The 125120-nt window shown below is 37.9% G+C and overlaps 2 protein-coding genes and 1 pseudogene across 8 annotated transcripts in view; 2 read left to right on the plus strand and 1 right to left on the minus strand.

The window, feature by feature from the left end:
* The window catches only part of ALKBH8 (alkB homolog 8, tRNA methyltransferase), a 61560-nt gene extending 58020 nt beyond the window's left edge, over positions 1 to 3540 (plus strand). For all 3 annotated transcript variants that reach the window (XM_084781650.1, XM_084781648.1, XM_084781649.1), the window contains one exon: positions 1 to 3540. This exon is cut by the window's left edge and continues 1373 nt beyond it. The gene's annotated coding sequence lies outside the window, so the exon portion shown is untranslated.
* Positions 3541 to 24003: 20463 nt separating this feature from the next.
* On the plus strand, positions 24004 to 97774 carry CWF19L2 (CWF19 like cell cycle control factor 2). Of its 4 annotated transcripts, XM_084781490.1 has the most exons (20): positions 24004 to 24156; positions 26249 to 26359; positions 28067 to 28189; positions 33196 to 33309; positions 33990 to 34109; positions 35440 to 35530; positions 40491 to 40606; positions 42210 to 42889; positions 58717 to 58807; positions 60729 to 60821; positions 65950 to 66066; positions 67672 to 67809; positions 73292 to 73402; positions 80348 to 80560; positions 83574 to 83690; positions 85467 to 85622; positions 86826 to 86906; positions 92080 to 92181; positions 94591 to 94736; positions 95922 to 97774. In XM_084781490.1, the coding sequence occupies exons 1-19, from the start codon at positions 24064 to 24066 to the stop codon at positions 94732 to 94734; spliced, it is 2811 nt and encodes a 936-aa protein (XP_084637616.1). In that variant the 5' UTR covers positions 24004 to 24063; the 3' UTR covers positions 94735 to 94736; positions 95922 to 97774. The 4 variants fall into 4 exon arrangements, with proteins under 4 accessions (XP_084637616.1, XP_084637615.1, XP_084637617.1 ...); XM_084781489.1 differs by lacking the exon at positions 95922 to 97774 and having other exon boundaries at positions 94591 to 95728; XM_084781492.1 differs by lacking the exon at positions 95922 to 97774 and having other exon boundaries at positions 24093 to 24232; positions 94591 to 95728.
* On the minus strand, positions 96481 to 97560 carry LOC311597272 (ubiquitin-conjugating enzyme E2 variant 1-like; annotated as a pseudogene). Its single transcript has one exon. The product of its transcript is annotated as a ubiquitin-conjugating enzyme E2 variant 1-like (transcript).
* Positions 97775 to 125120: the final 27346 nt, after the last annotated feature.

The raw sequence follows: 125120 nt of genomic DNA on the forward strand, positions 1-125120 counted from the left end.
CTGATTTATTACCAGAAATTACTATTTCTGGTCCATTGGTCCAAGCTTTAAAGACAACTCTAATAGCTTCCTTTTTCCATATTTTTTAATTAATTAATTAATTTACTTTAGATCCTGGTCATTGCCCCATCCCTCCTCCCTCTCCCCGCTTCCCCTTCCTATATCTCAGAAAAGGGGAGCCCCATTTCCAGTCTACTCCAGCTCATCAACTTGCTTCAGAACTGAGCATGTCCTCTTTCCCTGTGGCCTAAGAAGGCGGTTCCACCAGAAGGAAGTGATCAAAGTGCTGTCAACAGAGTTCATGTCAGAGAAAGCCCCCCCCCCCCGCGCTCTCCTTACTAGAGGACACACATGAAATCTGAGCTGCTCATTGGCTACATCTTTGACTGAGGGAGCCTCAGTCTAGTTCATGCATGGTCCTTGGGTGATGCTTCAATCTCAGCAAACCCCTCTGGACCCTGGTTAGTTCACTCTGCTGGGCTTCTTGTGGTACTCCGGTCTCCTCTAATAGTTTCTTTTAACAGCTAAATTGCAAAAGTCAAAATGTTTTCAGCCACATGAAACTTTGCTCCTGTAGTCACAATTGGTTGTTTCTACTTATTCATAGTTTGTCCCAGCCCAGTACAGGAGGGCATTTTTATCTAGTTAGTGAAACAAAACCATGTTCTTGGAAAATACTAGTAAGATTGATCAATATCTAGCCAGACTGAGTTGACCAGGGAGAAATTTTTGTGATTTTTGTATTTGGCTCAATCAAAAAACATAAAGAATAACAGGTAAGCTGGGTGTGGTGGTGCACGCCTTTAATCCCTGCACATGGAGGCAGAGGCAGAGACAGAGGCAGGCAGATCGCTGTGAGTTCGAGGCCACCATGGTCTACAAAGTGAGTCCAGGACAGCTAAGGCTACACAGAGAAATCCTGTCTTGAAAAACAAAACAAAACAACAACAACAAAGAAAGAAAGAAAGAAAAAGAAAAAAAAGAGTAAAAGGTAAATATTTTCAGATCATATCTTTATTAAAAATATTTATAATTGATAGCTATTCTTCCACTGACAAAATGAGCCAATTCAAGCCAAATTAAAGTATAAAGGCAAGTTTACTGGGGGCAACTCTCAGGTGGGTTCACCAGTCCCAAAGAATGGGGCCAGGGAAGTTGTCATGCAGATGGGGTGGTGGGGTGGGAACTTGAGGCATGGGGATGGTGTGGTGTGGTGGTGTGATACACACATGCAGGGAGAAATAAGAGAGAGAAGCAAAACATCTAGAATATATAATGAAGAGCCTGTTGGGGAGAGGAAGGAGCTGGTAAGTTCAGCATAAAGGGCTAGGTATGTCAGGTATGCCTTGTACCAGGTAGGGCTAAAGGACACTGGGAGAATCCAGAGGACAGGTTCACTTTGATATGTTAAATAGGTACCTCAACCACTTGTCCCAGGTTTGAAACCCAACAATAATTAACAAGTTTTTTAATCGTAGTAGGATTTTTTTCAAATGAGACGTCTATTTGAATATACCATTTTCTTTTCCTTTTTTTTTTGAGAGAGGATCTCATGTAGTCCAGGTTAGCATCAATCTTGCCAAGGGTAACTTTGAACACCTGGTTCTATTTTCACCTTTCCAGTTCTAGGATTACATGTACCATCACTGCATTCCTAAGTATAAGTATATATATATGAAAATGAGATGCTGGTTATATATTAAAGCAACAGTTCTCAACCCATAGGCTACAACCCTTTTGAGGGTCAAACTATCCTTAAAACCATTGGAAATATCAGATATTTACATTATGATTTATATAGTAGAAAATAACAGTTATGAAGTAGCAATGAAAATAAATTTGTGGTTAGGGGTCACTACAACATTAAAGGGTCACAACATTGGGGAAGTTGAGAACCATTGTGTTAAAGGAACATGTGGACCATTGAGATGGCTTAGTTGGTAAGCACGTGCACACACATGCACAAAAGCTCACACATACTAAATAAATATGTTTGTAGTTCTGGCTGTCCTGGAACTAGCTAAATTAACTAGGCTGGTCTAGAACCCACAGAAATTTGCCTGCCTCTGCCAAGTACTGGAATTAAAGGCATTTGCCACCATGTCTACCTACATTCATTTTTTTTTTTAAGCTACAAGATTTTAGCTGATCCTAAACCAAAGTTTGAATGTTGTATCTGTGAATTTAAGTTTCCGCGTATACAAATTTGTGATATTAACTGACCATAAGGTAAAAATTTCTTAAAATGTATATTGATTCTTTAGGCTAACTTAAATATTTCCTTATTCTTGGATATTTTAGAAATAACTTAAAGGCAGGCATATGGTTGTACCTATATAGTCTCATCTGCTTAGAAGTCTGAATCCCAGAGTTCATAACTACCCAGGGTTATGTACTAAGACCCTATATTAAAAAACATGTAAAACAGAGAAATCTGTTCCTTGTGTCATTTCCATCATTTCTTCTCCTTTGAAAGGGCATCTTGGGGCGTCAATCAAGATTATAGTAAGAAATAATTCCACTGACCCTTTGGGGCCTACATACAACTTACCACAAGTTTTCTACCCATAGAATTAAGAAGTGATATGGGATTTTTGTTACTACCCTTTTCTAGTAGCTTCCGGATGCCTAGCTATGAGACTGAAGAGGAACTGCCAATGTTAAAATCTTGCTAGCCTTTTCCTGCAGTCTTTAGTAAATAATTTTTAATTTCTTCATAAAACAATTGTTATAAAGCATGAAAAATGTACACTGTAACTGATAATTATTTTTCTCTAGTTATGATTATAATTCTGGAGAATTCTATAATTAATAAAGGAAAGGATCTCAAGTTTTAATACAGAGTATCCAGATATTGTATCATATTGTGTGAGATAATTCACTCATTTATTGTATATCAGTTTTCAAATGAAAATACCTGGGAGATGAGAGCAGCAATAATTTGGTCATCATTTTAAAATTATGATTTCGGATGTCCTATTCAAATCAGAACTCTGTGAGATAAAAGGCTAAGAAACAATAATGAGACTATGTCAGTTTGATTCATGTTTAGCATACTTGAAGGATTTTAACTGAAGTTTTGAAAATGTTAGTTGTCATAATCTGGTGGCAGCTGTGAGCCTGTGTTGCTTTTTAGGAACTGACTTCCTACATACCTTCATAACTATGTCTGTGTCGCGCCTCGCTTGACCGGCAAGAAAGACGCGACCACCGGTTCTTCTCCTAAGCAGCTTTATTCAGGCCTTTCTTCTTCGCTTAGGTGAAAATCCCCCCAAGCCACTCCCCTCACATTCATTTATAGCACTCAAACAGCCAATCACACCAAGACACGTCTCACGCTCTGATAGGCTCGCGAGCAGCGGGCCTTTTTCAAATAAGGGGTTGTTTAAATCGAAACGGCTCTGGCTGCATGCCGGGCGCCCTGTGGAGGCGGGGGTCCACAAAGGGCTCCGTGGCTCTCCACAGTTCCTCCTTTTTGTTTTATTAGCGCTGACACAACAGGTGAGAGTAGAGGTCTGATCTCCAGGAGGACACTGATGTATAACAGCCCACACTCTAAGCCCTCCACCAGATTGAGTGCTGAACCCGTGCTGTTGAATGGACACTGATGTACAACAGTACTCAGCCAAAGCCGTTCACTTGGCTCAGCACTGGACCCGTCCAGTACCTTTTTTTCTGGAGGTGGGGTCTGGGGTACCAACCCACATGCAATCAGACTTGCTCCCCAGGAGGCCATTAACTGCAAACAATGTACCTCCTGTGCAGTGCTCTGCCTCGCACCCTGAGCTTGACGAGGTGATCAATTCTTCAGGACCGCCAACCACACTTGTGGAGATTGCCCCGCCTCAACTGCTGCAAATGCCTGAGCCATCATAACTTGAGTACGCATCTGAGACACACACAAACGACAAATACACCAAAAGCATACCACACATACTGCAAACATCAAGAACCCCAAGGCTCCTATCCCCGCCAACTCTTCCAGGTGGTTCATCTCTGCCGCCATCCATGAAGAGAAGCTCGTGGCAAGGGACAGGTCCCCGCGCATGGAATTAACAGCTGCAATCGCGACACGCAAGTGGTTGAGTGCCTGCTCGAGAATGGCTGACCAATTTCCCTGGAGTTGATCTGATAAAAACTTAGACAGATTAGCGGCTCGGGTATAATTTTCATGAACCATCATAACTACCATTATATAGGATGAACAAAAAGGGGGGCCAATTTGCTCTTCCAAGGGTACAAAGGGCAATTCTAATCTAGCATTTGAGGTAAATAAACAGGGAAAAGCTTGCGCATCATGTCAAATCGGCATCAGCTTCGGGAAAACTGTCAGTATCCCCCATTGGGGTTCCCGACTATGAATGTGCGGGAGGAGGGTTATCATCCACAGGATCCACAGGAAGATCATCTCGATGGCACCTATGGACGAGACGTTCTGGAACCCACACCGGGTCGGTTGCTGTCCGGGGAAAAACACAAACAGATCCTCTTGCCCATGCCAGGACTGGATCGGGGTAGTGCCATACACCAGTCAAGACATCCTTCCATTTCACCAAACCTTGTCCACAAGGCACAGTGGAGGAATGGCGATCAGCAGAGGATCGTCCGTCTATATCCAGATTTAAAAAATTTAAAGTAAATAGGGCTAAAGCTATTCTTTCTTTCGGGGTGCGGCCATTGCCTATTCCCCCTTTTTGTTTTATTAAGCATTCCTTTAAGGTCCTGTGAGTGCGTTCAATTATTCCCTGTCCTTGAGGATTGTATGGCAATCCATGTTTTAATGTCACTTCCATATGTTCACAAAAGGAAGCAAAAGATGCTGCTGTGTAAGCAGGATCATTGTCTGTTTTTAGTTGTTGTGGTTTCCCCCATGCAGCCCATGCCTCAAGGCAGTGGGTCATCACATGGGAAGCCTTTTCTCCTGTCAAGGGAGAAGCAAAAATGATACCTGAGCAAGTATCCACTGATACATGCACATATTTTAATTTTCCAAATTCTGCAAAATGAGTTACATCCATTTGCCAAACTTGTAACGGCCGAAGCCCATGAGGATTTACCCCGTAGGACGGAGGATGGTGATGGATAACACATTGTGGGCACCGAAGCACCACTTCTCGAGCATTCGCTCGGGTTATGTGAAATTTAGCCTGTAAGGTCCGGGCATTAACATGAAACTTAGAATGAAATTCTTTTGCTAACTCCAAGCTAGAGGCCATGAAGGCAAATTGCATGCGGGTGCATTGATCAACTACATCATTACCAGTAGACAGAGGACCAGGAAGACCTGTATGAGCTCAAATGTGCTGTACAAAAAGGGTTTATGTCTCTCCTTGATTATTGTCTGCAATTCTTTGACTATTTCAAAAATGGGACTCCTATCACTGATATTCCCCACTACTTCCAGGGTCTTTACTAGATTCACAACATAATTAGAATCAGAGATTAAATTAAAGGGTTCCGGATGTCTTTTGAAAACTTCTAAAACAATTTGCAACTCAATTCGTTGAGGTGATGTAGGATGGAATTGTATGAGGATTGGTTTTTGACCTTCAACTAAGAAAACCCCACAACCGGTCTTTGATCCATCTGTAAAGATATTAACAGCTCCACTAATGGGCTGGGATCGAGTAATTTTTGGAAACACTACTGGATGTACCTTAAAGAAGGTCATCAATGGATGTTTAGGATAATGATTGTCAAAATACCCATCATAACTGGTTTTTAAAATAGCCCATTCATCAACTGTTGCAAACAAAACTTGAAGTTGGTGACTATCATAAGGGACAATAATTCTTTCAGGGACCATACCGAAGAATTGTAAACTCTGTTTTAGGCCTTCCATGGCTAATTTTGCAATGGCTGTGGGATAATGATCTATAGTTTTTGCAGGAGAACATTTTGGGTGGATCCATAATAAAGGTCCATCTTGCCATAGAATTTCTGTAGGTTGGTCTGATGTTTGTAAAATGCACATTTGAATGAGAATTCCTTCTTTTATTCTATTTAGGCAAGCTTTCTGCAATTCCTGATTAACTTTATTTAAAGCCTTTCGTGCTTCTTCATTTAATTGTCGAGGGGAATTCAAATCACTGTCCCCTGCTAAAATTGCAAGTAATGGCTTTAAGATATAATTTGGAATCTTTAAATAAGGTATAATCCAATTAATATCACCTAACAATTTCTGAAAATCATTTAAAGTGTGTAGGCAATCCAGGCGTAACTGCAATTTTTGGGGGCAAACTTGTCTTGGTAGAATCTTTGCTCCTAAATAACTCACTATGGTGTCTTGTTGTACCTTCTCAGGGGCTATAGACAATCCCCTTCGTCACAGCAATTGGTCTAGTTCGGAGAAAGCTGTATGCAAAAGGGTTTCATCATTGTGTGCCAGAAGGATGTCATCCATATAATGGATACATCTTAATTTGGGGTATTTTTTCCTCAATGGCTCAATAGCTTGTCCTACATAAAGCTGACACATCATAGGGCTATTAGCCATACCTTGTGGCAACACTACCCATTCATATCTCTGGTCTGGCTTTTCATGATTACAAGAAGGAACTGTGAAAGCAAAACGTTCCCAATCCCTTTCATTTAAAGGAATGGAAAAAAAGCAGTCTTCGATATCAATAACAATTATGGGCCAATTCTGAGGCAGGGTAGAAAGTAGCGGGAGTCCATGCTGAATTGGTCCCATCACTTGCATTTGCTCATTAATAATTCTTAAATCATGCAACAGCCTCCATTTTCCAGACTTCTTTTTAATAACGAAAATGGGGGTATTCCAGGGTGACACAGAAGGTTGAATATGTCCTAAGCTAAGCTGTTCCTGAACAAGGGTTGTGGCTGCCTGTAATTTCTCTGAGGAAAGTGGCCACTGGGGAACCCATACAGGGTCCTCAGTCTTCCATGTAATGGGAGTCCCCTCCCCAGTGGCCCCTAAGAAAAACCCAAACCCTCTTTCCCTTGTTTTTGTTTTGGCTCTATAGGAGAATGCCATCCCTGGAGATATTTTCCTAGGCCAAAACTGGGATGATAACCCATATGGTTCATTATTCCCTGTGATTCTTTAGAGTATTCATTAGTTAGTCTAAAGCCCAAGTCTTGTAATAAATCTCTTCCCCATAAGGTGACCGGCAGGTCAAGGACATAGGGCTGAATTTCTCCAACATGACCCTCCTGATCCTGCCATTTTAGCAATCTGGAACTCATGTCAGGGGCTTTGGCATATCCCAGTCCTTGCAAGATCTGTGAAGAAATTTGAATGGGCCAAGCAGTAGGCCAGTCCTTTTTGGCAATAATACTGCGGTCGGCTCCAGTATCTAGCAACCCTGAAATTCTTTTACCCTCCACTAACAGGTCCAAAATCGGTCTCTTATCCAATTGCAAAGAGAGGAAAGTTAAATCAACTCCACTGGACCCAAAACCTTTCTTTCCTCTCTCTTGTTTAGCTGATGGAAAATTAGTATGTAGACTAGGGAGAATCACCAATTGTGCTATGCGATCGCCTGGTGATATGGCCACAATACCGTGAGGCGAGGAAACCATAATCTTAACAGTACCATAATAATCGGGGTCAATGATGCCTGGATGTACTATTAACCCTCGGAGAGCAGTGGAGGATCTCCCAATCAAGAGCCCCACTGTTTGAGGCTTCAGGGGTCCTTTGAAGTCAGTCTCTATTAATTGGACACCCATTTGGGGAGTTAACACCAGTCTGGTGGTGGAACAGAGGTCCAACCCTGCAGAACCCGAAGTGGCTCTCCGTGGTTCTTGGGACGACGGAGAGATGGCCATCTCTCCTCCTCCCAGCTTTCCTGGTTCCCATTGTCCATGGCCCCATATATTTGCGGGCCCTGGGGACGTGGGCCCCGCTGTCCGTTTTTTGAACAAGCTCCACCATAGCCAGGTGTCAAATGCTGACCGTTAATATCTTTCACCGATCTACACTCATTTGCCCAGTGGTTCCCCTTTTTGCATTTGGGGCACAAACTTGGTTGTCTCGGTTGAATGTTTCCTCCCCCTCCCTGTCCACTTCCTCTCTCAGGACATTGTCTTTTTAAATGTCCATGTTTGCCACACTTGAAACAAGTGCCAGGGGGAGCAGACTTCCTTCCTCTTGAGAGCTGTACTACTTCAGCGGCCAGTCCAGTATTAGTCAAAGGCCCACCCAGTTCTCGACAAACTTTCATCCAGACTTCTATCCCTTTGCCCTTATAAGGAGTGATGGCAGCACGGCATTCCTTCGTGCATTGCTCATACACTAGCTGCTTAACCAGGGGCATGGCGACATCTGGGTCCCCGAAGATTCTTCCTGCTGCCTCAACCATGCGGGCGACGAAATCAGAAAACGGTTCTGTGGTACCTTGCATGATCTTAGTCAGGTTCCCACTTACCTCCCCTTTATTGGGTAAGGCCTTCCATGCCCTAATGGCAATTTGGTTAATCTGCTCATACACTTGCATTGGATACCCTGTCTGTTGATTTGCAAATCGGCCCTGTCCTAGAAGCATGTCCCTGTCCCAGGTTGGATTTCCTGCCGCAGCGTTAGCAGCGGCCTGTTCAGCGGCAAATTCTATTACAAAGGCCTTAAAATCAAGGTATTGACCAGGAGTGAGGCAGGCCTTGGCAAGGCTACCCCAATCCGTGGGCGTCATGCAGTGTCTGCTCAGTGCGTCAACCTGCACCACTGTGAAGGAAGCCAAAATGCCATAGGCACGGACCGACTCGGCAAGGGACTTCACAATTTTGAACTCTAGGGGCTCGTGGTAGCGCTGTCCCTGAGCATCCTGGAACACTGGAAAACCCAAGGCACCAGCTCTAACGTCCCTCCAAACTTGCGGGCAGAGAGACCGAGCTCTTACGGTTGCCTCTGGCCCAGGATTAGGAATGTAATAAAGATGAGGCTCAGTAACTTCCGCACCAGTTCTAGTCTTCACTTCCTCCTTTGGCAACTTCCCCTTTTTAAATGGAGTCAGGTCTGGATACAAGGTGGACCTCTCCATTTTTTCTGCTAATTCCTCAATATCTTCTTCCAAGTCTGAACTGTCGCTTGATGTGTCCCTTTCTCTGACCTCAAAGACCTTTCTTCTTTGAGCTGCTCTAAGGCCCGTTTCCCTACTTCCAGAGCCTGTGAGCATCTGATATCCTCCAAGCAACTGCGTACCAGCCTCCATATAGGTCTTATACCTCTTTTCAGATCGCCTTGTTCCCAGGCAAAGTCTAGATCTCTACCTAACTTGTCCCAGCTCGAGGAGGCTAGTTTACCCGATACAGCAAACCACGGGGCTACGGTATCACATTCTGATAAAAAGGTTTCCAAAGTTTTACTCTTTAATTTGATTCCCTTTGATTTTAACAGCTCTTGAAGAGCGGCGAAAACTGGATGAGACTGTGACGCACCCATATTTTCACTTATTGGCTCCCTCCCGGAGACCTAAGAATTAGCTCCCTCCCGGAGACCTAAGAATTAGCTCCCTTCCGGAGACCTAAGGATAGCCTCCCTCCCGAGGACTTTCCCCTTCCCCAGGGGTTGTAAGCTCCACTTACCAGGAACTTACCCGCCGGCAATCCCTGACCACTTGGAGTTCTGAACTTGACGGTGGGGGAGTCGGTTCCCCGTACGGGCCACCACTTTTCGTGCCTCGCTTGACCGGCAAGAAAGACGTGACCACCGGTTCTTCTCCTAAGCAGCTTTATTCAGGCCTTTCTTCTTCGCTTAGGTGAAAATCCCCCCAAGCCACTCTCCTCACATTCATTTATAGCACTCAAACAGCCAATCACACCAAGACACGTCTCACGCTCTGATAGGCTCGCGAGCAGCGGGCCTTTTTCAAATAAGGGGTTGTTTAAATTGAAACGGCTCTGGCTGCATGCCGGGCGCCCTGTGGAGGCGGGGGTCCACAAAGGGCTCCGTGGCTCTCCACATGTCTGACCTGAAGTAAGTTTGTCTTGTTATTTATTGGGTCTGAATGAGAAATGTCCCATCACAGGCTCATTTATTTAACTCGTTGGTCCCAGGTTGGTGGGTTATATTGTAGAGCCCTGCTGGAGGAAGTATTGTGGAGTGCTTTTTAGGACTTGTGACCTTGCCCCACTTCCTGTGTTCTCTCTTTGCTTCTCCTGTGTGGCTAAAATGTGATCCCTTGGCTTCCTACTATAGCCATTTGCTGCCAAGATGGACTCTTTATTCCAGTGGAACTGTAGGACAAAATAAACTCCTTCTGTAAATTGTTTTTTTCATGGTATTTTATCACTGCAACAAAAAGTAACTAGTACACATGTTTTTAAGACAGTATTTTCATGTTAGATGTATTTTAAAACTTAACTCCACCACTTAGTAGCTGTTAGAAATGATAATTTCAAACATTGTACATTTTATACAGTGGACAATGAATGCCAGCTTGTTCTGTCCTCATCTCTTGCCCTAACAATAAACCTAGAAGCAATGTAGTTTTACCTTTCCTCACTTGTTTGTACATGTAGTCAATTTTGCATTGACATTCATTAATACATCCCTGTGACTCTTTGATTGTTAATTTATTGATTGCCTGTTTCACTTCAGGCATAATTCTTGTTGGAGAGAGTTGTATATTATACTCAATGGATTGTTGTAGAATGTGCAGTAAGCAATAAACATAATTATTAAACATACATTATGATCTGAAGTATGTAGATGGGTAAGAAAGTTAAGAATGAGAGAGCTGGTGAGTTCCAACTTCTGAAAAGTCATGGATCATTCTCTGTAAAAAAAAAAAAAGATAGCATTTAAATACATATTTGACTGAGGTTCGAGAATTAGTTATATACTTATATGGGGAAATAGAATTTCAGATAGAGGGAAGAAATCTAGTGTAAAATTCCAAGGTAAAAAGCTAAAGTGAAGAACTGCAAGAAAGAGATGTGTCTGTAACAGAAATTGTGACAATTGCTATATGTTCATGGAGTCAACCAACTGTAGACCAAAAACATTAGGAAAATAATTTTATCAGTTCTGAGTCCACACATAGACTCTATAGTATTCCTTCCACAGCCATGATGATTGTTCTTGATTGCTACCTTTGAAGGAATTAGAATCACTAAGATACAGACTTCTGGACATGGCTGTGAGTACATGGTGGACGTGGGTGGGGGGCTCATTTTCAGAATGAATAATACCTTCCTGTAGGCAGCCCAGATGTGAAGAGGTCTGAGAAAAAAGCACTTTCACCTACATACCTTCATCTGTGCTGACAGCGGTTTTGGCTCACCAATGTGAACTGAATTTGTGATTCTCCATGGGCTGCTGTATCAGTTTGATACACTGAGCAGCTAATGGGATCTCCCCCTTTTCAGTATGCAGATGGCTATGTAAACCAATATAACAAATAACCACTTTATAATAAATATACATTCTGTTAGTTATATTACTCTAGAGAACCCTGTCTACTACACTAATGAAACAGTGTAACAACTACATACATAGCATATTTCTATTGTGTTAAGTATTATAAGTAAGCTAAAGATCACTTAACATATACAAGAAGGTGTGTGACAATTTTATCCAAATTATACTATATATATAATGGATTTTGACCTCTTCTGGAGATCCTGGAACCATCCCCCCCATTCCTCCCTGCCCCCACCATGCCAAATACTGAGGGATGGCTCCAGTTGGAGATAAGGTCAGAGAAAATACTGGATATGCCAAAATATCTTTGGTTATCATTCTGGAATTGCAAGCTCTTCAAAAACAGGTGACATCATGAGTTTGACTTTAAAAGAAAGTTCTGGCTACTGTGTGAAGATTAGACCATAAAGGAGTAAGAGTGGGAGTAGGGGGGCCACTCAGGAACCTTTTAATATAACCTAAATGAGAGGGGAATATTATTTTGGAACAACAAATGTGTTAGCGTTGGATGGAGAAAAATAATATGCTTTGGGCTATAGATTTGGAGATAACCAGAAGTTTCTGATTAATTGGATGTCATGTGAGAGAATACAAAGAGCCCCAAATGTCCCCACATTAACGTGTGGAATTTCTCTGTGGTTTCTACAGTCTGTTTCGAGAGCTTCTATTCTTCAGTCAAAATTCAATGTTCATTTATCCTTTCTCTGTGATATGAGATACATGTCTCTAACCATGCTAACCTAAGCAAATCTATAAAATAAATCTACAGACAATACCAGTGGTTATTGTAAGCTCAGATATTGTATTCACTGTAACAGGATATTAGATTATTGTACAGAGAAAACCTAATTGTTAGCAAAATATAAGAGTCTAAAATAGATATTGCATTTGTCAGATGCAGTTAGTTGTGTCCTGAAGACATGCAGTTTGGGTGTGCTTCTAAGAAGTCTCCATAGATAAGAATAGAAAATTCCTCCTTATTTTGAGACAAGTTGCTTGGGAAAGGTCCCGTGGTCTTCTCTCTCTCTCTCTCTCTCTCTCTCTCTCTCTCTCTCTCTCTCTCTCTCTCTCTCTCTCTCCTTGGAAGAGCCTTTTCGGAGGTGCTCTGGGTAAAAGATCGGGATCCTCTCTTTGGGCTTCCTGGAACAACACAGAAGCAACCAACAGGACAGGAAAAAAAATAATTCTAAGAAAGAGATAAGGGTCCCTTTTGGGTTTGGAGGAGCAAAAGAGAGAGGTAGACTAGCTAGGTAGAATGACACAGACAGAGAGTTCTAAAGAGGAAGTAGTTGCAAAATAAGGCTTATCAATGGGTATTTTGTATATAATTCAGAAAAAAAAAGTTACCTCGCTGAGCTAGGAAGTTTTTACTTCAGTTTCTGCCTCCCATGTCTTTTTGGTTTAAGTATTAAATAATTTAAACAGTTAAAATTTACTGCTGAGCAGTAGGATGTGTGTAAAAATGGAAGTAAGCAGAACACAATGCCACAATTGTGACCACAAATTCCTTTAGGGACCATTAAACTGAGACACACACATTCAGGGACTCCAAATCATGTAGACAGAAGGAAAACAAGCAACTGATGCTGTTTTTTTGTTTGTTTGGTTTGTTTGTTTGTTTGTTTGTTTTTCCAGTAAACCACAAAAAGAAGATATTTACCTAAGAAGAACCAGGCATACTGTGTATAACTTTCAAGTGCTCTCTGGAAGAAAAAAGAAGAAATAAATGGTGATAAGGAAAAGTTGCTCTAAGCTTTCTTGCTGCTTTACCTGATGTGCCTCTATAGGTTCTAAAACCTTTACAAAAAAAAAATCAGTGTAGATAAAAAAAAAAGAGAGAGAGAGAAAGCAAAAATATAAGATGTTATTTTAAACCGCAAAATCTCATTTTCACTTTTGCAAAAAAGCAAGTAGAGATTTTATTGATTGTTAAGACATGGGAAACAAGCAATCAATGCATTTTATGGAATGTCTACTTTTAGCCGGGCGGTGGTGGTGCATGTCTTTAATCCCAGCACTCGGGAGGCAGAGGCAGTTGGATCTCTGTGAGTATGAGGCCAGCCTGGTCTACAAGGTTAGTCTAGGACAGCCAAGTCGACAAATAGAAACCCTGTCTTGAAGAAAAAAAAAAAGTCTAATCTTGCTTTTAGTCCCCAGAAAGGAAATTGGGGCTTTTTAGAAAAGAAAAAAGAAAAGATGTGTTAGACTCAGAAGCACATATACTAAAATTGACACAATATAGTGAAGATGAGCATAGCCCCTTAGCAAGGATGATGCTTAAATTTATGAAGCATTCCATAAAAGAAAAAATACATAAAGCTTTCTAAAATGACAATGTAAGGGAGTTATGTTGTGGAAAGGAAGACTTTTTTGACTTGTGAGGGTGTGTGTATGTATATGTATGTAACACTTTTGGTGTAGGCATATATGTAGAATGTCCATTTATCTATCAGATTTCACAAAACTAACAAATCTGAGCTTTATATGCTTGAGTTCACAAGATTACACGTAGCAACAGAGCACCAGAAAAAAAAAACAGTAGCTTGGCATATAAAGATGTCCACATGGATTTGTCTAGTTCACATTTTCAAGTTCATGATCATGTCCCTAAAAAAAGTTAGGTGAGAATATAGTAATTTTTTACTTGATTTTTTTGAAGCAGATGGGTTCTCATCAAGACTCACTAGAATTAACAAAACAGGTGACAAAGCTCCTTGAATTGAATCAGTCTATAGAAACAAGACTCTTTGAATGAAGTCAAAGCTGGGTTTCCTTGAGGAAGGAGCCTGCTACAATGCCTAAAACCTACAGAGTTAATCTTTGTCTTGTAATTCTGTAAAGAACCTATGACTTTCAAGCAGGGTAATTAGACTAGAGACAAGGAACAATGAGACATTTTGGGGATGACTAGACATGATCTCTGAACTGGGACTCTTAAAAGACTCAAAATGTGGTAATTAGAGGGTTGAGCTGGGTAGATCATCAGTGGAGTTTAGCTCAGTTACATCTCATAATAGTGTAGTGAGGTTATTTCTCCAGTGCTAGGACACGTTGAAGAGCTGTCATGTATTCTCTGAACTATGGGTGTCTTAGGAGATTACTTAAGAAAGGGCATCTTGAAGCCAGTACTGGAATTAGTAAGGTGAAACCAAGATCACATATCTGAAAAGGTTGCAGAAATTAGCATTGCCTTTAGTGCTGCAGGGGCTGGATTTTCTTACAGATTGGAATGATGATTTTTACCATAGCCCATTTCAGCTCATCTTTTTATATATAAAAAAACAGGTGAATCTTGAAAAATTATCAGGAAATGCAACCATGTCATGAATCTTATGTAGCTACTATTTTGGATGTGAGCTAGTTTTTGCAGTAAATACCTTCCCCTTTACCTAGAATGCAGCTAAATTAACTACCAAAATATATTTTAACTAATTTTATTTTTTATTAGGTTATTCATAGTAAATATTATCATTTCAGTAAATTAAAATATTTAATTGATTCTTTTTAGTGACAAGGAACAAGCTTGGTTTTGGATTCTTGATCTGTACTTTAATCCAAAACATATATCTGTATGTTATGTTTTACTTAGAAGAAATAATAGCTTACTAAAGCCACCTAGAGGGCCATCTCTCAAAAATGGGTATTCAAAGGTCTCTGCCAAGACTTTAATCAGGGTTTTATTGATTAATCTGTTCCCCCAAATTCTCTACCACATATAGTCTGCATCTCCAAAATTCAGACTATGGATTATGTTTTCCACTGTTCATTATCACTGAATGTGTCTCGATTCACCAGATTCTTCTGACAGCTGCTCCCAAATATTTTGTGTGATTTCCTCCTGCTTCAAGTCTCACCCCTCTCTGATTTTCCACAGTGCTTTTTGTTTTTTTGAGACAGGCTTTCTATGTGTAGCCTTGGCTGTTCTGGACTCACTTTGTAGACCAGGCTGACTTATCTCACAGAACCCACCTGCCTCTGTCTCGCGAGTGCTGGGATTAAAGGTGTGCACCACCACACCCACCTGATTTTCCACAATGCTGCCAAAATGAGTTGTATAAAACCCAAAGATATTTGTCCTTAACTGAGCTCTGTAACTTCTACTTTTTAAAATCTCAATGAAATGAATATATTTTATAATGATAATTAATCTTTACATACATTTCCAAAGTTATTACCATATTAGATTCTCTTTTCTTCTTTTATATGAAAAAGGAAATGTTGAACATATGCATACTTATTCTGTAGATATCCATGCTTTTAGCATGAAGATAGTCACCTAGTTATTTATATTACTGAATTAAGCACATGTAACTTCTAATTCTTAGCAATGAATCTCATAAATAACAAATTGTCATCCCTTTACTGCTGTTGTTGGAACTATAACTGTTACCTTTAGTAAAGAGAGAACGAAAGGATGTGGATTTTAAACAAGAAAAGAAATTTAGCAGTAGAAAAAAAATAATTGACTCTATGGTCTATTTTAAAACTCAGTTTAAATTAGACATAGAGCCTTTGGTAGTATAGTGTTTGAACCTCTCTCTGGAAAATGTTACATATGTGAGTGGAGATTTCCTTAAGAAATGAAAAATTTGTGTTTCACAACAACCATTTTTATACATATTTTCTTAGTCATTGTTCTAGTGCTGTGAAGAGACACCATGACCAAGGCATTTTTTTTTCAGTAAAAAAGAACATTTAATTGGAGGCCTTCCCACAGTTTCAGTGCACTAGTCCATTATCATGAGAGGGAGTATGACTGAGTGCGTGACACTGGAGTAGTAGCTGAGAGCTACATCCTCATCTGCGGACAGAGAGAAATGAGACCTGGCATGACATTTTGAAACCTCCAATTCCATCCCCAGGGACACACTTCCTCCAACAAGGCCACTGCTCCTAATCCTTGTACTGCTTTCAAACAGCTTCATTTCCTGATGAGTAAACATTCCAATATATGAGCTTATGAGGGTCATTTTATATAAAAATAACTTTTATTTATCTACTTTTTCTACAGAACATAACTGCTTTCTTTAGAACAAGGAAGTTTACAAATAACAGTATTAACTTCTTTTGTCAAAAACTTTAAGCAAGGCAATTTATATGGTCACTTACCCATAGAATCATATGCTGGTAAACAGGATATTAATATTTTTGTCTGTGCCTTCAACATTAACAATTAGAATTTTACATCATTATTAGTTATCTGCTAAGATATAAGTGACCAGGAGGGAAAAAATGAAGAAAACAATAAAGACCTTTAATTACATCTCCTTGAAGATTTATTATCTTTAAAAAATGTTTTATTTATTTATACATGGTTGTGAGCACCATGTGGTTGCTGGGAATTGAGCTCAGGATCTTGGGAAGAACAGTCAGTGTTCTTAACCTCTGAGCCATCTCTCCAGCCCCTCCTTGAAGATTTATAAAACAAACTTTTTGCTACATCATCATAGGTCTTTCCACCTTATAAACTAAGCATACTAATTATGTTTTTTCCCCAACATTTGTTTTGAGGCTATAACAGTAGGTCAGTTTATTGACTAACTTGAATCTCTAAATAATTAATGTTCTTGTATTCTTTATACAATAAATTACATCTTCCATAAACTTGCTTTTTTACAAACAAGAGGTAGGTCTTATAAAATAAATATTATATGGAGATAATAGTAGTTGAGTCACAGTAATAACCCAAGTAACATTAGGAAAAAAGATCTTTTTAGAATATGAATGTTTAAAAATTTACAAAATTGGCATTAAAATAGCAATGTCAATTACATCCATGGTTTTGTGGCATTAATCACATGAAATAGATGCACACTTGTATGAATTTTGGACTACTTTATTGATCTTTAATAGCAGAGGTGTTAATTGATAAACTTGAAGCTACAGAATGAGAAATGTGGTCGTAGCCAATTTCAGTGAAGCTATCATCACTACGAGACTCAGTGAGTCTTCTCCTCTTTCACTTAGGGACTTTAAGACTGGCCACAATTTTATGAATATACAAAGATGAAAATTATCTAGATGTAAAAACAGTTTTTCAATTGACCATTTCATAATACACTCAGCACAGTTTTTTAAAACTTCAGTATATTTTACAACTTCTGTGACAAATCGCTTGGACTTACAAACATCAGTACCTTTGGATAAAAAAACTATTGTCTAGGTCTGGGAAAACTCAGTTGGTAAAGTATTGCAGGATTATTCAATCACACTGTGAACCTGGAGATTATGTTTTTTACTGGAAAAACTTGTTTCTAGTTGTCACTCAACCCTAGTACACACTTTAATCTAAGGGCTTTCTGAGTGAATGGGCTTAAATAATCGCAACCATAAGTCAAGAGGTGGAGCAAGCAACCAGTTGACAGGGTGTGAACATAGGAAAAAAACAGAGAGCAAGAGGAAGTGAGGATGACAGATAAAAAGACGCACAGGAAGTAGAAGGGAGGGGCAGTCAGTAGAGGATTTTTTTTTTTTTTTGAGATTGTGTTGGGAAAGGAAGGAGGTCAGCTGAAGAGGAAAATCATCTGGGTGCTTTCTCTGCCTCTCTGAGCTATCAGGCTTTCATCCCACCATCTGGCTCCCAAGTCTTTGTTGGTAAAATTGAACATCTGAGCTTTTGTTAAAAATATCAGTCATGTGCTTCACTTAGCATGAGGGAAGCCATGGGTTCAACTCCCAGCACAACATAAAAGTGGGCGTGGTTGTACATTTCTATAGTCCTAGCACTTGGGAATGGAGACTAGATAGGGGATCACAAGTTGAAGAACATCCTCACCCTCACATATAATTCAGACCAGTCAGGGACACACAAAACTCTCTCTTATGGGAAAATACCCTGCAGCTTAATGAGTGGGGTCTACACAAAAGCTCAGTTAACCTCATTCCTCCACTTAGCATGCTCCAACTGTTGGCATGAACGAGCAGGGCTGAGCAGCTGCCACTAAGAACACTTGATCTACAATTTCAAAAATATTTCGTGGAAAAATTTCTAACTCCTGAGCTAACTTATCAATCTGTGAGGTTTTTCTAATGAGATGGAATAAGTTTGCTCTTTGCAGAGCTTAATTTAGACCAGGAAAAATCTGTTAAGAGAAATAAGACATTTATGTAGATTACCAAATCTCAAAACTAAAAATATGCAAGTTATTAACAATGATAGTAACTTATTCAAACAAGCACAATATGTTTGAGAAATGAACTGACAGTTTCCTTGACTACACAAAGTTCAAACATGTAAGCCAAGACTTGTCTACTTATTTTGCCTATAGAGAAAAGTGTATGCTAATTGGCAGATTTTATTGTAGAAACACAAAAATCTTCTTCAGACTATTACATTGGGAGATTGTGTCTTATTTTTAAAACCTAAAACCCTGTATATGGAAGGAGGTACTTTTTTTTTCTAACTTGAATATAGAAATTTCTAATGAGAATTTTCTCAGTCCAGTCTCATGAGAAAAATTTGGTGTGAAATATCTCAACTAAATGAATTCTTTCAAACCCCATCTGAAGTGAGAAATGCTAAACGTGATATTTGTTCTTCCTGGATGAGAAATATAAAGAGAGCACATCAGTTTGATCTCAGAAGAGCAGCCATCTGGTCAGCACACACTGTTCAGGAAAACAACAGATGTAACTTTGAAGAATGAACTGTCACCATTACTGAAAAAATGATCTTTTCTGACAAAAAAAAATTCCCCTCTATTTATTTTTAATTATTAATTATTTTTTAAATTACCGTTTTACGGGGATAAAATAACACCTTTGGAGTTTGACCTACAATCCCCATATAGTGTGTCATCACCTAGAGTGATGTTTCTCAAAATGTAGCTCCTCAGCACCCAAGTGCTTTACCTGCCACTCTCCAGTTGGCATCCACATTTTTAGGACTGTCCAGATAGATGAGCTCAAGTCCCTGGCTGGAACACTGGTCTATGCATTTCACTGGCTCCCTGGGTGATTTGTGTGTATTCTAATGGAGAAAGGGGATTTGGTTCAGTTCTCTCTTAAAAATCACCCCAAACACCATTATAGGAGTCAGAACATCCAGGCTTGGAAAAAAGTTTACCAACAAAAGAAAAGATAGTTTCATAACTCTCTGAAAAATATTCTTTTCAACTTGGGAATGAGAATGCTTTCATTATACCATGGGGAAAAAAAGGGTAAAAGAAGAAATTTATAGACAACTTTAAATAACTGCAAAGACAAGTAAATATATGATTATTGTGAGGATTAGAGGTTATTTGGTTGGCTGTTTTTTCTTTTCTTTAATTCTTTCTTTTTCTTTTTTTCCTTTCTTTTTTTCTTTTCTTTTCTTTTTTCTTTTTCTTTCTTTTTCTTTCTTTCTTTCTTTTTCTTTTTTTTCAAGTGAGGATTTCACTGTGTAACAGTCCTGGCTGTCCCTGTCCTAGAATTCCTTTGTAGACCAGGCTGGCCATGAACTCACAGAGATCCACCTGCCTCTGCTGTTCAAGTGTTGGGATTAAGGGAGTGTTCCACTACCCCTTGCTCAAGAATTGTATATTATGCATGTGAGACAAAGTGGTGTGGGAATTTTGTTTTATCTATTGGACGGACTTGACTCAGTCTTTACAAATGTCATAAGGCAAGTAATATAATTGTTGGCTCTGTTTCTTAACAATTAAACTTTATTATACAACCCAACTATTTTATAAAAGAGGGAAAAAAGGTTAAAGGGAAACACTATAATCAAGGTGGAGTCCCTTGGTCTTCTTCCTGAATTCCAGGCCCAGGATGGCTCCACACAGTCTATCTCAAGGTTAATCTCAGGGAGTATCATGGTGTGTCCAAGGGCAAAGCCCACCAAGATTCTTTCACCTATGACAAAGCTTACACTCTTTCCCACAGATAATGAAAATGTTCACCCTGGTGACATCTCTATCTTAACACCTTTTACAGTTAAAATTTAGAAGGACACTTTACTCACTTGTTGGGGACCACAAATGGTGGTGGTGATTTGGAGAGAAGATAGCATGTGAATAAAAACTAATTGCTGCTCAACCAGAGAGAATCAATGACTTGTTCCAATGTTGAAGACCTACTGAGCAAAACTTTCCTTGTTTCCTATAGTATTTGTAACAAGAAGGCAATGAATATAGAAGGCATTCATACCATAAAGATTGGTGAGAGAAAAAATTAGTTTAGTATGGTGTTCTAGTTTTATTCCAGTGTGACAAAGATCATGATCAAAAGCAACTTAGGGAAGTGTCGATGCCGCTCCTGTCCAGCAGGAAAGACACCAATACCGGGAACTCTTCTTGCAGCAGTTTTTATTCAGGATCCTTGACTACCAGAGTGACCCCGGGAAAAGCTCCCACAGAACCTTTATAGTGTGCCTGGTCCTATCAGAAACTGCCACGTCGTCACTCCTGGTTGGTGCATTCGGATCACGCCACCTCACGCTATGCCTTGTTTGAATCATGCCACCTAACGTCATGCCTTCAGGCATGCACATAAGGGGCTTGCTCACTGCGCATGCGCATAAGATTTACTCACTGCGCATGCGCAAAAGGGGGCGTATTGCGCCGGGGAAGCAGCAGGGGGCACTGCTATCTGTGGCTCTCCACAGGGTAGGAAATGATTTATCTGCTTTACACTTCCAGATCAGAGTCCATCATTGAGGAAAGTTAGGGTAGGAACTTGAAGCAGAAAACAGGGAGGTGTTGGGGGTTGGTCTGATGTATTTTGATGTTAATTAATAAAGAGCAATCACACCTGGGCAGGACAAATGAGATAGGTGTGACTAAGGTTCCTGGGCTTGGAGAGACACAGAGAGAATTTTGGGGAGGAAGAGAACAGAGGAGAAGAGAGAAGAAAGGAGAAGAAGGTTGCACCATCATGGGTTAGGTAGTGGAGAAGCACATAGCTGGTGTGGATGGAGAGACTTGGCCCAGAAGAAGAACATTAGCAAGTATTTAGGATTATGGATGGGAGGAATCTTTATAGAAATTATTAGAAGCAGATGGCATGGGATTGGGGCAGGTATCCCATACCTGCTCCACTATGGCAAGTGGTTTAGAGGATTGATATCTGCCTTGCACCAGGTTAACTAAGACTATTTTGAAATATAACAGGTGTCTGTGTGTTGATTGCTAGTGGGTTATACTGCTGTAATAATAATAATAATTGTATGGTTAATAATAAACATTATTAGGCCATATTGGTAAACTTAACAACAACTTAAGGGATGTTGTTTGTTTGCTCCATGGCTCTATTGCTCATAATTGTTTAAGATCACCTGTAGAATGAATGGTGTCACCCATAATGGGTGACACATTATTTAACATTACATTAATTAACAAGCAAGATATCTCTCTCCACCCCACACCTGTAGGTCAAGGTGATTTAGGCAATCTCTCAGTCAAGGCTTTTCTCTAAAATGACTCTAGGCTGTATCAAGTTGACAAACGTGATTAGGACATACAACATCAAGTCATTGACTAGGAGATATTACCAAAGTATGAAAATTGTTACCCTTGATTTACACTTTAGCATTTAGTTTGGAAGTTCTGTATGCTTTAGCTTATTAGATTCTCACAGAAGCTGGAGTGTTCAGTGTTGTTACCATTGTACGTTTAAGAAACCAAATGTAGTAAATAATGTAAAGGGGTGTGGCTAAATAAGTGGCAGAATTATTTAATATTCCAAATCTGTCTTCAGAACCTGCACACTAACATCTCACTAATACTTCTGAAATCATCACAGATTTAACAGATGGGAAACAGATTTTCAGATCTCTGTTACTGGTTACAGCATATTGCCCGAAAAGACTCTTGGTCTTTCTTGGCTCTTGACTTACAGTTAATGATAGCCAAGTATATGTTGAAGAGGAATTAAGATAGGATTAATATTAAGGAGGTCATATGATTTATTATCTAAACTGTGACCCCTTTGAAAGCTAAATAAAGAGCTGTTGATAACTGTCAGGGAAACAGATATAAATTAGATGGTCTAATGCATACTATAGCTAGGATGATATAGGTCATCCTCATAAGATATGTTGCAGGGAAAGGAGGGAGAAAGTTCAGCCAGAAAAGCAGTGAAAGCACAGCTACAGGATGGCTTCTATGCATGGCTCATCTCTAGGAATCACGAGTAGGTAGGTTTTTCAACATGTCTGTGCCTAGACTGTCCTAACAGGTGACATCTCAAGGTCTAGCAGGGCATTGGCCTTACCTGTGTTATCCTCTACACAGTAGGAGCAGCAGGTGGCATCAGCAGGATATGGACAATTTCTCACTATCAGCCAAGCTTGACTGTCAGATCTACCTTAGCTGTAACAATATCAGCATGGTCTCTCATGACCACAGCATGTTGGGACAGGGAACTGGTAAGATAAGGGAGAATGTATCAAAATCTAGTTTTTAGTTTCTTGACATTTTTATTTCCTGTGACTCTTTTCAACACAGGGCCTCATGAATATTGAGCCTCAACAACGAAATGAACTTTCAAAGCTCTTCTGCCTAACAGAGAAGCAATAGTTTATGGTATGACCTTCTCTGTGCTATGTGCCATTGGTATTGGCTGAGCAAGTGAAGCAGCCATTTCAAACAACTCTGTTGAGGCACAACCATGTAGTGATTTAGATTCACAAACTATTCAGGCTGTTGCTTCCCAAACATAGTGAATCAAATCAAATGATATCACTGTTTTGGGGAGAAGGGATTTGTTTATAAGTTTGGCAATTTACATTTTGCTGAATTGCCGAGAGGTAAAAGAAGAGAGAAATAGCTTATTTCAATTTTCCTATTACCACCCCTGTGAGGCAGTCAAATGAAGCAATATCTAGTCTTTTGATACAGAGACTTATTTATGCAAAATGTAATGAGTATAACGAAGAGGTCACTATTTTCTTTATGAGAGATAATTTTACATCCAAGGCATCTTTCCTCAGGGTGATAAGGACTCTTCCTGTACACAGGCTTGTGCAACACCAACGGTTTCTCTGTGTAGTCTTGGCTGTCCTGGATTCACAGGCTGGTATCAAACTCACAGCAATCCACCGAGTGCTGGGATAAAAGGTGTGCTGTTAATGAATGTTTTTTTCTTCCTGTAGTTAAGTGCATCACGTGGGTGCAGTGTCTGTGGATGCCAGAAGAGGGCGTTGGATCTCCTGGAAATGGAGCACAAAGCTTGGATCAGAATTTAGGTCCTTTGAAAGAGGAGTTAGCATTCTAAACCACTGACCCATCTGTTCAGTCTTGTTTTAAATATATTTAAAGACACCCATCAAGGAAATACACTGAATCTAAGGAGCACTTTCTCCCCCTTTCCTTCATGTTACGAGTTTCAGATCAACATCCGTTCCTGTGAACCGTCACAGGAAGTCAGGCATGAACGTTATAATCTACACTTAATTTATAGAATTATGCTGATAACAGAGGAGTTGGTATAGTGCAGGCTGATAAATAACGCATGTTGATATTAACTCGACGCTTAGCGAATCCAGTACATTTAAAAGGTAAACTTTGCAGCAGGCTTCCAAGCATCCACCGAACCTCCTGGTGCCAGACCTTCTGATCTGCGCCTGCTCCGTTGGCATAGCAACGCCCCGCCCCGTCTACTCTGAGCCACTACTTGGATATCAGGATTTGCTTTCTAAATTACGACAGTCGTAAACAGGTTTCCTGACGGCTTCCTCGCTTTACGACAACAGCGGTATGGCGGCGTTCGGTGGAAGATTTCAAAGTGCTGCTAGTATCGAAGAGCAGAAAGAACAGACTCGAATTGCCAGGGCCGAGGTGTTACGCCAGGTACCTTCGCTTTGGAGAGTTTTCTTTTTTTCCTTTTTAAAACTGGGGCTTGTACTGAGGGTTTCCTGCACGCAAGGTAAGCACTTTTCCCAGAGACTCTATCTTTAGCTCTTGAAATTCTTTAGGTTTTTTTTGTTTGTTTGTTTTTGTTTTTAATCTTAGATAGGGCCTCAGAAAGTTATTTAGAGTTGTAGGACCCGAGAATCCTGGAGATAGCTAACCCCCTCCTCTGGTCACTCCGATGTCTTGCCTTGTCTGTAGTTTCTTTTTCCCAGATAGTGTCGGCTCCAATTTGCTACTTCTCTTTGCGGAGAGATATGACTGATTCCCTTTCAGTTTTCTTAGCTGTCATTTATTCTTGACATTTCCACCGCCTGGATCGCTCAGTTTCTGTGTACTGTACCGCATCTGACGACTCTTACGAGTTATGTCGAAGCCCGAGTTATTGCCCTGGCTATATAGGAAGTGGAACACCTTTGAATACACCGGTGTTTCCTCAGCTCCTCTGGCTTACCGTTCTTTTCAGTTTCAGACTTAGGCTAAGGCTTTATTGATTGAAACACTGTTTATAGGTGGTTGTGAGCCACCATATGATTACTGGGAATTGAACTCAGGACTTCTGAAGAGCAGCCAGTGCTGTTAACGCTGAGCCATCTCTCCAGCCCCAAATAATTAATTTTTGGTTTTTGGAGACAGAGTTTCTCTGTGTAGCCTTGGCTGTCCCGGACTCACTATGACCATCTATAATGAGATCTGGTGCTCTCTTCTGGTGTGCAGGTGTACATGCAAGCAGAACATTTTATATATAATAAATCTTTTTTAAAAAGAAAAGAAAAGAAACACTGTTTAAGGGACTCAGAGTATGTGTCTCCCCGCATTTTTTTTTAAGTAAACAGAATTCTTGTTAATATTGAAATGTACAGAATTCATAAAAACGGAAGAAGTAAGTAATTGAAATACCTTAGCAGTTACTCATGATTTATTGTGACTGTGAACAGGGCATATTTATATTTGAGTAACAGCAGAATGTTTGGTGATTTTTTTTCATTTTTTGGCTTTTGTTTTAAGATAAAAGAGTTTTGTTGTTGGTGGTAGTGTTTTATTTTGTTTTGTTGTTGTTGTTTTTTGAGGCAGGGTTTTCCTATGCAGCCTTGATGTCGTGGACTCACTTTGTAGACTAGGCTGGCCTTGAACTCACAGAGATACAACTACCTCTGCCTACCCTAAAGTGCTGGGATTAAAGGCATGCCACCATGCTCGGCAAGATGAAAGAGTTTTAAATAAGTCTAAATGTGTATTAAGAGAAGAAAAGAAATAGTGTAGGCAAGAAAAATGAGTAATGACTTCGGTCTGTTTTGTTTTGTTTGTTTTGTTTTTTTTTCAAAAGAGACAGGGTTTCTCTGTGTAAAAGACCTGGCTGTCCTGGACACACTTGGAACTCAAGGAAATCCACCTGCCTCTGCCTCCCAAGTGCTGGAATTAAAGGCTTGTGCCACCACACCTGGCTTTCAGTTACATTTAAGGGGGATAGAGGTGAGTAGTTAATCTTTCACAGTTAAACTGTTGTGATTATTTGCTGATCTCAAAATAGGTATAGTAAATGCTCTTCATTATTGTATGGTATTTCAAGCAGTTTTTGGAGAAAATTCTTAGTAAGCTGTGACAAAATTTATAGGCATCTACATACAGTTTGATAAGGACCAAACTCAGCTTTGGAATTTGAGAGGTGATGACAAAGCAGAAGAAACGTCTTTGAGTGTTGTTGCCTGCTGTCTAGAAATGTTGCCTACTTTAAAGGCAAGGAAAAGAGTCAGCTTCATGGTTTTGGAAAAGTCTATAAAGAACTAGGCAGAGGAATGATGGAGATTGAAGTGATTCCAAGTCATATTTGCAAGGGAGAAAGGAAGACATAGACTAAAACATCATATAAGTTTTTAAACATCATTTCTACCCTAGTAGGAACAAATTTATTGGTAAGAATAGATCATTTATTGACTAGGAATTTTCATATGACAGTGCTACCAGTTTTTGTTTTTGTGTTTGAAAGGCAGCTGTCAACTGTCAGTTTGTCTTTTGTGTGTTTTTGTGGTAGGCCAAGAGTAGTTTTGAAAAACAACAAAGGCAAAAAGAACTTAAGCAGCTTCGAGGTGAGGACAAATGGATGCTGCCTGATGTCAGTGAACGAATTGAACAGTTCTCACAGGTGAGTATTAACAGATGTGCTTCATGTGATGATATGACTTATTTTGTTTTTGTTTTTTTGAGGAAGAGTCTTTATGTGGCCCTGGCTGGTCTTGGAACTTGTTATGTAGACCAGGATGGCCTCAAATACACAGAGATCTGCGTGCTTTTTCCATTCAGGTGCTGGGATTAAAGGCATGTGCTGGTATACCTGGCTTATGCTTTAAAAACAAACAAACAAACAAACAAACAAATAAAAACACTATTCAAGTCAATATTGAGGAACAGTTTTTTTCTTTACATCTATTTATTCTCTCTCTCTCTCTGTCTTTCTCTCTCTCTGTGTGTTTGTGTGTGTGTGTGTGTCCAGGGCAGGTTTCAGAGGACAATGTGCCTAAGTTAGTTCTATCCTACCTTGTGGTTTCTGGGGGTTGAACTCAGGTTGTCAGTGACATTTTCACTATCAGATTGCTGGCATTATTGAAAATTATTTGACAACATGATACATGTCTTGACTACAGGTTCATCATGATATGAGAAGATTTTGTAATGTGTGTTGACTGGTAGATTTAATTATAAATTGGTGGTCTATTTGTAGTAAGTTTCTACATCTGAAAGTATATGTTTTAAGATTCATATCTTTTTCCCTCAATTAAGCCTTCTTTTCTATTTTTACAAGTTTCTAGCAGCTTGTCTTTTGGCATGTGCCCCTCAACTGTTTTGTTTTGTTTTGTTTTGTTTTTTATTTTTATTTATTTATTTTAAATTGACATATGTTAATTGTTTACATTTATAGAGTGCAGTATAATACTTTGATTTATGTACACATTATAGGAACATTTAGCTGAGGTTATATGTCTATAATATTCTCACTTTATTTTTGGTGAAAATATTAGAAATCTGTTTTTTAGAGATTTCTGAATGCTTGTTGTATGTATATATCTGTATATATTTGATAATATTGTTTACATATAAATAATTTAACTAAAATTTTACTTTTTTTTTTCTGGTAAGAAATCAGAGCTACTTCCTTTATTAGTTATGTTTTTAAAATATCCATATTATCAGTATGCCCGGCTAGCAATCAAGACACTAATACTTGTTATGTTTTAAAATAGCCTTACTTAACCTAGGGCTGGGAAGACATTAATCTTCTAAACTACTTCCTGTAATGGGGCAGATTTGGCATCCCTGCCCCAATCCTGTGCCATCTACTTCTAATAACTTCTATCAAGCTACCTCCCATCCATAATCCCAAATACTTGTTAATGTTCATCTGGGCCGAATCTCCATCCTCACCCGCCACGTGTTTCTCCTCCATCTAACCCATGGCGGCCTTCTTCTCCTCCTCTCGAGACTTCTTGTCTTCCTTTTCCTTTCTTTTTCCCAGGATTCCTCTCTCTCCCTCTTAGCCACACCTCTATCTCCCCTGCCCTGCCCAAGTGGGATGGCTTTTATTAATCGAAAGGTGGGTCACAGAGACAGCAAGCAGTAATTAGCATCAAAGTACATCAGACCATCCCCCCAACAATTAGTAGTGCTTATCTTATAGAAAGTGTGTTAAGAGTCCTTAAAGAATTTCATATTCTCTAAGTAAGTAGAGTCATAATCTTCATTTCTTTTCATGAAAGAAGTTTCTTGGAGCATGGACTTTTCTTCTTATTCAAAATGTCTTCCTGTTAAAGTTAGGTAACATTAAATTCCCTTTAAACTTATTCAAAATTATTAGGAACATTCTGTGAAGAAAAAGAAGAAAAAGGACAAGCATTCAAAAAAAGTGAAGAAAGAAAAGAAAAAGAAGAGCAAGAAACAGAAATGTGAAAAACAGAGTGAGTCGACTGACAGTTCCTCAGTAAGTGAGCATCAAGACTGGGTGCTGCAGCTGTAGAGAGCAGTGGACTTGAGCAGTATAGGAACTGATGGTGCAAAAGACCCTAAAGTATCACTACTTATGATAGAAAAATGTCTAGAAGACAAGCACTTGGAGTTCCTTGGGGAATACTGGCTCTTTACATTGTTGGGTCCAGAAAATGGGATACCACTTAGTCATCACTGTTGCTTGGAGACACCAAGATAATAAAATGTGCAGGTAAACCAACATTGAAGAGCATAATGGGAAGGAGAGGAAACCACTTGTATGTAAGTGGTTAGAATATTATAAGGGAAAGCAGCAACAAAACAAAACAAAACTATTACAGAACTAAGGAAGAAGAATTTTAAAACTGGGGTCAAGTTTTCTTTTATATTTCTGTTTTCTTCATAGAAATTAACATCTAAGTCTTCAAAGTACAGTTTGTTTTGGACCAAAAAGAAGAGTGTGTTGGGTAGCCGGTTCTAGTCTGCAAGGACTCAGAATAAAAGAAAGCAAGCCACATTTTATACTTATTTTCAATAAGAAAGAGGTTGTGTGTAGGGAGTGATGGCCTAGAAATGTTTAGGGTTGATTGCTTCTTCAGGCAGAATCAGGTTCTGTCAGCAGGAAGGCAGACAGAGTACAAAGTCTTAGTGACAGGAAGCCATGCAAGATAAGTACTAGGTCAAGTTTTCCTGTAGCACTCCAAATATGTGGTGGATAGAGACTGGGGAACGCAGAGGAGTGGAAAAGATAGGGGTTCTAGAGCTTTATCTGGTTATGCAGTTAGGAAGGTAACAATATGATCTGATTTAAGAATGGGAAGGCGGATATGTATTGGTTGAAATTCTTTGTTTAGGTTATAGTAGGCTATAAAAACTAAACAATTTAGCTCATGTGAAAAAGTGGGAGGGACATAATATTCAGATGCAAACATCTCATAAGACATTTAAGCGTAGAAAGTAGCTTGATCTCAATAACAGCTGGAATTAGTGTTGTGAGTGCGTTATAATCGTACCTGTTGCAGTGTTTGTTTGATTCTTATGAACTCCACTTTTCAATAAAAAGGTGGACTGTGGCAATATCATTTCACTTCTCCTTAGTTTTACATCAGCCCATTTGGCTTGACTTGTAATACCTGGCAAATAACTTAGTTTGAAATGAATTTGGCCAATACTTGCTTCTGAACCAGTCTGTTATGGTCAGAACTGGAACTGGGAGCTAGGGTTGCAGGTGGGCTCCCAGGGCAGGGATGTCTTTGCTACATGGTATATTTGACTTGTATTTTGGAGTTGACTATCAGCTTGGATGGGTGGCTAAGATGGTCCTGTGATTTCTGATCTGATAATACCAGAAAACTCACTTTAGTAATTCAGCAGGAGAAACAGGCTTTGTGGAAGATGATGGGTTTATTTTCTTGAATTCAGTATATATTAAAGATGGTAATTAAGTCACTGAAGCTTTAGCTGGACCAAAAAAAAAAAAAAAAATCCCGAAGGAGTATGTAGAGAAAAAACAAACAAACAAAGTGTAGTCAGAATATGGAACCCCAAACAACGTGAGTATTCAAAAACACAGCACAGTTGTATGGAGAGCAGGGATTGACCCTGACATTGAACCCTGGTGCCCCCTATTTGACCACTGCCCCTTGGTGGGGAGGCCTGATGGCACTCAGGAAGGGGAAGCAGGCTATCTTGATGAGACCTGATAGGCTGTGATCATATGGTGGGGGAGGAAGTCCCCTTCTGTCGCAGGCCTAGGGGAGGGAAATAGAGTGAAAGAGGGAGGGAGGGGGAAACGGGAAGATAAAAGCAGGATGCAATCTGAATAAATTATTTAAATTTAAAAATTTAAAAACATAGTAAAGAAGAGAGAGTGCAGGAAGGAAATGCATAATAAGCACTGAGGGTTGGACTGGAGAATAGCTTTAAAATCTTGAACATGAGTTATCAACAGAGTTGAGGTTCTGGAGCTAAAGACTGGAATACTTTGTTGTGTTTGGAAACATAAAACCCATTGATGAATTTTGAAGAGTTGTCACTAGTGTTAAGAATATAGATAAATGTTTGACTGTGCAATTATTCTTTCAGAAATATTATCTAAGAAAAGTAGTCCTGCAGAGATACCTAAGGACAGAAATGTCCTCCTTGCCCTCAAAAAAGGATATGAAATGTTTTTAGCATACAGATCTCTAGGCCATCAGGGCCTGTCCTTTGAAGCAAGTCAGAAAGAGAGTACGGTGGCAGGAGAGAGACCAAAATACTTGGAGGTGGACCTACCTGCAGTAGGAGGAGTTTGACAGGAAGTTAGGCCAAGCATAACTGTAAGTAATTTTCCAGGGGGTTGCGGCGAATAGGTAGGAAGTGAAAGTGGCCTGTTCTTGGTAAAGTAAGAATAGAGATCATTTGTTGAGAGTATAGGAAATGTTAGTTGATAGGAAGCTCCAGGAGTGTGTGAAGAAGATACCAGGAGTCTGAATATTAGAGGAAGGAAAAGGTGATTGTGGCTTCTGTGGTCATAGAATTTACTACTTAAACCAACTAAGGATCAGTAAGGTGAGTTCTGGTTTCAATAGTATCTAGTTAACTCAAGTTTGCAGGAGGTGATTGCTTTTGTCTGGGTTGGTACTGTGGTGATGGAGTGCCCAGTGGCAAGTAGTCAGCATACTAAGCCAGAGAAATTCCTCACTAGAATTCCTGTGACAGGACCCTTGAACCCAAATTTCATTATTTTACTTTCTTGTAGCAAATTGGCAGTTTTCTAAAGAAATTACTAATTGTTTCAGGCTATAAATTCCCATTTTAGTGCATGATATCAAGAATTATGACTGAGGCACTAATTGATTTGACAATATAAACTTGAGTTAGACTAGAAATATATATAAATATATAATGATTATTTGTAAAAAATATGTATGTAAATAAATATAAATAAATTCAGGCATTTAAATCCCAATTAAGGCATAAATGAATGAATTAGTAGACTCTGCTTTGCCTTGGGAAACAGTTGGTAGTTGATATGGCAGAGCATAAATATATTTTAAATGTTGATTATATCACTTGACAGACATACTTGTATCTTCATGGGATAGAGAGATAGCTCAGTAGTTAAGAGCATATGCTGCTCTTCTCAGAGGACTGAAGCCCCATCATTCTTAGCATCCACACTGGATGGTTCACAATCGCCAACTTTAGCTTCAGCTCCAGGACATATAAACAGTGTTCTGCACCCACGCCAACCCCCCCCCCCCCCACCAAATAAATCTTTTAAAAATCTTTAGGAAGTTTTGAAGGATTTTATGAAGTAGAAGAACATCAGTTTCTTACAGGGACTTGCTTCAGTTGGTAAGAGTATTTGCTATAAGTATACAGTAGTCTCAAATACTAACACCCATGTAAAAAGCAGAGTGTGGCTGCACATGCCTAAAACTCAAGCAGTATGTTAAAGCAAATAGGTTTTCTCAGGTCTGGTGGCTTCCTCATCCATGTTCAGTCAAAGAGTCTTACAAAGGAAATAAGGTGGGGAGTGGTAGAGCAGGACAACCTAATGTGTTCTTCTACTAGCCTCTACATACAGGCCTATGTGCATGTGTTCCCTTGTGCACACACACATGCTATAGGGTCACACATGTGACATGACGCGCGCACACACACACACACACACACATAGGCCTATGTGCATGTGCTCCCTTGTGCACACACACATGCTACAGGCATCACACATGTGACATGACATGTGCACACACATACATACAGGTTTGTGTGCATGTGCTCCCTTGTGCACACACACATGCAACAGGTATCACACATGTGACATGACATGCACACACACACACATACAGGCCTATGTGCATGTGTTCCCTTGTGCACACACACATGCAACAGGCATCACACATATAACATGACATGCGCACACGTACATACACGCGCGCACAGACACACACAGTATTCATGTCTTAAGGAATTTAGATTCTGTGGTTTGCTTTTATATTTGCTTATATGACCCCACTGGCCTCCATGTTTCCCAACTGTACACTAGATGGTATTTTGCACAGATAAATCTTAGGATCTTAAGTATTCAATAGCTCTGACGAATATATTTTAGAGCCTGACAGAACTACATTTCTATACTGATTCTCACAGGTAGAAATTAAGTTATGTGGGGAAATTACTTAATATTAGGAAACCTTTTTCAACTATTAAAAAAAGTTATACATCACAAATTAGTTTTAAGACTCAGGATGGTAATTGGTATGACGATACTGATTATGCTGCTGACATTGAGAGGAGGTTGATATATTTGTTTACAAAAAACTCCCAAGTTTGGAATAGTGTGGAACATAAGGGACTGTGACAGTATCATAGTTTCTCTGATAATGTGACATTTAATGTTTCACCAGCCTAGAATTAACTAGAGGTCTCTGCAATTTTAGATCTAGGAGAATCCCCCAAATTTAGTACTTGAGGAAACAGCAAATTCTTTTACATGGGTGTTATTTTCTTAGTGCTATTGAAGCAAATTTGCGAGTGCGTCAGAATGTTGGTAGAAAGTGAGCCTATCTGGTGCTTTCCTTTCTTATGGTTTATTTTTGATATAACTCATGAGAGGAAGAGTAAGTTTTGCTATGTCTTTTGGGCTCAAACCAAGTAGGATTTTCATGTTATATTTTGAGATTTTCCATTGTTACTTTTTAAAGGGGAAAAACAATGAGAAGATCTCTTCTAAGAAGCTGAATTAGGGCCAGAGAGATGGCTTAGAGGTTAAGAGCACTGGCTGTTCTTCCAAAGGTTCTGAGTTGAATTTCCAGCAACTACATGGTGGCTCACAACCACCTATAATGATATCTGTTGCTCTCTTCTGGCATGCAGGTGTACATGCAGGCAGAACATTCTATACTTAATATATAAATTACTTTAAAAAAAAAGCTGAATTATTTCCATTTAATAATGTAGGTATATACATATGCAAATTTGTGAATGTCATATATATATGCTAAATATTCTTAGAGCTCTGAAGACGTGTGGGTTGAGGCTGTTCCCTCCCAGACACCTGACAAAGAAAAGACCTGGAAAGTGAAAGACAAAAAGCCAGAAAAAGAATGTGACAGCCATGTTATACAGGTGAGCACCTACCTGGTCTCAGAGAGAATTGAAAGCTCCTAAGAAGAGATGGATGTTAAACTGATGATTATAACTTCTTCGTCAGAAGAACTAGGCATTGGCAGTAATTCATACACCCTTTCCACAGAAATGCTAATAGTTGGTGTTCTGGCAGGCCTTCTCCTCCTACCATGGAAGGCGGATGCTCATCTTTGCTGCAGCATTTTTCTCTTTTGAGGGATTTACCTAATACTATTCCCTTGTCTGACCCTCCTGTATGTGTCTAGTTCAGTTGCAGCTTTTCTTTCTCTTCCTCTTGTATCTTAATTTGTTCATCAGTACCTATAGTTGAATAGCAAAGTAAATTTTGAGTTCTGGTTCATATACCTAAAAAAGAATATAATTTACCCTCTTAGCCACAGATAAAGGAAGAAGGGTGAGCAAGAGCTGGTGTTTGATTGTTTGCACCAGACCCTATGTTAGCTGCCTTTTATATTTGTTATTTTGTTTACTTTTTAAGACAAATTTGAACTGTGAGTACTTTTTCACAGTCTTAAAAGGGAGAGAATAAGGTGCAGCAAAAATGAGGAACTTCTTGATAGTGGTTAGCCATGCAGCATTTGCTCCTGCCTTGTGCCTGCAGTCTCTGATATTAAGAAGCTCTTAAGTGCAGATTGAAATGGCTTTATTTTTTTAAACAGCGGGATGAGTGGATGACTGTTGATTTTCTGTCTGTTAAAACTGTATCCTCATCATCACTCAAAGCTGAAAAGGAAACTCTAAGGAAAATAGAGAAGGAGAAAGCCCAAGCGCTAGAGCAGGTAAGAAAACAGTTTCAATACTTTAAATTTACCTTGAATAGATTAATAAGTTGTTTTTTATGTAAAAACCTCATTTGTAATGCCAGTTAATTTGTAAAATACTTTTTTACTGGTGTTTGATAACGAGAACTAAGAAATGTAAAACAAATATTTTAAAAATAATTTTTTTGTAGCAAAGCTGTTTAAAGTATACTAAGGGTTGAGAGATAGTTCAGCAGTTAAGAATACTTGATGTTGTTCCAGAGGACTCAAATTGGGCTTCTAGCACCCACGTGGCAGCTGACAACTATCTGCAACAACAGTTCTAAGGATTTTGAAGTCCTCCATTGGCCTCTGTGGGTACTACATACATGTGGTGCACAGCCATACATGCAGGCAGATGATGCATATAAATACACATAAAAATGGCTCTAATTTTTATAAACGTATATACTAAATTCAGGCTGGAGATAACCATAGGCTCAGTGGTTAAGATCACGTCCTGCTCTTTCAGAGAACCCAAGTTCAATTCAGAACCCACAGAGGGTGGTGTATGGCGCCTGTACCCATGTTCACATGCACACTTAGACATAGGCACATAAAATAAAATTTTAAAAAGACGTATACTCGATGTATAAACCTAGGTGAATGTAGGTAACAGTTAAGTAGTCAAGATTCTCATGAATTACAGTTGAAAAATCAACTGAGTCTTCGGTGTGTATAAAAGTATAGTCATCCTAAGAATGCTTTCAAGGACACATAAAACTCCATAGAAAATATTAAACAAGCATGTTTATGTTAGTGTTTCACTATGATGTCAAGAAAGCAATGAGAAATACCTAGAGACCGAAACAGATGGGATTTAAATCAGAGTTAAACACATGAACCTACAAAGTGTAGAAAAGTACAGCTTGTGGCTTTCAGAATTTATCTTTATAATTTATCTTGAATGTAATAGAGATTAACAAGTGAAAAATACAGCCAGTGATTTTGAGAGTTCTGTGATCAGTATTGTTTTTTTCTTCCAGTCTAATTTTAAATGTAAGTATGGTAATTGTGTTGGTTTGTAATCAAGGTGCTACCCATATAGAGCATCAAAGGACAAGACTTTTGGAATGTCTTGTCTAAGTCTGAGTTAGACTTGAAGGTTCTGAGACATGTAGGTGTTGAAGAAAGACACATAAACATGAGTTAGACATTGTTACCTACACGTTACATAACTTGTCTTAAGAATTTTAAATGATTTGTTTAGGCATATATATCTGACAGTTAATTACCTCAAATTATTTAGTAATCATTTCCATGGTGGATTCACTTTTATATTCTAACCTTCCAAAATGCTTTGTTCTAGTCCAAACTGCTAGAAAGAGAATTGAATCCATACTGGAAGGATGGTGGAACAGGTCTCCCATCAGAAAATTGTATACCACCAGTTACTAAAGGTATCTCTATATTTTTGTGGACTTGTAAGCATTTCTCAGTTTCTAGTAATGAGACAGGTAAAAATGATTAAAGTATGTTATATACATGTTTGAAAATGTCATAGTGAAACCCACTTTTATACAGTTAATATATAGAAATAAAATCATACAAATTCTTGTAGTTTAGTATTTCTATTACAGGGGCTCTTGGGGATCATGCTTGGGGATGAATAATAAAGACACAGTGTAGAAATAATGTATGGGTTTCCCTATGCCTAATCTAGCTCCCAAATAATGACAAAGAGAACTATTAAATTTGTTAATAAGGTTTAATGCAGATTTTCAGCTATTCTTAGCCAGATATGCCAGCCTGGCTACTTCCCAGCCACGTGCCCCGTTACCTGCCAACTTAATTTCTCCCTGGCTCTTCCTGCTCCATCTTTGTCCTCATGGCAACCTTTTCATAGTGACCTTCTCGCCTTTCTACTCTTTTCCACTTGGGATGCTTCTCTTGGGGTTGCAAGTCCCACCCTAACTCTCCTGCCCAGATAATGGCTGTTCACCTCTTTATTAACCAATCAGAGATGATGGACAAGACATTGAGACAGGAGGTTTTTTTCAATAATGGCAGTACCCATGTCTGGACTGCAACCAGATTTTTGGGCACAGAAATCAGCATCTGAATACACAGTGTACAAAACCATCCCTCAACAACATGGAGACATCTGTTAGCCTTTTGGCTGGCCAGTGCTGCAGCTAGCCCATCTAATTGGACCCTGCCATTGCATCCCTGCTACAGTTCCTCTCTCTCTCTCCCAGTTCCAGCCTTGCCCATGCTTCTAGGATGCCCGCCCCAGCTCTAGCTCCTATTCCTTTATTTATCATACTCTGCATTCTTTTCTCATATTAAAAATCTATTAGCATGGTATGAGAGGTTCCAAAGTTTACAGCAGGACTACCCTTAGTGTTGCCTTTTGGCCAGATTGGGGGCAGTATGACCCTCTGTGGGCCAGATTGGGGGCAGTGTGACCCTCTGTGACCTCCCCTATAGCGTCTTGCTTTTTAACATGCTAATCTCAAAGAGTTCTTTTTTTTAGGCCAGTGGGGAAGTGACATTTACATATAGAAAGCAGGTAAAATGGGGCATGGAAATGACTACACCAAATATCCTGCTAGCACTTGACTCTGGCAGCATAGCAATTAACAATTGAGAATACAGTTAGGTAGCCATTTGATACAATATGTATGGTTGTAGGTCACCGCAACAGATTCTAAGAGAATGACTTCAGTTTTATTTATAACAGAATATTTATGAAACATATAGTCTTTTGAAGTTTATATAAATCTTTAATATTTGGAAAGTATGTATTTGGAAGCAAGATGACTAAATACATACTGTTTTGTGTGCAACTATGAGTCGTGAGTTTCTATTTTAAATGAGGTAAGACAAAGCATATTTATGTGAAGCCTTATGTTACATTTGATTTGATAAATATTATAGCAATGTATAAAATATATTTAGTGTGAAATTTATGTAAATAATGTATAAGCATTAAACATGCAATCTTACTGCTTTTAGAAATTCTTCATGTGTCAGAATTCATAAAGTTTGTGTTGTTCTTAGTAGAGTGCTATTATTTTCTATAGATGGAGATAAAATATTTGAGTATCACATAGACATACTTTACAATTAAGAAGAATACATAGTACTCAGTACATTACATTGCTAATTCAGCGATAAGTTTTAGTACAGTTTAGCCAGATGAACAAAATATTATAAATAATGTTATCTTTTTTTTGTAGTTATCTATCTGTAATATACTTTCTTGATTTTTATTTATAATTCATTTCTATTTGGCTGCTTCTTAAGTTCTTTATTGTGTGTAAGCATGAAGCCACTGAATTCATCTCATAGACATCTTTAGAATTCTTCTACTATGTTATTAGCTACTGCAGGGTATTTTGTTTTTATCATGGGCAGAAATGTCTACTGGGTTAAGTAAGTACTAGTAATGTTAGTCATATACAGCTGTCTTTGAAATACATCTTTCTAGAAAGTTAAGAGGGAACAATGAGTTATCTTACTTTGACCATGTCGGTTATGATTTTTTTTTTAAATTTCTCAAAGTCATAGATTAAAATGAGGTCATGTTTCAGTAGAGCCCAGAATTGACACTAAGCTTTTGGATTTGGTATTCAGCAGGTTCTGAAGGTCACTGCATGTGAGAGACCTGGAGTTGAGCCTTGGCTAGTGTCTTGGCTTTCAGAAAGAGTAGAATTGAAGAATCTAAGAGAAAACACTTTTTCCGTTTCATGCTTTCACTACTGTTTCCCATGTATTTTCTTAGAAAGAAAGTGGCAAAAGCATTCTGTTTTTACAGGCTCAGATTCCAGAGTTGAAATTAAGTTTTATAAAGTTTATTGTACATTTTACTGCACTTGCAGATATATGATCATTTTTGTTTAGAATATGTTAGGACTGGAACTGTTAGTAACGTGTGAGTGTTAAGGGCATGTTAGCATTAAGTACTTGAGGGGACACATTGGTGTGAAAGATTCAAATTTTGGAGTCAACTCTTTTTGGAATTTGAATTTGAATATATCCATTTAATAGCTTTGTGACATTGGGAATGTGTTTTGACCTTTCTGAGCCAAATTTATTGGGATGTGATAGAGAATACTGACAGTGCCTATTTTACGAGTTATTGTGAGGACTGAAGAAATTTTCTAGTATGGTGTCTGGAATCTATAACCCTCCTTATTGATGACAACATCCAGTACTTACTGGTCATATATGTTGAAAAGGTTTTATTAACAGTTTGTGAAATGATTAGCATACCATATTTTTAAAAATTACTTTATTAATCTTAGTTTTATTCTCAGAATAAAACTTTATTCTCAGAATAAAAGCTTCATAGGCCATACAATGTTATTTTAATTTTTATTTGAGTAATGAGAATATTTATATAACTTATTGTACTGGGCACATTCATATATCAGCCTATGGTCACAACAGTCATGTAAGGAAGTGGGTTTTACTGTCCTAATTATATAGCTCAGACATCTGAGCCATTTGTTTCTAATCATATGAGTAGTTGGGGTGAGGTCTCAGATTCCTAGAGAAGTGTTCATTACTTCAGGTCTCTGAGAAGACTTGAGGGTTTTTTTGTTTTTTGGTGTGGTTTTTTTTTTTTTTAATCATGTTCTTAGTCAACACTGGTTTAAGGGCTTTTTCAGTGAGCTTTTTTTTTAATTTTTTTTTTCTCCTCTTTTTCCTCCTTCTCCTCCTTTTTCTTGGACTTTCTGTTACAGTCTTTATGTTTAAAAGACCTTTACAGGACTGGAGAGATGGCTCATAGGTTAAGAGCACTGCTTGCTCTTCCAAAGGTCCTGAGTTCAATTCCCAACAACCACATGGTAGCTCACAACCATCTATAATGAAATCTGGTGCTCTCTTCTGGTTTGCCGATGTACATTCAGGCAAAACATTGTATACATAATAAATAAATACATCTTTAAAAAAAAAGACATTTACAGGTGGCTTTAATTTGCTGCTTTATTTAACACAAAGATGCAAAGGTTCAAATAAATGAATGACTTGTTTTTTTGATGTTAACAACTATTTAGTAGTAGCATTCCTGATGCTCAATTTATTGTTTGTTTTTTTATGAATTTGTCTTCAGAGATAAATTTGTCATCTGTTAGATCAGCACATGCTCTTCACCTCTGAGCTATCTCTCCAGCCCTCCTTAAGCCTTTTTTCAAAGCCTAACACACATTGAAAAGTAAGTGAACTACAGATGCAAAGCAGAATGAAGATTGTCACAGAGTGTCATGGAATATCAGCACATAGTTGGAGAAGCAACAGTTTTAACACTCCAGAAATGTTTTTGTCCCCTCCTAGTAACTCTGTCACTATCCTGTTTTCTGACAAAAGATGAGTTATACTCTTTGCCTCTTTAATTTTTTTTTATCCACATTTAAAATTCTTCCATAGTGTGGTAAGTAGCTTCAGGTTATTTATACTCCATTTACGAATGGACCATGATCCTCATGTCCCTCTCTGGTCATGTACATTTCCATGTTTGAGCTGGTATAGGCTGTTCTGATATGAAAATTTTTATGCATGTCTTCAAGAGCTTGTGTATCTTTCTTAGCTTTAAAGCTGGAGGGATCTGAAAGCAGTCTTCATTGGATCAAGAAACTCTGGAACAACATTTTAATTTAAGTAATCAATTAAATTTTTTGTATAGATTAAAAATATAATGAGAGAGAGAGAGAGAGAGAGAGAGAGAGAGTGAGAGAGAGTGAGAAAGTTAGTTTATAGTTTCTAATCACAACTTAGGTTTAACTTTTAACTTAACAACATTATTTTCTGTAACTTCCTTATTTATACTTTGTGTGATTCTCTCCTATCTCTCTCCTGTGTGTATATTCATTCCTTATTTCTGGGAGTGATAATCCCCATATATATTTTAAAACAAATCCAACTCATTTTCTTGAGCTCATCCTATGGAATTTTCTCTGACCTTCTAGTTAGCAATAGTGCTTAAACTGAGCATAGTAGCACATACTTTTAACTCTAGGGTTTAGGAGGCAGAGTCAGGCAAACCTCTGTTGAGTTCAAAGCTAGTTTGGTCTACATAGTAAGTTCCTGCCTATCCAGGGCTGCATAAAACCCTGTCTCAATAAACAGACAAATGATCCTTAACTTCTTTGATCTTTCTGTAACTTTCTTATATTATATAGTTTTATGCTTGTTCTCTTAAATTGGTATATGCTTATAGGTATTTTTGTTTCTCTTTTCTTCATCAAGCCTTTGTAGCTTTCATAAGTAGGCATTTAAATATATGATGAATTTTAATTGTGGTTATACTGTTAAACATTCAAGGAAAGTACTTAATTTTATACCTTAGAAGTAAATATTAATTGCATAATAACCACCTAAGAAATATAACTAATGCTTATTTTTGGAATTTAGCTGCAGGAGTAGAGGATGGTGGATTAAGCTGGCTAAGAAAGTCTTGTCAAAGAATGAAGGAACGAGCTAAAAAAGAAAATAGAAATTATGAAGATATTGTAGCTGAAAAATATGGGGTAAATATTTGTGTTTTTAATATATATATTTTCATAGTTACTTGAAAAAAAACTGAGTGTCTTTGTTTTGAGTCATGAAACATTTTTAATCAATATTAGATTTCAATTTATATTAGATTTATCTTCATCCATTTAAATAATTTTCTGCTTCTCAATATGTAAGGATATTGCTTAAAATGTTTTTATAGTTATTTATGTGTGTGCTGTACTCAGGAATGTGTACATGCAAGAGGGCCCATGTAGAATTCAAGGGGACAGTTTACAGGAGTCAGTTCTGTCCTTTCATGATGTTGTCTTCTGCCATGTGGGTCTCGGGAATTGAACTCAAGTCGTCAGGCTTGGCGGCAAGTGTCCTTAGCCACTTAGACATCTTGCCAGCCCACCCTAAAACTTCTTAAGATTAACATACAGAATGTGAAATCCAAGTGTGGAAAGATTAAAATGTACTTATGAATAATGTACAAGTTGCATTCTTTCATAAGAAAATTTCAATAATACAGGAGAGTCTCTAGAGTATACCTTTAGAGGTAAAGACTGTGACATTTTGGTAGACTCTAGAGTTTCATATATTGTAGCTTTATGGCAATGTGACTATGCTTAAACATATATTTTTACGACATCTTAATGTTCTTTCATTTCACACAATGGGTTACCTGCATACCCTGTCTGTGAATTCACTCCTATTTGCAAACTTCTTTCCCTGTCCAATTTTTGCAAAGATTTTGCAAAGATCTTGAGTAAACTTATCTTCTTCCCCTATCTTAAAGGCTATTAAATGAGCCTTTCTGTTCAAGAAAATCAGTTGCATGAAATTCTCTTATTTTTTTTCCCCAGGCTTTTCTCCCATCATTTTATCTGGAAGTACTAACATGTAATTATGAGGTTCTCTAGAATCAAATGTCATGTATCTGCTTATTTTTGCTTAAAGCACACATCTGCTGACTTGTTTCCCAAACTGTAGAGAATTTCTTTGGCAATTTGATTTTTAAGAATGTAGTTCATTCAATATACCTGAACATTTCCCCCTATTTGTTAGTCTTTTTAATTTTTTAATGATTTATTTTATGTATATGTATGCTGTATCTGCATATACACCTACATGCTAGAAGAGGGCATCAGATCATAGTATAGATGGTTGTGAACTATCCTGGGGTTGCTGGGAATTGAACTCAGGATCTGTGGAAGAGCAGATGTGCTTTTAACTGCTGAGCCATCTCTTCAGCCTATCTTTTTTATTAAAATTTTTTTTTTCTTACAAGGATCTAGCATAACAGGATTTAGCATCATAGTACAGCCTCTTGAATCTTAAGTTGCCAGTATGTATTAATTATGAATTTTTTAAAGTTGTACTGTTGTGTCTGAGTGACAGTGTCATACAGGACATTTCTTGTCAGTGCCTCCCTTTTTAAAAATATTTTTTATTTGATTTAATTATTTTCCTTATTTTTTAAAGTATTATTAGCGTATATGTTATTTATATCTCTGTCTACTTTGATGAGGTATTTTTATTGTACCATTTAACAGTGCATCATGACACAGTCGCACATGGGAGAAAAGACACTGAACCTTTCTTAATTGTAGATATATTATTATTCTCCCTTAGTCAATGGAAGTACTTCAGTCAAAATTAAAAGAAGCTGAAAAAATCGCATGCAAAAGAGAAGACTATGGATGTGAACGGTGGAGGAAGCCTGCATATTCAAATAGAGCTCAATGTAGTCAAGCAGGTGGCACTTCAGACTGGGTGAAACATAAAAATGACTCAGAGGACAGACAATTTGAAGTGGGACTTGCAAACAGCAGCACCAGCAGCAGCAGCAGCAGCAGCAGTGACTGTATGTTAAGCGGTCTTACAAAAGGGAAGAGATCTGGGTCTTTAGAAACCTGTACAAGAGAATCTACCCTAAGAAAAAGCCAAGAGTATTCTGGAAACTTGAGACCTAAATTCTTAAGACCCTCTGATGACGATGGACTGTCATTTCGCAGCAAGAGAAAACATTTTGAATCATCTAATTTATCTTCTATGTTAGCAGCTAGGAGTTCTTTGCATTGTGATTTTCGAAAACCCCCAGAGAACAGTGAAGAAAATTTGACATCCTGTAGCCCATCTGGTAGGCAAGAAGGAGACAGGAAGCATTCAGATCAAAAGCCATTAGACACCCGGAGCTGCAGTGCTGATCAGCACTCTACAGGAGATGGGAGAGAACAATTACAAGCTGAGAGCTTGAGGGGTGACTCACCAGGAAGAGGACATCTGCAGGACACAACGTCAACATTTTCTTGGTATTTCATGCATATATGTTTCCACATAGGTTCTTGAGTGGGGTCAAACCTAAGAAAACTTGATTGTGTTATAGGGATGCCCCTGTTGGAGGTTGAAAAAAATATGTCTAAGAGGTAAGGACAAACTTCCACATATATGATTGTTAAAATAGGTGAAAGGTCTCAGGAGATACCTCAGATAGCTGGCATAGAAGTGCGCATCTATTACCCCAGTGCTCCTGCAGAAAGATGAGGGGTAGAAACACGACATTCTCCAGATCTTGTGATGGGCCAGTTAGACTTTGGAAACTAAAAAGGGGAATTTTGTTATGTTGATTGAATAACCATAGCAGGGGTTAGAAAAAGTCAATGTATACAGTAGCAAAAACAAGAGATCATGTTTGAAACAATCCAGAAGGTAGGACCTCTGTCCTGTAACCCCTACACTCTTGCCATGTGCAACCAAGGGGGAAATTCTGTTAATATTGACAGAATCACCATGGCAGGAGTTAGAAAAAGACAAAACTACTTGGGCTTTGTTCTGAGTGCCTTGGATCATTTCTAGTCCTCATTTGCCAATGGGTGATGCCATTAATTACTGATATACTTAATATCGGCATAGCATTTTGACACAATGCGTTGGTTCTCTTTTCTGTGAATGTAGATGACCCTGTGTGCAGAGCTTCCATACATTGTTAGTATGTCATCTGAGTATTGATTTGTGTCTTTCTCTTATGTTCTGGAGATATATATATATATAAAAGTGTGTGTTTGTGTGTGTATATATACACACACACACACACATACATACTCTGGAACTCCTCTGAACGGATTGTTTTTTTCACATTAGATAATATGATGTTAGAAGTTTGAGGCTTTTCATGAATTCCCCGATTGTATGAAGAGACAAAGAAAAATTTACGAATTATCTCCATATATTTGGAAGAAAAATATCTGTGAATGATTAAGTAGTGGTAAAGAGCAAGCTAGGGCTGGGAAGAATGCCATAAAGGTTCAGTGAAGTACTGCTGGAGGCTCGTTGTGTGAGCATTCTTGTGAGATATGTTGGATTGTTAATCAAATGCCAGGATTTGAGGAATTTTTAAAACCTAGACTTTAGAACTACAAAAAGTTATTAATCTGATTTTAGTACCAGAAGAAATTATAATTAAGCCCTGTATTTGCAGGTGTGAAAAATTGTAACTTCTTTGAAGCAGTTGGACATCTTTATGATTTAAACAAATACACACACATACACGTACACACACACACACACACACACACACACACACACACTTGCTAAGCAGGAATTGAAATTTAACTGAATATATACATTTTATCTGGCAAGTGGGTAGCCCATTAATTTTTTTGGCCATATACATATATTTTTGAAAATATTTGTTTCTTTAAGATAAATGTAGTTAACAGTACTTTTGTGTAGTTGATTTTTCTTTCTCTTTATTTGCATCATGGATAGCTTTCCTTTTCCATCCATTCTTTCACTTAATTTCATTTCATCATCTTTATCATTTCTCCTTCATTCTTTTTTGAGCCTGTTATTATCTTTTAGGAAAACATGTAATAGTGGCCCACATGAGTTAGAACTTTAAGCTAATTATTTTCAGAGATTATATATATATATATATTTTTTTCTTTTGTTGGAAAAATATATTAGCTAAGTACTTTTAGGAGGCTGAAACCTAGAACAATACTTAAAATAAACATTTCTTTAATTTAGAGTTCATAAATTTAATCAGAAACAAACTTATTTAATGTACTGTTATAACCTCAGCATCGTCTTGTCATTTTGGAATTATAGCTCAGAAGGCCAAGGAAAGGACACCAGCTCTTAAGTCTGAGTCAGATCTTTAGGTAGGAAGGAAAATGGGAGACTATGTGGTAAGGAAAGAGGAGTTGGAGATCACTGAGCACTGCCAGCAAGAAAAGGAAAACTGAACTATACTACAATGTTAGTGGATTAAACTCTAATTATTTCCTCCTGAGATGTTCAGTATATGTGTTTGTTAAAAATTTAATGATAAAATGTTGTGTTCTTTATAGAAACTAATTAAAAGAAGACTGCAGGAATATGTCTATCATCCAGGAAAATGAGACACTTCTTTCTTGCATATAGGACAGTGGCAAATACTGTGGTTGTGTTTCTTCCAAAATGTCTGCTCAGTGTTACAGATACTTAGAGAAGGTGGGGAAAAGTTTTATCTATGTTTATCTCAAAAACTGTAGGCTTCAGGTAGAGTGTTCTTTTAGTACTGTCACCTTTTTTGTTTGCTTTTTTCTGTGTAGTCCTGGCTGTCCTGGAAACTTACCGAGGTCTGCCTGCCTCTGCCTCGAGAGTGTTAGGATTAAAGGCGTGAGCCACTGCTCTCACCACGCCACTTTAGTACGCAACTTTAGTTCCTTCTCTTGATGGGATCTTTCAGCTTAGGTCTGAGACATGAAGGAAGAGGGAAGCTTTTCAACAAAAGGCAGGGTGAAGTAAGGTACTAACTTGCATCCCATATAAGCCTTAGGACAGGCCTTCTGCAACTTCACTGAGGGTTGTTTGTTATAATAGAATAGGTAGATGGCAAGAGTCATTAGTCTAAAGTATGGGTCCATATATAATGTTAGAGGTAGAAGTGACGTGCAGGAGATGGAAGCAGAAGTGCTGCTGTGGGCCTGTGCTCCTTGGGTCCACTTGTCGTGAAAGCATGAGGACTTGAACTTCACCCTAGTACCCAATGCTTGTATGTGTGTATGCAACCCCAGATCTTGGAAAATGGGCACAGGGTATCCCCAGAACTCAGCAGTTACCTAATCTTGACAAACTGATGAGTTCTTTCAGTGACAGTGGCCATGTCAAAATAAGGTGAAATAAAGTGTATATACCTCTCCCATAATTCTCTGGCAAACTAAAGTCACTCTAAAAGTCCTTTCTTGTTTGCCGTGTTTTGGTTTTTGAGACAGGGTTTTCCTGTGTAGCCTTGGCTATCCTGGACTCATTCTGTTGACGGGGCTGGCCTTGAGCTCACATTGATCTACCTGCCTCTGCCTCTGCTGGGACTCAAGGTGTGCTCCACCATGCCTGGCTGTAAAAGTCCAGTTTTTAACAAGTGAAGCTATGAGTTTATTTTTAAACACACATGAATCAGAATTTGTTATGGCTGCTTTACAGCATTAAAGACAGGCTGGCGACCCTTTGGTCACTTGGTTCCATGACAGCCAGGACTCTGCAGAGAGACCTTTTCTCTAAAACCACCAGAAGTGCTGATGATCTCCCAAGCAAAAAGTGTAGAAAAAGAAAGTGCACACATCTTTCAGATTACTGAATCAACCGAACTTCCTTCAATCCATGTAAACAGGCAGAAAAAGCAGCTGTGAAATGCTCACAAAGTGGCAGAACAGGCTGCCCCCCGCAGGGCACTCAAGGTTTAGGGCTGCTATGATTCATCCTGTCCTACAAGGAGATCGTTGTCTCTGAGGGAGGGGCTGGACCAGTGGTTGCAGATATAGATGCCCTGGGCTTCTTCCTATACTTCTGGTTTATCAAGGCTGCTGCTTTTACTGGCCTGGAAGGAAAGTTCCAGCACCTGGCTGACAATTCTGTGAAGCTCCAGGTTCTTTTTGGTGATTAAGCCCTGAGTTCCTCCACAGCACCTATCCATTGGCATCTGGAGAGCAGATGAGCTGTCGAGCTGTCCTCAGGGCCTGCTGCAGGTCATCTAGGAGCTCCTAACTCACTTCCCTGCATGTGGACAGGCAGCTTGTGTTGCGTGGTGGCCAGGGTTGTGCCCATTGTCCTGTGTTGCTCCGTGCAGTGCTCTGCCACAGCCTGAAAAGGGCCCAGCACCTCCATCTGGACATTGAGGGGCAGCCAGTTAGAGCTCTTGCAGCCTCTTCTCCCGGCACATAGCGGCCAACTCCTCCTCAGCCTTCTCTAGCAGAGCCAGATTGTTTTTCTTCACAGACAGCAGAAACAGCATCACACATGACTCCATCATGTCCATGACCTCCTTCTTGTGAATGAGTCTTTTTCAGAGGGGTGGTAAAGGATGTGGATACAGCTTTCTTTGACAGTTTCCTGGCTAGCTGGGGAGCTTTCATCAACATGCTTTGACTTCGATGGCAGAGAGGGTCTAGGTCAGGTGGAGTCTGCCTTTCTTCTCTCAAGTGACTTCCGTCTTCTGGCTGATACAGAAAGCTCAGTTTTCTTCTCTTGTTTCAGGTATTGGGACTTAAACACTCTTCCTCCTTGAACTCACCATCTTTTTGTATTGGGGACACTGTGGGCACCAGTGGCCAGTCTCCGAGGAGTCGGCCATTTTGCCCGCCATTTTAGGATGCGAGCCAGTTGTGGTGGCTCATACCTTTAATCCCAGCACTGGGGAGGCAAAGACAGGCTCGGGTGAAGCAGTATCTGAGAGTTTGAGGCCAGCTTAATCTACAGAGTGAGTTCTAGGACATTCAGGGATACAGAGAGAAATTCTGTCTTGAAAAACAAATAAACAACAACAAAAACAACAGCAAAAAAAAAGATGAGTATGTGACTAGAGATTTTGAGTAGCAGGGGAGAGGATAGAGGAAGTTTTTGTTATGCTCAGTTCAAAGTGTTTTTTTTTTTTTTTTTTTTTTTTTTTTTTTTTTAAGATAGGGTTTCTCTGTAGCCTTGGCTGTCCAGGAACTCACTCTATAGACATTCAGAAATCCACTCACCTCTGCCTCCTGATTCCTGGGAGTGCTGGGATTAAAGACATCCACCACCACAGCCAGGCTCCAGTTCAGTGCTTTTTAATACGTTATTCCCTAGACCATGGTGTCTCTCTTAGCCTGTGTCACAGCCCTGTATTGGTAGCTTCAGTAATACTGATGGTGATGATGCAACACTTCAGTTGTCATCCAAATGATAACATCAATGTGTCCTCTCCATTTCTTAGGGCTCTGTTACTGTTTTTAGCTTATTTTTACCCCTGAATTTTGGTGAGCCTCTCAAATAAATTTTTTTCAAAAATTGATAGATTATATTCACCCATAGAGCCTTGGATACTGAAAGAATGAAAACAGACTATTTCACTCCTTCAACTTTGGAAAAAAAAAGTCTGGATTTGTGTGCTATGGAATGAATTAATAATAGGGTAGGTTATGTTTGTGCAAGAGGTGTTTCTTGATGCTTTTTATGTGACTTTCATGAACTCTGCCATTCATCATAAGTTTACTGGATGCTTTTATTTACTAGATAAGGTGGTATAAAATAATTATGTTGTAGTATTTGTCTTTGAGAATTTACATAGGATAGGCAATCAAGTAGGTACCAATTACCAGTATGGTACTTTAATACCATAATATGAGTGTGAAATGTCGGTACTTTCAGTTGCAATAGTTTTACACAGGAAGAAGTGATGAGGAAATGGAAGGTAACATTATGGCCCCAGGGTCCAGGAGAGTTGTAAGGTCCCTTTGCTGAAAGCCTAGTGGGCAGTAGGAAAGGCAGCCACTGCTGAGGGGACAACTGAAGCTAAGAGACGGTTTGCTATAGCTTATTGATTACACATAGTGTTTTCCAGAGAGTGCTGCAGTAGTTCTCAAGAGAAGGCTGTATCTAATTCTAGTCTTTGTATCTCTGAATATTAAGAGTACTTAACATAGGCATGCAGGGTGGTGCACGCCTTTAATACTAGCACTCAGGAGGCAAGAGGCAGGCGGATCACTGTGAGTTTGAGGCCAGCCTCGTCTACTTAGCATATAATAGCCTCTCAGTAATTAGCTTAATATAGTTCAATGAAAGGACAATGGGAAGAGGTCTTAAAACCCTGCACCTTGCTAGTAGCATCAAAGTTATGCTTCGGTTGGACAGTATTTTATGAATATTAAGAAGGAAGTATCTCTATCGTTCCTTAAGGACTGAATTTACATTTGAAAAGATTCTGAAAGTATGAAGGCTAGACTGGAAAATTTATAGATTGAAGGTGAATGTACTAGTCTGGACGCTGTGCTGAGAGAAGTTTTGTCCTAGAAGAGTGGGTGTAGAAGAAAGGTAGTATTTTTTTGAGTGCTTGAGGTGCAGTGATGGAGTTATTTCTTTAGTTCATTGGAAGGTGTACTGGCTGGTTTTGTGTCAACTTGACACAACCTAGAGTCATCAGAGAAAGGAGCTTCAGTTGAGGAAATGCCCGCATTTTCTCTGTAATGGAGTGTTCCCATTGTAAGGCATTTTCTCAATTAGTGATCAATGGGAGAAGGGCCAGCCCAGGGTTGGTGGTGTCATCCCTGGGCTGGTGGTCCTGGGTTCTATAAGAAAGTGGGCTGAGTAAGCCAACAGAAGCAAGCCAGTAAGCAGTACCCCCCTCCATGACTTCTGCATCAGCTCCTGCCTCCAGGATCCTGCCTTGTTTGAGTTCCTGTCCTAACTTTCTTCAAAAATGAAGAGCAATATGAAAGTGTAAGTCAAACACACCTTTTTCTCAACTTGCTTTTTGGTCATGGAGTTCTGCTATAGCAATAGAAATCCTAACTAAGACAGAAGGATTTGTTAGCTTATCTGTGCCTTGCTCTAGATTTTTTTTTCTTAATTGTAGTCTGGTATAGGTTGACGTACAGTCTGACAAGGAAACTCCTTTTCTCAAAACACTAAGAAGGAATTTAATTCTCTTTCAACAAAGGAAGAAGGAAGTCACATTATAAAGATGTGACTAGTGCATGAATAGCTTATAGCTGAAACTCAGGATTGATTGGTGCCACGGACTACCCCAGGCAGGTATGGGGTTCCCTGGGATGAGGGTCCTCAAAGGCTTGGTGGGCAAGGATTCGGCGGTGACGAACAGACAAACGCAGAGGCAGTTTGAGTCTGAGTGTACTTTGCAGGCAAGCAGTCTAGATTATTATACACATTTTGAAACAGGGAGTGTTACATTTTCCATGGAGTAGATTCAAGGGAGTCAGCGAAGCAATTAGGCATATAGAATACACAGTACAAAGTCCATAGTAATAGCATCATTGTTTCTAAGTCATTAACTTGGCACAGGCAGATATTACATTCTCAGGTTGAGCCAGGGGCCAGAGACAGTCCTCTGTAAAATTAACTTTTTGCTGTTAGTCAGTGTCTGACACCTTTTTCCCATTGATGACTACCCATCTATCCACTCCCTCACACACTCCTATATAGGGGAAGGGTGCATAAGGTGTAGTAGCCAATGTATAGGATCCTCTGTATCTGGGAGGACAACAGAGACTGATCTTCAATACATATGCCATGCCATATAGAATTTTGTATTGTAGGAATTAAAATTCTGCTTTTACTTTCGCTCTTGTCCGAGTAACTTTTCTTCGAATGGGTAAAGACCCTTCATTTAATTGAGGGGATTTTTCAAGCACCTCCTTTTGCTATAGTTCATTGAAAAAGTTCTCCATTGTTTTATTATTCTTAAGAACTTTTAGGGTGTCTCATTCTGCAGTTTCTAGGCTGGCACTTTGTCCAATTCACCTCCTGCCGCCATATCCCTGGTCACCTTGTTGTTGCCTTGACTATGAGTGAGAAGAATAATAGAACAAATAAGGAGGAACACTTTCCGCTTCAACACTCCAGCGGAAAGAGCATCATGGCCTTACTCTGCTGGAGGTGGCGTAGCAGATTGGCTATTTTCATTTGTTCATTGTGTTGATGAGCATGAGCCATTTTTTTCTTTCTTGACATTTGATATGGTAGTTAATCTCTTTCCTTAGAGGAAGCGGATGGCTTGAGGAATGGCTTCTGTTCTTCACTCTCATCCTTTCCAACTTAAGCTTGTTTACAAGACAGTTGACTTTTTCAGTGATGATTTGTGTATAATTTTCCCTTATCTGGATTTTAGTAAGCTTCTTTTGGGCTAATTGGTAAAGATTTGGGAACCCTTCTTCTTCCCACAGCTCTTTATTTTTGTTATCTGGCTAGTTTTGAGATTGAACTAGATAAATTAGACATATTCCTTTGACTATGAAAATGTAATGATATTAAGTACTTGGAAGACGAAAACTAGACAAAGCAAAATGAAAACAAGCAGTTTCTCATGGAGGGAACAGAGGCACATGAGAAGCAGATACAGGAGTAGGTCCATTTGCTGGGAACATAACTGATTGTCCTTACCAGGATGTTAACTGTATTTGTCTGCTTTGCATTAGATTGTCCTTGGGAGGTTGTGAACTATGGTTCTCTACTTTTCACTAAACATTCCTGCAAAAACTTCACTAGTATTTGTAACTTCTGCTTAAAGACAGGAACAGTGCATTTTCAAAGCAGAAAATTTAACTGAATGGGAAGTAAAACAAATTGAGAAAATTGCACTGAGTAAGAAGTAAAAATTTATAGAAATAGAACTGAGTTGCTGGAAGTCACATAAGTTACATTTATAAGAATGTTGTGTACCTCAGAATTTGAGAAATTTTTTCTGTACAAAAAAAATTACAACTAGTATTACAAACAATCAACGATAGAGGCAAATAAAAAGGCATCATGTTCTCCTGATCACATGAACATAGTGACTCACTTTGTTTTAATTGCTTTTTAAAAATAGAGACTCAAAATAATTCCTTTCTTATGAATGCTTTGCTTCTGTTATTTATTTATTAATTTAAGCACTAGAATTTTACTCTTTGTGTTCACCTACCATAAGAAAAAATTAATTTCTATAGCAAAGGTTAGTGTAATGTCTTTTAAAACAAAAATCAAGTGATGTCTGTTAAATTGTTGCTTTTTTATGACAGAAGTTTGATATGTTGAAAATTCCATACATGGTTATTATTAGCATGTTCTCTCTTCCCCGCCCCCACCTCTCTCTTCTTTCTCTCTCTCTCTCTGTTTATGTTACTTTATTGACATATATCCTTGTGCGAAATGATGGGCTTCACTGTGACATTTCCATAAATCTGAATCTACTCATGTTCACTAGATAGATCCTTTATACTTAGAATTGTGGTCCTAAGGATTATGATTAGGTCCTGAAGATATGTTTTGCTTTACTGTTTCTTTTTTCTTTCTCCCTTTTGGGAAAATTTAAAAGCCTTATGAAGGGCAATTAACACATGGTAAACTGCTATACATAACTTGTAAATTTTGTTATGTGTATCTTATGAAACATAGTCTCTGCAAGCTTCCTGGTGAGCCTTTATAATTTCTCCCTCCTGCTACCAATGTCCATATCCCTAACTATCCATTTCCAGACTCTTGCTTTCTTTCACCACAGACACATTTTATATAAGTAGGAAATATGAGTATTTTAGGGGTACTCTGACTTCTCTAGTTGAGCATGATTGTTTTTAGTATTATTTACATTGTGTACATTAATAGCTCATTCCTTTTGATGGTTGAGTAAGATATCATTGGTTTGGAAACCACAGTTTGTTTCTTCATTCCCTGTTGGTGAACATTTAGATTGTTTCCTGTTTCTGTGCACTCCTGTGTATATACATAATTGCCAAGAGATGGATTATTAGATCATTTGGTACTTGTACTTTAAACATTAAGAAAATATGAGAGTGTTTCCTAGAATTGCAATGCCATTTTATGTTACTACCAACAGACTATGGAGCCACCTTGGCAGTGGGCAGCCTTTTTAACCTGGTGGGTAGCACTAGTCCAGAGCTACATTGTATCTCCTAATAACTACAGATGCTGAGCAATTCTCCAAGTGCTTGTCTGCAGTCTGTGTATTCTTTTAGTTAATGCTTAGACTATCTAATAATGATTTCTTTTTCCTTTCTTTGATGATAATCCATACCTTTGTTTTCTTCACCTGTTTTATTGATCATATTAAAAAAGCAACTTTGATTTCATTTACTTTTTCTGTTTTTTATTTTTGCTTGTTTACTTTCTTTTTCTTTTTCTTCTTTTTCTTTGTGGGGGCGGAAAGTGGTTTTTGTTGTTGTTGTTTGGTTTGTTTTTTTAAGACAGGATTTCTCTGTGTGATAGTCCTGGCTGTCCTGGCCTCAATTTGTAGACCAGGCTGACCTTGAACTCACAATGATTCGCCTGGCTTTCCTCCTGAGTGCTGTGACTAATGGCATGTGTCTCCATACCTGACTTTTTTGTTTTATTTAGACTTTTTAATCATTTCTTATATTCTGGTTACTTTTAATTGGTTTTCTGTTTTTCTGGGTTTTATAACTGTAAGTTGTTATCTGTTGTTTCCAAATAAGTAATGAGTTCTCTGCTTTCTCTAAGGATCCCCTAGCAGATCCCCACAAACAAATTCAGTAATGTTGGATTTACATTTTTACTAGTTCAGAATGCCTTCCAGTCTCCCTTTCTCTCTTGCTTGACTCTGGTTACTTTATGTTGGTAGTTGAAGTTTTTTTATGCTGAAAGTTGTTGCTATGCATCTTTATGCTAGTACAGGTAGTTGGATGTCTTCCAGCAATACTTACTAATGATTTCGAATTTCATTTCATCGACCAGAAAACAATTTTTGGATGGTATGTTTTCTTGGGTTTCCTAAGAAAACCAGTTTTATGGCTCAGAATATAGTCTATTTTGGCAAACAGCTTTATTGTTTATGAAATAATGTGTCACCCATGGGTATTGAGTGTTGTGTTCTGTAAATCGTCAGCAGCTCACTTAGTTGTTCATCTTCCATATTGTTGCTGATTTTTCTGTTTATCCTTTGGAGTGTTGACAAATACTAAAATGTATAGCTTTCATTGTGCATCAGTCTGTTGAAATACTATCAGTGTATGCTTTTTGAATCTCCCTTATTAGGTACATGCACATAGGGATTCCTGTGTACTTTGATAGCACAGCCTATTTTTCTTATGAAATGACCCCTTTGTCCAGGGCTATATAGTATCATGTTATACAATAAATTGTGTCATATTAACATAGATACTCAACTTTCCTTTTACTAATATTGACATGGTATATCTTTCATCCTTTTTTACATACAACACATATCTTTATACTTAATTTCCCTGTCCTTTTTATACTAAGGTATTATGAAAAAACAATCTTTTAAATCAATTGTAATTATATGTCAAGACTTAGGTAACAAGGAAGGCAAAGGAATTCCAGGTTGAACTGAACCCATGGGTTGAATTGCCTTGTTTATGGCCCTCAAATCTGTTACCATTTTTTATCTACCTGATTTTTTTTTTAAACCTACAAACACAGGGGAATTTCAGGGACTGGAAGATTCCTTAATGTGTTGAGCCTCTAGCTGCTCTTTTACTAAACAGTGAAGTGCCTGTAACTTTTTTTTTTTTTTTTTTTTTTTTTGTTAAGGGCCACTGCTCTTGTCATACAGGTCTGTTTGAAATCCATTTTAGGGGCAGGGCTGTTGGTATTTCAGCAGTGGCCACTCTTATAAATTTAGATACTCTAAACCTGAGGAGTTTTGAGGTTGAACAATGGGCATAGCTTGTGGTCATTCCTGATCATTTACATTAATCCTTTTTTCAGAAGTAGGTACCATTTCACCCCTAGTTTTAACATTGTTTTATCTCTGTAATTGTAGGACTATCAATCTGAGTACCCCATTGTTGTAAGAGATCTCTTTTCCATAGATTAATGGGAATGTCAGCCACATAGGGTTTTAGCTTCCCTGTTTGTCCTTTTGGTCTCACACACTCAAGTCACCGCACACTTTGTTTTATTTGAGATAATTTACAATTCCTATAATTTTTGTATAAACGTTTTGAAGTTGCCAATTTGGGTTCCAAGACTTTTGAGACTGCGGCTCCTGTGTCCACCAAACCTTCTATTTTAACACCATTTATTTGTACCATTAATTTAGGTTTTTGATCATTAACTATTGTTTGTCAGAACAAACATGTCCCTGTGTTTTCAAATGTACCAGCCTTTTTATTGGAGCGGCTTTGTCCTTAATGTAAGGGAACAGTTGAGCAATTTTATCTCCGGCATTAATTTTTATCTCCTTTTTTACACATGTCATGATTTTTATTTTTTTCTTAGAATCTCTATCTATAATACTGGGATGTACAATAAAACCATGAGAAGTCAGCCCAATTTTTTCCAGAACCATTTTTACTGTGCCTGAAGGCAAAGGATTGAAAGCACCAGTATTTAATTTGTAACATTTAACCAGTGGAGATAGGGTAAGAGACATATTTCAAGCCAGATCTAAGGCTGCACTGTCTTCAGTAGTATGTATTAGATCACTAATACTCAGTTTCTGTTTTCCTGTGGGTCTGTCACTTTTGGACTGGCCAAGGGAATTTGGCTGGCATTGTTTATAGGGCCCCGAGCCGATTGTGCCCTCTTTCCGTTTCCCATGATATCTGGGTTCTCTGGCTATAGCTTGTCCTACAATATTGTTTTGATACTCCTGAGAGTTAATATTAACTGTCTCCTTTACTCAATCACCTAATGGAGTACCTCTTTCCTTTAATGGTATAAGTACCCTCTTACATTTAGTATTTGTATTTTTATAAGCCATGATAAGTTTTAATGTCTGTTTAGTATTAGAATCTGGCAACACTCTATCTATAGTGGATGCTAATTTTTGTAAAAATTTTGTGAAGGGTTTCCCAGATCCTTGGAATAGTTTAATAAATGATTTTTGTTATTCTCTACCCTTTTTAACCAAAGGAGCCTTTTGTTTTTTTCTTTCCAGTTTTTTTTATTCCAATTTTTTCATTTATTTAGTCAAGTCAGTAATTTTTTAAAAAAAGGATAGAGCTTATTGACTCTTTCTGGTGTTTTTGGCTTTCCGATCTCTCTATTTTCTGTCTTTCATCACTCTCATTTACCAAATATGCTATCTGTTTTCCCATCCCTTTATTTTTTTTCCTTATTCTTTCCATCTGTCCAGTCAGATCTGTAATCTTTTTTAAAAGGATAGAATTTACTGACCCTTCCAGCTTTTCTATCTTACTAGCCTTTCTTTAATCCTTCTAAGAATGAAATACAATAAAAGAACAACAACAACAACAACAACAACAAAAAACAGAACATTCCCTTTAAGTATAAAACAGGAAAGAGTTTTGCAATGGTAGTTGGGATTTTGCTGATACCCTGAAACAGCATCTCTGTATCTTCGAATTTTGAATCTTCCCTCATATCATTAGAAAATACGGAACCCATCAGGCCTCACATTGGGTGCCACTTCTTGGCTCTGGGCCATTTTTGGAATTAAAATAGACTGTCTGAGGTTATGGGCACGCATTCTGGGGGACTTGAATCCAGTGAGAGGAAAGATATGTGTAGTAAACCAGAAATCTAAGACCACTGGAACCCAAGGGGGGGTTAGCGAAGAGGCCCAGGGTGTTTTTAGCTCCCAGAGAGGTCCAGCAAACTAAGTAGGGGGAAGCATTTATGCAGAGTAACGGGAAAAAAACCCAAATTTACCAATTAGCAGGTGTGTGAGGAGGATGGAATTGGGATTCAGGAGTGGATCTGTATGCAGGTGAGCAAGGATTCTACTGGTTTTTATTTGGTAATCTGGTGAGGATCACCACTTATTACCACTAGAAGGGCCTCCCCGATGTTGGGCACTAAATGTAAAAAGTGTGCGGCGGCGGTTAGAGGTGAACAGCGGAGCTGTACAGAGGGATGGAATCACACCATGCAACAGATCCACTTAAGAGGTTTAATACAGAGATACAGAAACCGTCTCTGGAGACACACGTGGAGAGAAAGAGAGAGATAAAGATATAGAGAGATAAAGAAGTAGTGAAAGGTAGAGAGGTAGAAAGAGAAGTAGAGAGATAGAGAGCTAAAGAGGTAGTGAAAGGTAGAGGTAAAGGGGTACAGAGGTAAAAGTGTAGAATTAGAGAGCGCCATGTGGAGTGTCTGTTTTTTATGTGGCCCTGGGCACGGCCACGCCCCCATTGCAGTAAGCAGTGACATCATAGGTAGGTGGACTGAAGCAGAATCCTAACACTTAACAATTAGACTTTATTATACACTCCAACTATCCTATACAAGAGGGGGAAAGGGTTAAAGGGAAACAAGAATAAACCTTCTGGTATCTGTTCCATGGGACAGATCCCCAGCTATCTCTGGCCTGCATGCTGGTCCCTCCTGTAAGCTGGTTCTCTCCCCAGTCCACATGCCTGCAGCCTTTCCTCTCCTCTCCACCTGAGTCAGTCTCTCTCTCCCCGCCCCCTCCCGCCCCCTCCCGGCTCCCCCCTTCTCTCCTTCCTTTAGAAACACAAAACACAATAGCCTGGCCTGAGTCCCCAACCCTTTCCTGAATTCCAGAGCCAGGATGGCTCTATTAAGTCTATCACAATGTCAGTCTCAGTGGGGTATCCTTGGTCTTCACCTGGATGAAGTTTACAATCCTTCTCACACTGGTGGCACTCAAGGGATGAATAGGCAAGCTACCAAAATGAAGCTTGATAGCTTGTGACCATAAAGTGGGGGAGGAGGGAGGGAGGGAGGGAGGATACAAGCGATGGGATAACAATTTAGTTATAAACTGAATAAATTAATTAAAATAACTTTATTATTTCTTTATGGAATACTTTTATACTAGTAACTGGATATGCTTGTTTATTTCTTATATCTGTCAGTTTTGATGGCTTTTATAAGAATTTTCTATGATTTTTTTCTACTTGCTTGTATATCTGATACTATTTAGATTCTAAGTATTATATTTGTTGAATGCTTCATTTCCTTTTATTGTTTATTGACATTGATTCAGAATTGATCAGTTCTATAAGAACATTTTCATTCAAATGTGTCATGCATTTAAATATTTTTGCATTTTGTTTTAGGATATAAATGGAAACCATTGCTACTTAGTTTTAACATTTTTTTTATTTGGGCTCTGAGCAACATTCTAGTGTACAACATATTATTTCCTTAGTGTTCTACCCAATATTTTCTTACTTATGCAACTTTGCTTGTGCCTAGTGGGACCAGACATTATTACCAAAGTTCCTCAGAACATTCTTTAACCCTCTTGGAGAGTTATTTCCCTGACTATAGGTATTTCCTTTATACATACATACATACATACATACATACATACATACATACATACATACTTTACTCCACGGCATTCCTGAGGGATTCTCTCATCATATGCCTTCTCTTCTTTGGCATGCTGTACCATGAATGGGGACTACTTTGCACTTGTGGATCTGTTCCTACCCTTGTTCAGGACTCCTCCTGGCTCTTGCCAAGTTCACCTTGTTTTTGTAGCCTTGACTCTTAAGGTAGTTAAACTGTGTTATTAGATCTTGGCTGAAATTTTCTGTTATGTGAAGCTTCTCTTGAGTTTGGCACATGATCTCAATTTTAAATAACTTCTGTTTCTAATTAATTTGGGGCCAACTTTACAAAAGAACGGTTGTTGTTTTTATTTGTTGAATGTAATTAAATACACTCAAGATTACCATTCTGAAAAGATCAGTAACTTATCATATGGATTACAGCGTTTCTTAAGATATAGAAAATTGTGGTCTGATATTAGTGCTTTTGTGTATTTCCTTTTTAGAATGAGTATAGATCTTGTTTATTTATTTGTTCTGAGACAGGGTCTCTTGATGTAGTCTAAAATACCACGTAGTTCAAGATGACGTCTTAACTCATGACAGCTTCTAACTTTGGCTTCCTGAGTGTTGGAATTGTAGGTGTGCATCAGTATACTCGCTGAGTATTTTAAAAATGAATATTAATTAGTTTGTATATTATATATCTTACAGTTACTGGGACTGTTTTCAGTTATTATTACAACTGTAATAGGCCGTTCTTGGCATTGGAACAGAATCTTGAAGTGTAATTGACCCTAGAATGCTGAGCTTAAGTTTTACATGTTAGAATTGTGACCTACTATTAGTGCTGAGTGCTTTGCTGAGGTCAGTTAAGACAATGCATGATTTATGACATATGTTCTTCCCCTACCCTGTTTCATCTGCAGTCCAGAGGCAGAGTCCACCTGTTTCTTGAGTGTTGATGAAAAGAACAAGTTGGGGGCCAAGATAATTAAGGCAGAGATGATGGGCAATATGGTAAGACCTCTGTGTGCTATTCATTTGGAGAAGAATGAAAATTTTAATTTTCACAGATATAGTTTTAGAACTTTCAGTCACTTAGATGTGGCATGCTGTGAAGATAATTACTGCTTCTTAATTTCTTAAAGCAAATCTTGAGACTTTCTAGAAACACTATTCTTATGGTTTCTCTACTGGAGAAATATATTATCTCCCCTTTATTAGACGTATGAAATTGATGAAAAATTTGTTATTTTATTTTTAAGTCCTTTACTCTTGGATTCTTAATATCTGGAAAATAGTTGAAGGACCTAAAGATATTTTTGTTTCATTTCCATTTTAACTTATTAAATTTGCTTATTAATTTCTCATTTTAAAGATCTAACTTTCTTTAAAATTTTTTATATTTTACATATTTTATATGTGTCTGTGTCTGTGTGTGTGAGTATGTTCATGTATATTGGGATACCCATGGAGGCCAGAAAAATATGTTGCATCCTCTAGAGCTGTGGAGTTATAGGTATACACCTGAAGTATGTGCTGGGAATTGAACTATCGTCCTCTGTAAGAGCAGCAGATGCTCTTAACCACTGAGTTATCTGCAGCCCAACCTAAAAACATGGGGACAGTGGGATGGCTTAGTTAAAGGTGTTATAACCAAGGCCGATGACCTGAATTTGCTATATGAAACCCACATGGTAGAAGGAAAGAACTTACTGCTTCAGGTTTCCCTGGACCTCCACACACATGCTGTGATGCATCCCAACAATGAGTTTAAAAGTTAGGAACTATTCACTCCTCCATTTATTCATTCACTATATGCCCATTATACTAATTTTTATTAACTTTGATATGGCAGAATTGCAAAGCCTGAAATCCTTTTATTTTCCAGTATAGCAAATCTATTTACTATCATATGCATGGGCTTGTTTTAAATTTAAATATAAATGCTCCTTAAATTTTTTGTTCTGGTGTACTACCAAAACAGCTTAATAATACAAGTGGCAGTTAAGGAAGATCAGTTTGTTTGTTTGTTTGTTTTTTCTCCTTATTTTGTTGTAGACTCTATATATGCCTGTTTTTTTCTTTGAACATGGTTTTGCTAACCAATGAAATTCAAAAAGAGATAAGGTTGCTATCAAGTAATTCTAATGGAAAAAAGTACAGTTTAATATTTGAAGCACAGAAGCAGCAATGATGGAGTGATAACCTAGTAGGTTAACTGACTTTTTGTTTGTTTGTTTGTTTGTTTTTGTTTTTTCAAGACAGGGTTTCTATGTGTAGCCTTGGCTGTCCTGGACTCACTTTGTAGACCAGGCTGGCCTCAAACTCACAGTGATCTGCCTTCCTATGCTACCCGAGTGCTGGAACTAAAGGTGTGTGCTACCACACCCAGTGTTAACTTACATTTTTAAAAAGGTGTCCTGTTTTTTATGGAAGCATGGCATAATTAAATAAATAGATTAGCATACTACTTTCTGTCAAATAAATCTATCATTTTGTGGTTGGTTGCGTGTTTTATATAAATTTATAAAGTTCTGAGAATAGTGTAGTATATTCAAAGTTTTTATGTAAGTTTCTCATCAGAAATGAAGAAAACAAAATTTTTTGTCTTGTAATTGCTGTTAGTATGGGAAGTTTGTAATACCTAAGAAATTGCAGAAGTGTGATTCTTGATGCTATGTATTTCTTCCATTTTCCAGCCTCTTTTAAAATATACTTCCTTGAAGTATATGACCTCAAAGCAATAAACAAATGCTCTCAGTATTCTAGCAATTTGTAACTCAGATATGCTCATTAAAATTTAATGTAATTGGTTATTGAAGTTGGCTGTTGGCTGCAGGGCTTGTTGCTAAGCTGTTTTCTGTTTTATAACTTTGAAATATTCTGTAAAGAAAAATTCAACCTCAGAGCTAACTATCTTATTTTCCTTTTTAAGGAATTAGCTGAACAACTTAAAGCCCAACTTGAAGAGGCAAATAAATTTAAAGAAATCACTACACAGATATCAGGAAAAAGATCAAGAGCAGAGGTAAGTAATAAAAGTATGTGTATGCACTGCACCAGTGGAATTGTAATACAGATGGCTGCATGTGAATTTCACTAGCATTTCCTGATGCAAGCCTCATTCTAGGGCTAAGGAAATCTGCTTTTATTCTAAATTCTAAATTCTCTAGCTTAGTTTCTTTAAATTCTTTTCCTACGGAAGAGTAAGAGAGTTGAATTAGGTATTCATTTCATATAGAACAAATTATTTTGTCTAAGGTTTGTTCATTTACTTAGCATTGCATGAAACAAAAACACCTGCCTAGAACTTTCATTTGAGTACAGATGGAGGGACAATGAAGTCTAAATGATGATATCAAAAGGTTATACATTCTATGCCAGAAAAAGTGAGAAAGAAGGTTTTAGATACTTGTTGGGTGACTGGAAATGAACTACTAGATTTGGAGGTACCTTTTTTTGTCTGGCAAATACTTAACCTTTCTTACTATAAAATTGATACACTTTCATGGTAGAATAATATCTTCTTTTCCTCAACTCTTTTTAGAAATCAGTAGGCAATGTTCATCCCCCTCTATATCACCAAGTTGACTTAATAAAAATTATTCTTTCTTAAAATATTCTTTCTTAAAAATTCACATTTTTTTGCCACCCATATAAGCCTATTTTATAGATACTGAATGCACAAGAGTAAAGCACTTTGAGATTTGTTTGTAAGAATATTCACATAAAATGTTTATAATTTAACATTCCATTTCAATATTTGTAAAACTGAAAGCTGTACAGATTGAACTGTGATTGTTGGGAATAATTTAACACTCTGGAACACTTTGCATTCTTAGGAAGTGAAAAGCTTTTATAAATGCTTTCTATTTATAGCAGGAAGTATGTTTGTTTTATTTGGAGAAAAATTAGTAAATTACATGGATGTTAATATTGGTTTGTCTATTTTCCTTTTTAGTTTTTTGAGATGAGGTCTTTCATCATATAGCTCTAGTTGTCCTGGCACCCACTATGGAGAGCAGGCTGGCTTTGAACTCACAGAGATCCACCTGCCTCTACTTCCTAAGCACTGGTATTAAAAGCTTGTGCTACTATGTTAGGCTTTTTTGTGTTTTCTCTGTAGAATGGATCTCGTTGTTTTAGGTGCATAAAGTGAGTTGGCTTTAGGACTTATTTACTGGCAGTATTATGGAAATGAAAGAGGAAAAAGTGGGAAATAGTCACCCAAGGAGAGGAAGTCAGTTAGTTTTGAGAGCATATCAATTGGTTTGAGACCCTCATCTGTTAATTCTATTTGTGAGGCATTTATTGAGGAATCTTTGCTGTTTGACAATGTCCCAGGTCTTTTATACACTTAAAGTATTTACCTTTGCATTGGCCTTGAAAAGGTGGCTGAGACAGAAAGTCACAAATAGTCTAATAGTTACTATTTTGGAAATTTGTGATATAGCAATGTGAATGTTCTTAAAATTACTTGGGAATTGACTGTTGGCTGTAGTTACATTCTTGGTTTCCTTTTAAAATAAGAAGGTAACTTTTCCTATACAATGGAAGTAAGATATATAGTAAATTTACCAGAATTGTGAAGAACTAGAAAAGAAGTACAGGGTCAAAAGTTGAAGGTCTTGCAGATTCTTGGCCTTTCCATTATTTAGTACAGCGCTTCTAGCCTTCCATGCAGGATTATGGTTGTTTATAGATGTATAAAACGTGTGCATGTCTGTGTGTCTGTTGTGTTCATCTTGTATTGATAGTGTCATAAAATGTGATTCACATTAGTTATGGGATATTAAGTAAAGATTATAGGAAGTAAGGCTGTAAAAATTGCTGGGTGGTTAATTACTATAGGCTTGGTCCCCAGCGTTCACATGTCAATTCCCAAACATTTGTAAGTCTAGTTCCATGGAGTCTGGCATCCTCCTCTTGCCTCCTCAGGTGATGTTTGATTTGTTATTTGACTTTAGAGGGCTTCTTTACCCAAACTGAGTCCCAAATTAAATGAAACAGAAACCTTTTGGTTTTATAAAAGCTTTTAGGCACCATAACCCTCTAAGCTGTTTTGCTATTTCCCAGCTACGTACCCCACGTTACTTGCCGTAATTGTTTCTGCCAGGGCTGCTTCTGTTCCAGTAGGCCAGCCCTCAAGGCCATGTGCTCATGGACCATACTGCTCCATGCTCCATGGTGCCTTCCTTCTCTCCAGCTGCCTTTCCTCCTGCTACATCTTCTGTTTCCTCTCTCCACTCTTCCCAGACTTGTGGTCCCTCTGAGACCCCAAACCCAGGAACATAAGCCTTGCCTACTTTTCTTCTGTCTGGTCACAGGCTTCAGTAACTTGATTAGGCAATGAACTTTGAATTACGTAGAGCAAAGTTTACACAACAAAGACAGCTGTATATGAGGATGTACTCATTGTGGGCAATAAATCTTGGGAGCCTCAGGGACCAGTGTAGGTTTTGTCATTTACAAATCTACCTTATTTGGGGTTGTTTAATGCCTATACTTCCCTTCCAATCCACCTACCCTACACAGGAGAAAGAGAAGTAGATCGTTTTAGACTCAGTTCCTTGGAGGGATTCCATTCATATTTCACAACTGACCATCACTCTGGTCTGTGATATGTAGTCTCTAGGTTAAGTAAAGACTAGCACAGTTAAGTTTACATTTAATAGTAGAGTTTGGAGCAGTATTAGTGCAAGTAAGGTTAGATTTCTGGGAAATCAATAAATGCTTGGAATCACCAGCATACGACAGAAAGCTCTAAGGCATAGCAGAAAATGAACCTGTCTTTCTTTATGTTAATAACTTTTACGAGAGTAGTTCCCACATGAAGCTATAATCTTTATGTCAGGGATTTTATTTCTTAGAGGTGTAGGAACTGAAAATGTTTGCTTATACAGATACTTTAATATTTGCTAAGTGACCAAGTTAAAGAAAAAAAGGCATAAAAATGTCAAGAGCTTGAGAGATGGCTCAGCCAGTAAAGTACTTGAGGTGGATTCCCCCAGAATCCATGTATTAAAACCTGATAATCTCAAGGCTGGTACAATAGAGACAGGCCATTTCTTCGGCCTTATGACATAGCCAGACTAACCTTCCTAGCACATTTTGGGCCAGTAATTTCAAGGAATCACGTGCAAGGTCATCTTCTGGCCTCCATATGCAAAGGTATACATATACACCACATCAGTGTGCACATACACGCAAAACTAAAAAGAACTCGACCAGAGGATGCTACAAACATTATAAAATACTTTCATATCAAGGAATGTGGTCATACAGCTAATAATTGTTGGCCTTAGTTATTTGAAAGTCTTTAGTATTAGACAGCAGCTTTCACAGTATGATGAAGTTAGAAGTCATATTATTATATTTTCCCATCTTTATATTTTCTTTTTTTTTTTTGTTTTGGTTTTAGGTTTTTTTGGGGGGAGGTTGTTTGTTTGTTTGTTGAGACAGAATTTCTCTGTGCACCCTTAACAAGCCTGGACTTGCTTCATAGATGAGGCTGGCCTGAAACTCACAAAGATCTACCTGCCTCTGCCTCCTGAGTGCTGGGATTACAAGTGTCTTTTTCTAGCAAAGGAACAAATAAAAAGGTTTAAAATATAATATCTCACAACATAATTAAGGGAGAAAAATAGTGACAGTCTCTAATCTCCACTAAATATTTGGAAAAAAGTAAATTCCTGTAAAAACAGTAATAAAGCCAGGCATGGTAGTGCATGCCTTTAATCCTAGTACTCAGGAGGCAGAGACAGGTTGATTGCTGTGAGTTTTAGGGTCAGCCTGGTGTACAAAGTGAATCCAGGGCAGCCAAGGCTATTACACAGAGAAATCCTGTCTCAAAAAAAAAAAAAAAGTTGTAAGGATGTGTTTTACTTCTTCACAAGAGCTATTACATGTAAATAGATTTGATTCTTATATTTAATTCAAATTTGAGAAGAAAATTGAAATGTGAATAATTGTTACCTTTGTTTGCAATTGATGTTTAATGAATATATCACCTAATGCTTTTATTATTACATTCCACTTGCATCATAGAAAATTTTTATTTTATGTTATTCCAGAAATATATTTGGCTATAATTTTTAGTAACAATAATATCTTTAAACTATGTGAAATATAATAACTTCTGAAGAGCCAAATACAGTAAATGTATTTGAAAAATATTAACACAAAGAAAACACTGATCATTACAGTAGATACTTTGAAAAGTCAGCTTTGTCAATTGGTTGCCTTGTTACAGAAAAATCCAAGTTATAAGTTTATAAAACACTCACTAAATATACTATCCACTGTATCAGAGATGGGGATTCTCAGACTAGTCCTAGTAGACTATTGGTACCTTAACTTATTTTTTCCCCTCAAGATGATATTTTATTTATTATTTGGGAATTTCACGTAATGTACGCAGATCATACTCGCTTCCCAGTTCTCCCAGGTCCCTGTGCCCTCCACCCTTGTGCCTTCCACCCTTGTGCCCTCCACCCTTGTGCCCTCTCAGGAAAATAAAGAACAACAAGAGAGGGAGAGATGGAGGGAGAAAGGGAAGGGGAGAGAGAGAGAGAGAGAGAGAGAGAGAGAGAGAGAGAGAGAGAGAGAGAGAGAGAGAGAGAAGAGCACAAATGAACGAAACAACACCAACTCTAACTTATGTTGCCCATATACTCATTTGAATATAGTCAAACTACCAGTGTCTAGGAGCCAGTCTCTTAAACAGAACTGAGTCCTTCCCCAATCCCAACCCTGAGTCCCTCAGCAGTGAGTCCAAAGCCACTTGAATGGTTTATAATACCATAGCTCAGAATCTTTTTAAAAAGTAAGTAAGAGGATTGGATATAGCTCATTGGTGGGATGCTTACTTAGTATTATACATGAGATCTTAGGTTCAACACCCAGTATGACCAGTTAAAACAAGTACCAGAACTATTTGAAGGTTGTCTCAGTAGTTATTAAAATACTAAAATGAATTTTGATTTTCTCCTTGTCTTGTCATGCTCACTTTATAATATGTGATTAAAAATCCAAGAGACTAGAAATGGCTTATACTTCTGTATTTAAACTAGAATCTTTTCTGTGATTTGCTGTGGTTAAATGTAGCAATTTAACATTCTTTTAGAATTTCAAATATTAACTAAACCTTTCTATAGCATGAAGATGAACAAGAAGTGATCCTTATTAGAACCGATGAGTCTGGAAGAATGTGGCCTGTGAACACCTCCAGAGAGACCCTGGATATGAAAGCAAAAAGACGGAATAGACAAAAGGTATGTTTAGTATATGCGTTCATTTACTAATTCACAATTCTCTTTTTCATCTTTTGAGTTCCTTTTATATAATTGACTAGAAAATTTTTGAAATAAAATATTGGAAAATAGCAAACTATCACTTTTATTCTCAGTTGTATCTTTTTACCTTTTATAAATGGCAAACAATTCAACTGTGTCTTTTCCAGTGTCTCAACATGGAAGGCTTACCACATGTTAATTTTAGTGTACATTTTTTGATGTATTCAGTTTCTTTTGCATGTTTACCATGTTGCACATAGAAAATCTTGACCTCCTAGCTATGTTATCTTTATAGACACCTAATTTGAGGTCTGGAAACACGATGTTCATACACAGTACTGTCTTAATTATGTAGGTGCTATGAGCTTTTAAGCACCTCATTTTCTTTTCTATCTTTTAGCTCTGGGAATTAGTTTCCACCACTACCTTGAGTATTTGGAAAGGAGGTGAAAACAACACATTCACTTCCTCTGAGTTAAGTTTTTGTTTTAAACTTGAAGATCATTTAGATAACTAAATATACAAATAACTTCATGTCCAATATTGATTGTTTGCCTGTTGAGTATCTATCCTGCTATAGTTATTAATTCATTCTTTCAGTAATAAGAAATGAGATTGACTTAATATAATGCGAAGCCTGGCAAAGCTGGAGAGATGTGGATAAAAATAAAAGTTTGAACATATAAAATGGCAGAACTGACTAGGAATCCATAAGCAGAGATGCCATTTTGATTTGCATATTACTGAACAATATGAATAAATGTTTAAAGTCAGAGATGTAGTCATTCAGAGCTAGGATTTGCATTTTGAGCATAGGCCGGATAGTAAGTATTTAGAGCTGAGGAAATTATAGCAAATGAGTTTTAGGTTAGCAAAAAATAATAGCAATGTTAGAATAGACTATGATAGCAAATTAGTGCTTAGGAGTGAGTATTTTATCTGTCAAACAACATGTCAGATTGGTGGGCTGGCCAACAGAAATGAATTCTTATAGTGTTGGAAGCTGGGACATCCAAATGAAGGCACTGGGAGATTTTAATATCTGGGTTCACAGTGATGCTTTCTCATTTTTTTCTCACACAGTAAAGAGCAAGCACAGAAAAGGTGCTATCATGTCTTGATAGGATACTAATGATGGCTCCACCTTATGGCCCAACCACCTCTCCAAAGTCCTGATTTCTGGTGCCATTTTATTGGGAATGTGGCACCATGTGAGTTGATGGAGGAATACAAACACTAGGCACATAGAAGTGAATTTTCACCTCTGTTTTTTTATATACTTATTTCTGGCTTGAATACTGGCAGTCTTTCTTCCACAATAATAAGGAGTTTTAACTACAAGAAAAGAGGAGAGAGGGGAATGGACAGTTGTAATCTTTCACCAAACCTGGCAATCAGCTAGTGTGATCCTTCCTCCTGGGAAGGAAGACTGGAAGGGGGAAGAGTACAAAGTGTAATGCTGATGGACTTTCTTTCACATGGAAGCAGCAATTGTATACCTGATGGGGTTATGTATGGGATCAGAGTTATGGGTGATCCATTCAAAGCATCTGCAAAAACTTCATTATGTTCACTTTGCTGTAGGTTTCAACCCATGAGGATAAAGAAAGGCTCCGATACTTTCCTGATGATGATCATCTGAGTCTCAATGATTTAGTCAAGAATGTAAAGATGGGAACAGATACTGATCAAAACAGAGATTTCATGAGAATGGCATCTAAGGTAAGAGTCTCCCAGAAAACATTTGCATTTTGAGAAACTGATGGTGATATACATGCTAAAGAGATCTGACCATCTCTAATCTATTTTGTTCAATTGAACATTTTTACATGGTATACCTGGAAAATATTAGAGCAAATACTGTGTATGACTATTTTCAATATTTTAAATGAAAATATTTTTATACATATATTTGATAACAGTTCTCTCTTATCTTTTCCCAGATCTTCCCCACTTCCCCATCCACCCAACTTCATGTTTTCTCTTTCTCTCTCTAGAAAACAAACAGGCAAATTAAGAAACAAACAAACCAGAATAAAACAAAACAAACAGGAAAAAATCAACAATAAAGAAAAAGCATGAGAAACAGACATACACACAGAAAACAGAAAATTGGAAACCATAATAATAATTAAAAAAAAAACCCCAGTAATGTTAAAAATGCCCAAGTAAAAACATTATGAGATAAAAATTCCCCCAAAATCCCATTGAGTTGGCTTTGTGTTGGCCTGGAGCCTCCTTTAAGTGTGCTTTGTATTCCCAGGGCAACTCTATTGGGGAACACTAATTTTTCTTGCTAACAATTAACACATGAAGATAGCTCCTGGGTTAAGATTGGGGCTCATGCTCATTTTGCGTCTCAATGCTGGAATCCCACATAGTTTGTATCTGTTAGACCTATGAATGCTAGCCAGTGTTTTTGAGTTTGTATGTGTGTAAAATCCTGTTATGTTTCCTTTTTGTCTTCCATTCCCAATGGTTCTTACTTGCCACCTCTTTTTTTTACCTCCTCTTCTGCATAGCTTCCTGAGTCTTGAGGGAAGGAATTTGGTGAAAGCATCCCATTTAATACTGAGTGGTCTAAGCTCTCTCTCACTCTCCACACACTTGTCCAGTTGTGGGTTTCTGTGTTAATTCCATCCTTTGCAAGAGGAAGCTCCATTGATGATGGCTGAGGAAGACACTGATCAGATTCTCAATTTGACATCTTTTTGTCAATTTTTAAGTGTAGACTCTGGTTTACTTAGTTTGGGTTAGATAGGATTGTACTGTGTTGCCCAGGTAAACGTCAAATGTATGACTCTCCTGCTATAGAACCCTAAATAGCTGAGAATATAGGGATGCACCATCATTTTCAATGATTGAAAATGTGTTGTTTATTGTCAGCCTATTCTGTCATCTTTTGTATTTATTTATGAAAAAGCTTCCTAGGATACACAGTGTTTCTATTTATTCCCTTCTCTGACTTTTTGTCATAATCTGATTTATTTCCTAATAATTTTAAGCAAAAATGAGCCAATTCTGATAGCATTTATTTAAACTACACACCAGACAAATTTGTGTGCAGCTAAAACATTCAACCTGGACTTTTCTGCAAGTGCTGGTTGACTAAGTTATACACTATTTGCTTTTTGGCACAAGTGTTGCTTTGTTCTTGTTTCTTTCTCTTTTTTTCATTCTGTTTGTTTGTTTGTTTTTGAGACAGGCTTTCTCTGTATACATCTGACTATCATGGACTCACTTTGTAGACTGGGCTCTGCTTCCCAAGTGCTGGGATTAAAGGCCTGTACCACTGTGCCTGGCTTTGTTTCTCATGTTAATGGAGATGTTAAATTTTTTGGACCCACTAAGGAAGATTAAAGCACTGCCAGCTGTTCTTCTTATAGTCAGTTTTTACTTATGGGGTAAAGGAGGTGGGTTCGCAACATCTCTAAAAAAGACAAAGTTTTTTTGTTTTTGTTTTTGTTTTTAATGGGCAAAGCAATGGTTCCAGTTTGCGACAAAGCTGGTGGAGACGTACACTGCTATAAAAATGTTGATTTGGCATGGTTTTATTTCAGCCTGCTTAATAAGGAGCCTCAACATAATAATTGCTTTATACTTATAGTAATTAACATTAGATGTGCCTCTGCCTGCCTGAATGCTGGGATTTCAGGCTTGTGCCACGGCACCCAGCTCTACATCTCTTAGTTTTGTTTTGAGTCTCTGAAGATGTCCTATATAGTTAACTAAAGAGGGGATGGATGGCATAAAGCGGGCATGGTGGTGCCTTAGTGTGTCCAAAAAAAAATCAACATCTCCATTAACACAAGAAAGAAAGCTGGGCATGGTGGTACATGTCTTTAATCCCAGCACTTTGAGAGGCATCCCTTGTCTACAGAGTGAGTCCAGGACAGCTGGGTTGTTACCCAGAGAAACCCTGTCTCGAAAACAAAATCAACCAACCAACCAAATCTAAAGAAAAAAATTTCTGGTTGTTTTCCTATTGAGTATACCAATATGCTTATTATGACCTCTAATGGTGAATTGTCTTTCTTTGAGATTCGAATAGAATGGACCTGAGCCATGCTAATCATGTTTAACCTTCCTTGTCTACAAAAGAGAAAGCAGACTCTCTAGGAGCTAAAGGGAATATGCAAGGTTTGGTGACCTAGAACTAGGTTTCCTACTTCTCACAGTTCTTGGGTGGCGGATTATAGTATCTTAAACTTCAACTTTTAACTCCCAAGTCCATGTTATTTTCATTAAATGGTACTTTACTTTAAATGATTTGTGTTAAATAACTCTTGATTGCTGCATAGGTTTGTCCTTGACCAGTTTGCATATGTCATATGTGATATTTGGAGATAAGTTGTGGATACTGTACCTTTTGTAATATACTCTATATTGACTCCAACATTTTTTAAAATGTAAACTCTCTTACTTAAAATGTAACATGTCGGGCTGGCGAGATGGCTCAGAGTTTAAAAGCACTGGCTGCTTTTCTAAGAGGTCTTGAGTTCAATTTCAAGCAGCCACATGGTGGCTCACAAAAATCTATAATGAGATCTGATAACATCTCTGGCATGCAGGCACACATGCAGGTGAAACACTGTATACATAAATAAATAAATAAGTCTTTAAAAAATAAAATGTAAGATGTCAGTATTTTCTTGGCAACATCAACTCAAGAACATCTTCAAGAGTTCTATATAAATCTCTCCTCATTAATTTTGTTCACACTATGGCAGTAATTTCATTCTTTTTGTGCTAATAGGATATGAAAAATGAGATGATGGGGAGGAAAATGGGAGGCTTAAGAGAAAACGGGCAAGAGAGAGAATAAAGTCATGTGAGATTTTACTTTAAATTAGAAGGAAATGATAATTTTATAGCTAATAAAAAGTGTTTATATTTTGGTTGATTTTTTTTTCCTGTTTGTAACATTTAAGGCTTAATATATTTTAAAAGTTTAATATATTTTATGATGGAGCTGATTATTGAAGTACACATTACCTCTTTCTTTAAGAATATACATTGGAACTGAAATATTTTATTCTTTTCTTTTTAGTAAACAACCATTTTTTAAAAGTTTTTATTTGTTTTTTATTTTATGTTTATGGGTGTTTTGCCAGCATGTGTGCAGGGTCCATGAGGACCAGAAGAAGGCATTAAATCACCTGAGAACTCAAATTATGGATGGTTGGGATATACACTAAACCCAGGTGCTCTGCAACAAAACAAAACAAAACAAAACAAACAAGTGTTCTTGTTCTTAAGAAACCTTAAGTGATTGAACTACACACCATATTTGAATTTTTAATTTGATTAAAATAAGGAAGGTTGCAGTTGCTAAAGTCTTATATATGTCAGCTGTGGATTGATTATTTATTTATTTATTTATTTATTTAAAATGGGTGTTTTGTCTGCATGTGTCTGTGTGAGGGAGTCAGATCCCATGGAACTAGAGTTACAGACAAGTGTGAGCTGACATGTGGGCAATGGGAATTTAACCCAGCTCCCCTGGAAGAGCAGACAATGCTCTTCGCCACTGAACCATCTCTACAGGCCCCTCTGGATTTTACAAAGGGAAATTAGAGCAGGAAGAGGCTAATGCAAGAATGTGATACCATTTAGAGCTACTGAAACATCCCCTAAAAAAGATCGTATGTTCTAAAATGGTAGAAGTGATGTTTTGTTTTTATTTTAAACTGAAAAAGATATATATATATAGCATGAATCCTAGCTAAGCTGCTTTAAAAATATCTAGTTCTTTTTCTTGAAAAATTAATATTTTTTAAGTTTTATTTTATTAATTTATTCAGATTACATCTAAATTTTTATCCCATCACTTATATCCTCCTGCTCCTCCCTCCCTCCCACTTTTACCCTTTTCCCTTCCCCTAGGTCTATGACCGAGGGGGACCTCCTCCCTCACTATATGAATATAGGCTATCAAGTCTTTTCTTGGTAGCCTGCTTATTCTTTCTCTGAGTGCCACCAGCCCTTCCCACTAAGGGGAAGTGGTCACATATGGTATACCAGTGTTCATGTCAGAGTCAATCCTTGCTCTACACATAACTGTGGAGAATGTCCTGTCATTGGCTAGATTAGAGTTGGGTTTGATGTTTACTACTTGTATTGCCCTTGGTTAGTGCAGTAGTTTGAGCAGAGCCCCCTGGGCCCAGATCCACCCGTCATGATGTTCTTCTTATAGGTTTCTAGGACCTTCTGGATCCTTCTATTTCCCCATTCTCCTATATTTCTCTTACCTAGATTTCCAGTAGGATATCCTCACTTCTATCCCAATCTCCTGGTAAGTGAACACTTTCATGGGACATGCCTTTTGGGCTAGTGTCCAATTATAAGTGAGTATATACCATGTGAGTCTGCTTCTGGGTAAACTCACTCATTATGATCATTTCTAGTTCCATCCATCTGTTCACAAATTTTGGGATTTCCTTGTTTTAATAGCTGAGTAGTATTCTACAGTGTAAATGTACCACAGTTTCTTTATCCATTCTTCTACTGATGGACACTTAGGCTGTTTCCATGTTCTGGCTATTATGAATAAGGCTGCTATGAGCATGATTGACTATATGTCCTTGTGTGCTGGAGCATCTTCTGGCTATATTCCAAGGAGTGGAATAGCTGGGTCTTGAGGTAGCCCTATTCCCAGTGTTCTGAGAAAAAGCCAGATAGATTTCCAAAGTGGTTGTACAAGTTTGTGTTCCCACCAGCAATGAAGGAGAGTTGCCCTTTCTTCACCTCCTCACCAGCATGTGGTGTCACTTGAGTTTTTGATCTTAGCCATTCTGATGGGTATAGGATGGAATCTCAGAGTCGTTTTGATTTGCATTTCTCTGATGACTAAAGATGTTGAGCATTTCTTTAAGTGTTTTTCAGCCATTCGATATTCCTCTTTGAGAATTCTGTTTAGTTCTGAGCCTCATTTCTTAATTGGGTTATTTGGTTTGGTGATGTTTAATTTCTTACTTCTAGTTTTTCTGAACTTCATCTAGGTATGATGAGTAGAAAAGATAGGGACACCAAAATATCAACATACTTCATTAACAGTCTTTTACTTGGGCTCTAGTTTTTGGTTTTTTTTTTATAATAAAATGCACATGGCATAGGTATTGCCATTTAATTATTCCAATTATACAATTCAGTACCATTCAGTATGTTTGCAGTGTTGTAAACCATCACCATTATCCATTTCTAGGACTTTTCACCATGCCAAGATTTTAATGACCTTTTAAGCAGAAGACTTGTACCCAGTGCTTGTTTCTCCTGTCTTGTCCCTCTGCTACACCTGTCTCTGGTAACACTTTTGGTATGACTTCATTCTTAATGTTTTCAAATCCATGAACCATGTATCTGAATCCCATTCCTTTTAATGGTTTTGTATTTTTACTGATAGGTTGATGATCATTTTAGGTTTTCAGTGCTTTCCACTTTTTTGCTGCTGTTTGCATACCTCTGTGGATGGTGATATCCACATGTTGGCATCTTTGCTCTCAGTTTGCAGGAAGTACAGTTCCTGGATCAAACAGTAGTTTTAGTTTTAATTTATTTTTCAAGAACCACCAATTTCTTTTATATATAAATGTAAAATGTATAATAGCAAGATAGAGGTGTTCCAATTTCTCTTATATTTTCATCAATTTCTTTTAAAATCTATGTCTTAGCAGAAGGGAGGGAGGAATGGGAGGATACAAGGGATGGGCTAACAATTGAGATGTAATATGAATAAATTAATAAAATATTTTTAAAAATCTATGTCTTATAAAAAGAAGTAGTACTGTGTATGCAGTACCATTATGATCAAGTCCATTTGGTGCCATGTGTACTTTTGAAGACTGTAGAACATTTCTTAGAGTTCTGGTCTAATGTTAAATTGTTGATGAATCAAGTAGACAGCTTATCCACTTTTCTCATTAAGGAAAAGCAAAGTCCAGGATTACCAGCAGTTTGTATTTGAACAAATTTTTCTTTTTTCTAATGAATTTGAAGGCCTGGAGTCGGAAAAGATAAATTCACAGTTCAAAAAAAATTTTAGTTTTGTTTTTTCTATTTTTCTTTTATTAAAAATAGATTTTGTTTTTATATATTATATTCTGGTTATTGTTCTCCCTCAAACTCCTGACATCATTTTAACTCTCATCCAATACAAATCTACTCCCTTTCTGTCTTACTAGAAAACAAATAGGCATCCAAAGAATAATAATAAAGTAAAATGAGATCAAACATACTGTTTTTATTGTAGAATAATTTGAAGAGTATTGGCATTAATTAGTTCTTATTTGAAAGTCTGTTAGAATTCTGTACTAAAACCATCTAGTCTTTGGGGTTTTTGGTTGGGAGATGTTTAATGACTTTCTTCTTTATGACTAGGGCTTGTAGGTCTGTTTAAATTGCTTGTCTGATCTTAATTTATCTTTGGCTAAACTTAAAAAAAATTCCAATCTGGTGGATTACAGGTTATTAAAGTGTGTCCTTATGATTCTATGGACTTCTTGGTATCTGTTTTCATCTCTAATTGTGTTAATTTGAATATTCTGTCTGGCTTTTAAATTAATGTTGCTAAAGGTTTGTCGATTTTACCAACTATCGCAAAGAATCAATTCTTTGTTTTAAGGAGTATCTCTCTGTCTTGGACCTGCCAACTTGTAAATAATGACATGAAGAATTAGTATTTATTATAGCGTAGGCCTTAGCTTGCTACCTCCCAAGTAGCTTATATTACTTGATTAACCCATTTATTCCAGCCCATGTTTACCATGTGGCCCATGACCTCTTACTCAGTCCCAGTACCTAGGACTTTCTCTGTATCTCACTGACAAATCTTGCCCCTCTCAATTCCTCCCAGGGTTCCTCTCTCTATCCAGAAGTCACACCTATCTCTATCTATTCCTGTTATTCATAGTTTTGATCTTTTCATAGTTTCACATTTATCCTGAATGTTTTGTGCCTGTATTTTTTTTTAGATTTCCTTTGACCACAGTATGCATATCTTCTATCTTGTTTTAAATGCCTGAGTTTTTCTCTTCTATCTCTTGTATTCTATTTGTGAGACTTGCCACTGAGTTTCTGTTTAGGCTCTTAAATTTTTTATTTCCAGTTTTTCCTTAGTTTAGAATTTTTTGATTCTTTTGTTTTTTATTCCATTTCTGGATGAGATGATTAACATTTTGCCTTTATAAGTTTGGGTGCCCTTTTGGACATTGGGTTTCAGTTCATTTCCCTCTGTTGATAATCCTGCTACTTCTTACATAAATGTGAAAGTTTTAGGGTTTTTTTTTTCTTTTATGATTTATTTACTCTGGAGTATTTTGCAAGCATGTATGTATATGTGCCACATGTGTGGCTGGTGCCTATAGAGGTCACAAGAAGGTACAGCATCCTGAAGAAATGGAGTTAAAGATGCTTATGAACTACAGTGTGGGTTCTGGAATCTGAAACTGGGTCTTCAAGAGCAGCCAGTGTTCTTAACCTTAGAACCACCTCTCTAGACTCAAGGTTTGCATTTTCTCTTTATATATTTGATCCAATTTTTATTTATTTATTTTACATGTGGGCAGCACGCTTTGGAAAATGATTTTTCAAAAATTTGCATCTAAAACTGAAATTCTTTTTTCCTCTTTGGTTTTTCAAGACAGGTTTCTCTGTGTACCTTGGTTATCCTGGACTTGTTTTGTAGATTAGGCTGGCCTTGAACTCACAGTCCTTTGCCTCTGCCTCTGCATCCCACAGTGCTTTTCTTTTCCCTTTTTATTATTAACATATGGAACTTACATAGAGAGTAATGGACTTCATTGTGGCATTTTTATTCTGATATGTCATTATACTTTGTGTTCATTCTCTTTCCCTACTGCCTTCTCCTGTGTCCCTGGCATTTTGTACCCCTCTGGCTGGATCCTTTCCTTTCCCTTTCCAGAAAGTTGTACTTTCTACTTTCTGTATTTTTTGTGTTCCATTGTTCTCTTTTCCTCTCGCTTAAGGAAATTTTCACCCATCTAAAGTCTTATGACTTCACTCACACACATACACACACAGACACACACAGACACACACACAGACACACACACACACACACACACACACACGCACACAACTTTTAAATCCAAGTGCCATATATAAAAAGAGCATGCAATATCTGTTGTTCTTACTCTTGCTTATTGCATTTAACACTTAACATATTCATTTAACATGGTCATATTCACTTTCCTGCAAATGTCATGATGCCATTATTCTTCACAGCTACATAAAATTCCACTGATAAAACCATTTATTTAAAACTATAATTTTTTTCACTAAATGATTGACACCCTTGTCCAAAGTCATTTAACCATGTACACGTGTATTTATTTCACCATATATGTGTCTTTACTTTCTCTCTCTCTCTCTCTCTCTCTTTCTCTCTCTCTCTCTCTCTCTCTCTCTCTCTCTCTCTCTTTTTCTCTCTCTCTCTCTCTCTCTCTCTCCTCTCTCTCTCTCTCTCTCTCTCTCTCTCTCTCTCTCTCTCTCTCTCTCTCTCTCTCTCTCTCTGGGCTCTATCCTCTGCCCTATTGGTCTGTGTGTTTGTTGTGTTTCTGCCATTTCTGCAGTATTTTGATTCCTGTAGTTCAAAGCAACTTTCAAAATCAGTAAATGTTAGATCTCCATGTCTACACTTGTTTTTCAGATTGCTTTAGCTATTTGTGTTGGATGAGACTCCTTGAGATTTTTAGGATGGTGATTCCTGTTGGTTGATGTTTTTGTTTGTTTGTTTTGAGACAGAGTATCAGTGTCGGAATCTTCAAACTGAATTCTTTTGTCTGTTATCAGATCAAGGCAGGTTTTGTTCTCGTCTTGTTTTTTTTGTTTTTTATTTCTATAACAAATGTTACAGAGTTTTTAATGGGGACTTCAGTGAATCTGTATGACACTTGGTGTAGTGTTAACATCTTTTCTTTGAAAAAATCTTCTTTCTTTTAATTTTTATACCCACTTAAAACATTTTTCTGATATTGGCTGTAGAGGTTCTCCAAGCTTTAGTATATATGGTGTACTGTTTTAGACTATAGTTATCTTACTTTAACATTTTGTCTGAATGATGAAGAGGCTTATTTTCCTGACCCTATTTTTCTTCTTTACCTTCACTTGTTTAGCATTTCAGTGGCTTTTTTTTGAAGTATAAAATATTTTTTACTACCTGTTAAAAGATTGTTAATTGATACCAAATATGACAGTATTGTAGATCAAAATTGTAGAAGAGGTATATATGACAGATAAGATGAGAACATTTGAGCACACCCCTAAGAGAAGGCAATAGAAAGAAGTTCAGATAACTGATGAGTATGAGAGTTCATTTATGCTGTTCTCATTTAAATGGAACCATGTTTCAGTTCTGTTGAGGAATAATTCTCACTTAGTTGGCTAGTCTATACCAGAGTCAGTCAAACACTGTAAATAAATTAGAGAAGATTGACAGGATCTTTATAACTTTTACAAAGTATGGAAGTTCTGTATTCCATATACAGAACATAAACACCTCCTTTAGTGATATATAGACAGTGTGCTATATTTAATAGGGGCATGCTTTTATAAATGGAAGCATGAGCTATGTTGTTTTAGTATACTGCCGATAAACTTCTACTAAAACCTTCACATTGTTTGGTTTATTTATTCTAGAAATCTAGTTTTCTTCTAATTCTTCTGTTTTGTAGATTGTATTTACAGTATATTGGTGATATATATGTTAGAAATTAGGTTCTTAAAGGAAAGTGTTATTTATGTGCCAGGCATCCTTCATCTCAGTTGTCAGACATATGGCTGCAGTAGTGGCCCACATGTATTGCCTTAGCAGTGAGAATCAGGAGTTCAAGGCCAGTGTGAGCTACATAGTGACCCTCCATTAAAAACAACAACAACAAAAACAACAACAGCTGGGCGTGGTTGTGCACACCTTTAATCCCAGCACCCAGGAGGCAGAGGCAGGCAGATCTCTGTGAGTTCGAGGCCAGCCTGATCTACAAAGCAAGTCCAGGACAGCCAAGGCTACACAGAGAAACCCTGTCTCAAAAAAACCATAAACAACAACAACAAATTTGTTCCAGGTAGTCTTTGAACTTGGCAGTTGTTGCAAAAACATTTCTTGTTATAGTCTAGATATTTTAAAGTCATCGTAGTATCTGTCCTGGTGGACAGTCTGCACATTTTGAAAAACATTCACTCTCTTGCCAATGGGGACCTCTGTCAGTGTTAAGTAGATCATATTAGTCAGTAGTCTGTAAAGTCTTCATTTTGTATTTTTGTTTCTCTCCTTATTCTAGTAATCATAAGGTGATGTTTAAATCCCTGAATTGTGGATTATATTTTTCTTTCAATGCCATTGAGTTTTTGCATTGTGTATTTTGAAATTCTGTTACTAGGCACATAAATTTTAGGAATGTTGTATCTTGAAGTAGCTTTTTTTCCTTTTAAAGACAAAGTCACTATGTAGCCCTGGCTTACTTGAAACTCACTGTGTTTATCAGTATAACCATGAACTCATAGAAACCAACCTCCCTTTGCCTTCCAGGTGCTATAAATAAAGCATGAACATTCTTTATTTTTCATAATCTGTTATTAGAAATAAACCTTTACTTAAGTAGATATATTCTGTCCTTAAATTGTTTTAAAGGTCTGCTAAGATCCAAGTAGCTTGTAATTGCTTCGTATTTGATGATTTTTTTTTAAAGTATGGGTGTATGGACAGAAGATTGAGTAGACAATAATGTAGTCAAAAAGGAAAAACAGGTCCATGAACACTGAGTACAGTGTAGTCTTTCTGAGACTGATGGTAATACTTTGGAGGGACATGGATACTTGAAGAAGCTTCTTCTTCCTGAGGGTGACAACTGAATCTAAAGCTACAGCTGAAGAATGAGAAGAAAAGCAATGTTGTTAATTTACTAGGATAGCCTAATAATATTTATTATCAGGCCTATAATTATTATTATGGCAGTATAACCTGCTACCAATCAATCAAGACACAGACACTTGTTATATTTTAAAATAGCCTTAGTTAACCTGGGGCAGGGCAGATATTAATCCCCTAAACTACTTCCCATAGTAGGGCAAGTATGGGATACCTGTGCCAATCCCATGCCATCTGCTTCTAATAATTTCTTTCAAGCTACCACTCATCCATAATCCCAAATACTTGCTAATGTTCTTCATGTGGGCCAAATTCTCCATCCACACCAGCCATATGCTTCTCTTCCATCTAATCCATGGTGGACTTCTCCTGTCTCTCCTCTCATCTCTCTTCTTCCCAAGATACTCTATGTCACCCCATGCCTGGGAACCTTAGCCATGCCTATCTTATTTGCCCTGCCCAGGTGTGACGGCCCTTTATTAATTAGCATAAGAATACATCAGACCAACATGGCAGCACAGAGAGAATTGGTCAGAGAGCATGTGCAAGTTGGAAGGCAGCAGTGCCTTGGAAGACTAACACTAGAACATAGAGAGTGAATAGGTGTGGCCAGATGTGTTAGCAATCACTGCTGCTAGATTATGACAGTGGTTACTTTTCACTATGAGTCTTTACCATAACCCCAGAAGACAGACAGTATTATTGTGATCAGGAGAGAGTGCAAAGAGAGGAAATAGCGAGCTCAAGGTTAAGTAGGTAGGAGATAGAATTTTACTGTGTTTATTTTGACGATAGAACCAAGTTTCTAATTGATACAGCTTTTTGTCTCTACTGTTTTGTAGGCTATAGCACATTTTGTTTGTTTTGTTTTTTTGTTTTGTTTTGTTTTATAGCAGATTTTGTATTTGGCCTTCTATAAAGATAATAGAGGTTTTTAAGAATTTTAAGCAGAAACAAAATTTGTTTTCTGTCTTTCTCCATATATTGGAAAGAGTGTCAAAGAAGTAGAGATCAAATGGAACAGTATTTACGTTTTATATATTCTATGTCCTCTGTTTTCAAGTAGCTTAACCTCTACATTTTTGTTTCCTTGCGGCTTAACTGAACATAATAATGGTTTATATATTATAGTAGTACAAAAATAATTGAATGATATGAATTTGTACTTAGCTAAGATTCAGTGACTTTAGCTGTGATTAGATTGGTGGTGGCCTCAGTAATGATGGATTTTTTTTTTTTTTAGCTCAAACCTAATTTTAATCATTTAAAAAATATAGGTTGTATCAATATTATTTACAGATAGGACTTTAGGATGCCATTATTCAGCAAAATATTAACTACTCCCTTCTATCTACTATTATTATTTTGGTTTTTCAGTTCATGGGAAAATCAGATGGAGACTATTACACTTTGGATGACATGTTTGTCTCCAAAGCAGCTGAGAAAGAACATCTTGGTAAAAAGGAAGACAGCCAAAGGAGAAGAGCAATTGCCGAACATCAGAGTCTTGCAGCACAAATGGCCAAGTGTCTATACTGTTTTGACAGCTCTCAGTTCCCTAAGCACCTTATTGTTGCAATTGGTGTGAAGGTAAGAAATGAAACATAGACAAAGTAAAGGTCAGTTAGTATATGCAGATATGCTCCTTCAGATTGGAGGGTGGTTCTCTGTGTACCCTTGGCTGTTCTGGACTAACTTTGTAGACCAGGCTGTCCAGGAACTCACAGAGATCAGCCTGCCTGTACCTCCCAGAGTGCTGGGATTGCAGGTGTCTGCTACCACACCCAGCTGTTCCTTCAGATTTTTATAAAAACTTTGAAGGTTTTTTACTAATTCTAATTTTTAAATATTTTTGTTCTCTAAGTTACCATAGTTTTTTGGGCTTTTTATAGATCAAGTATTAGTATTTCATTGTTTCAGCCCATGTTGTATGTGATTCTGTTCTGTTGAGAATCAAATTCTGGCTGTGATGTTTTTGAGCTTTATGACCTAATGACTGAATTGATTTCAGCACCAAAATCTCCTCTCAGAGTCTTAATCCAAAGCAGCTTCTTTTTTATTTTTTTAACTTCCTCTTAAATAGATAGCATCTCTTTGATATCTCATAGGCTCTGTCACAGTTTGAAAACTTTATTAAAGCTACTTTGTCTTATTGGTCCAGTCATTCTCCAAGTCTTTCGGTTTCATGACTACAGAGATAATCTTTGCTCACCATTGTATTCCAAGCATCTTCATAGTACATAACTGCAACTACATAAAGTATCTAATACACCAAGAAAGACACAGGAGCCATAAGAGGTTAAAATAAACATAAAATCAAACTTGCTAGCTCAACAAGGTAGCTTTTTTTCCTGAACTATATATACAAAATACCTACTTACAATCCAATTCCACAACTAAACTACTAGCTGTTTAGACCCCTCTTTTTATCTGTGTCATTCTACATAGCTAGTTTTTCTCTTGAGCTCCTCCAAACCCAAGAGAGCACCTTAGCTCTTTCCTAGAATTCTCGTTTACCTGTTTCCTGCCAGCTGCTTCGCTGTTGTTCCTGCAAGCCCGAAGATAGCTCTATCAAAGAAGTCTCTGGCTACTCCCCTGCACCCTTGGCAGGCTGAACCGTGTCACTCTTACGGTGGGGGGCTTGAAGCCAAGTTAGTAGGCGCTGAACGATTTCACCTTTATGTGCGTTAGCTCCAGGCTACCCACCTTACTTTGCCTTGGGTCATAGAGTAAAGATCACAAAGTCTTTCCCAAGCATCTTGTCTTAAATTAGGCAGGAACTTTCCATTCTTTAGCATTCTTATGGAGGTCTTTAGTGGCACACCAAAACTGCATCTCTTCATCTGGCAAATATAGTCTCTATTTAGATTTTATATGTTGCTAACACGAAGGTTTTCTATGTACAATAATCAAATATCTGGTAATGTGTCAGAGACATTTATTTCAATAAACATGTTGGTAACTATTTTTCACATGGTGTAAATTAGTTTTTGGATGTGGTAGGTATCAAATTCTAATTTTCACAGAAAAGCAAAGAATCAGTAAAATTAAAAAAATTAAAAAAAATTATTTAAAGATTTTTATGGGGAAATCAGGGGAGGTTGGGACTTGAATCTAGGGTTCCATCTTCTATTGAAAAAAATTAATAAAATAAGCAGATTAATCATTACCCCAATTCAGATGGATATTGTCATAATATGAGGGCTGGAGATGTCTTATTGAAAAGGTTTTCTAGAAGTCTTCTCTGACGCACTAATGAATGAAAAGCCTTCGCAGAGAAGACAAAGAAAGAAGAAGACTGGAGTGGCACTCCTTTAGTCCCAGCGTCCTGGAGGCAGAGGCAAGCATCTGTCAGGTTGAGGCTAGCCTAGTCTACAGAGAGAATTCCAGGACAGCCAGGGCTACACAGAGAAACCCCATTGTTGTTGTTTGTTTGTTTGTTGCATGTGGTTGTTTGTTTGTTTTAAATAGAAAAAAAGGCTTGAGTGGATTAGTGGGAATGGATGGCTGAGGCTGAAGGAATGAGTCCTTGCTTCAGGAACTAATAGTTTGGGGAATATACATATTTATAGTATTCCTCATCATTCATATATTTTTGAATACTTTCTTCTATATAATAGAAAAATAGCTTCAGGTCAAAGGTCATCATATATGTAAATAAACAGAATTTTGCCAGAGAGGTAAAGCTATCCTGGGCTTGTTTTCTTTCTCTCAGCTGAGTAATGACAGAAGTTGCCTGGGTGATACACGTAATTTAAACTGTCAGTAAAAGAAAACAGCTTTCCTCACAAAGGAACAATAGATGCTCTATTCTCTATCCAAATATGAATTACCATGGCCCAAGAACACCAATTTAGGTTACCCCATCTTCCATGTTCCAGTGTGTTAAAATTTTCCTAATATTGTTATAATAACATAATAAGCAAAATGAAAAAAATAATCAAGAGACTTTTTGTGTGTATTAGTGAAAACATGTAGGCAAGTTACAGAACAGCTGGGAAATCTCATTATTCCAAGGCTTCTTACTTTTTGATTGGTAGACGTTAGTGCTCTGTCAGACCTCCTGGAAGTTTTACATACTGGTCACAGGGGCGTTACACACAGAGGAGGGCAATAAATGACTATTAGGGAGCTAAAGATTAGCTCAGGGTAACTTGGCTCTGGACTTGCACCATTTTAGACTCCACAACTGGAGTTCTGGCCACTTCATTAGCTCTAAACAGCACAAGATGCAGCTCCTGTTGGAACTTCCATTCATAAGATTTATGTTGTCATTTTATTTTCAAAAACTGTTGTTTTCAGTCTTTGTAAATATATAGTTTTCTCAGATAAAAGATCAGTGGGTATTTGTTCTTGTTCTTTCTTGGGAAGTCTTAGTCTTTAATGTCTATCAGTGAAAACTGAAACTTGTGCTCTAAATTTTTAGTTTTTTAGAAACCATTTCCATGATATTTTAAAAGTAAAAAAGTATCTTTGTGAGTATTAAAATAAAAATAGTTCTTTTAAACAAGTCTGCCTTAATACCACCCATGATTTCACTACTGTAGTCTCATCTGTTACACCTATGACCAAATAACACATCACCATTGGAATTTGCCTCTAGGTTTATTTATGTTTACCCAATGTGCAGTCTCTTACTGAGGGCCACTGCCTCATCGTTCCTCTGCAGCATCATCAGGCAGCCACTCTGCTGGATGAAGATATCTGGGAGGAGATTCAGGTCGGTACTCCAGTGCTCAATGTCTGCAGGCATCATGAGGCGGGTTTGCAAATTATAATAAATTCAAACAGGTTTGATATCTTTATAATTTGTAGTTGTCTATAGATCATCATGTTTCCATCTCTCATTAATTTTATTTTTCTCACATTCTCCTGTTTTGAAATGTATTATTTACTAAGCTAACTGACAAAGTAATTGCTTTTAAAAAGACAATTGGGTGTTTCTAATTAGTGCATTTTGCAGCTTGAGATAATCATTTTTATTAAATTGTAACCAAAAAAGAAAGTTTCCGAGAATGAAAAGATGTGGAGTCAGAGGTTTCCAGTCAGCAGTTACTCTTTGCCCCCTGGCCCTCACTACTATGGTGATTGCGCTACCATAGCAGCTTCTGTTCTTATCTCTTCCCTTCATAACATACCCTGGCTTTGAATTCAGTTGTACGAATCAGTTATACAGTTTTATGGCTTTTTCTTTGAGAGATTGAAAGGCAAAGAATGGATTAAGTTGTTGCTGAATTATTTCAAAACCTCATAATGAGTAAGACAAAGTGTATTGTTATTTTCTTAAGTGCTATCAGTTGTTACAGAGGACCCAGGTTACAGAATGTGGAATTGCAAGATTTCAAAAGAGATAACAGTATATAGTAGTTTTTGCAGAATATGAATGAAGATGCCAAAAGAGGACATATTTGCCTGCATTTTATTTCTGTGCTTTTTAATTATTTGCACTCCCAGAGTTCATGGATCAATTAAACTGTGTCAAAGGCCAAACATAACTAAGGTCACAGACAAATTATTTTTGATATGAAAATTTTTCCTAATGGAAATTAAGGAGTATGGAAATTTGGTCTTTGGGTATTATTGTAGGACTATGATGAGGTACATCTAAAATTTTATGAAAAACTGATTTAACAGAAAAAAATGCAGTACAGAAATATTTAATTACAGGAATCTTATGTTATATATTTCTGTGAGAAATTAAGATATATGGTGAAAAACTTAGAAGTGAATAAAATATTCAGTCCACTAGACAGTGAGCACATGAATACAATGGCATTATAGTTCTTCTTGGGAAAGGAAGAACATCACTGCACATGGTGAAGAGTGGAGCACTGAGACGTTTAGAGAAGCGTAGCTGAAGAAGCACACAATGTTTAGATTTTCCTTCCAATTATGTGTGACACTCAAATTAATTATACTACTTATGCATCCATTTATTAGATACATTTTGAAAAGTAATTTGACTTAACACAAAATATTTGAAAACTTTCTTCTCTTCTCTTCTCTTCTCTTCTCTTTTCTTTTCTTTTCTTTTCTTTTCTGTTCTGTTTTTCAAAACAGGGTTTTTCTGTGTAGCCTTGGCTTGCTTTGCAGACCAGGCTGGACTAGAATTCACAGAGACCCACCTGCCTCTGCTTCCTGAGTACTGGGATTAAAGTTGTGCACCACCACACCCAGCTTAATTCTTTTCTTTTTTATGTATTATTACTAATAATACTGAATTATCATTGGATGTTATGCTTGGTAGAAAACATAATTTTAATCAAAACATACTTGAAGGGAGGGAATTAAAAAAAAAAACTTGAAGAACCACAATTACAAATGAGAAAGATCTTAATTGTATAATATTCTTTTTAATGTTGAGCTTTAAGAATATTTTTCCTTTAATGCAGTTGGTCATCTCAAATTATTCCATCTAGCCAGGAGTTTAAAACATTTGCAAATATGGAGAAGTTGTTGAGTATATATGCCTTTCATCTTTCTGCTCTTTCTCTAGATTTTTCGGAAATCATTGGTAAAGATGTTTGAAGATAAAGGATTGGATTGTGTCTTTTTAGAGGCTAATATGGGCATGAAAAAACAGTATCATATGGTTTATGAATGTATCCCTCTCCCAAAGGAAATGGGTGATATGGCTCCCATCTACTTTAAGGTATTTAAAAGCAGTTTTGTGTACATTCTTATTTTTATACATTAATTTTGGGGGATATATTTGTTGTAATGTATTTTTTATATGTCCATACCAAATCTGATATTAAAAAGTGAAATAAAGCATAAAATATTCCAAGTATATTTCAGTATAAAGAATTTTGAACTTTTTGTTTAAGGAGGCATGCTTAGAAGTATGAATAAGCAGCCAGGCACAATGATGCATGCCTGTAATCCCAGCCCTAGGGCAGGCAGAGGAAGGCAGATCTCTGTGAATTCGAGGACAGCCTGGTCTATCACAGCCAGGACAGCCAAGACTAGATACACAGAGAAATCCTGTTTCAAAAAAAAAAAAAATTTATATATATATATATATATATATATATATATATATATATATATATATATATATATATATATATACACACACACACACATACATACATATGGATATGGATCAAATAGTGACCTACAGTTCCTACTTTAACTTTGTTTTTAGTGAAGTCATAGGTTTACTATGAAGCACTTCCAAGTCATAACTATAAAATGGAACTTATGCAATTTTAAACAGGGAATGACAGCCTATGTGATAGTTGAATGTTAATTTCACCTTAAAGTGTGTTTCATTAATGGTAACCTCCCAAAAAAGATTATATTATAAATAATACCTATGCTACTTAACTTAAAAAGTCTTAAAATTCCATTTCTATGTATTTTTATCCATGCTTTTAAAAAAGTAGACTTTGGTTTTGAGAGTAATTTTTCTTTACATGATTACTCAGTTGTTGTATGGTATGAAATAGTTTTTGGTAGCCACAAATCATATTCCCCCTTTTGATGTTTGGAAGATGAATAGTCAAATTAAATGAATTTATTTGAGTAGATTTCTATGAATAAGAAAAGAAATTTGTTAAATTGTATATTCACAGATCATGTTCTGTCTTAAATTGCTTAATCTTCGCACTTTTTGTCACATAAAATTATACTGTTCAATAAAGAGTTAAGGATGAGTAAAAGAATATTGTCTTTGACTAACCATCAGGTTTTAAAAAGTTAAGTAATTCTAGATTTAGATCTTCTAATTAAGGCTTTCACCCATTCATAATAATAGTCTATACTATACACTGTACCCTTCATTCACCTAAGAAACAAAACAACAAAAAACCAGTTTCTTTGTGTTTTTGTTTTTCAAATAATTATTTCTTAGAAAGCCATATTGGAGTCTGATGAAGAATGGTCCATGAATAAGAAATTGATTGATTTGTCTTCAAAAGATGTTAGAAAGTCTGTAAGTAGTAATAAGATTTTTTTTCTAATATAAGAAATTCCTATTGTGTGGAGACTCTTTGTGAATGTCTACCTCTTGAGAATTAAGCTATGTTGCAGAGTGGGTAAAGATGAAGTAACTAAGATACACATCGAGAAGAAAGTATATTCATTCGATCTCATTTGTAAAATGATTACTTGTTTATAGGGGGATTTCATGTGTTCAAATAAATCCTTCTTCCTGGTCCTCAACCCCTTCCCTTTTATTCCCTGTAATTGGATATAGTGGCCATTGCATTCTGCCTTGTGACATTTCAGGAGAAGAACATTTTTTGTCACTGGTATTAAAATGAAAGAAACCATTTTGTATGTACTTTTATTTGGGTTAGGCACGCTTTCCTTTTTTATGCACCCAACCTCATCTCTCTTTCTTCCCACTCCATTTTAAAAGAAAAAATAAAAATGTGTGTGTGTGTGTTCGCGTGTGCTCGCACGTGAGCATCCATGTGTGTGTCTATGTCCTTGCCTTATACTGTGTTTGAGACATGGTCTATTATATGCCACTGAATAGAGCAGGCCAACTATTTTCATACTCAAATTCTTTCATAAAGTTGTAATGACAGCCAACATATTCCAAGTAGAAATTTTAAAAGAAATGTATTTTCCGTCACATGCTACTGTAAGTGCAACTTCTGGTGCATCTAGTGCTTAAGCTTGCTTTTTCTAAAACCAAGACTTAGGGTGCTTTTACTAACTTAACAGATACAGAAAACAGGAAGCAGGAGTGGCTACGTATAAGAACAGGAGTCTTACGTCAGCATTAAAAGTCTGAAACTAGGAAACATTGAATCAGCGAGGTTTCATAGCGTTGGATTGTTTTGCTGTGTTGTTTTGTCTTTAACAGAGGTGCTTCAAAAGTTGCAGTAGATGTCGGTTGACCACTTTTCACTCTGTCTCAGTGGGGGCCTGACAAGATTACCCCTATCTACATTGGCATGTCAATTGGTCTTGTTGTTATGCTGTTTTTGTTCAGGTAGCCATATTGTTGAGATTTCTTGGATATATTTTCTCTGTCGTGTCTGGGCCTCTGGCTCTTATAATTTTTTGCCCTGCCGCCAGGGACATCTCCTGAGCCTTTGGTATAGGAGTTGCATTGCAGATACATCAGTTGGGATTCAGCAACCACAGACCCATCCTTATTCTCTGTGTTTTGACCACTTACGGTTCTGTTACAGTCCCTCTGCATTGAAAAAAGAAATTTCTTTTATGAAAGGTGATAGCTATACTTAATTGTGAGTATAAATATTTAGAACACTTTTTTTTTATAAGCCATGCTCTAATTAATAGAAACCCCAATGCTTGACTTGGGAAACCTCCCCTCAAGTTGTTTGTTGGATGGTTATGAGAGCCTCCTAAAACAATGTAGGCAGTTGCCATTGGCTTTGCTTGTTTTATGGAACTTATATGTCAGGCCCTATTACTGTGCACACTGTTAAAGAGTGATAACTAGAGTTTTAGCAGTTTTCCTTGTGATGGGCAAGGCAAGAAAAAGAGAATGCTAACAATTGCAAATATGCACACTCCGATGCAAGTGCCTTTGCCATATCTACAGCCGTACAACACTTGTTACAGCAGGACTGCAGGTTCCACCTGCTGAAGCCTGGAAAACAGAATAAAGGAAAAGCCATGACAGAAGCTGTCATTTATGTAAATGCTGTCGTCACAGCATTTTGGCAAGTACCTCAGAGGCAAAGAGTGTTGATATATGTATTAGTTTTCTGTACTGGAGTGACAATGGCTTAAAATGTTGTTCAGTTATACCACACCACAGTTTGGAAAGTCGTAAGTATGAAATATACTCTGTTGGGTGTCTCCTCCTGGAGAGTGTAAAGAGGAAGTATTTTTTAAATGGATTGGGGCTAAACCCGAGGCTCCATGCATGTAAGGCAAGAAAATTCCCAGTGAGCCTTTTTGTTTTGTTTTGTTTTTCCTTCAGCTGTCTGGGCAAGTCCTTGAACTTTCAGCCCTCTTATTTCAGGCTCCAAAGTGGCTGTGATCATAGCCCTCTGTCACCAGCTCTAGAGAAAAATAGACACCCTTATCTTCTCAATTTATGGAAGCTATCCGTATCTATGACTTGTTGCTTTCTGCTGCCTTCAAAAGTTCCCTACCTGCCAACCTTTATAACTCAGGCCTGCTACTTCTTATAATTATAGTCATGATTACATTTATCTCATGTGAATACCCAGCATCACAATTTCACTTCAAGACTCTTAGCTTGTTCACACCTTGTTCCTTTTGCCATGTAAAGTAGCATATTCAGGGCTGTGGTTCCCAGTTCCGCTTCTTCCTGCATCCGGGCACACTAGGCTGAGAGGGATGAAGTAGAGCAGGAATGGGTGGAGTCTGCAGGATTTGGGCAGACTGGGAGGGTGGAGGTAGAGGGGATGGGGGAGTGGGGAGTGGGTTGTATGACACAGCCTTTTCTGAGGATTATTATTATTATTATTATTATTATTATTATTATTATTATCATTATTATTAGTTTTGGTTTTTTGAGACAGGGTTTCTCTGTGTAGCCTTAGCTGTCCTGGACTCACTTTGTAGACCAGGCTGACCTCAAACTCACAGAGATCCACCTGGTTATTCCTCCCTGAATGCTGGGATTAAAGATATATGCCACCATGTCCAGCTTTTTCTGAGAATTTTAGTGTTACAACTGTCTTAGACAATATTTAGAGAAATAGCTTATGTGCTTTATTTAGGGTGAACAAAGGCTATATGAATCTTGGGGAGTGGGAAGGAGTTTTGAGGTGGGTGCATATCATTGGCTGAGGATGCTTTATTTGGATGGAGAGGATTCAAGGTGCTAGGCCATGTGACTACCTCAAGAATTGTAGAGGTAGGGGTGCACCAGGGCATGCAGACACAGAACAGGGAGGGAATGATCCTTCCTCCTGCTGGTGTCAATATTGAGCTTTTCAGGGTTTGGATACATCTCGACCTTATTCTAGCTCGATGCGGCTTTGACATATTCAAGGCTCCCAGAGGGTAATACAAAGAAGAAAGAAAGAAAGAAAGAAAGAAAGAAAGAAGAAAGAAAGAAAGAAAAACGAATGCTCTCATCATACATTTCTTCATGTTACTTCTCAAAGTATTGCATGCTGCGTGCCCAGTAACCTAATTGGATGGCACAATGTTCAATGGAGCCTTCTTTCCTTTTATGTCATTTGACAGCTTTACACATTTTTACACAGGAGATGGAAATGAAAGTAACAGTCTCCTGTAAGCTAAATTTTGAGCTGGGGACTTGTATATACATCATTCTCTTGAGTGTTCCCAGAAAACCTCAGAATGTTCCGTGTTTCTCCTGAATTGTTACAAATCGGCTTTATATACCCATGAGAATCAGAGATGTGTTTAGAGCCTTGTCTGGTTGTCTCATGTTTTTACGTGTTTTTTTTTTTCTTTGATTTTTAAGGTCATAAATAACTATATCTTAAAAATATAGAACTAGGGCCTGGAGAGGTGGCTCAGAGGTTAAGAGCACTTGTCTGCTCTTCCAGAGTCCTAAGTTCAGTTCCTAACAACCATATGGTGGCTCAATGTGATCTGATGCCCTTTTCTGGCCTGCAGGTGTACATACAGGCCATGCACTGTATACATAATAAGGAATAAATACATCTTTTAAAAAATACAGAACTATAGAAAAACATAAATACATAAAGTACATTTTTTAATTAATATTTTCTGTTGGCCCTAATTTTATTTGATTTATAATGCTTCAAGAAGACTTCTTTGTTCCTACCATATAGCACTGCACACTCTAAAGTTGTACCTTTCTAAGCACTCAAAACCAAATGTGTGTAGTTATGAAAGAATATGTGGGTCATTGTTCAGAAGAATCAATGCTGATTGTGTAATGGTGTTAGTAATATAATACTGTATATTAACTAACATGTATAATTTCTAATGATAAAATTTGGAACTTAGAGGAAAATTTACAAAGATACAAAATCTACTTAATGAGAAACTAAGGAATTAAAGCTGTTTTTAATCAGTGTGAATATTAAAACTCCTTCTCTCTCTCTCTCTCTCTCTCTCTCTCTCTCTCTGTGTATGTGTGTTTATAAAAAGAAATGCAGAAAGTGATAATTATAGAATGTAATATTATTCTTTCTATATTGATTAATAAGTAAATTATTATGGTAGCAGTTTTCTTTAACCAGCTCTCCAATGACTGACACAGGAGAGACTATGATTTATTATTAAGCTGTAAGCACTATGCTAGACAGATTCTGAGCTATTCTAATCCTAGGAGCTTAAAAACCCACATAAAAACCAATCAGTTGCCAGTCTGATGATTCCTAGGCAGCCTCTGCTCTGTCAGTCTGTCCTTACAGCCACATGCTCATTGATTGCCATCTTGCCCTGGTGATGACTCCTCTCTCTTCAACTCCCTCTCCTGCTACATCTTCTCCTGCTCCTCTCCCAAACCCAAGCTCCGGAACCTAAAACTTCCCCTACCGCTCTAGAGTCTTTATTTAGCCATTCAGGGATAATTGGGTAACATTCCTTATCAACACATGGTTACAAGAGATACTTCAATATTTATAATAATGCCCATGGCAGGGCAGTAACCAGATCTCAAGGCACTGAAATCATTTGTTAACAAAGTTGGACTTTCCTCCTACAGATAATAGAGAGCTGATCACAAAGATATTGTGAAATTAACTTGGTAATCTAAATATTGCTATATTTACCTCACCAGCTAGTGAGATAAATAAAAATTATAAACATTTGTATTTGATAAGAATAATCATAGTGAAAATTTTATGCATCAGTTAACATATTCAGATATAATATCAAGCTTCCTCTTCCTAAGTAAAATATGAAAACCCACATCTTTATTTGTATGATCATAGAAAAATTATTCCTTCGCTGTGTAAAAATATTTAAATACATTTTTGCTATTATCTCCAAGAACAGGTGAAAGTATTTGCTTTTATTGTGAGTTATTAGAGTTGACAAATTTCTGGCTGGCTGGAAGGCTATCACACTGAATTCATTTCCTTGGGAAGTTAGGTCATCACAATTTTGTCATGTACATTATTCTGACAGATGATGACAGAGAATCAGAGCAAGAAGTTAAGCATAGTTTTCCCATTTCATTTGTGTTTTGTTTGTTTACTTAGGTGCCCAGAAACTTGCCTTACTTTGCTGTAGACTTTGGCCTTCAGGGAGGATTCGCCCATGTCATTGAAGATCTACACAAATTTCCTCGTTACTTTGGAAAGGTATATTCACAAATTTGATAAAGCTTTGGAGTCTAGTGTTTTAGTTAATACTTCCATTGTGAAAGAAAATTAAAACTTTGGATACAGTATATAAGAAATTGATGAGGTTTTATCTATATAAATTTTGGAGAGGGAGAGAAGTTAGGAACTAACAATAAAAATATACCAGAATATTCATGATGAGTTAGACACATCCTTGTGTGACCAGACATTTTTGGTAGTGTGCTCAGTAGCTGTAATATTTTCCACTGTAGTCAGGCAGTTTTGTCCTGAAAAATGCTGACATTTACTAGCGTTTATAAAGGGCGTACAGCATGCCTATCTACTGCCCTAATCATCATCTAGTGTTCACAATAGCTCTGTTGTCTAGATTTTGATACAGTATTTGTTGTACAGAAAGGAAAAATCAAAACTACAGAGAGGTTGTATAACTTGCCTAGTGTTTTGTGCTAAGGGAGAGAACCAGATGCCACAAGTTATAGTTAGTGCAGAGAATAGATAGTTTCAGCTTTGCATTTATAGTTAAGGTTCTATCCAGGAAAAGTAAATGACTAATTTCACAGTTAGGTTCTGGACACATATGAAAGTCCCAGTCATTTGATTGCCAGTAGTTTTTTTCAGGTAAGGAAAAGAAAATGCCTTCATGAGAATATATTCCTTAAATTAGAGGTCTTCTTATTAAGTGTCTATAAAAACTGAAATAAAATTAATACAGCATTTGAAATTGGCAAAATGAATCTGGGCCTAGCTCAGAGCTTCTTGCACCACCTCTTTGTGCCTGTGCCTCTAGAGAGGGGGACTTTAATGAACTTCGCTGAGAACTCACAATTGCCCACCCTCTTCTTTCTCTACCCTACTTTTAATTACATGAAATCATCTTCTACAATAAACAGGGTGTGCTAAGTGGAAACAGAGCTCCATTGGTTTGGATCCAGAACTTATTATGTTCTTTAATGTAGCCATGTTTCAAAATTACATACATCTTTCAATTATTGCTTATAAACTCTCCCATAGCCCAGGCTGATCTTTAACTCACCACATAGCTGAAGATGTTCTTTAGGTCCTCATCATCCTGCCTTCACTTCCTGATTGCTGAATTTCCAGGAATGAACCACCACACCTCTTTTTTATGTAGCCTTAGGGATCAGACCCACAGCTTCATGTATGTTAGACATATACTCTACTACTTTACTAAGATATATCCCCAGCCCTTGTTTGAGAAGTTTACAGGAGTTTTGGGTTTTTGTGTTTTTTTTTTTTTCTTTCCTGTAGCATTAACAAAAATAAAAACAAAACAAAATCCAACTTTCTTTTCACTTCTGTGAAAAATCCTGTTCTTATTTTTCTGGAGATTTCTAACTGTTCTCTCTTTCTTTCTTTTGGTTTTGGAGACAGGTTTTCTATGTGTAGCCCTGGCTGTCCTGGACTTGCTTTGTGGACCAGATAGACCACCTATCTCTACTTGTGGAGAGCTGGGATTAAAGGCCTGTGCCACCACGCCTGACTTCTACTTTTTGTATATAGAGAAAAGGACATCACTAGCACATTGTTTTACTTTGAAATTTTTCATTGGGAAAACTGCATCCCCTTCAAATATTACTCATGTATTGTGGTTTATGTAATACATTTTTAATATTGAATAGGTGGTTTCCTCATGCTACAGAACATGCTTCTCAAGAAATACTTTGGATCCAGCTTTGACTTGCTGTCCAAGCAGTTGCTTGGAGAATAAGAGGAGGTTTGAGAAATGGACTCTTTTGCAGTAAGAGAATGAGAACCCGTCTTGCACTGTCACATAACACAAGCAGCAATCTAGAGACACTTTTCTACAGATAAAATCTTTCTCAGACTGTACTGTTTAGATGGAGTGATGCTAGGAAACTCTTGGACTAAATCTGAATTTGTCCAGTTTCTCCTGAGGCCACATGCAAAGTACTTTCTTAGTGACAGGTGGTTTCTTTTTTTTTGATTTATTTACAAATAGGATTTTGTTGTTTATCTCAAGTGTCTTAGTGATCTGCTGTATCAGCTCCCTTTTCCCAGTGTATAGCTGACACTTTGTTATTCTGGTTTTTACCACATCTCCATATTCTCTTAGGAGTTCTTTGTTGACATATTAGTTATTATGACCAAAGAAAGTAAATTTTACTTTCTTCCTCCCTTTTGCTACTATTAGGTAGATGTATTAATGAGGAACTAAGCAACATGTTGCTTCACAGGAGACACTAGAAGGACTCAGAGAATTTGCAGTTAGGATTATTAATAAGGTTTATTTGCTTGAAACTAGTATGAAATATTTGTACATTGTTGCAAAGAACTACTTAATATTATATTTATTAGCATAAGTGAATAGTTCCATTCTTTACTACATTGTTTATAATATATTCATATTTTTCTTACTCTTTAAAGGAAATCATTGGTGGTATGCTGGATCTAGAGCCCAGGCTGTGGAGGAAGGGGATTCGAGAAAGCTTTGAGGACCAGAGGAAGAAAGCATTGCAATTTGCTCAGTGGTGGAAACCATATGATGTCACCAAAAGTAAAAGCTGTTAAGTGTACGTCATGTCTCATTTCCTCTGCTGAGCCCAGTTTATGTCTGTTTACATCTACAAACAACTATGCCTTGGGACCTAAGGAAAGCATCAGTAGCTGGCCACTCTAGTCACTGACATCCATGTTAGGTCAAATTGTTTTCTTCCTTGTGGCTCCTGGAGACTTGGTTTCAGTAACTGTAGAGTAAGAACAAGTGCATCAGGAGCATCAGCTCACATTAGCTTCTGTGTCTACTTCTGACTGTTCCCTGTTATGCAGTTACTCTAGAGAAGGACTTGTTTCTAGAGATCTGGCAAGGTTCCAGGGGAAACTGGATCTGCTTCCACGTAGAGTCTGCCACCCAGCTTCTTTTCTGCTTTTTAAATAAGATAAGAATTCAGTACTAATTGAAATTTATTTCCATAGCTTTGTAGAAGTTTATTTTTCTTTCTTACTGGTAACATTATAGTAGCACTGTGCTGTAGTATCTTTGTTAAAGAAAACAATTATTAAATAATCAAGTGATAAGGAAATATGCATTTTTAAAATTTTCTGGACCTTTAAATAGTCTGAATTTTGGTAATGTTAAATAATTATTCTAATCTGGGGGTGATGGCACATGCCTGTAATCTCATCACTCTGAGAAGGAGAGGCAGGCGGATCACTGTGAGTTCAAGGCCAGTCTGGTCTACAAAGTAAGTCTAGGTCAGCCGAGGCTACACAGAAAAGCCCTGTCCTAAAAACAAACAAACACACAAAAAAGTAAGTATTCTATATAACACAGTTGTTTGGGGTTTATGTAAAGCTGAAATCTGTAGCCAAATCACTGTATGTCTCAAATGTTAAATAATGTATCAGGAACAGTTCTCTTATTCCTACTTGATTAAATATTCTTAAGTTGTATTGTTTTAAACATTTGATCTTGAGAAAGCCTTGTGTTTATAAAATATGAATTGCAGTAGGTCTATTTTTAATGTCTTTTTAAAAAATAAAACTGTGATATTTTGCTATAAAATATTAATACTTAGAATCAGTGTGAAGTGTGCTCCTGAATAACTCATTACATGTTTATTTTAATGTCTGCTTGTCACTGTTTCCATGTTTATTCTTTGTAGTTCCAAAGACAACTGTTTTTGGTTTTTTTGTTGTTGTACTTCTTTTTAAAATGTACAAATACGTCTTTTCCCTTTTTTATTTTTCCAACACAGTGAAATGCCTTTATTTCAGTATGCATCCACATTTCAACATTTAGTGATCCTGAACAGAATGAGGAACTTGCCAGTGAGCCAGGAGGTCAGGCACAGCAGTCTGCAAGCATAGTGGCACACAACTCCTCTGGGTCCCTGCAGAAGGTTTGAGGAGCAGCACTGAAACCCGAGTCCGCAGGGTCAAGGCCTTCCCTTCCAGTTGTCAGGTTCCACACCAGAACCGATGGGAGGCCATGATGAGAGCCCTGTTCAAACCTCTTCAGTGTGTAAAAGCAAAGCAATTATGGGCAAAGGAACCAACCCAGAACTGTGTGTACTCATGACTCTGTGCATAGCCTTTTTCTAGGAGGAACCACCAAGGACTCTGAGGACTAGCCAGTCCTGTGACTGCTCTGTTCATCTTGAGACCTGAGCTCAAAGCTCATGGCCTGGTGCAGGCGGCAGGGCCAAGGACCTGGCACTCCCTTTCCAGCCTGGTGGCAAGTGAACAGAGGTGGTTCGGAGCTAAGTGAGGGAGGCCAGATTCTTCCAATCTCATCTGATGGCTTTTGGACTCAGCAAATTTTAGGTGGTAATGGGCAACAAGAAATTTGAGGAGGGGGAAAGCAGCACTGCTTGATAAAGGCGGGAAGACAGGAAGCCCTGACTTCCTCAACCATGGCCAGTTTCAAGGGAGGGGAGAGTTACCATCTAAACTTTGGCCAAGGATAGGCGCAGAACAGTGGGAACTATGGTTTGGATGGGGCATCACGTAAGACTTAACAGAGCAGGGCGTCAGCCAAAGCATCCCCAAGATCAGCAGTAGTCCCACAGCTGCCACCTAAAGCCTTCCCATCTATTCTAAGGGCCACCACACAGCTGTAGTGGGAAGGCAGGTGGACAAAGACAGACCCACTCCGTGTGCCAGCAGCAGGTTTTTTTGTGACTTGTTGGTTCAGAGTTGTATTAGCTGTGCCCAAAGCTCCCAGAGGAAACCGATTTCAACACAGAATCCCAGAAGTTCAGCTAGGCAGACAGCGGTTACACTCAACAGATTTCAACTGGACAAGAAATTAGAATCAGAACAGCGCCTGAGGATGAAGTCTGAATGGAGCTTACTCTCCTGTACTTTGAGGTCTACAGATGTATCTAGAAAATTCACTACTGTGTAAAATGAAGACTTAGGTGGATGGGGAGGGGAAACCAAGGCCCTGGTGACTAGTTGCTGCAACGCTGTCCTTCTGGCAGCTGTGGCCAGTTCCTGTTCTCTTTTGACATCATCAAGTGTGGAAGCTCCTGCCGGACGACTTGGATGCTATAGGAATTTTGCCATTTTACCAGCACAACTGTGGCTCGTGGATTCACCACTCCATTCGAGCTACTCACACCGCTTGTATTGACTTTTGTTACAGATCTTACAGATGGGGGTGATTCTGAGTATTTAGGCCCACATTCTATTTTAAGGCTGTATATTCAGTTTTCACATAAATAGTTTTTGGAGGCCCAATTATCATCCCTGTTCATCTTATAAGCATCATTTCTTTGTTGTCTTCTACACCCTAGCTAACTGTTTTGTTGCCCACTCGTTCTGGCCTTCCAGCTCTTCCAACAGTTAGAAATTTCAAGGGACTTTTATTTCCAAGCTTGTGGTGGCTGACATCTTGCGTCATTGTTGCTTGAAGCTATTGACTGTGTTTTCACCTATTGGCTTTGTCTCAAGTCTTATGTTTATTTTTATAATTGATATGCTAAAATATTTGATTATAAAGTACTATATTATGTGTTGATACTTCAAAAATTATAAATATTCCTGCCTTAAATTTTACTGAATCTGTAGCATGTCTACCACAACTAAACTCCTGGCTTTGTCCTGGCTCCAGTTGCTTCTTGATGCACAGTGAATTCCTAAAATCTTAGAGGTTAGTAATAATAGCTATTATCTTGTAATTTATGGTTGGGACTTTTAATGATTTGCCTTTCCTTTATGATGTGTAGGTCCTTGGCTAAAATAGTTAAAATATCTGGAGATGACTAGAGTTGTTTGTTGAGGGCTTCTGTTCACTGCAAATATTGGCTCTAGAATGTTCTATGTGGCTTTGTCACTTACATGTCTAATGTCTGGCCTGGGAAACAGCTGGAGATCTCCTAGTATATTTTTTCCTGTATATGATATTTTCAGGATAGTTGGATTTCTTCTCTTCCCTAAAACTCCCCAGAGCAACTATTCCAAAGGAAAGCTCCAAGATGAGGAATGTGCCAGTCTGTAAGGCAGAGGACAGATTCTGATACAACTTGATCAGAATAGGTATTATGTTTGCCAAACATAACTGACAGTTAAGAAGAGGGGTAGGGCTGAGTATGGTATGCCAAGCCTTTAATCCCAGCACTTGGGAGACAGCAGGCTGATCTCTGTGATTTCATGGCCAGTCTAGTCTACACAGTCAGTTCCAGGACAGCCAGGACTACATAGAGACCTAATCTCAAAACAAAACAAAACAAAACAAAACAAAACAGGAGAGGTCATAATAATAGAAATGTAAAATAATGTTTGTTCATCTTTAAATTGCTACAGTTCATTCTCTGCCTACAAATTTACATGTGTCTCCTGTGAGGCAGAGGCAGGAGAATCACTGTGAATTCAAGGCCAGCCTGTTCTACACAGGCCATCTAGGACTACACAGAGAAACCCTGTCTCAAAAAGAAAAAAAAAAGTATGTTCAAATCCTCCTACAAAAGCCTCATTGTAGGGAGGCTTTAGTATCAGGCTTATGACTCTCTCTTCTAAGCAAGATGTAACTACTGAGGACTTTTCCATTCAATTTGCAGACCTGTATACTTAAAGATGCAAATTGTCTACCTCTCCCTATCCATATATGCCGTTAAACCTACAGTAGTTGGCATATGTTACTGCTTTATGTATTAGCCTAAGTCTGTTCTTGAGAAAGGTCTAGCTCTTTTCTTTGTTCTTGGTACTCTTAATTAGCTGAATTGGCCTTCCTTTTGCATAAGAAATTATTCAAGAATTATGCCTGGAGACAAGATTGAGTGACTGTATTGCCCTCCAGCCTGAAACAGCCACCAGATGACATAAACCAAACCGTGATTACCAGGTAAGGAGAAAACAAAGTTTAGTGATTGCTAAGAAACAGGAAACAAGTGAAATAAGCCCTCTTAAATTTTATCCTAGCACTTTGTCTGTGCTGTGGTTCAAGGTGGGGGATTCAGGAAAAGCCTACTTACATTATTCAACCTGAAGAAAAGCAGTTTTTGAGCACAGAGAGATCTAGACCACAAGGCAGTTATTAAAGAAGAGTTTGCTGAACAGAGATTTGCAAGGAGACATCTTTTAGTATATGTATGAGGAGGCTTTCTTTGGCTAAAGATTAGTTTGAGAGAGTTAGCAATTTTTTTATTTGCTAGAATGTAAAATCACATACTTGACTGGAAGTTGGGGAGACAGAGTTAGCACATACCATAGAATAATAGCCTTGGTAGTTTAAAGTTATTACTTCAAGTCTAAGTACTGATCTAGATTTTGAGAAACATCCTAAAAGTAAAAGGCAAAGGTATCAAACTTTCCAAGCAACTTATTGACACTCTAGAGCAAAGCTCAAAATATTAAAGTGAAGAATATTTTCATTAGAATATGTTGAAATATCTGAAGTCCAACCAAAAACAGCCATGCAAAGCACCAAACTGGCAACTGCTTGGGTAAATAAATGTTTTTTTCTTAGGAAATACTGTACTGTTTAAACAAAAATAATGAGGAATTTATAGCATCCAAAACTAAAATTACAAATAGTAGTGAAAATGTGTAAAAGGAAGGAATGGAAGTTGTACTGTTAAAAGATTGCTGCTCTATTGAAGTGTTAATAATTTTAAATACAGACTTTAGCAAGTTAAAATTACAATATAAAAAGTTAAAAATATAAATTCTAAAGAGGTTCTTGAGAATAAGAAAATATAGTTCAAAAAGACAGTAAAGCAGGCACAAAACCTACAATTTGTCCTGGCAGCGTGATGTGCTGAGGTAAAGGTTGCACAGAAATTGTGGGGGTGATGAACCAATCACTGGTCCAGTTTGAGATCCATGCCACAAGAGGGAGCCCACCACTGTTACTGCCCAGGGGACCAGAAACCAAAGGGTGGATGATGCAGAGACTTACAATAGAATCTAACACACTGGGCATTGAGGGGGAGGAAAACCTGGACCCATAGGGGTTCATTTGGACTGAACCAACCATCAGGGAGCCTACATGGATCTAACCTAGGCCTTCTGCATGCATGCACACACGTGCATGCGCGTGTGCGCGCGCACACACACACACACACACACACACACACACACACACACAACTTGTGTAGCTTGGTGTTTTTGTATGACTCCTACTAGAAAGAGTAGAGCTGTTTCTGGTGCTTTTGCCTGCTTTTGGAACCTTTGTCCTACTGGTTTGCCTTGTCCAGCCTTAATATGAGGTGTGGTGCCTAGTCTTACTGCAACTTGATATATCATTTTGATTGCTATCCTTTGGAGGCCTACCCTTTCCTGAAGGGAAATGAAGGAGGAGTTGATTGGGAGTGGAGACTAGGGATGTAATTTATGAGAGAATAAATTAATAAAAAATATCAGAAAATGAGAATAAAAATAGAAAGGAAAATAGAAAAGCAAACTACAGGTGGGGCAAATAGAAAACAAGTAGGTTTAAACATTCACATACACAACTTTCAGTTGTTATGTAGCAAATTTCCACAAAACTAGCTGCCTTTAGCAACATGATTTTACGATCTCACCACACCTGTGCCAAGATGTTAGAGGCATGCTTAGTCACGGTTGTGTTCATTGCCAGCTAAGAGAGTTGCAGTGGGAAAAGATCTACTTCCTCACCCAAGTGGTTGTTTGCTACATTCAGATCCTTCCAACTAGATGCATAGCTTCATGTGTTTCCCAGACTGTTAGGCAGCTTTTATATGAGGATGAAAATTCTTCACATGTTTCTCAAAATGGCTTCTTGGTTCTTCATAGCAAGTAAGGTAACAGGAATCTGATAAAATGATTACCAAAGGCTAATTATATGTAAGGTAATCACATAATGATGACAAAGATCACAAGTATATATCCTGTCACCACTATGTGTTATTGGTTGGAAGCAAGCCAATAATCTTTCCCATACCGAGTTTCTGCATAGACCACACCAGCAAGTGTCAGTCCACACAAGGCAAGAAAATTGTCCACTTCAATACAACTCAGTAGCATATGTTAGTTCAAATGTTGAAAGCCTGACACTGAACAGTTTATTTTAAACATATTTTAGCACATCACAATTTGGAAAAAAAAAAGTTTCCCCATGTGTACAACAAAGTGTAAGACATGATTATATTGAAACTCTTGTAAAATACAAGTGGCATATCCATAAATGTTGCTTCTATAGATTAACTGGGAAAACAGGCTCCAGGTAATCAATGCTCCTGATGAGGATTTTGGGGAGCACATACTATATATTGCTGGAGATATGAGGTCTGGGGGAGTCCTGTGGCCTGACTGTAAGGATAATGCTGAGGTCACCAGTATTAACCTCTTTTCCTAGCCTCCTCAGCAGTAAACAGGTTAGACATCTCTTTCTTTGAAGATGCATCCCTGTGTGTTTAACATTACTGGTCTCCCTAGTGCATATTTGTAAGCAGAAGTACTTACATGTTTTCTATAAAAAAGAATGAAATCAGAATGGAATGGAGGTTTCATTAAATCCATATGTCAGCATTTTAAGAAATCCCTGGAAATGATGTCAGAGTTTGAAATACTGATCATTGCCACAAATAGCAGCATGCAAACTGAATGAAGCACAAGACTCCTGCATACACAAAACATTCAAATATAGAATATTTCCCTACAAATGTAAAACTTCAGACTCAATGTTTCTTGTCTTCCCTCCTGTAGTTAGAAGCTTGCAGTCTTCTGTACTAAACTGCTAAATACAAACCAAAGAGAAAAGTGGTTTGGACAGTTTAAAAGCCTTTATGTCACAGCATTCTATACATTTTATGCTTAAAAAACAAGATAAAGCAAACTATTTGACTTTAAGCTTAGCAGAATGCACTCTGTTACACAAAAATTATGGATTGTTTTCTATAAGGAGATAAGCTCTAGAGAGCAAAATGATGAGGATTGCTGACGTCTTGAAGGGAATTCCACAGATGCTTTCAACAGACATAAAAAGGAAGGATAAATGAAAGGTCAAGCCGTTGCTTAGATCTGAAAAACTAAAAAATTGAAGAAATTGGACTTGTGGTGAGCCTTAAAAGATTTACCATCGAAGTAAAACATAACCAGAAGAAAGCATGAGCCAAATATTTTCACTTCAGCTTTTCATCAAGTAAAAGTATATACCAAATTTTTAAAGGAGATGAGGTGTTGAGAAGATGGCTCACTCAGTAAAGTGCTTGCCTCTCAAACATGAGAAACTGAGTTCAAATCCCCAGTAGCCTCATATGAAGCTAAATGCAGTGGCATCCTTGTAGTCATGGTGCTGGAGTTACAGACAAGAATCCTTGAGACTTTGTGGTCTGCTAGTCTAATTGGATTGGTGAGCCATTGGGTCAGTGAGAGACTCCATTATAACTAAGCCAGATAGCAATTGAGGACACCCAGCAATGTGTGGCTCACACACACATTCACACTTTTTTTCTGGCCCAGTAGCTAACACCACTTTCTATCCAAGTAGGAAGATTTGAGTTTGAGTTCCCAGAAACCATGGGCATGGCTGTGTGTACTCATAATACCAGCATTGGAAGGCAGAGAAGGCTAATGTCAAGAAGGTCAAGACTAGGCCAGCTACCCTAGCAGAAATGGCAGCCTTCTGGTTCAGTGAGACACTGTCTCAAAGCATTAAGGTAGACAAGGACAGAGGAAAACATCTGGCTTGTGATCTGGCCGTCACATGCATGTGCACTAGAGCTTTAACTAAAAGGGAGCCTAACATTAAGTACAAAATATACCTGTGCTTCTATGAGTAAACATTAAAAAAACATTAAAACATTAATTTAAAAACATTAAACATACAAAATCTGGTAAAGAATAGAAGCATTTGTCAGCCTACAAGTTACAAATGCATATTTATATTTTATCTTCCATACTTAAATGTTGCCTTTTTGGAACCAATATTCTATCTTTTAACAAACAGGCTGTCTTAGTTAATTTTTTGTTGCTGTGTTTGATTAATGAGAATTTACTAGATTTTCTTAGACACTATTGTCAGATTAGTCATGTATTGGCTGTCTCATACCATAGAAGTCAAGAAACCAATGATTGCTCAACACATGAGACTAAGTGCCTCAGTAGTCGCAGTCTGGAGCTAAAGGCCTAGAATATTCCTTCAGAGCCACTGGGTCCATATTGGAAGCTTGATGAAGTTCTAATATCAATAAAGAGACCATGAGCAACAACAACAGAGTAGATGAACTTGCCAACAAAAGTGACGATTAAGCCAAAATGAAACAGAAAATCAAAATGAAAACAAAACAAAACAAAACAAAAAAGCCAAAGAAAAAGCCCTACAACCCTTGTTGTTTGGGTTCTTATGATGACCTCTTGCCATTGTGATGTCTCTGGTTGGAGTGTATGCCCAGTGCCTGCTTGGACCTCAGAAATTTCTGTGGATTTTCTGGGAGACCTGAGATCAGATCCCCTTGTGATCCTGACTGTGGGGTTGGCTAGATGCTAGAACCACAGACACTGGTGGCTTTGCAGAGTCAAGCTAGTTCTGAGCACTAGGAGGTGCTAGAGGAGCCTGCCAGGCAGTTGTTTTGGGTCCCGCAGGCCCACAATGGCTGTTAGGGAACCCAGAAGCTCTCTCTGTGGCTTTTCTCAGTGACCTGAGATCAAATCTGCTTGTGATCCCTACTGTGGGGTCTGGTCAGTGCTAGAATCCAGACACTGATGTTCAGCCAAGCAGAAATGCTTTAAAAGAAAGTTAGTACTTTGACACAGTAGCACCTGGTACTGTAACTGTAGCTGTAGAAAAGCAAAACTTATTTCTTCAGAATCTGCTTTGAAAGGAATAGAAGATGGGCTAGGAATGTCATGCTTTACAGATATTTTATTTTAAAGACCCCTTGACAGTTAGCCTAGGATTGGATAGCATACTTGTTGGTTTGGGACTGGAAATAAGTCCAGTGTTTTCTGTGTTAAGGACATTTACTTTCAAGCTATGTTGCTATGACAATCATGTAAGGAAAACAAATTTAGCCCAGGGTAATTTATGATTAAAATTTCTCAAGTATTGTGTAAGAAAAAAAATCAGGTCTTGCTGACTATTGCTTGGAAATTGATTGATTTTTACTATATGGCCTATTGTAGGTTATACAGAACTGTTGTGATTTCTATGATAGATTGCTTTGTTGATTTTTAAGGGCCTATTGATTATGAAAGATGATAAAAATCATGATGTAGTCTGTAATGAAAAAACTGAATTTCACTTTAAATAAAGGGCTGGGGTTGTCACAGAGTAACATGAAAAATGAGAGGAAAAATTAAAGGTCTCCTGGGCTAGAAGACCTTTCAGTTTGCACCACATTTAATGCCTGGGCTAATGCTTTTTTTCTCCTCCATTCCTCAATCTCTCTTCAACTAGTAATTTCTCTAGCTAGTTGTTCAGCCAGTGGTTGATTTCCCTTTACTTATTCAGTGCCTGCTCAATTCTCCCTACCATGGAACCACCAAGACTTTCTCTTATTCTTCTCTGAACTGGTCTGCAGTGAAGAGTCTCTGCTGGAGTCAACCCCATATCTTCCCCAAAGCCTCCCCCCACAAGAAGACCTACAGAGTCAACCTGAGACAAGCATAAGTGTTTAAAAAAATATTTTATTAATTTATTTGTATTACATCTCAATTATTATCCCACCCCTGTATCTTCCCATTCCTCCCTCCCTCCTGCTTTTCCTCTACTCTCCTCCCCTATGACTGTGACTGAGGAGGACCTCCTCCCCCTGTATATGCTTATAGGGTATCAAGTCTCTTCTTGGTAGCCTTCCTCTGAGTGCAACCAGGCCTCCCCTTCCAGGGGACGGGTCAAATATGGGGAACCAGAGTTCATGTGAAAGTCAGACCCCATTCTCCACTGAATTGTGGAGAATGTCCTGTCCATTGGCTAGATCTAAGTAAGGGTTTGAAGCTTACTATTCATATTGTCCTTGGCTGGTGCCATAATTTGAACAGGACCCCTGGGCCCAGATCCGCCCATCATAATGTTCTTGTACATTTCTAGGACCCTCTGGATCCTTCTATTTCCCCATTCTCCCATGCTTCTCTCACCTAAAGTCCCAATAGAATGTCCACACCTCTGTCCCACTTTCCTGGTAAGTGAAGACTTTCATGGGACATGCCCCTTGGACTAGTGTCCAATTATAAGTTAGTATATAGCATTTGAGTCTTTCTGCTTCTGGGTGAACTCACTCATTATGATCGTTTCTAGTTCATCCGTTAGTCCACAAATTTTGTGAGTTCCTTGTTTTTAATAGCTGAGTAGTATTCCATAGTGTAAATGTGCCAGTTTCTTTATCCATTCTTCTAGTGAGGGACACTTAGGCTATTATGAATAAGGCTGCTTTGAACATGGTTGATCATATGTCCCTCTTGTGTGGTGGAGCATTTTCTGGCTATATTCCAAGGAGTGGAATAGCTGGGTCTTGAGGAATCCCTATTCCCGTTTTTCTGATAAAGCACCAGATAGATTTCCAAAGTGGTTGTAGTAGTTTGCATTCCCACCAGCAATGAAGGAGTGTTCCTCTTTTTTCACATCCTCACCAGCATATGGTGTCACTTGAATTTTTGATCTTAGCCATTCTAATGGGTGTAAGATGGAATCTCAGACTTGTTTTAATTTGCATTTCCCTGATGACTAAGGAGGTTGAGCATTTCTTTAAGTGTTTTTCAGCCATTTGATATTCCTCTGTTGAGAATTCTCTGTTCCCAGCCCCATTTCTCAATTGGGTTATTTGGTTTGGTGACATTTAATTTCTTAAGTTCTTTATATATTATGGAAATTAGACCTTTGTCAGATGTAGGGTTGGTGAAGATCTTTTCCCAGTCTGTAGTCTGTGGCTTTGTTCCGTTGACAGTGTCTTCTGCCTTACAGACGCTTCTCAGCTTCATGAGGTCTCATTTGTTAATATGCGTAAGTGCTTTATGATGTTGGCCATGAAGCTCTATTCAGAGTTATTATGTCTGTAATCAACCAGCATCTATAGTTGTAGCATATGGAAATTTTTAATAGATTATCCTGTTTTAAACAGGTGCTATGATGCACAAAAGGAAGAAGTGTGCCATGGAACTGGCTGTAGGAGTGTAAATTTAACTTTGGGGTGAAATGGGGCATCAAAGAATAATCTCCTACAAAATTACTTTGGAACTGAGACCCAAGAAGTCAAGAGAAATCCAGAACCTCCCATGCTAACAGATTATTGATTTCCCCACTTGTCACAAACTTATTGACAAAAAAACAACAAAAGAAATTTATTGTTATAGAAGACAGATGTCTGGAATCAAGGTACTGGCAAAGCTTTACTCCCTGCAAACACCCAAGGAAGAACATGCCCCCTATCTTTTCCAGGTTTTGATGGTTCCATACATTTCTTGGCTTGTCACCATAAAATATCCATCTACTCTTGACTTTAGCATGCCTTTTTCTCTTGTCTCTTAAGAGCATGGTTTCCACTGACCAAAATTATAGCCCACCCCAAAATCAAGAATGATCTCATTTCAAGATTCTTAAGTACTTCTGAACAGACTTTTTTAAAAAATAAAATTGAATTCAGAGGTTCTGGTAGGTAAGGCATAGACATGTTCTTTGGCATGTGCATCATTTAACCTATTACTGGGCTTCAGTGCACAGTTTAAAATCCTTGCCCCTAAACTCTCAGAGCAGTTCAGCTCTGTATCACTTAGTTACATACAAGACAGTATTTACCTTACTGCCATTGTTTTGGAAATATCTGTATCTCTGGAATATAATTTTATTTTGATCAAAGACTTTCCTTACTCTATTTTTATATTGCACAATCAATCTCTAGTTAAATGCACAGGGCAATTCCAGATGTTTAAAATCATCTTGACCTTCAGAACATATCCATTCCAGATGCATGAAAACAAAGTAAAAAATGACAAGGTTGAAGTAAAAATAATAATTGTGTAGATATGACAGCTGTTAAACAAAGAGCTTATTGGCCAGTTAGTTGGGCAGAATGATAGGAAATAAAAGATGAGAATTCTTCATAGAAAGAAATGAACTCTGAGAAGGGAAGAGAATTTTTTTTTCACCAGGAAACAAAGAAGACAGATGTATTAGTGGACACTGGGAGGATAGCTGAGCAAGTGGCTGTAGTAACAGTCTGATAGAGAAGAAGCCATGCCATGAGTCACCAGCTTGGCAATAATTGGTTTTTATGTGGGTTTGAAAGGTAGTGGGATTAGAGTAGTTCAGAATCTGCCCAGTGTAGTGCTTACAACTTAAAAGCAAATCATAGTCTCCCTGTGTCAGTCATTGGGGAACTAGCTGGTTAAAGGAAACTACTGCTTTAATAATTTACACATACACATAATAGTAAATGAATGATATAGCACATGTGTGAAAATGTTTTCACAAGAAAATGATTTGATGAATATTCTTAATTAATAGAATCAATTAAGGAGATTTGTGGCTTCCAGCCTGGAATTGGAGATGTTCCCTCCAAAACATTTAGAATCTAGATAATGAGAGGAATTATTTTCTTTTGGAAATAGTGATTTATCTATCTTGAGAGGATGTTGTAATGACAGGCAGCTTCAGTGATTTTAAGGCACATTGAAAAAGCAATTGTTTGGTGAGACTATTCAATTGTAATTTGTCATTGTCAGCGTCACAGGCATGTCGTATCTGAAGGATGCACGTTTTCTGCTCACATTAAATGGCTGTATCTGGTGAAGCAGGGGAATTATTTGTGGCCATCTCCAGGTTCCTTTGTTTGGTTTACAAGCTTAGCTCTAATATCTTGCTGACAAGCTGAACTCCTATGTTATTTTTCAGCCTAGGGTGAAGAGAGGAGAGCTAGGGGAAGGATGTGTCCTCCATAAAGGACAGTTGTTCACCAGCCACTTTCACTCTGAATCCAACCTGCTCCCATAGCAGAAATTAGTTTCCAGAATGTGACTGCTGCTTTAGGAAACAAGTGAAATTATCAACCTCTGCCAGAAAACAAACAAGTCAGGGAAACACACTTAACTTTGAAATGGCCACTGCGCTTGTAAATTTGGTTACACATTAGTTTCCCATCCCACCCTGCCCACAAATTAGTCTACAAATTAATAACTCAGAATTTTCACTTGTACAGTTCATTTTGTATCCAAATGAAGTAAATTGTTATTTATTGGTTGACAGAAAGGCTGTCCTGGCAGCAATTCTAATCCTTAAAAATGAAAAACGTTTGATTATAATAATAAAATCAACAATTCCTATTTGTCATTTCCCCTGCCACAGTCCTGTGATATAGATAGAGCTATGATATACTTACCCTGACTCTGATGCTCTGAGAAAAATTACTAAGGAATGTCCTTTTTAGGTCCTAATTTAGATCAAGTGGTTAATACAAATCTATCAAAGTATTTGGTATACTGAGTTATTGCGGTTCAAATGTATGCCCTGCAGAATACACGTTTTGAAAATGAATGTTCATTGAAATAATTTTAAAAGATAAGACCAGGGATAGGGAGGTGGTTCAGTAGTTAAGAACACTGGCTGCTCCTCCAGGGTTCCTGAGTTCAATTGCCAACACCCACAGGGCATTTTACAACCACTACAGGGTCTGATGTCTCATGGGATCTGATGCTCTCTTCTGGTGTGCAAATGTACATGTAGACATAGCACCCATGTGCATAACATATATAAACAATTTTTTTTAAGAGATGAGACCTTTAAAAGGTTGTTAAATTCTGAGGACATCTCTTTTATGATGAGAATGTTATAGTCTTTATGAATAATATTTCATGCAGTGATGGGACATTGTCCTGTGTATTAGTCTGCTGCATAGCCCAAAAAAAAAAAAAAAAAAAAAAAGCTGGTCCAGAGGCAAAAAACAAAAATAAAGCAAGGCAAAATCCAAATTCTGTGCTTTCATATCTGAATCCAAAGTGCTCTTTAGATCTTCAACTCCTTTCAGTTTTGTTGACTACAACATACTTCTCTCTTTTGTATTGGTTCCATACCTGGTCTGTGAAGAGGCCTGGCTAAATAAGCATAGCAGGCTCCAAGATAAGCTTCAGTTTCTTGTTAACTTAAAACAGGACTCTCTGTCTGATCTGTGGACCACAGAGAAACAGCATCAGTGTCCTCTGGCCAAGGGGGAGCTGATGGTGTGGATTTGGGATAGATCTGGCGTCAGATCATTCCAGAATTCCACTGAAGGACCCATATTCACACAGGTGCCCAGGCAGCTATGGACACATTCTCCAGCTACAGTTCCATGGCTGTACTCTCAGATTCATTGATCTAAGGTGGCATCATCTGAACGGATCAGGCAGAAACCTAGCCAGCCACCTCAATCCAACAAGATCAGGCAGAGCCTAGTCAGTTGGTCCAACCCAGCATGAGTTCCTACTCTTGTTCAAATGGGACTGACCCAGCCTTAAGGGATCAGGCAGAAGCCTAGCCAACCTCCACAAGCCACCAGGGGTTCTGGCACTCTAGCATGGACTGAATCTAGGCCCAGAGCCAGAGGGCAGGGCTTTCAGAGCTCAGCCAAAGGCAGGATAACTGGCTTTATCTACACTACCTCAAGCTGATCCTTGGCCTGCAGAGCACGAGGACCTGCTTCTGTTAACCTTGTGTAGAACCCAAGATATGCAGCTGAAAGCAGGTCATCTACATGATCCAGGTAAAGGTTCCCTCATCCCCACAGGTGAGGGTTCTCGATCTATAGACACCAATAAGCTGCTCTCTATAGCTAGTGATGGACACCAAAAACTACCTCCCAACATCAGGGACATATAGATGACTAAAGGCCAATATAAAAACCACAAACAACAAAGCCCAAAATAATATGACATCTCCAGATCCCAGCTATGCCAAAGAATTCAACCTTGGGAACTCAATCACAAATGAAACACAAGATAATGACTTCAAATCCTTAGTAATGAAGGTGATAATGGAGAAAATGAGTAAAATCTGTAAACAAATGCAGAAAGATGCAGCCAAACAGCTTGAAGACATTAAAAAAAGGCCTATACCGTGGCACTGGGAGAAATCCAGGAAAAAAAAAAAACCAATCCGATGAAGGAAATCAATAAAACAGTTCAAGATCTGAAGATGAAAATGGAAACAATGTTAAAAGCACAGACAGAAGACAGCTGCAAATGAGAGAACTTAGAGAAGAAAACAGAAAATGCAGAGGTAAGGTTCTGTAACAGAATTCAAGAGATGAAGGAAAGAGTCTTGGAAGTAGAAGATACAATTGAGGAATTTGATGTAGCCATCAAAGAAATGTTAAATCTGAAAAATTCCTGACACAAAATATCCAAGAAATCAAAGACAACATGAAAATACAAAACCTGAGGACAATAAGCATTGAGCAAAGAGAAGATGCTCTCAGCTCCAAGGATCAGAAAATATTTTCAACAAAATCATAAAGGAAAAATTCCCCAATTTAAAGGAGATGCATATAAATATACAACAGGACTACAGAACATCTAATAGAATGGACCAGAGAAAAACATCCAACCTTCAAATAATAATCAAAACACAAAATAAACAGAACAAGGAAAAATAATAAAAGCAGAAGGGAAAAAGGTCAAGTAGCATATAATGGCAAACCTATCAGAATTACATCTGACTTCTCAGCAGAGACCATAAAAACCAGGAGGGCCTGACCAAAGTTCCTGCAAACCCTAAGAGACCACAAATGCCAGTCCAAACTACTATACCCAGAAAAACTATCAATAACCATTGATATAGAAAACAAGTTATTCTATGACAAAAACAAATTTAAAAAGTACCTATCGACAAATCTGGCCCTACAGATGTCACTAGAAGAAACACACCCACCCAAAGCGACAAACTACAACCAATATAACACAGGAAATAGATAAATTCACTGTTACAAAACATAACGACACAAACACTCTACTGCAACAAACATCAAAATCAAGGGCCTTAACAGCCACTGGTCATTAATATCTCTCTACATCAATGATCTCAATTCTCCAATAAAAAGACACAGACTAACTGTATGGGTGCATAAAGAAGACCCAATATTCTTCTGCATTCAAGAAACACATCTCAGCCACAAGGACAGACATTACCTTAGGCTGGGTAAAGGCTGGAAAAAGGTATTCCAAGAAAGTGGACACAAGAGCCAGTTGGTGTAACAATTTTACTATCTAATAAAACAGACTTTCAACCAAAATTAAAAGAGATGAGAAAGGACACTTCATGCTCAACAAAGGTAAAGTCAACCAAGATGACATCACACTTCTGAACATCTATGCTGCTAATACAAGGGCACTCACATTTGTAAAAGAAATACTAACAAAGCCTAAAGCACACAGTAATCTCCACACATTTATAGTTTAAGACTTAAACACCTCACTTTCACCAAAAGATAGGTCAACAAAACAGAAACTAAACTTAGAAATAATGACACTAACAGATGTCATGAATCAAATGAATCTAACAGATATCTATAGAACTTTTCACCAAAACAAAAAGATTTTATCTTCTCAGAACATCATGGAACCTTCTCCTAAATTGATAATATAGTAGGTCACAAAGCAAACCTCAGCAGATTTAAGAAGATTGAAATAATCCCTTGTATCCTATCAGTTCACCATGGTTTAGGCTATACTTCAACAACAGAAATAACAAAAAGCCTACACACACACATGGAAACTAAACAACTCTATACTTAATGAAAACTGGGTCAGGGAATAAATAAAGAAATTAAGGACTTCCTAAAATTCAATGAAAATGAAGGAACAACATACTCAAATTTATGGAACACATTGAAAACAGTGCTAATTGGAAAATTCATAGCACTGAGTGCCTTCATGAAGAAACTGGAAACATCTCATATAGGCAACTTAATGACACACCAGGAAGTGATAGAAAAAAAGAAACAGAAACACTCAAAAGGAGTAGATGTCTGGAAATAATCAAACTCAGGGCTGAAATCAACAAATTTGAAACATAAAGAACAATTCAAAGAGTCAACAAAACCAGGATCTGGTTCTTTGAGAAAATCAAAAAGGCTGGCAAACCATTAGCCAAACCAATTAAAAGGCAGAGAGACATTATCCAAGTTAACAAAATCAGAAATGAAAAGCAAGACATAACAAGACACACTGAAGAAATACAAAGAATCCTTAAGGCTTATATGGCAAAAAATTGAAAGTCTAGGGGAAATAAACAATTTTATTGATAGATTCCACTTGCAGAACTGGAATCAAGATCAGATAAACAAATTAAATAGCCCTACTTCTCCTACAGAAATAGAAATAGTCATTAAAATTCTCCCAACCAAAAAAAAATGCCCAGGGCCAGATGGTTTCAATACAAAATTCTACCATACCTTCAAAAAAGAGTTAATACTGATATTCTTTTAGTTACTTTACAAAATAGAAATGGATGGAACATTGCCAAATTCATTCTACAAGGCCACAGTTACTTTGATACCTAAACCTCACAAAGACCCAACAAAGAAACTGAATTTCAGGCCAATTTCTCTTATGAACATTCATGCAAAAATACTCAATAAAATACTCACAAACCCAATCCCAAAACATATCAAAGATATCATTCACCATGACCAATTATGATTCATTGCAGGCATGCAGGGATGATTCATTATATGGAAATCCATCAATGTAATCCACCATATAAACAAACTGAAAGAAAGAAAATCACATGATAATCTCCTTAGATGACAAAAAAGCATTTGGCAAAATCCAACACCCAATCATATTTAAAGTTTTGGAGAGATCAAGGAAACAAGGCACATACCTAACATAGTAAAGGCTATATACAGCAAGCCAATAGACAACATCATATTAAATGGAGAGAATGTCAATGAAATTCATCTAACATCAGGCACCAGACAAGGCTGCCCACTTTCTCCATATCTCTTCATATAGTTCTTGAAGTTCTAGCTAGAGCAATAAGACAACAAAAGGAGATCAAGTAGATTCAAATGGGAAAGGAGGAAGTCAAATTATCACTATTCACAGATGACATGATAGTGTACATAAGTTACCCCAAAAATTCCACCAGAGAAGTCCCACAGCTGATAAACACGTTCAGCAAAGTGGCTGGATACAAAATTAACTCTAAAAAGTCAGTAGCCTTCCTGTATACAAGTGACAGTCATGCTGAGAAAGAAATTAGGAAAACCACACCCTTCATGATAGCCACAAACAATAAATAGTATCTAGGAGGAAGGCTAACCAAGCAAGTGTAAGACATGTTTGAAAAAAAACCCCCAAATCTCTGAAGAAGGAGATTGAAGATGACGTTGGAAGATGGAAAGATCTCTCTTGTTTGTGGACCAGGAGAATTAACATAGTAAAAAGGGCCATCTTTCCAAAAACAATTTACACATTCAATGCAATCCCTATCAAAATGTCTACACAGTTTTAAAAGACATTGAAACATTAATTCTTAATTTCATATGGAAAAACAAAACCCAGTATAGTCAAAACAGTCCTATCCAATAAAAGATCCTCTGGAGGAATCTCCATACCTAATCTCAAGCTGTACTATAGAGCAACAGTAACTAACCAATGTCGTACTGTCACAGGAATAGGCTGGATAACCTGTGGAATTGAATTGAAGACCCCGAAATAAATTCACACACATATAGACCCTTGATTTTTGACAAAGAAGCCAAATCTATTCAATGGAAAATGGATAGCATCTTTAACAAATAGTGCTGGTCTAACTGAATGTCTCCATGTAGAAAAATGCAATTAGACCCATATTTATCATCATGCACTAAACTGAAATGAAGTCCAAGTGGATTAAAGACCTCAACATAAAACTAGAGACATGAGATTTGTTAGATGAAAAACTAAGGAAGAACCTAGAACTCACTGGTACAGGAGAAAACTTCCTGAACAGAAATGTAACAGCCAGGCCTAAGGTCAACAATAAATAAAAGGGACCTCAACAAAATGGGACTGCATGAGGTTAAGAAGTTTCTTTAAGGCAGAAGACACTGTCAGCAGTGCAAAACAACAGCCTACAGACTAGGAAAAGATCTTTACCCACCCTACATCTAGCAAAAGACTATATCCAAAATATATAAAGACCTCAATATATTAAACACCACAAAACCAAATAACCCAATTAAGAAATGGGGCTCAGAACTAAACAAAGAATTCTCAACAGAGGAATATTGAATGGCTGAGGAACACTTAAAGAAATGCTGTACATTCTTAGTGATCAGAGAAATACAAATCAAAATGACTCTGATATTCCATTTTACACGCATCAGAATGGGTAAGATAAAAACCTCAAGTGAAAGCTCATGCTGGCAAGAATGTGGAGAAAGGGGAATACTCTTTCATTGATGGTTGCAATGAACACTTGTATAACAACTTTGATAATCAATGTAACACTTTATTAGAAAACTGGAAATAGGACTACCTCAAGACCCAGCTATTCCACTCCTTGGAATATACCCAAAAGATGCTCCACCACACAAGGATATATGGTCAACCATGTTCATAGCAGCCTTATTTGGTTTCTTTTTTGTTTTTTTTGAGACAGGGTTTCTCTGTGTAGCCTTGGCTGTCCTGGACTCTCTTTGTAGACCAGGCTTGCCTTGAACTCACAGTGATCCACCTGCCTCTGCTGGGATTAAAGGCAGGTGCCACCAATAACGTAGATGTCCCTCAGTTGAAGAATGGTTAAAGAAACTGTGAGACATTTACACAATGGAATACTACTCAGGTATTAAAAAGAAGGAAATCTTGAAATTTGTGGGCAAATGGATGGAACTAGAAGTGATCATCCTGAGTGAGATAACCCAGACCCAGAAAGATACAAATGGTATATACTCATTTATAATTGGACACTAGCCCAACAGGTGAAGGTCTTCACTTAGCAGGGCATTGGGATAGATAGTGGGACTTCTTTTGGGGACTTCAGGTGATAAAGGTAAGGGAGAATGGGAAATAGAAAGATCTAAATGCTCCTAGATATGCACAAGAAGACCATTAAGGCTGGAGGATCTAGACTCAGGGGGTCTGATCAAACTACAGTACCAATCAAGGACAATCAATAAATCAACCCTTATCCAGATCTAGCCAATGGACAGCACATTCTCCACAGTTGTGTGGAGAGCAGGGACTAACTCTGAAATGAACTCTGGTGCCACCTATTTGACCATTTCCCTGTGTGAGGAGGCCCGGTGGCACTCAGAGTAAGGGTGAGCAGGCTACCAGGATGTGACCTGATAAGCTGTAATCATATGGTTGGGGAGGAGATCTCTTTCTGTCACAGACCTAGGGGAGGAGAATATGGTGAAATGGAGAGGGATGCAGAAACGAGAAGATACAAGTAAGGGGTTAACAATTGAGATGTAATTTGAATAAATTACTTAAATAAAAGAGAAATAAAATGAAATTCTATCAAATTAAAAAAACTTAGGACAAAGATAAGACACATTGTTTGCCAAAATACCATAAAATATCAAAATGTCAGCTGCTAATACCTATATCCTCTGAAACCTCTTAAACTTAGCCAGCACAGTCCAAATCACTGTTAGTGCTCTCAGCACTATTATTTTCTATATTATTTTTAGGATCACACATTAAACCACAATTAAAACATTCCACTATCCTTTTTAGACCAAATAATCAAAGTTTTCTATATTTATTCAACAAACAACATGGTCTGTTCTGCCACAACTATACCCAACTCATGGTACCAAATTCTGTCTTAGTGTTCTAGTGCTGTGAAGAGACAACATTCCCAAGATAATTCTTATAAAATAAAAATTAATTGGAGGCTTGCTTACAATTTCAGAAGCTTAGCTCATTATTATGTGGGGCTGTGGCAACAGGCCAGCATGCAGAGTGCTGGAAAAGCTAAAAGTGCTACATCCTGATCATCAGGAGAGAGAGAGAGAGAGAGAGAGAGAGAGAGAGAGAGAGAGAGAGAGAGAGAGAGAGAGAGAGAGAGAGAGAGAAGAGAAGACCTGGTGGGGCCTTTGAAATCTCAGAGTGACACACTTCCTCTATCAGGATCAAACCTACACACTGAGTCCTCTTCCAACAAGGTCTCTGTCTCTTAATCCTTTCCAACAGTTCACAAATTTAGAACCATGCATGCAAATATATGCAACTATGGGGAATATTTTTAATAAACCATGACACACAGGACCTCATGAATTCATGGCTACCACTTTCAGAGTTATCACCCAGCAGTACAAACAGTAGTACAACATGAGTTCTGTTCAAAGAAAAAAAGATCTAGATAGTTTAACTTGAATGGGGAAAATGGCTCTAATTAGAAACTAAGCACTGCAATTCCAGCATTCAGGAAGGCAGATGCAGGGAGGATCTCTGTGAGTTTGAGGACGCTTGGTATACAAAGTGATTCCAAGACAGCCAAGGCTACACAGAGAAATGCTGTTTAAAAAAGAGAGAGGGGGTTAGAAAAGGAAGAAGGAAATAAAAAAAGAGAAAGAAGGAAAGAAGGAAAGAAGGAAGGCAGAAAATAAGCAGTGGTCTCTGAAGCTGAAGAGTGATGTGATAGATAATGCCATCTACACAAGTATTACATGATAGACCTTAAGTAAGCCAATACTGTAAAATAAAATAATATGTAGAAAAACTATTTAAGGTTAGAAGTAAAAACACAATGTATGAAGTTAGATTTCACAGTAGATGAAACACTTCTGTGAGCATTCAGGAAGACTGGAGGAACAGAAATGGCCTTTATTATTTATTTATATTATAAATTTATATTATAAATTTAGAGGTTCAATTATGCTCTGTTGCTCAGGATGGCATGGCCTTTATGTGAAACCTACTCAGTTTTCCATGTCCCTGTTTCATGTCAAAAGCTCTGCATTTAAATTGCTATTTTTCTCTCAATATTAATTTGTTTTTATTGCAAATATATTTTATTGGCATGGATTCCAGTGATACTATACATGGGCATACCTTGGTACAGGTTTCCAATAATAGATCCTTAATTTCACAATCTTTACCATTCTTTTATTTTACTATGTCCCTTTTGAATAACGTGCTTACACTTATTTCCTTCTAATAGCAAAAAAAAAAAAAAATCAACAATTGGGGAAATTAATGCTTCATGGAGCAAGGGAGGGAACTGTTTTCTCTCTTATTTGAATAAATTCCTGCAGTTCATTGATTTGATGGACTTAACTCATATGCTCAGTACAGTCATGAACCAGTAACTGCATTCTCATCTTGACTTCAGGGGAAGCAATAAGTGTTAGTAAGGAAATTTTGGATTTTTCTACTCTCTGCAGAGCCTTTAAGATGCTCCTGATCACCAATTACTTCTCATGTCAACAAGATGAAGTCAAAGTGTCTTACTCTTGGTTATGAGATATTGTATGACTTGGCTTATGGCAGTTGCACATCATTTTCCCTTCATCAGACTCTATATTTCAGATAATGGTGTCTAACTCTGGTTTCTATTCTCTTCTCTGGTCACTGTGACCTCTGTTGAAAAACATCAGAAAATACACAGAATGTAGTATAGATTATAGGTGTAGTTTGCTCCAAGATAAAGTGATACATGGTCAAGGATCAAAGTGGCAGTGGACAAAGGGGCCATCACAGAGTAGAACATTCTCCTGAAGACAGAATGGACAGTGGCCATTATACCAATTTATATTGTTAAATATGTTTTAGATCATATCATGAGGTTTCTAAAATAGCTTTTCTGAGGAGCATTTTCAAGTGACTAATAGACACATTTGGATGAACTATTAAGGGAGGGAATAACAATTCATTTTTTGTTCTTTACCATAAAACCTTCTGTTATATAATAACCTTATTACTATATTGGTTATATATTTATTACTATATACTGTTTGGGGAGTTTAGATTGTCATATTTACCCTGAGCCAAAAACACAATTCATATCCCATTAATTTGACCATAAACCTGATTCCTCAAGTTTCAGTTCTTAGTTTTGCAAGTTGCCAACTTTGAGGAGGTCAATGACCTTGAAACTTGCTAAGATCTAACTAGCTTCTCCCTAACATCAGCAATGTCTTAATTCTTCACAAGGTTTAAATTCCTTTCCACCTCAACAACATCACATGTTTTACTGGGACTCTTATTACATTTTTACCTCCTCATTACTGAAATAAATGTGCAAGTTAAAATGAAAAAGTTCTTGAGGAAAGTCAACATGCTACCTCAGAAACAGGCACGTTTTTCTTCTTTGTACAATGTCAGAATTTATTGAATAACATTAAATTCATAAAGATATCATTTTCATTGGCTGCAATTTGTAAAGTAGCTCTACCTTTCTTTGATATCTGGCTATTGGCAAACACATGTTTAACTACAACTGTTAAAACTGTCAGATCATATATTATAAACCACACAGTGAATTTCTGTCTCTATATTGTATAGGCTCCAGTATGTCTTCAAAAGTTTAAAGACGCTGTATCAGAGGACACAGAATCCTTTGAGTAGAAAAAAGTGATGAAAGAAATGCAGAGTCTCTGTGCAAGTGATTAAATAATGACCTCTTCTGAAATCTTCTGCCGAAGCTGTTGGTGCTACAGTGCAGACCAAAAAGATGAATTGGGCTTCAAAGTTAAATACATGGAAGCCATAAGGGAAAGGACAGAGGAATATGGGTGGTAGTTCTTTTAAAAAAATTTATATATTTGATTTATTGCATATAAATGCTTTGTCTGCAGAAGAGGGGATCAGATAACATTACAGATGGTTGTGAGCCACCATGTGGATGCTGGAAATTGAACTTAGGATCTCTGGATCAGCAGTCAGTGGTCTTAATATCTGAGTCATCTGTCCTGCCCCTGGATGGTAGTTCTTTATACGTTGCATTCACAATAAGAACCATACTGAGATGAAGTTCATGAGATAGTTTGAATTTCTCTGTCTGTTGGCCCATTGACATCTTCTAGGTGGGCATATGACAATTCAATAGGAACTGTCTTCATTTCAGAAGTATATGCTCTAATTTTTATAGAGTCTGGGTGCAAGTATTGCCCTCATTTCTTGGTTTGGTGTGTTTATTAGGTTCTCATGCCTGGTTTCCTGAAAAAAAATTTAATATACCCATGTGCTAATATGGTCTCAATTTACTTAGACTTAGTTTGCAGGGTAGTACCCTTTTTTCTTTTAAGAATAAGTGGGTCTCCCATAATGTGATACCCACTTCTCCCACTGAATGAGAGGTCTGGAAGGACAGGAACATCTTTTCTTTTGTCCAGTCCATTGCCTGAAGTACATGGTTTATAGAAGAAGACATCCCATTCCATTAGCATATATATGCTGGTCCAGATGTAGAACTCAACTCTTATCGACTTCCTCAGCACCAGGAAGTCTGAGGGTCACCCAAGAAGCTTTTGGATTAAAGCTCTCTCAGCCTGCTTCTCACCTGCCTGACCCAACTGGGACATAAACATGGAACACAGTAGAGATGAGATGGGTTCAGGTTCCAACACCCATAGTCAACTATCCTACAAAGGCCTCTGAGAAGCATACATCCTTCAGCTTGAAGTTTTCTCTGGTAGCTTCTGACTTGCCTGGCCAAGTTGTACACACACAGACAGTGACCCCATTGGAGGAACCTCCAGGCCTACTATCACTAGAGACAACCAGATGAGTAGAGGCCAGCACTAAAAGACAAGCAACAAAACTCAGAGCCATATGACACCACTGGAAACCAGTGATCCTACCACAGCAAGCCCTGGAGATATGAATACCCACAAAATGCAAGAAGATTTTAAATTTGAGGTGATAAAATGATAGAAGCCTTAAAGGAAGAAAATAAATATCTCAGAGAAATACATTCAAACAGATGAAGAAATTGAATAAATCCTATAAAGAATTACAGGAAAATTCAGTCAAACAGGAGGAAGAAAGAAATGAATAAAACTATTTAAGACCTAAAAAGAGAAATAGAAGCAAGCAATAAAACACAATCTGAGGCAATCTTGGATTTGAAAAACCTAGGCAAGAGAACAGGAATTGCAGGCACAAGCAACAACAGAAGAAAAGAGATGGAAGAAAGAATCTCAAGTGTAGTACATATGGTTAAAGTTATTGATACATCAGTCAAAGAAAATGTCAAAACTAAAAAGTTCCTGACACTAAACATCCAAGGAATCTGGGGTGCTATAAGAAGACCAAACCTAAGAACAATAGGAATATAAGGAGGAGATGACTTCAATCTCCATGGCCCAGAAAACACTTTTAACAAAATCATAGAAGAAAACTTCCCTTACCTAAAGAAATGCTCATAAACATACAAAAAGTCTACAGTACTCTACATAGATTGGATCAGAAAAGTAAATCCCCTTGCCAAATAATAATCAAAACATTAAATACACAAAACAAAGAAAGAATACTAAAAGCTGCAAAAGAAAAAGGCCAAGTCATATATAAAGGCAAACCTACTGGAATTACAATTGACTTGCCAACAGAGACTATGAAAGCCAGAAGAGTCTGGACAGATGTCATGCTAACACTCAGAGACCACAAATGCCAACACTGCCTATTATACCCAGCAAAACTTTCAAACACCAAAGATGAGGAAAATAAGATATTTCAGGCTAACACTAAGTTTAATCAGTACCTAGATACAGGCCCTACAGAAAATACTAGAAGGAAAACTCCAAACTACAGAGGCTAATTACACCCAGGAAAACACAGGAAGTAAATAACCTAACATGCACAAAAACAAAAGAAAGGAAACACACACACACTCTGCCACCACCAAGATTAAAAAAATAGTGTGAACTAACAACCATTGGTCATTAACATCTCTCAATACCAATGGCCTCAACTCTCCAATAAAAAGACAAGAGTAACAGAATTGATGTGAAAACAAGATTCATCACTCTACAGCATACAAAAAACAGACCTCAGCAATAAAGATAGAGATTACCTTAGAGTAAAGGGCTGGAAAAGTGTTTCAAGCAAATAGACCCAAGAAGTAACCTGGTGTAGGCATTCTAGTATCTAACAAAATAGACTTTCAACCAAAATTAATCAAAAGAGATGGGGAAGGACCCTTCATAGTTATCAAAGGAAAATTATACCAAGAGGATGTCTCAATCCTGAATATCTATGTCTCACACACAGGAGCACCCATATTCATAAAAGAAACATTACTAATTCTTACATTGCACATTGAATCTCACTCATTAATAGTGGTAGACTTTAACACCTGATTCACATCAATAGACAGTTCATCAAAACAGAAACCAAATGGAAAAAGAATGAAACTAATACACATTCATGAATCAAATAGACATAACAAATATCTACACAACATTTCACACAAATACTAAAAAATATACCTTCTTCTCAGAACCTCATGGAACCTGCTCCAAAACTGAATATATACTTGACCACAAAGCAAACCTCAACCAATACAAGAAGATAGAAATAATCCCTTGCAAATTATCAGACCACCATGATTAAAACTGGAACTCAACAAAAACAAAAACCACAGAAAGCCTACACACTCATGGAAATGGAACCAACCCCTACTGAAGGCCTCTGGGTCAGGCATGAAATAAAATAGAAATAAAAACTTCAAATAGTTCAATGAAAATGAAAGTACAACTGAACAAAAACTTTTGGGACACAATGAAAGCAGTGCTAAGATAAAAGTTCATAACCCTAAGCACCTTCACAAAGAAAATGCCATGGAAGAGCCAAGATGGTGACACTGAACCCCCATCTTGTTTGATCAGTAGGACAACAGTGACTGTACAGCAACATAACGACTGATCTGAGAACCACAAAACACCAGTACTTGTGATGCATAAGTGAGAGGGGACTAAACTCTGTGGAGCATGGTTGGATCTGGCCTCAGCCAATTAACTAATCTACAAAAAACTTCCAGGTCCCTGAAGGTATGGGTGGATGCTCTCTGAAGGCTAGTGCCACATGCCCGGGAAGCAGGCACTTCTGAACTCCTGGAGCTCAGAGGGAACTGTAGCCAGCAAAAAATTCAGCTTCTGTGACTTCTAGCACGGGACAGAAGCCACAGTCTGAAACAGAAGTAATCTAACCTCAGTTCACTGGATAATTTGACATAAAAATCCCAAGTTTGTGCATGCAGGGGTGCACAATCTAACAACTAGCCACATGCTTGGCTGGTGGGGAATTTCTGAACTCTGGGATTGAGAGTTTTGCTTGGCAAAAACACCAACACTGTCCTCTTCCCCTAGTTGTCAAGCAGGCCCACAGAAACAGTGCTCTGCTCAGTATTTTTCCACCTTCTCCCCAGGTGTTTGGTATACCTGTATCACAAACAGTGAACCAACAGAGATGGGGAACTCAGCAGAGATGGGCTGAGCTAGGCACAGGACCAAAGTCCCATTGCTCTATGCTTAGAGGAACTAGGTGAGCCCACCAGATCAGCTCTCTGTTCTGATACCTTTTTGCCTATTCCCTAGCTGCTTAGATTATTTGGATAATAAAGATGGAGCCAACAGAGACAGTGAACACAGCAGAAGTAAGTATGGTGCAAGATTGAATCCCCATCATCTATAACTACTCCCAAACCCTCTGACCATCAGAGGTCACCAAACCTGCTAACACCAGAGAAATCACAATGGGAAGAGGTCAGCATAAGAACACAAGTGTCAATTCCCAGGACCATCTGATATCAGTATAAACCAGCAATCTGACCACCACAACAAGCCTTGGAGACACTAGCATACTTGATGCACAGAGAAAGATTTCAAATATGAGGTTATGAAAAAGATAGAGGCCATAAAAGAGGAAAATAAATCACTCAAACTAGGTCAATAATTTACAAAGAAAGAGATGAAAGAATTGAAAAAAATCACTTAAAGAAATTTGTGAAAGACAAGACACTACTATCCAACAGAACGAGGAAATGAATAAAAGGATTGAAGACCTAAAATGTAGATAAATGCAATGAAGAAAACACAATTTGAGACAATCCTCGAAATGGAAAACCTAGGGAAGAGGAAAACAACTACAGACATAAGAAGCACCAAGAGAATACAAGAGATAGAAGACAGAATCCCAGGGTTAGAAGGTATGAAAGAAAAAAAATCAGTACAACAGCCAAAGAAAATGATAAATCTAAAAAGCTCCTGACACAGAACATCCAAGAAATCTGGGACAATATTAAAGGCCAAACTCAAGAATAATAGGAATAGAAGAAAAATAAGACTCCTAGTTCCAAGCTGCAGAAAATATTGCCAACAAAATAATAGAAGAAAACATCCCTAACCTCAACAAGGTAATGCTCATAAATATACAAGAAGCATACAGAACTCCAAACAGATTGGTACAGGAAAAAAATACTATTAGTACATAATAGTCAAAACACTAAATGTACAGAACAAAGAAAGGATATTAAAATCTGCAAGAGAAAATGTCCAAGTCACACATAAAGGCAAATCTATCGGAATTACATTTGATATCTCAACAGAGACTATGACAGCCAGAGGGTCTGGATGTATGTCATGCAGACACTCAGAGACCACAGATGGCAATCCAGACCACTATACCCAACAAAATCACCATAGATGGAGAAAAAAGGATATTCCATGACAAAACCAAATTTAAACTGTACCTAACCACAAATACAGCCCTACAAAAGATACTAAGAGGAAAACTCCACCCCATGGAGGCTATCTTACCATGAAAACAAAGGAAATAAATAACCCCACATCCATAAAACCAAGAGAAAGGAATCTCTCTCTCTCACACATTCTACCACTGCCAACATCAAAAAAGAAAAAAAAAAAAAAGGAACTGATAACCACTGGCCATTAATATCTCTCAACATCAATAGCCTCAACTCCCCAATAGAGAAACAGGCTAACAGAATGGATTGTGAAAATAGGACCATTATTCTGATGCATACAAGAAACACACCTCGAGGGGTTCCAAGATGGCATTGACCAGTATGCACCATAGCTGATCTACTGCGAGGAGACCAGGGGCTTAAATGGAGCCACAGACTGCTGTATCCTGAGAACTGTAGGTGGGTGGGGTCCCAAACTCTGCAAACCACTGGTGAGCCTAGCCCTTGACAAGCAACAGCCCAAAGTTGCTAAACCCACTCCCCAGACTTTCAAATGGAATCCACATGTGAGCTGTAGCTGGCATATAAAGCACAAACTCTCTGTGTGGGGAGGTGGTATTCTGGAGCCACTGGCCTGAGGAGTCTCAGGGAATAGGGTGAAATTGCCCTTGGATAACTCCACCCACCCAACACCAAACTGCAGAGGTCATCCACCCAGGCCGAGTGGAAACACAGGTGGCGGGACCCACCAAAAACAACTGGAGTGGGGGTGCAGCTCACGGGCTGTTCTGGGCCCAATCTAAAGCTGGACACAACGGACTGAGTCTGCAAACAGGGTTAGTTAGAAACCAGCTTGGACTGCTCCCACAGGCCCAGCAGGATCTCCCACACTATCAGGAGACGTGGGTCATGCCTGCAGTGTGTAATCACTGACTTAGAGGGATCTCTGAGTGTTCTGACTTACTGGGTCATGGAAAGTGCAGGCACCTTGGATCCCACCAGCGGCTTGAAACCGTATTGTGTCTGGCCCGCCACGTGCACTGATCTTGCACTCCCCAACAGATAGAACCTAGCTGGATCAGCTCCCACAGGCCCAGCAGGATCTTCCACGCTATTGGGAGAGGTGGGTCATGCCTGCAGTGTCTAATCGCTGACCTAGAGGGATCTCTGAGTGTCCTGGCTTACAGGGTTGCAGAAAGTGCAGGCACTTTAGATCCTGCCAGAGGCTTGAAAATGTATTGTGTCTGGCCTGCCATGTGCACTGATCTTGCACTCTCTAACAGACAGATCCTAGCTGGTTCAGCTCAGACAGGTATGGCAGGATCTCTCATGTTCCTGGGAGAGGCTGGACACTTCTGCAGGGTATAGAGGCAGAGCCAAAAGAAAGCTACAGCCCAGAAGATCTGATCCAGCTGGGGTCTTGGCTACAAAGCGACAGGAAGGA

Source organism: Acomys minous, assembly GCF_964271855.1.
Source record: "Acomys minous genome assembly, chromosome: 5".
Lineage (NCBI taxonomy): Eukaryota > Metazoa > Chordata > Mammalia > Rodentia > Muridae > Acomys > Acomys minous.

What these genes read in the sequence shown, in the direction of transcription:
- CWF19L2 (XM_084781490.1), top strand. Translation starts at nt 24,064, where the DNA reads ATGGCGGCGTTCGGTGGAAGATTTCAAAGTGCTGCTAGTATCGAAGAG. An exon ending in AGTCGACTGACAGTTCCTCA is followed by an intron (nt 28,190 to 33,195) that starts GTAAGTGAGCAT and finishes AAATATTCTTAG; the next exon opens with AGCTCTGAAGACGTGTGGGT. An exon ending in AAAGACGGAATAGACAAAAG is followed by an intron (nt 66,067 to 67,671) that starts GTATGTTTAGTA and finishes ACTTTGCTGTAG; the next exon opens with GTTTCAACCCATGAGGATAA.